This window comes from Euleptes europaea, chromosome 6 (assembly GCF_029931775.1).
Source record: "Euleptes europaea isolate rEulEur1 chromosome 6, rEulEur1.hap1, whole genome shotgun sequence".
In the NCBI taxonomy this organism is placed as follows: Eukaryota; Metazoa; Chordata; class Lepidosauria; order Squamata; family Sphaerodactylidae; genus Euleptes; species Euleptes europaea.
Genome location: NC_079317.1, coordinates 4406205 through 4547639, shown reverse-complemented (window position 1 = coordinate 4547639; position 141435 = coordinate 4406205). Strand labels below are relative to the sequence as shown.

At 47.1% G+C, this 141435-nt stretch overlaps 5 protein-coding genes across 5 annotated transcripts in view; 4 read left to right on the top strand and 1 right to left on the bottom strand.

Annotated features, from left to right (window-relative positions):
- The window catches only part of CDKL1 (cyclin dependent kinase like 1), a 20608-nt gene extending 722 nt beyond the window's left edge, over positions 1-19886 (top strand). The window contains exons 2-9 of the mRNA XM_056851537.1: positions 6397-6518; positions 9524-9596; positions 13082-13172; positions 14119-14319; positions 15157-15239; positions 17031-17087; positions 18651-18815; positions 19776-19886. Coding sequence (XP_056707515.1) covers positions 6397-6518; positions 9524-9596; positions 13082-13172; positions 14119-14319; positions 15157-15239; positions 17031-17087; positions 18651-18815; positions 19776-19886 — 903 coding nt within the window. The remainder of the gene's footprint in view (positions 1-6396; positions 6519-9523; positions 9597-13081; positions 13173-14118; positions 14320-15156; positions 15240-17030; positions 17088-18650; positions 18816-19775) is intronic.
- Positions 19887-27441: 7555 nt separating this feature from the next.
- Positions 27442-31240, bottom strand: DMAC2L (distal membrane arm assembly component 2 like). Its single transcript, XM_056851777.1, has 4 exons — positions 31133-31240; positions 29985-30193; positions 29105-29276; positions 27442-27556 (listed from the first exon to the last, which is right to left on the bottom strand). The coding sequence occupies exons 1-4, from the start codon at positions 31234-31236 to the stop codon at positions 27442-27444; spliced, it is 600 nt and encodes a 199-aa protein (XP_056707755.1). The 5' UTR covers positions 31237-31240.
- A 1715-nt stretch (positions 31241-32955) lies between these two features.
- Positions 32956-49846, top strand: L2HGDH (L-2-hydroxyglutarate dehydrogenase). Its single transcript, XM_056851123.1, has 10 exons — positions 32956-33056; positions 35578-35693; positions 37091-37242; positions 38638-38769; positions 41425-41587; positions 42358-42392; positions 44664-44831; positions 45712-45869; positions 47962-48093; positions 49651-49846. Exons 1-10 carry the CDS (start codon positions 32956-32958, stop codon positions 49844-49846), a joined length of 1353 nt encoding a protein of 450 aa, XP_056707101.1.
- A 20346-nt stretch (positions 49847-70192) lies between these two features.
- On the top strand, positions 70193-123007 carry SOS2 (SOS Ras/Rho guanine nucleotide exchange factor 2). Its single transcript, XM_056851642.1, has 23 exons — positions 70193-70288; positions 79063-79188; positions 80222-80353; positions 83814-83978; positions 84276-84479; positions 88641-88784; positions 93750-93860; positions 95338-95436; positions 97730-97857; positions 98702-99357; positions 100139-100220; positions 103120-103242; positions 104497-104600; positions 106131-106347; positions 109465-109584; positions 111069-111231; positions 111976-112093; positions 113970-114142; positions 116659-116775; positions 117492-117753; positions 119947-119991; positions 121365-121474; positions 122507-123007. Exons 1-23 carry the CDS (start codon positions 70199-70201, stop codon positions 123005-123007), a joined length of 3990 nt encoding a protein of 1329 aa, XP_056707620.1. The 5' UTR covers positions 70193-70198.
- Positions 123008-127527: 4520 nt separating this feature from the next.
- On the top strand, positions 127528-132425 carry VCPKMT (valosin containing protein lysine methyltransferase). The gene is made up of 5 exons (XM_056851121.1): positions 127528-127835; positions 129281-129391; positions 130174-130246; positions 131938-132057; positions 132282-132425. Exons 1-5 carry the CDS (start codon positions 127528-127530, stop codon positions 132423-132425), a joined length of 756 nt encoding a protein of 251 aa, XP_056707099.1.
- The last annotated feature ends 9010 nt before the right edge of the window (positions 132426-141435 follow it).

The window sequence follows — 141435 nt, the reverse complement described above, 5'->3', positions numbered from 1 at the left end:
TTCCTCTGTTGTGGGCCGTGCACTTTCGAGGGTATCGTTGCAACTATAAGGGCTAGAAGCTTCTTTAAAAAAAAAAAACCAGGTTCCTAAAAATCTGGACTTTGCAGCCAGTGCCACATTTTACCAAACTGCTCACAGCCCTCCCTGGTAACCGTTCTGCTTTTTGTCAAGATGAGAAGAAGAAGAGCTGGTTTTTATATGCCGACTTTCTCTGCCACTTAAGGGAGAATCAAACCGGCTTGCTTGGGGGAAGAGTGATGTCATTTGAGTGTCCACCTGACCGACCCTGGCGAAACTGTTTTTGTGTGGAACTGGGACCGTGTCCATCACGAAGGGGGGAAGTGTGGTAGTCAGAATCCACCCATTGTGAGGAGGCTGAAGTTGGTTCCTTATTCCCAGTTCGTTCCCTATTCCCAGTTCCTTATTCACATTTCCTAGTACCTGAATGATTTTGAGGACATTTCAAAAGCTCTGCACCCCAAGATATGGATTGGACCACCACATATCATACACCCCCACATTCAGGGGACTGTGCCCTTCCAGATGGCATATGCTGGGTCCTGGTCCAAAGTCCGGTTCTTGTGCCAGCGGCTCCCAAGTGAGGTGCCCCCTGGACCAAGGCACATGCAGACCCTGCACCCCAAAATAATCTTTGGACCACCCCAAATGACACATCCCCACACTCCAGAGACTGTCCCCTCCAAGAAGACATACAGCGGTGCCTGATCCAAACACCGGTTCTGGTGCCATTGGCTTCTTTTTGGGTCCCCCTCCCCAGAAACCTGTATTGCAAAGAGGTTTTGAATAAGGAACTGGAGCTCTGCACCCCAAAATATGGATTGGACCACCACATATCATGAACCCCCACATTCAGGGGACTGTGCCCTTCGAGATGACATATGCTGGGTCCTGGTCCAAAGTCCGGTTCTTGTGCCAGCGGCTCCCAAGTGAGGTTCCCCCTGGACCAAGGCACATGCAAACCCTGCACCCCAAAATAATCAGGCCCCAGGGATCGAATCGGATCTTTCTCGCCTCCCGCCTTGGACGGCGTCCCGGAATCCACTGCTTTGCCTTTGCTGTGAGGAAGGGGAGGGTTAAATCCAGCGACAGGTTATGTTTTCTACTGACGGCGCCAACTGACCTTTCCCTTTCCTTCCGTTTTGGCCAGCGGTTGCCCTGCGAGGCTGAGCTTCTGTCCGAGGATGCCCGAACAGATCGCCTCTGAGAGCCAGCGTGGTATAGTGGTTAAGAGCGGTGGTTTGGAGCGGTGGACTCTGATCTGGAGAACCGGGTTTGAGTCCCCGCCCCTCCACATGAGCGGCGGAGGCTAATGTGGGGAACCTGGTTGGTTTCCCCACTCCTACACATGAAGCCAGCTGGGTGACCTTGGGCTAGTCACACTCTCTCAGCCTCACCTACCTCACAGGGAGTCTGTTGTGGGGAGGGGAAGGGTAGGCGATTGTAAGCCGGTTTGAGTCTTCCTTAAGCGGTAGAGAAAGTTGGCATATAACAAACAACTCTTCTTCTTCTTCTTTTGTGATGTCTGTCTCCTCCTCCCCCTGGGAAAGGCTAGCAGCGCAGAGGCTCAGACTTCTTTCTCTCTTGTGCCTGTCTCTGGTTCCACCTTGGCACTTCTCCCGGACTCCTTGACATTCTCCTTTGCATTCTTGGCAGAGCAGGAAAGAAAACCGGGCAGCCTCTTTCCGTCGACTTGCCCGTTCTGTGCTCGCCTTCGGATGAAAATGTGTGTTTTTCCTGGTGGGGCTTTTGCCCAGCAAGGCTTCTGTTTGGCCATTGGAGGTGTGATTGACTGTTCAGATATATGTGGCTTTGGCAGCAGCAGCTGCCACCACAGCACAAGGATCTTCATCGTGTGGCTGAAGGTGAGCTGCAGCAGCCCCTTTGTGGCTTGGTTCCCCCTCCTGCAGCGCCCATTGTGTGCTGGCTCCACCTCCCGTGGCAGCCATTTTCGGCAGCCATCGTGTGCCGGTGCTCAGCGCCCTGTGTCAGAATTCCCAAGGGACCCACAGGCTCAAAAAGGCTGGGGACCCCTGCCTTACAACATCCAGGGATGACATCTACGAACGCATCAGCCATCACAGATCAGACACGGCCTCGGGTACAAACACCTCAGACCTTCTGCTATCAGGCTGTTAACCTAACCTACCTTATAGGGTTGTTGGGAGTATAAAATGGAGGAAAGAAAACCAAGCAAGCCGCTTTGGGTCCCGATTGGGCTGAGAGGCGTGATATAAATTACGTAAATAAACCATTAGTAGAAAAGAGCAAGAGTCCAGCAGCACCTTTCCTGGCAAACGTTTTGTTGGACTTTAAGGTACTATCGGACTCTTGCTCTTTTCTACTGCTAGTGGCAGACTAACATGTCTACCCATCGTAAATAAACCACGTGCGCCCCCACCTCTCTTTACAATGCTTAGACCCCCTAAGAGGTTTGGGGGGCCGGTCCCTTTTGCTCCTAGGCGAAGAACTCCACTTCTGACACACCGCATTGGCCTGTCAATGTTTGCTTAGTTTTTATCTTGAACTCCGGTTTCCGTGGTGCGGGATTTGAGCAAGACTGGTGATGCAAAGCCTGAATAGAGCTGTTAGTCATAAGTCTTCTGCATACAATGCCGTTGATGGGGGGATTGATGTGCCTGCCCTGGCTGCTGGGAACACAAGATAAGATTGCAGGGTTTGCTTGGTTGCAACAGACCGACCCGCTCTCTGGGCTTGTGTCCCGCCACTCGATGGCTGGTGGTGCCTTCTGCTGGCCCAAGGAACTTTCTTCCAATGCAAAAAAGCCCTTGCATCTGAGGAAGACTCCTTGGACTTGGGGGGTGGGGAGATGAAGGACCAGCATAGCAGAGGGGGTAGTTTCCAGCCCAGTGTCTCTTGCATCTGGCTGTCTCTGGAAGCTCATAAGCACGGCATGATAAAAGTAACTGTGCAGTATTATTTTTCCGTAGACTCCGGTTCTCAAAGGTTCACTGCCTTTGAACGTGGAGACTTTGGTTTTAGCTTTCATGGCCAAAGGCCATCGCCGGACTTTGAGTTTCTGTAACTTTCTCTAACCTTTTAAAAAACTGAGTTTATAACCATCCTTGCATCGTGCGTGTTAGGAACATACTCAAAGTAGCTTAAAAAAAAAAAAGATTGAAACTCTCACATTTAAATGTTTGCTATCAACAAATTGTCCAAACAAAAACCCACAGCAAAAAGGCCCCACGCTGTTTGGGTCCAGGGTACCTGAAGGACCATCTTCTCCCTAAGTAGTTTTAGGATAGTTGGTTTTATAATTTTAGTGCTATTTTAAATGATGTTTTGATGGTTTTATTGGTTAAATGGGTTATTACTCTCCTGTAAGCCGCTCTGAGCCAGGTCTTGGTAGGGGAGAGCGGGGTATTAAATAGAAACAATAAATAAATAAATAAATAAATAAATAAATAAATAAATAAATATGTTCCTGCCCAGAGATTAAGCTCACCGGGAGAGGCCCTCCTGCCTGTCCCCTCAATCAGAGGAGTTCGTCTGATTGAGAACTGATTTAGAGAGGGGCCTTTTCGGTGGCAGCCCCACGATTATGGAACAAGCCCCCCAGGGAGGTGCGCCCGGCCCCCTCACTTCTGACCTTTCGGCGGCAGATGAAGACAGTTTTATTTAGGACCGCATGTGATCAATTTATTAGCAGTCCTAAACGGTGATTTAAAATTTTGGGTTTTTTATGTATTTTATTTAATTGATGTAAGCTGAGCTTCATAAGGAAGAAAAGTGGCTAAAAAAACATTTTAAATGAATAAAATACATAAATTCAGTTCTGGTAACCTGAGCGAGAGCGTCCTGGGAGATCACGTCCCCACCTCTCGGTAGCATTCTGTCTGTTCCTCTAATGGACATGTGGGACTTATTGCCATAGGGAACAGTGAAAAGCTGCTGGTAAAAAGGAGATTTAGACTCCTTTGGGGTGGAGAGATATGTTAGTATGATGCCCTCTCCGTGGAACCTCCAAGTTGAGAGGCAGTCTACCTTTGAGAGCCAGCGTGATGGAGTGGTTAAAAGCGGGGGACTGATCTGGAGAACCAGGTTCGATTCCCCACTCCTCCATGTGCAGCTTGCTGGGTGGCTTTCTCTCTGAACTCTCTCAGCCCCACCTACCTTACAAGGTGCCTGTTTTTTGGGGGGGTGGAGGTGATTGTAAGCCACTTTGAGACTCCTTAAAGGTTGAGAAAATTGGGGTATAAAAACCAACTCTTCTTCTTCTGAATGCCTGTCGCTGGGGGTCAGCCAGAGGGAAAGGCCTTCCTGTATAGGGTTTCCAGGTCCCTCTTCGCCATCGGCAAGAGGTTTTTGGGGCAGAGCCTGAGGAGGGCAGGGTTTGGGGAGGGGAGGGACTTCAATGCCATAGAGTCCAACTGCCAAAGGGGCCATTTTCTCCAGGTGAGCTGATCTCTTATCGGCCGGAGATCTACTGTAATAGCAGGAGATCTCCAGCTAGTGCCTGGAGGTTGGCAACCCTATTCCTGTGTCATCTGGTTCGCTATTGTGGGAAATGATATTGGACCGGACGGGTCAAGGGACTTTTCCCGCAGGGCTCTTCTTAGAAAGACCGACGAGGATTTCGAAGGGCCAGAAAGGCGCATGAGGGTGGCGGCGGCAGCAGCCTGGGTGATGGATGCATCTCCTTCTCGTGCACCCACCGCAAACAAAAAGCGTGCAACGGGGGAGCCGTTTGCAGCTTTCTTTGCCGACGGGTGTTGATCCTAACAAGTGCAGGCCTGCTTCACCATCTCTCTTCTCGGTCAATAGCAACAGATTGTTTGTTTGCGCATTGGATTAGCAGCCCTGGTTGGGCTATTGGGGGGGCGGCGCGCTTGTCTGAGATCTAAGGAAGCCGCCCCGTCACCCGTGAAAAATGAGATTCCCGATGAAACGGATATTTTTTTTCAGACTTGTAAACACTTAAAGGACAAAGGGCCACGTAACGCCCAGGCTCCGGTAGCAAGGATAAGAGAGGCAGGCGGCCTTTGCAGCAGGGAGATTAAAAGGGCATTGTAATCTTCCCCCTCCCTTTCTTTCTCTTAATTTTTTTCCCCCAGATACAAATACTGGTTTTGAAATGTCCGAAAGCCAAGTCAGAAAAACTGGGTTTTTTGGGGGCCGGGGAGGTGCCTTAATAAAGTCACCCGACTCCTCTGCCTTCTTCCAGTGAGGTTTTATTATACTGCAGTAGTAAAACCTTTCATCGCCAAAGGCAGCCTGCTTTCTAAAACGACAGAAGGGTGCTTTTGTGTGTCTCTAAAATATAACCTGTAAAGAATCGAAAGGAGTTTTGTTAAGGGGTGAGTAATGGCGCAAGGGACAGACTTGCACTGAAGAACTGGTGCTCATACTTGAAAGCATACATAGCTGTGGTTGTTCACAGGATCGTGCGGGCTTGGTTTTTGATGCCATTTTATCCTACAATTCGTGTTCTGCCAGCCAGCTCACCTGGATCCTTGTAGGGCACTCGGCAGCCTAAACATTTAAAACATAACATAATCCCTCCCATTTATTTGGTATAGTGAGAATATTAGGATGATTACAGGTATATTAATTAGATAAAAGGATACTTATAAAGCAACTGAGTAGGGGGATTATATTGTTAGCAAAAGTATACACAATTTAATTATGGACAGAAGAGAGTGAAGGCGAAGTCAATTTTGTTATTTTTTAGATTAGAAACTTTTATAGATTCAATTTTATATTATTAAGTATTAATGGAAAATGATTATGATGCATAAAATGAGAAAACAATAAAAACTTTATTAAAAAAAACATTTAAAATATAACAGAGGTTTAGAAAGGCCAATTCCAGAGGAGCAGCCGTGTCGCAGGGGAAAGAAACAGGAGCCCCTTTCGTGCACGGAGTGGATTCTCACTTGGCGTTTGCCGACTGAGACCTTATGCTGGAATACAATCCGGTCAGTCTTTACAAAGCAAACAAACAGGCAAAAAAAGCATCCTTGGAGGCCATCATGCCACGGCAACCAAAGCCGAGGCTGACCCCGGCTTCTAGTCTGGTTGCTATGGCTTAGCCTTGAGAAATGTGGAAGAGGAATACGAGCTTTATCTCGTTTTAAAGGTGTTGCTTCCCGTCAGGTTTGAGGGGCTGTTGAGACGTCACCGCACGGGTCAGTAATGACGTGGTGCTTGCACAGGAGACCACCTTGACCTTTTGGGAGCCAGCGTGGTGTAGCGGTCAAGAGTGGCGGGGTCTGATCTGGAGAACTGGGTTCGATTCCCCGCTCCTCCGCATGAAGCCTGCTGGGTGACCTTGGGCCGGTTCTCAGTTCTTGCTGAAGTTTCTCAGCCCATGCGGAAGCAGGCAATGGCGAACCATTTTTTTCTGTTTTTCAGCAACTGAAGCATCCCAACCTGGTCAACCTGTTGGAGGTTTTCCGGAGGAAACGGAAGCTCCACTTGGTCTTCGAATACTGCGACCACACCGTTCTCCACGAACTGGACAAGAACCCCCGGGGGTAAGTCGCCGGTCCCTGCAGGAGGGCCCCGCTCCGAACGGTTCTCCATGGAAATGCAAGGATGATCACGGGACGGGACGGGACCACCAGAGCCGTTCCTGGGGAAATGTGTTCAGCTTGCAGTGAAGCACCACACGCTGCCCCGAGGGTCAGCCGATCCCCTCACCAAGGAGATAGCACAGTGGAGGGGGAACATCTGGAGTGATGTTTGGTGAGCTCTGTAGGAGGGGGAGAGAATCGCTCCTTCGAGGTCTCCGTGACTCTCTGGCGTACAATAAACCAGTGTGGACCTGCGTCTGAGGAAAGAGCCTCTGTGGATCTTGTGGAACAAAACGATTCTTTAATTCCTTTCAAAGCAGGACGAGGCGATGTGAGACCTGGGGACAATTGCGTCCCACGTCTCTCTTGTAGAAAAGGCACAATTATGCCACCGGTTCCACCTGAAAGTGTCGGCTTCTTACACAGCCCCCATCAGAAATGGAAATAATTAGATTTTTTTTTTTCATTTCTCCGGGGGGCTTTTTATCTGAAGTTCTTACATTTCTATGCTTTTATGGAGCCAGTGTACAGTAACAGGATCTGGGAGATCCAGAATTTGCCCCTCTGATTAGCCATAAAGCTCTTGTGTGAGCTGGAACGAGTATCCCCCTAAGATAAATTTTCCTCACAGGGCTGCATTTTAGTATTTAATCTCTCCCTCTTTTCCCTTGGTGGTTGTACACCCTCAGATAAATTTACCTCAGAGGATTGAGTTTTAGTATTTAATCTCTCCCTCTTTCCTCTTAGCAGTCCCTTATTTTTCCAAAGACCAGTCTTCACTGCAGGGTGTGTGTGCACTTGTTTGTTTCATTGGAGTCAGAGCCCAACATTTTGTACGGACAGAGAGTTTAATAAACAGCTGGTTATCCGGGATGCTGTGGAGAGCATCGGCTCAGAGGCGGTCTCCCTATGAATGCCAGTCACGGATGGAGCGGGGCCAGGCCGTGGGCCTCTGTTCCTTGTGCCTGCAGGGCTGGATCTCCAGCCAAACCTCCCAAGCAATGGCATGGGGTGGCACCAGGAGGAGAGTGCCAATGCACTGCACTGGCTCAGCTCAGTATGGGGGGGAGGTTTCTGGCACCCCCCAACCTTGGGAAATATGCCACTGCCAAGTGGGGGCGTTGGCTTAGACCCAGGTGGGGATGTATATGTACGTATATGAAGCTTCCTTCTACTGAATCAGACCCTCGGTCCATCAAGGTCAGTATTGTCTACTCAGACTGGCAGCGGCTCTCCGAGGTCTCAGGCAGGGGTCTTTCGCATCACCTACCTGCCTGGTCCTTTTTAAATAGAGATGCCAGGGATTGAACCTGGCACCTGCTGCATGCCAAGCAGTTGCCAAGCAGATGCTGAGCCATGGCCCCTCCCCAAAATAAAGAATACATGGAATGCATGAAGCTGCCTTGCACTGAATCAGATCCTTGGTCCATCAAGGTCAGTATTGTCTCTTCAGACTGGCAGCAGCTCTCCGGGGTCTCAGGCAGAGGTCTTTCACATCACCTGCTGCCTGGGCCTTTCAACTGGAGATGTCGTGGATAGAACCTGGGACCATGCCAAACATTTGCAGGAGCCACAGCCCCCACCTAACAATGAAGCTGTCTCATACTAAAAATGAGATTGAACCGGGGACCTTCTGCATGCTAGGCAGATGCTCTGCCACTGAGCCACGGCCCCTCACTTGCTTGGAGAGGCGGGATACCTTGGTGAGCCACTGTAGGGAAACAGGAGGCTGGACTGGAAGGGGTCTGAGCTCCTCTTGTGTTCTGGGGCTCTCTGGTTTTAACAACCAGAGCTGTTGGGGTAGAGAAAAATGCATGGGAATGTTTTTCTCCTGCTTTTCTTCTATGATTGCATAATTGCCATAGGTAAAATGGTCTAGATTGTGGGACCACCTATAGACTTTTGGATCAGTTACCAAAGTGAATTAAAATGTTGTATGGGGTACACATAGAACATAAGAAAGGCCCTGCTAGATCAGACCAAAGTCCATCAAGTCCAGCAGTCTGTTCACACAGTGGCCAACCAGGTGCCTCTAGGAAGCCGCCAAACAAGACGACTGCAGCAGCACCATCCTGCCTGTGCTCCACAGCACCTAATATTTTCGGCATGCACCTCTGATCCTGGAGAGAATAGGCATGCATCATGACTAGTCGCCATTTTAACTAGTAGCCATGAATACCCCTCTCCTCCATGAACATGTCCACTCCTCTCTTAAAGCCTTCCAAGTTGGCAGCCAACACCACATCATGGGGCAGGGAGTTCCACAATTTAACCATGTGTTGTGTGAAGAAATACTTCCTTTTATCTGTCTCGAATCTCTCACACACTTGGGCATTTTCTGCATATCTCAGGCGATCCATAGGGAGAATGAGCCTGAGCGGGTGTGTGTGTTCGCCGATCCTTTTAAACAGTAGTTCCCTCAGAGCAAGAGTCAGGATGGTGGGAGTGTGTGTGTGTGTGTGTGTGTGGGGAGAATCTCCTCCTCTTGTATTATGGGATGTGGGCAGATTGGCTGAGTTTGCAGAGGACACTGATATCTCTGGTTCCCCTTCCACCAGTTTCTACACCTTTCCTTCCTTTATGACATCCACAACCCGCCTTTCCTTAGCATACTCAGGACTGTTCGCTAAAGGCAACTCTTGGTAATGGGATTCTACTTAACACAAAGCGGAAAGCCGGTCTGGTGTCCAGAGGGTCAGGCGAGGGCTGACGTGTAGTCCTTACTTGGCCTCATTTGGACCAGTCACTTGCCTTCTGCCTGCCTGCCTACCCTGTGAGGATAAATCGGAGAGAGGGTGTTGCAGAAGGATATGCCCTTGTGAGTTCCAAGAAAGGCAGAATAAAAATGTGATGAATAAGAATAGAGACCTAGGGGTGGGGTGGGGGACGGATCCCTCTCTTTACCTCCGAAAGTTGCTGATATCTCTGCTTTCTCTCCCCCCCGCCCCCCCCACTTCTTCTCCCAGGGCTCCTGAGCATCTTGTGAAAAGCATAGTTTGGCAGACTCTCCAAGCAGTGAACTTCTGTCATAAACACAATGTAAGTCCTTCCGTCAGTGTGCCACAGATTCCCCTCCCACTTGGTTGCTGTTTTCTTTTGGTATCCGTTTGCCAAAGATCCCTTGCGTATTTCAGAAGAAGAAGAAGAAGAGTGGGTTTTTATATGCCAACTTTCTCTACCACTTAAGGGAGACTCAAGCCGGCTTAGAATCACCTTCCCTTTTCCTCCCCACAACCTGTGAGGGAGGTGGGGCTCAGAGAGTGTGACTAGCCCAAGGTCACCCAGCTGGCTTCGTGTGGAGGAGCAGGGAATTGAACCCGGTTCTCCAGATCTCCACCGCTCCAAACCACCGCTCTTAACCACTACTCCATGCTGGCTTTCCAGAGTATCCTTTCAGGGGACTCTGGGCATGTTCGAGGGACGGCTGGGACATAATTCCCCCCCAAAAAACTCTGGAGCAGCTCAGCCACCGTTTTTTGTAACGCCTGCAATTTCAGCATGTGGAGGGAACGAAAAGAATCGACACCGAAGTTTTTAAAAGGGCAGCCGGCTTTGTTGAGGCTCGAGGGGGATGAAGGGAGAGACATGACAGAGGTTTATAAAATTAGGCAGGGGGCAAAGAAAGTGGATGAAGAGAACTTTTTCTCCCTGTCCCAAAAATACTAGCCTCCAAGGCATCCAACGAGTGGCAATAAATTCAGAATGGTCAGAAAGACTTGTGTACTCACTGAGTCATTCAACAGTGGGATTGATTGCCAGTGGATGCGGTGTTGGCCACAGGCACAGAGAGCTCTAAAAGACAGATTCATGGAGGAGAGGGAGCAGTCTCTCCGTGGCTGCTAGCCATGGTGAGTAAAGGGAGCCTCCACTTTCAGAGGCAGTCAGGCTCTGAATCTCAGCACCAGGAGGTAACATCAGGAGTAGGCCTTGGTCTCTGTGCCCTATTTTTGGACCTCCAGAGGAACGGGTCGGCCACTGTGTGAGTCAGGATGCTGGACTAGCTGGACCCTCACTGGTCTGATGTCCGTATCGGAGGAAGGCCTCAGCCTCTTATCTCCTGCAGTTGGCCATCCAGAGGAACTGGTTGGCCACTGTGTAAAACAAGATTCTGGCCTAGATTGACCACTGGTCTGATCCAGCAGGGTTGTTCTGAGGTTCTCTTCTTATGGCCTGAGCCTCTGCGCCCTGTGGTTGGACCTCCAGAGGATCTGGTGGGATGCTGCGGGAGACAGGGATGCTGGACTAGACGGACCACTTGTGTTGTTGTTGGAGCCAGCATCCAGTTTGCACACGTGTTGGGGTGTGTGAGTGTGAGTGAGTGAGAGAGAGAAAGAGAGAGAGCATACACAGAGGCCACGTGAAAAACACCGGCTCTGAAATGCTCGGCTTCCAATGAATGTTGGTGTGGCCCATAGAGAGATCCCACCCTGAGTCCCTGGGAGTGAAAACCTCTCCCTTGTCTTGTGAGCTTTAGCAGACTCATGGGCCGTTTGTGCGTGGCGATTAGCAGCTGAAGCGCCCCACAGCTTTTATTGAATTTTTCAAGCTGAACCATCATGCAGGAAGTGACTGTGAAGCCGGCGCATGCCTGCTTTGCATTTCTTGAGAGCCCCTTTAATGCGACCTTTTGTGTTTGCTCTGCCCCCCCCGCCTCGAATAATCCCCTCAAGGAAGCATGCAAAATTCACAGCCGCCTATTAGTTATGCGAACAGAGGTTGCCGATGGAAGGAATGAAGGAGCAGGCGAGTGGGGGTGGAATTTCTCCTTTTGCGTAGGGATAGTGAATAAGCATTTTAAAGGTCGCATTTTTAAAAAGAGCTTTGAGTGAGCGTCAAAATCGACCCTGCCTAAAAATGGCCTTGGTCTTAGTTTCAGAGGGCAGCTTTGTTGGTCTGCAGTTGAAGAGCTAAATTCGAGTCAAGGACACCCCGAAAGTCTTGTTGGTTTCTTAGGAACTACTGGACTTCAATCTGGCTTTTGGTCTTGGGTTTCTCACACCTTACCTCCTTATCTGTGCTCTTAGCTAGGGTGTCTGTATCGCGGCAGGTTTTAATTACTCCAGGGGTCAATAGAACACCAAAGTAAGATTTATTTAGGAAACCGTCACCTAGACGCTTAAGCCTATTTTCCCCTCCCGCAACCAGGGAAATAGCATTCCAATTTGGCCTAAATTTTGTCCTGGGTTTTTGTTGTCGTTGTTGGTTTTATTGGTTTGTAAAGATGTATTTTTATTCTGAATGTTTTAATTCGTTAGCTGCCCTGGTGGCCCTTATGAGGGCCGAAAGGCGGATATAAACTCTGTAAAATAAAATAAATCAACGAAAATAGATGTGGCGGCCATCAGCTTAGTTGCCTCCGAAAGCAAACTCCGAACGCCCTTTGAGCCGGCTTCGTGTTCTCTTCCCGGTGAGCAGCACCTTACATCTTTGGTTACCGGAAAGATAAGTTTGAAGCCAAAAGCGAGATGACATGGAAATACACCCTTAGCGAAGGAAGACGTTCTCTGATGGAGTGTGGTCAGAACCCTACACAAGTGGAAGGGATTATTGTGAATGTCGTACTCAGCGTTTAATGTTTAGCAGTTAGTTGGACCGGATCAAAGGTCCATGTCGTCCAGCATCCCGTTTCACGCAGCGGCCAAAGAGATGCCTGCGGAAGAAGACCTACCAGCGGGGAGCAAAGGCTAGAGCCGCTGCGTTTTGTTTGCACCCCCGAATGACCGGCATCGAGAGAGATGCCGTCGCTAAACATGAGAAGCTCCATTTAGCCTTCATGGCAAATAGCCTTTGATCTGATTTTAAAATCTGTGGTTCATGATGACAATGGACAACATTATCAAGATCCACCAAAAAAAATCACAAATACACAACACTTTGGTGCCCTGTTGGCTGCCCTTTGACATATACTGGAGCAGGGGTCCCCAGTGTGGTGCCCATGGGTGGCACGGCGCCCGACGTTACCTTTTCTGGGGGGGGGGCAAGTGCTTTTTTTTGTGAAGTAGGTGGGGCCAGGTGGGGCTTTTGCCCAGCTTCTGATTGACTATTGAAGATTTGATTGGCTGTGCAGATAGTTTTAAAATGTTGCTTTGGCAGTAGCTGCCAGCGCAGCATAAGGATCAGCACTATGTTACTGAAGTCAACCATTTTGAGGCTGGCTCCGCCTCCTGCGGCAGCCATTTTGTGGCTGGCACCATGCCGTGTCAGAATCCCAAATGTGCCCACGTGTTCAAAAAGCCCTGGGACCCCTGTTCTGGAGCAAGGATTTCTCTCAGCAGTTGCTAAAATAAGGAAATATTGGACTGGATTTGAGAGACGTGTATGGCTAAAGTCGGATAAATTATTATGCAGAGAGAGAAAATTCACTTGTTGCTTGGCTATGTCTTTTCTACTTTTTTTCCCATTAAATAAAAATTTCCCTAGGGCCAGGGCCCAGTTTATAGGCTGTGCTGTTGGCTGTCCCGAGATAAACAAAATCCATTTCTGTTTGCTCGTGCCCCACTGATGCCTTTTTCTTTAATGCCTAGTGCATACACAGAGATGTGAAGCCGGAGAACATCCTGATAACCAAGCACTTTGTCATCAAGCTCTGCGATTTTGGATTTGCTCGGATCCTGAGTAAGTTCTGGGATTGTCTGTGGTGTGTAAGCTAAAAGTTATCTGGTGGTTGTGCCCTTCTAAATATTGTGACGTCCAGAAAAAAATTGCATTGTGTTTTTGTGTGTGTGCCTGCCTTGTCTCAGTTGTGTGGTTTCTGTGGATTTCTGCACTTCATGGTGTTTAACCCCCTCCTTTGAATATCCTCAGGTTTTGTACTGGGGGCTGATATCAATGCACATCACCCAACACCTTAATATTTATTTACTTTACAACATTATTCCCTGCCTTTCTGTCACCATCAGGACTATCAAAGCAGCTAACGTATAAATAAAGCTGCCAATTAAAAACAGACCAAAAGGAGGGTCAGTAAGGGTACACCCGATGAAACAGAAAAATCTACACCTGCTGGCAAAAGACAATGATTGAACAGAATATGAATCTTCCTGGGGATGGAATTCCATAATTTTGGTGCCATGACCGAGAAGGCCCTTTCTGTGTTTGCCACCCGTCTAGCTTTAGATGGCGGGGGCACCCAGAACAGAGCCTCCAAAGACCACGAGAATGGGTGGGTAGGTTCAGATAGGAACAGGTGGTCCTTCAGGTATGATGTCCTCAAGCCATGCAGGGCTTTAAATGTCAATATGAATACCTTGAATTGGGCCCAGAAGCAAATTGAGAGCCGGTGTAGATGGAACAAGGTATGGAGTGATATGGTTCCTATGCCTACTCCAGACACCGTCCTTGCTGTAGGGTCCTGCACCAATTGTAGCTTCCGGACACTCTTCAAGGGCAGCCCCATGTGGATCACATTGCAGTAATCTAATCTAGGTGTTACCAGGGCATGTCTTACAGTGCCAAGTACTGTCTGTGGCTGCTGGGATTGGGTTGACGAGGTGACTCGGTTTGCATTCCTAATTTCCCCATCTGTTTCTGCACCCACCCACCCTTCTTAACTACTACCTAGCTGGGCCCAGCGACTATTATACAGATTACGTGGCTACCAGGTGGTACCGTTCTCCAGAGCTCCTTGTGGGCGACACCCAGTACGGCCCCCCCGTGGACGTCTGGGCCATCGGCTGCGTCTTTGCGGAGCTGCTGTCGGGCATCCCGCTGTGGCCGGGGAAGTCCGACGTGGATCAGCTTTACCTGATCAGAAGGACATTGGGTGAGTTTGCCGGTCCAAAGGGCCAGTCGGAAACACTGGGGAAAGGGGCAGGGTTGCCAACCCATGGTTGGGAAATTCCTGGAGATTTGGGGGCGGAGCCTAGGGGAGGGTGGGGTTTGTGGAGGGGAGGGACCTCGGCAGGGTGTAATGCCAAAGAGTCCACCCTCCAGAGCAGTTTTCTCCAAGGAACTGCTGTAGGATTTAACAGGAGACTGGGCCCCTGGGGTCTTGCCCCCAACACAAATACATGGGCATTGGTGGGTCAGAGATTTCCACTTTTGAGCCAAAGTCACGCATCTGGTAAGACTGCCCACACTGTTTTTTTGTCAGACGGAAGATACAGCAGGCAGCGTTTTGTGTCTAAAACTATAATGGCCAGCCTTGGGAGCTGTATATTGCTAGGCCAAATAGTTTGTTCTTATGCAAAATTATTTTAAATCTGGGAAACAATTTTTGTCATTGGGATAAGGGCTTGCCGTTCCCCCCCCCCTTTGTGGTCCATTCACCCACTGCTGTTCCCCTTCCAACCTCCCCCCACAGCAGGCCTTTCTCCACTATTCCTGCTGGCAGAGGCTGCGTTGATAGGGTTGCCAACCTCCAGGCAAAAGCAGGAGTTCTCCTGCCATTACAACTGATCTCCAGCCGATAGAGATCAGTTCGCCTGGAGAAGACGGCCACTTTGCCCATTGGACTCCATGGCACTGAAGTCCCTCCCCTCCATAACCCCGCCCTCCTCAGGCTCCGTCCCAAAAAAACCTCCCGCCGGTGGCGAAGAGGGACCTGGTAACCCTACACGATGAACTTTGACGGAGCCTCTCCTTTTCTTCTTGCTCAAAGGTGATCTCATTCCCCGGCACCAGCAGGTCTTCAGCACAAACCAGTTCTTCAGTGGGGTGAGGATTCCGGACCCAGACAGCATGGTGAGCCCCCCTTGCCTAAGCCCAGCCTGCGCTGTCCCATCTGTATAAACCAGGTGTCCCCATCATGGTGCCCATGGGCACCCTGGCGCCCCCCGACATTTTTCCCGGTCCCCGCCAAGGGTTCTTAGACAGTGGGCAGGGCCAGGTGGAGCTTTTGCCCAGCAAGGCTTCTGATAGGAAATTGTGTGTGTGTGTGTGGGGGGGGGGGTTGGTTGGCTGTGCAGATTTTCTAAAATGTGCTGTGATGGTCAGCTGCAGCCGAAGCAACAAGGATCTTCACTGGTGGGACTGGAGACCAAGAAGCCCTACGAGGAAAGGCTGAAGGGACTTGGGAATGTTCAGTCTGGAGGAGAGGAGGTTGAGGGGGGGACAGGACTGCTTTCTTTTTATTTGAAGGGCTGTCACTTAGAGGAGGGCAGGGAGCTGTTCCTGTTGGCAGCAGAGGATAGGACTTGCAATTATGGGTTCAAATTGCGGGCAGAAAGATACCATCTGGATATTATTGAATTTTTTTTTCTACAGTAAGAGTTGTTTGACAGTGGAATCAGCTCCCTAGGGAGGTGGTGAGCTCCCCCTTGCTGGCAGTCTTTAAGCAGAGGCTGGACGAGCACTTGTCAGGGATGCTGTAGGCTGATCCTGCATTGAGCAGGGGGTTGGACTAGATGGCCTCTATGGCCCCTTCCAACTCTAAGATTCTATGACTGAAGGTAAGCTGCAGCAGCCATTCTGTGGCTGGCTCCGCCTCCTCTGGCAGCCATTTTCTGACTGCGCCCACCCCGCTTTCTCAGAATTCTCAGTGTGCCTGGTGGGCTCAAAAAGGCTGGGGACCCCTGGTCTAAACAAAGATCCCCCCGGGCACTCACTCTCAAGGAGAGCCAGGGGTTCCTACTTTGACTCCAGCCCCTCAGTTTGGTTGCCTTTGCGGAACGACTGTGCAGAGACTGGGGTCTCATCGACTGGGAGTCGGGGGGGACGGACGGCTGACGGAAATGGCCAGTTCCCAAGCAGGCTGCCTGGCCTTTCACTATAGCGGGGAAGTTTCTGGAAGACCGTGAGCAGCCAGCGGCACCAACAGGGAAGCTCAGAGGCGAAGGCCAAGGAGGCACCGGCTGACGTTACCACAAACTGGTTCTGGGCCACTCGGCTCTCTTGGCTCCTTGCCTGTTTTAACTTACCTGCCCACCCCTGTTCCCAAAGACAATTGGAGGCATGAAGTCATGGGCAGTTGGGAGCTGGGGCTCCAAAGGGCTATTTGGAGGTGGGGAGGTGGGGTGGAACGAACATTACTGGAAACCAAACAGAAAGCTTTAGGCCTCCCGAGTCAAGATCCAGAGATATGAAAGCTGCAACACTGAACGCTCGGAAGGTCGCGCTCGGCTCTTCAGCTCCCTGATTCTGCCCTGAGCAGCTTCGCTCCTAATTCCATTATTGTTCTGTGTTTTTGATTGCCCTGAAATGAACTAACTCCCAGCGTGGTGTGGTGGTTAAGAGCAGTGGACTCTGATCTGGCGAAACGGGTTTGATTCCCCCACTCCTCCACACGAGCAGCGGAGGCTAATCCGGTGAACAGGGTTGGTTCCCTCACTCCTTCACACGAAGCCAAGCTGGGTGACCTTGGGCCGGTCACAGCTCCTTTAGAGCTGTCTCAGCCCCACCTACCTCACAGGGTGTCTGTTGTGGGGAAGGGAAGGCGATTGTAAGCCGGTTTGGTTGTTCCTTAAAGGGTAGAGAAAGTCGGCATATAAAAACCAACTCTTCTTCTTCTTCTATGCCGCTATTTCCCATCTTCAGGAGCCGTTAGAAATGAAGTTCCCAGCCGTCTCCTACTCTGCCCTGGGCCTCATGAAGGTGAGCAAGAACCGCCATTAGATTGTGATTCTTATATTTGCATGAAATTGAACACACAAACACATGAAGACGCTTTTTACTGAATCAGACCATCGGTCCCATCAAGATCAGTGTCGCCTACTCAGACCGTCAGCGGCTCTCCAGGGTCTCAGGCAGAGGTCTTCGACACCGTTTACCTGATCCTTAGTGGAGGTGGCCAGGATTGAAGCTGGGACCCTCTGCATGCCAAGAGTGCTCTACCACTGAGCCATTACCTCTCTCCCCTAAATTATTATAATTTGTCTAATAAACCAAAGAACTAGTATCGCTGCTGGCATTAAAACAGTAAGTCTTCAAAGGCTTCAAACTATTGGATTAAAAAAAAAAAACACATTCCAGAGTAACGGTCAGAGGCTCCCACCTTTGAATTAGCTCTTTACCTTGTTCTGTTTTCCTTCCCGAATCCTACTTAAATTTGTAAAGGTTAACCATATGAACCAGATTCCACATTCTTTTAATGTAATGCTCAATTCAGGGGTCATTGAGGGCTCTGCCATTGCGTGCCAATTCACTTCTGGTTGTTCCCACTGGGTTAACGATTGGCTAACTCTTGACAATCTTGTTCCACCACCTTTCTGATGTAACTGAATAAGAAATGGGAGCAAACAGTGTATTGGAAGGACTCTGATTACCCTTGCCGCTTTTGGGTTTTCTATGTCTGTCGTGGTTAGAGGTTTTTGATCATGGCTCAGTCTGAATGCAGCCAGTGGTCCCCGCCCACTGCTCAGGAAGAGGTCTTTCACATCACCAACTACCTGGACCTTTTACCTTGGAGATGCCAGAGATTGAACCTGGGGCCTTCTGCATGCCGGGCAGATGTGCTCCCACTGAGCCACTGCCCCTCCCCAAGGTCTTTTTTGACACATGCCAGAATAGTTCTGCTGAGGTACAAAGCAAATGCACTTGACAACCAGCTTCCTTTGAAGCTAGTGGATGCCAAGTCTGACTGAGGGGAAAGGGAGGATCTAAAAGAAGCTGGAAGAAGAAAGATTCGGAGGAATGCTCAGATAGGGAATAAGATGGTCTTGGTGCAGCTCTCCAGGTCTTCCACATTACTTGGACCTTTTAACTGGAGATGCCAGGGATTGAACCTGGGACCTTCTCTGTGCCAAGCAGAGACTCTATCACTGAGCCATGGCCCCTCCCCAAACACACATGAAGCTGCCTTATACTGAATCAGACCCTTGCTCCATCAAGGTCAATATTTCCTACTCTGACTGGCAGTAGCTCTCCAGGGTCTCAGGCAGAGGTCTTTCACATCACCTACTGCCTGGTCCTTTTAACTGGAGATGCCGGGGATTGAACCTGGGACCTTCTGCATGCCAAGCAGAGGCTCTACCACTGAGCCACGCCCATTGCCCACCTTGAGTCTCAGTGAGAAAGGAGGATTTGTGTGCAAAGCAAATGCACGGGCTAGTTCTGTCGTCCTCCAGCCTTCAGGCAACCGTTGGGCAGCCTCTCCACCTGGCTGGAATCCATTGGGTACCTGAGCCTGCCCTGATCTCACTCCCCGCCTCTCCTCAGGGCTGCCTCCACATGGACCCCGCTGAGCGCCTGACCTGTGAGCAGCTCCTGCAGCACTCTTACTTCGATAGCATCCGAGATGTGGAACTCGGGAGGGAGCGTGAGAAATCCATGACGCGGAAGCCAAACCGGCCTGCGCGGAAGCACATCCCCGGGGTAAGGAAAGTCTCTTCTGTCCCGCACCCTGGCGTGGACTCGGCTGCCTCTCAGGCCTTGGCCTGGACTTCGGGTTGACCTTTCAGGCCTGGGTATCAAGAAGGAGGCGACGTGCTCTTCTTTTGCTGAGGGAAAGCTGAACATTTCAGGGAAGAGGCCTGGAGCTTTCCGGAGGGCCCTGAGACGCCTCGTTTCTGAACTCAACGTTTGTTTCAGAATAGCCGCAATCTGGATGGCAGGCACAAAACACTCCTCTTTCTCAGCATAGAGGTTGGCTGTGGCAGTTGGTGGAGCCTGACCCACGCCCCAGGTGCCAGTCGTTGCCCCCTTGGTTCCCACATGGCACAAAGCCTCCAGAAGCGCCAGCCCTGCCTCTGCTTAGAAAGAAGGCAATTATGGGGAGACATTATAGAGGTCTATAAAATTATGCATGGTTTGGAGAGAGAGGACAGGGAGAAGCCTTTCTCCCTCTCTCATAATACTAGAACGCAGAGTCAACTGCTGAAACTGGAGGGTGACAGATTCAAAACAGATAAAAGTATTTCTTCACACAACACAGAGTTAAATTGTGGAACTCCCTGCCCCAGGATGTGGTAATGGCTGCCAACTTGGAAGTCTTTAAGAGGGGAGTGGACATGTTCATGGAGGAGAGGGCTGATCATGGCTACTAGTTAAAATTGATACTAGTCATGATGCATACCTATTCTCTCCAGGATCAGGGGAGCATGCCCATTGTATTAGGTGCTGTGGAACATGGGCAGGATAAATGCTGCCGCAGTCATCTTGTTTGTGGGCTTCCCAGAGGCACCTGGTTGACCACTGTGTGAACAGACTGCTGGACTTAATGGGCCTTGGTCTGATCCGGCATGGCTTTTCTTATGTTCTTATGCTTCTCTGAGTAATTTGCATTATTTGCTAAGGTGAAGTGTGTCATTTTACAAACATCTTATTCCCTCTCACCTCTCTCAGTTGCAGTACCTCCCCCAGTTAACCAGCAGCAACATTTTGCCTGCTCTGGATAGCAAGAAGTATTATTGCGGCGGCGCGAGGAAGCAAAACTACCGATTCCCGAACATCTAAGACGCTCGGCTCCATTTGATGTGGAAAGCCTCTGTGCGTCCCCACCCCTGGAAAAAGGGACTTGTAAGAAGAGACTGAATAGTGTTTCCTGATGCAAAACTCGGAAGGAAACGCTTTGTTGGAGGGCCTTGGACTACTCACGGCTTGGGGAAAAATGCATCTGTTTGGGGGACTTTGTCGCAAAAATGCGGGGCCGTGTCTGAACGCTTCTCCCGAGAGCTGAGATATCTTGTCCCATGCGGAGGCTTTGTAGCGGAAGGAGGGGACCCGACTATGCCAAATCAGTTTTGATTCCCAGAACCCCATTGTGTCAAACCAGGGGAAAAAACCTCTTTGGGTTTGTTTTGGAAAGCAGCCATGAATGGCCGGTCTAGCAAATGCGTCCACGCGCATGGAAGATTCCCGTGAATAGGGCGGCAGAGAGAATGGGATTGTGACCAAGGAGGATCCTGGTTCAAATCCTGCCTTTGCCACAAGCTCCCTAGTTAGCTCTAGCCGGTGTAGCTGTGAAGCTGCTTTCTCTGGTGGTCCCAGGCCTTCTCTCGGACTTTGGGGTCCCCCCCACCCCTTTATGGCAATCAGTACAAACGGCAAATAACTTTTAATATCCATCTCTTTTTGTTACTGCGTTTCTTAATATTGTATGGAAGCTGCCTGGAGTGTTTTTGGCTGATGAGGCAGGAAGTACATTTGTTAAATAAATAATAAAATGAATATTGTCGAAGGCTTTCACGGTCAGAGTTCATTGGTTCTTGTAGGTTATCCGGGCTGTGTAACCGTGGTCTTGGAATTTTCTTTCCTGATGTTTCGCCAGCAACTGTGGCAGGCATCTTCAGAGTAGTAACACTGAAGGACAGTGTCTCTCAGTGTCAAGGGTGTAGGAAGAGTAATATATAGTCAGAAAGGGGTTGGGTTTGAGCTGAGTATTGTCCTGCAAAAGTATTGTCCTGTAAGTATCAAGATAATGTGCTAATGAGGGTATGGTATGTTAATATGGAACCATTGTATCCTGAAGTGATCTGTTAATGTGTGTAATCCAAAGCTAATCTGTATGGCTATTGTTGAATGTTGTCTTTGTCTGGAGGTTTTTCAGGGCAGGAAGCCAAGCCTTATTCATTCTTAAACTCTCCTCTTTTCTGTTAAAGTTGTGCTGATGTTTATGAATTTCAATGGCTTCTCTGTGCAATCTGACAAAATAGTTGGTAGAATTGTCCAGTCTTTCAGTGTCTTGGAATAAGACCCTGTGTCCTGTTTGTGTCAGTCCATGTTCAGCCACTGCTGATTTCTCAGGTTGGCCAAGTCTGCAGTATCTTTCATGTTCTTTTATCCTTGTTTGTATGCTGCGTTTTGTGGTCCCGATGTAAACTTCTCCACAGCTGCAAGGTATACGATATACTCCTGCAGAGGTGAGGGGGTCTCTTTTGTCTTTTGCTGATCGTAGCATTTGTTGTATTTTCTTGGTAGGTTTAAACACTGTTTGTAGGTTATGTTTTTTCAAAAGTTTCTCCATCCTATCAGTGATTTCACCATTGTTTGACAACAAGTTATTTCCTATGGGATCAAGAATTTTATGAACAGATTGATGGAGTAGCTATGGGAAGTCCACTCAGTCCAGTAATAGCAAACTTTTACATGGAATATTTTGAAAAGACAGCATTAGAATCAGCACCTTACAAACCTACAGTCTGGTTCAGGTTCGTAGATGATACATTTACCATTTGGAGCCATGGTGAAGAAAAATTAATGGACTTTCTAAACCATCTTAATAATATCCATCCAAACATTCAGTTTACCATGGAAAAGGAAATTGAGGGTAAACTCCCATTTCTTGATACCCTTGTCATCCGTAAATCAAACCTTCAGTTAGGTCACAAGGTCTACCGGAAACCAACTCACACAGATAGCTACTTACACAAAAACTCCAACCACCACCCCCGATAGAAAAGAGGAATAATCAAAACATTAATGGACCGTGCAAGACGGATCTGTGAACCACAGTTTCCCAAGGAAGAAACTAACCATCTAAATCACGCACTGCTAGCAAACGGTTACTCCAAGAATGAAATCAGAAGGGCCATTGAACCAAACAAAAATCAGAAAACTCAAGAAAAACAGTCTCCCATAGGAAAGGTATTCTTGGCATTTATTAAAGGAGTCACTGATAGGATGGAGAAACTTTTGAAAAAACATAACCTACAAACAGTGTTTAAACCCACCAAGAAAATACAACAAATGCTACGATCAGCAAAAGACAAAAGAGACCCCCTCACCTCTGCAGGAGTATATCGTATACCTTGCAGCTGTGGAGAAGTTTACATCGGGACCACAAAACGCAGCATACAAACAAGGATAAAAGAACATGAAAGATACTGCAGACTTGGCCAACCTGAGAAATCAGCAGTGGCTGAACATGGACTGACACAAACAGGACACAGGGTCTTATTCCAAGACACTGAAAGACTGGACAATTCTACCAACTATTTTGTCAGATTGCACAGAGAAGCCATTGAAATTCATAAACATCAGCACAACTTTAACAGAAAAGAGGAGAGTTTAAGAATGAATAAGGCTTGGCTTCCTGCCCTGAAAAACCTCCAGACAAAGACAACATTCAACAATAGCCATACAGATTAGTTTTGGATTACACACATTAACAGATCACTTCAGGATACAATGGTTCCATATTAACATACCATACCCTCATTAGCACATTATCTTGATACTTACAGGACAATACTTTTGCAGGACAATACTCAGCTCAAACCCAACCCCTTTCTGACTATATATTACTCTTCCTACACCCTTGACACTGAGAGACACTGTCCTTCAGTGTTACTACTCTGAAGATGCCTGCCACAGTTGCTGGCGAAACGTCAGGAAAGAAAATTCCAAGACCACGGTTACACAGCCCGGATAACCTACAAGAACCAATAAAATGAATATCCCAGTGCTGACTGGCAGCGCATCTCTCCCCCCCCCCCCCCCCCGCTTCAAGCACCGCAGCCTGAGAGACATGTGGGTACTTATGTCTGTTCAGCAGATGCTCTGCAAACAAAGTATGGCCCCTCCCGTGGCTGGAGAAGGGGGAGGGCCTCAGCAAACAACTGAGTATTGACGGATCCATTTCTGAACATCTGGAGGACACATCTGCCCTTAGAAGGTGAAGAACATTGTGAAAGGATACAATAAACCAGGGAATAGTCGATATCGGAAGTCCCCAACCTTTTTGACCCTGTAAGCACCTTCGGAATTTTGAGGCACAGGGGGCGGGGCCAAATGCAAAATGGCTGCCTCCGGAGGCGGGGCTAAACGGAATACTTCCCTCCTCACCCACCCCAGGGAGTATTGTGTGCTGTTCTGGAGGCCTCACTTCAAAGAGGATGTGGACAGAATGGGGCGGATGCAGAGGAGAGCAACGAGGAGGATCAGGGGCCTGGAGACCGAGCCCTACGAGGAAAGGCTGAGGGAATGGGGAATGTTTCGGCTGGAGAAGAGGAGGTTGAGGGGGAACATGGTTGCTCTCTTGAAGTATTTGAAGGGCTGTCACTTAGAGGAGGGCAGGGAGCTGTTTCTGTTGGCAGCAGAGGAGAGGACTCGCAAGAATGGGTTTAAATTGCGGGCAGAGAGATACCAGCTGGTTATTAGGAAAAATCTGTTTACAGTAAGAGTTGTTTGACAGTGGAATCAGCTACCAAGGGAGGTGGTGAGCTCCCCCTCTCTGGCAGTCTTCAAGCAGAGGCTGGACAAGCATTTGTCAGGGGTGCTCTAGGCTGATCCTGCATTAAGCAGGGGGTTGGACTAGATGGCCTCTATGGCCCCTTCCAACTATGATTCTATAATAAGGAAATCTTGAAGGGAGAATGGAAACACGCACTGATTAAGAAAAGCCAAGATGCTTACCACTCATCATCCTTCAGTGGAAAATGCTTTCATTTGAATGAGGGGCAGCCAATAACAGACCCTGCCCTTACAGTGTCCCTGCCCACTTTCTAAAAGCTTGGCAGGTGACTAGGGAAGTAGTGGTAGGCACTGTGGTGCCCACAGGCACCCTGTTGTGGAACCCTGGTCTACATTTGCCTGTTCTCATTATGATAGTATCTTCAACAGTTCTTTCCTCCAGCATAAGAATTCTTCCTGGCTCAGAGGAAAAGTGCCCGTTAGCAGAGCAGTAGGATATAACCCACTGGCTTTATTATTATTTTAGGCAGGACCACTGGTCATCACATGAAGCTGCCTTATACAGAATCAGATCCTGAGTCTATCAAGGTTAGTATTGTCTACTCAGACTGGCAGCTGCTCTCCAGGGCCTCAGGCTGAGGTCCTTCACATCACGTACTATTGATTGAAGATGCCAAGGATTGAACCGGAGACCTTCTGCATGCCAAGCAGATGCTCTACCACTGAGCCACGGCCCCTCCCATAAGCTGAACTAGCAGTGTTAAGAGTCTACCCTTTTCTAGCTCCTCATGTTCTAGCGCTCTTGTTTTATGCCCTCCAGCTATTTAGGTTCACCAGTGTGTTTTAGTTTTTTAATTTAATGTTTACTAAGCAGTCGGCATGGGCTTTTAAGAACATAAGAGCCCCTGCTAGATCAGACCAGTGATCCAGCCAGTCCAGCATCTGGGGGGGGGGTGCGCAAAAACAGGACTCAGAGGCCAAGGCCTTCCCCCGATGCTGCCTCCTGGCACTGGGATTCAGAGGTTGACTGCATCTGAACATGGAGGTTCCCGTTAGTGATAGTGGCTAGTAGCCAATGATGGAACACGTCTCCAGGAACTCTTATCTAATCCTCTTTTGAAGCCACCCTTTGTTTACGGCCTTCGGTATATCCACTGGCAGTGAATTCCATGATTTAATCACTCATTGAATAAATATTTTTTATTGTCCACCCTGAATCTATTGCCCATCCGTTTCATTAGCTCCCACCCCACGCTCCGTATTGATCATCCCTTGGTTCTGAGAAATCCTGGGCACTTTCAGCTTGACCCTATGCACATTAACTCAGAAGGAAGTTGTCTTGTCTTGTTCGGGGGGGGGGGGAGCTTCCCTTTAGGTGTGCGCCAAACTGGACTCTTTGCCTCCAAGAGGTCTCATTTTGTACCTTTGCATGTGTTCATCTTTATGCAGATACAACTCTGCAACCGCATAACCAGCAATGTTGGATTTTTGCGCCTCTCTACAAATAGGGATTCTAAACCATGGTTAAATCCCAGTTTGGAACTGCGGTTTGTGGGGAGGAAATTGCTTCAGTCACCCAAATGCCGGCATTCTAATGTCACAGTGAATTGGAGCTTGCCTTGATCACTTCCCCAACAAGGAAGTTTTAAATTTATTTATTATTATTTATTAAAACATCTATGATCCGACCTTTCCTTGTAATTTAAGGCGGCTTACAATAATAGTTTAAAACATTTTCAGTTTTAAAAAATTGCAAATCCCAAATCTCTCTCTCCCCCACCCACCCCGGCTCTCTGTGCCCCGGGGTGGGGGGTGGGAGTGTAGTGTGCCTGTCATGGGTAAACCAGTGTGTCACTGATGTCTGAATGCAGCCTCACTTTACTTCCGTCTGCTTTTTTTTCTTAGCGATTTAGATTATTTCTCATCCTGCTTGTTGAAGCTAACTGCTCTCCAGCCCCCATCTGCCAAGCAGGGGTGATAACACTGAGCTATTGTAAATTAGCATGTGTGAGAAGTGCTCCAAATGCTTGACATACAACCCTCAAAATGCTATTTTGGCAGTAGGAGGAACCCACCCCCGGGTCTTCTGATATTTCTATTTTGAAGAAAGTTGCATTTGCGGGTCAGTCCTCACCCAAAGGTGCTTTAGTAGCTCAGAGCTGGTTTGTATCAGCTGTATTTTTGCAATTCCATGTTTATTATAGCGGGCATTTTTGCCTGGCATAAGCAACGATCTGCTGTTCCTTACCTATATTATAAACTGCAGAGTGATGGATATTATCTACAGTTCCTCCTGTATTGATCATGCTCTCTAAATGCTAGCTGTGCTCCATTGTGAATGTCACGTTCAGGTTATTTAAGAGAAGTGATTAAAAATCCTTGTTGGCAGGAGGGCTGAGAGACGGGCAGGAAGCAGATGCACTGAGACACTTCCAAGAAATGTAACTGGCTTGCCCAGTCAGATAAGTGTATTTACAGGACTAGGGTGTGAAGGTAACACACGCTACATACTATTTGTGATGTTGTCCTAGAGGAGCAAACATTTGATGTAACCATTTTGAGCATTGTCCTAGAAGCAACTTCTGGAGAAAATACCCATTCTTGTAGAATTAAAAGATCACTTATGACTGAGTAAACAAGTGTGGGTACATACTGACCATTTATGCTTGGTAATTAGCAGCGAGTTCCAGGCTGAAGTGCCCTGCATATTTTTTTGAGTTTTTTTCATGCTGAACCCTCATTTAGGAAGTGACTGCGAAGCTGGCACACACCTGCTTCGCATTTCTTAAGAGCCCCTTTAACGCGACCTTTTGTGTTTGCTCTTCCCTGCTTCAAAGAATCCCCTCAAGAAAGCATGCTAAATCACAGCCGCAGTTTAACTATGAAATGGTGGTTGCTAATGGAAGGACTGAAGGAGCAGGCGAATGGGGTGTTTAGAATTTCTCCATTTGCATCAGGACTGTGAATTTTAAAGGTCACATTTAAAAGAGCTTTGAGTGAGCATCAAAACTGACCCTGCATAAATGCCCACTGAGAAAGTCTGACCTGCAAAACCAGGCAACTCCAGGTTCAAATTTCGTTTCTTTTTTGAACTCTACAGGTGATTTTAAGCAAATGAGCATCTCTCAGTCGCAGTTCATCTGCACCCACAGCTCACTTCAGCAATCCTAGAGTCATTTTCAGTCCGCAACACCTGAAGTCATCTGCTCTGATTGGCAACTGGGCTCGAGGGTTTTCATGTGCAGCTCCACCTGAGCTCCCTTTTATGAATGAGTGAGCTGCTTAGGCCAATACACAGCCCAATACACAAAGGAACCAACCTCCCCAATGCACAGAGCACAACACTTAATATAAAATGCATACCTCACCATTTCTGGAGCTCAAGGCAGATTTGAGCAACCAGCTTTAAAAGTACAGTAAATGATCAGAATAAATCCATTCCATAAACCTTTAATGGCATAGAATCAGAATAAATCATGGCAATATATTTCTCTTGTCTGGCTTCCCGAGTCAACAAAAAGCTCTATGAAATAAGACTGCCTTACATAATCACGAGGAAAATGACTGACATCAAAACGTGACACAGGGCTGCTCCTGCATTAGCCGCTGGGCTATAGGACTTTCTCTCTGACTTGCCGGTGCCGGCATCTGTTCTCCTGAACCCAGGACGTCGGGCTCAGCAGCACAGCCCACAGCCCACTCAGATATCACTGCAGATGATGATGGTGCAGGCCGCTGGAGCCAAACAGAGCCATTCCAGACCCCTCCATTCTCTCCAAATGTGGAAAGACCAGAATGTAGTCTGGGGCAAACATGAGGCATGGCAGTTCTTTATTTTCATATAATAGAATAAAGCCAAACAGCACGGGATTGCTTCTTATTCCAAGTCTAATTCCAACACCAGTGATGGTATTGATTTCCTAAGCATCTCTGCCGTAGTTTCCTTCTCTTTTATCCCAGGCAGGTCACTCAGGAACAAATACTCCAGATTACTGTACAAAATTAAAGGAGAAGGGTGAAGTCAGGCTCTGCAAAGGACTTGCTCACTGCTACACGAGGCGGAAGGTGGTCCATTTTAAAAACATAGGAAAATATGCCTTTCGCTAAAGGTAATATAAACAGATACATGTCTAAAGAGAGGCCAACACACTGAACCCACAGCCAGGCAATGAGCTCAAAACTGTCTGCAAACTTTTGTGTTCGCCCAGACAGGTTAAGTTAATTCATGCCATCGTATTCCCTATAACTATGTATGGATGTGAAAGCTGGACATTGAAGAAAGCTGATAGGAAGAAAGTAGACTCCTTTGAAATGTGGTGTTGGAGGAGAGTGTTACGGATATCGTGGACTGCCAAAAAAAACATATATCAGTGGGTTATAGATCAAATCAAGCGTGAACTGACCCTAGAGGCTAAAATGACTAAACTGAGGCTATCGTATTTTGATCACATTATGAGAAGACAAGAGTAACTGGAAAAAAGACAGTCATGCTAGGAAAAGCTGAGGGCAGCAGGAAAAGAGGAAGACCCAACAAGAGATGGATTGACTCCATAAAGGAATCCACAGCCCTCAGTTTGCAAGACCTGAGCAAGGCTGTCAAAGATAGGATATTTTGAAGGACATTGATTCATAGGGTCGCCATGAGTCGGAAATGACTTGACTGCACTTCACACACACACACAGACAGGTTACCTTCCCTTTGTTCTCTTGAACCTGGTAAGCGAAAGGAAGGAGTTCATCTTAAATCACACCAGACCACATAGCTTTGGGAGGACATTCAGAACACCCATGATGGAAAGCAAGCCATACTAGTCGGCAGAAGTGTGTCTATTCCCACGCCACACAAATATTTTCCAAGAGAATACATGCATGTGCTCATCTACGTACCCATGTAGAGATCTTGGCCCAACTGGAGTTCCCAGATGGGTGCACACAGAGGTTTAAATATGAGCTTACACTTGAATATGTCACAAGGACATCAGAAGAGCCCTGCTGGATCAGACCACTGGTCCATCTTGTCCACCATCCCGCCAACCAGTTACTTTGGAGGGAAGGCCAACAACATAGAAGCCAAGGCCTTCTCCTGATATTGCCTCCTGGCACTAAACTGAGGCTGTTGTACTCTGGTCATATTATGAGAACACCAGAGTCACTGGAAAAGAAGATAACGCTAGGAAAAGTTGAAGGCAGCAGGAAAAGAAGAAGACCCCAACAAGAGATTTATTAACTCTATAAAGGAAGCCATGGCCCTCAAGTTTGCAAGATCTGAGCAAGGCTGTTAAGGATAGGACGTTTTGGAGGACATTGATTCATAGGGCCACCAGGAGTTGGAAGCAACTTCGACGGCACTTAACACACACACTAGAATTCAGAGGTTGCCTGACTCTATAGATGGAGGTTCCCTTTAGTCACCAGGGCTAGTAGCGACTGATGGGTCCATCCTCCGTGAATCTGTCTATATCATCCATATTTGTTGCTGGCTGCAGGAAACACGGGCGCAGTAATGCTGTACATGCAGCGCATGGATTCGCTAGGCATACCTGAGCTTATGCAGAGCGATAACGCCTTTGTCTGTGATGTTCCCACAGGAAACGACCCACAGGCGCAGCAGGCTCCTCCGTAAGTTCTCGATCTCGCTGAGTCGCTGCAAACACTCATCCTGGAGGTACGCGCACTTGCAGAACTTGATTTCCTCGACGTGCTCCAGGCCATCTGCAACAGAGGCAGAACGTCTGCTTTGAAGGGGGCTTCGCACACAAATCCTGCCTGGAAAGCTACGGCTGATGCTCCGTTACAGGAATTGTGCTCAGTTACAGGAAGGCTTCCGCCACAAATGACTGGCATGAGATGTGTGTCTGGGGAATGCAGACCTGCAGGGGATGCTTGATAAGGCATTCATTAGGGCTGGACTCCCCAATGTGGCGCACGTTACCTGGCGCCTGCCAAGTGTTTTCAGAAAGTGGGAGGAGCCAGGTGGGGGTCCCAGGTTTTTCACGTCACCTACCTGGCTAGTCCCTAACTGGAGATGTCAGGGATTGAACCTGGGACCTTCTACATGCCAAGCACTGGCTTATGAGCATCTAGAGCAGCAATATCCAACCTTTTTGAGATCGCAGGCATCTTTGGAATACTGACCAACGGTGCTGGGCGCAATCACAAAATGGCTGCGGCAGGACCACACACACACACACACACACACACACACCACAGCAACTTTCTGAAAACACTTCGCAGTCTCCAGGAAAGGTGTCAGCAGGCACCACATTAGGGACCCCTGGTCTAGAGTATTCTTTGCATAACCAAGGCTTTATTTAACTATCTGCGCCACTTTTAGAGCGTACAGTGGAAGTGAGCGGGCAGGAAACAGCAGCTGATATAAAACACCTAATAAAAGACCGAAGTTGAGATTCCGCTACTTACCCAGGTGATCAAATCCCCTATACATGATGCAAGATTCCGTGGCGTCGATGGCTTGTATCTTGTATTTCCCTAGCGGCCCTGTGGGGAGTCCGTTGTAATCTTGCTGCCATTTATCAAGGCCCTGGTAGCGCACGTGTGCCCCGCAGCGCAGGAGCCACTCCGAGGCTGCTCGGTCGGGCCCGACAGCCTGGATCCGTTCATGGTCCACCCTGTTGACAAGGAGGCCAGCCAGTGAGTTCCCTTGAGGTGTATAAAAGCATCTTCAAATCGTACAAAGCCCTTTAGCGAACCCAAACATTCTCCTTTGAAGATCAGAAATGCAAACGCCTCTAATCTCTCTTTTTTTTCTGCAGTGCTTTTTTGGTTTAATCTCCAAGAGCCCCAGAATCAGAAGAAGAAGGGTTGGTTTTTATGTCGACTTTCTCTACCTCTTAAGGGAGAATCAAACCGGCTTACAATCGCCTTCCCTTCCCCTCCCCACAACAGACACCCTGTGAGGTGGGTGGGGCTGAGAGAGCTGTGACTAGCCCAAGGTCACCCAACTGGCTTTATTGGTAGGAGCAGGGAAACCAACCTGGTTCACCAGATTAGAGTCCGCCACTTATGTGGAGGAGCAGGGAAGAAGAGTTGGTTTTTATATGCTGACTTTCTCTACCACTTAAGGTAGAATCAAACCAGCTTACAATCGCCTTCCCTTTCCCTCCCCACAACCTACCCTGTGAGGTAGGTGAGGCTGAAAGAGTGTGACTAGCCCAAGGTCACCCAGCTTGCTTCATGTGTAGGAGTGGGGGAAAAAATCCAGTTCTCCAGATTAGCCTCTGCCGCTCATGTGGAGGAGTGGGGAATCAAACCCAGTTCTCCCGATCAGACTCCACCACTCCAAACCACCGCTCTTAACCACGACATCACGCTGGCTCTTAAGCCAGTTTCCAACCCAGCTTTATGGACAAAACACCCAACCGATGAAAGCAGGAATTACAGATCTGTGAAATGGTAAGGGAACCTCAAAGAAGAAACTCTTGTGGAATGACCATTCTTGTGGGGGGAGGGGGGAGTCATGACAGTTAACCAGATGGAAACTAGTTCAAATTTGTAGCACACATGCCCCTCGTGAGATACTTTTTATTTATTGCTACCTGCTTCCTTACTTGTTAAAAACAGCATTCAGCCACCCCCACAGGTGCCTGTAAGCATCACAGGAGGGCAGCTTCTGAACTCTGCATGCCTGGCGGGTCAAACATTCGATCAGCATCCTACAGCTTCTGAACAAGATGCGTTTTACAGCTGTGGAAATTTAGCTACCCGTTTCTTCATCCCTGGTCCTGCAAAAAGAATAATACGCACCATTTAGTGACAGTTTCCAGAATTAAAGAACAAAGATATGCGTTGCTGATTCGGTCTGAATCAAGAGCTAGATTCAAGCCCAGATGCTACCGGACTCGAATCTAGCTCTTCCAATGCAGACCAACACAGCTATCCTCCTGAAACAGCCTTAATCAACCGTCTGTTTGCTGGAAGATGCTAATAAGGCCGAGCATTTACACAGCGCACGTCAAGGGTTCTGAGAACTTCAAGTACATTGTCTCCGGAATCCTTGCATCAGCCCTGTAAGGTAGGCAACTATTAGTACATGTGGTGGTGGAAAGTGCCAACAAGTCACAGCCCTCATCTCTAAACAGTGCAACCCCCTCCCCCAGAGAGTATTAGCGTATTGAGGGTGCTTCACGAATGTTGTCGCGGGTGATCCTGACTTAGGGTTGCCAACCTCCAGGTAGTAGCTGGAGATCTCCCGCTATTACCACTGATCTGCAGCGGATGGAGATGAGTTCACCTGAGGAAAACGGCCGCTTCGGCCATTGGACTCTATGGCATTTGGGTCCCTCCCCTCCCCCAAACCCCGCTCTCCTCAGGCTCTGCGGCGCAGGGCCGGATTTGGGTTTGATGAGGCCCTAAGCTATTGAAGGCAATGGGGCCCTTTATATGTCTGCTGTCCTTTGTCCACAACACATTGTTGCTGTTTTTTGTGTTGAATATATGCCATATGGTAATTTATGGACCTAATAGGTATCTAAAGCCATTTGCACGTAACAAAATATGTATTTTATCAAAGTAATTGTTAAACTGAAATACAATTAAGAAGTATATTAATAGTGAAATAATTATTAAGCTCGAACTTAAAATGATAACACTGTTGCTGTGTGTAGGTTTTATTTTAATTGGTTTTTATCTTAAATTTTGGAAATGTACATCCAGGTTTTTTTTCCCCTTTAAATTTTTTTGGGCCCCCCCCCCCAAGAGAGTGGGGGCCCCTAAGCGATAGCTTGTTTAGCTTATACGTAAATCCGGCACTGCGGTGGCGAAGAGGGACCGGGCGACCCTATCCTGACGACAACCCCGCAAGGTAGGCCGAGGCCGCTGCCACGACGGGAGAGGCGGGAAAGCCGGGCGCCGGGCCTCTTCTGGGCCTGCAAGGCCAGCTCCGCAGCGGTGGGGGGGGGCGGTTTTTCCCGTCTTAAGAGCCCCCCCCCCATATATCCAGGGCAGACTGGGAAAGATCTGCGCCGCCAGGCCTGAGCCGCGTCTACTCGCGAGGAAGCGGCGCTCCAGGCCGCGGAAGGGGGGGGGAGTCTGTGGGGCAGCCCCATAAGCGCCGAAGCGCAGGCGCGGCCTAGGCGGCCCCTCACGGCCTGAGGGGGGGGGGGGACCGGCGCGGCCTCACCGCCTCACCTCAGGTGAGGCGGTGAGGCCGCGCCGGTCCCCCCCCCCACCCTCAGGCCGTGAGGGGCCGCCTAGGCCGCGACGCGCCCGGGCCTTTGCGGAGCGAGGGAGGGCGCGGCCTCCCCGCCTCACCTCAGCCCGCGTCGCGCCGCCGCCGCCTCCGAGTCCTCCGGGCCGCTCCGGTGGCTCCGCCCGGGCCTGCGCGGAGGGAGGGAGGGAGGGAGGGAGGAGCGGCGGCGGCCGAGAGCTCGACATGGGGCCGCTCGTGGCGCGGGCTTGGCGCCGAGGGGGGGCGGCCGCTGCCGCCGCCGCCGCCTCCTTCCCCCGCAGGGCCCTCAGCGGCGCTGCTCGCAGGTGAGGGGAGCCCCCCGGACAGGGGGGGGGGCGGCGGGCTTCTCTGGGCCCAGCCAGGCAGAAGTCCAACCGGGCGGCCCTCCCTGCTCGGGCGCCCTCGGACCGCGGCAGCAGGTCGGGAGGAACCGCGCTGAGGGCGGGCGGGCGGGCCCTCCTCCTCCTCCTCCTCCTCGCCCCCTCGTTGTTTTCATTGATTTGAGACATTTGGGACCCACCTTTGGAGTGTACACACACACACACACACACACACTCTCACTATTTTATGCCTTTTATTTATACGGTAAGCCACTTTGAGCCCCGTAAGGAAGAAAGGTGGGTACCAAATGTCCTAAATGTGTCTGCTGTCTGTCTGTCTCTTTCTATCTTTCTAGCTATCTATCTATCCATACATACATACATACATACAAACAAACAAATATACATACATACATATATAGTGTGTATATGTATGTGTGTGTGTATATATCTCTATCTACCTACACACACACACATATATATACACATGTGTATATAGTGTGTATATGTATGTGTATATATAGCTGTGTGCTTATGTGTATATACATATGTGTGTGTATATATCTCTATCCATATATATATGTGTGTGTCTGTGTCTGTGTGTATATATATGTATGTATGTATGTATATAGTGTGTATATGTATGTGTATATATAGCTGTGTGCTTATGTGTATATACATATGTGTGTGTATATCTATATCTACACATACATATATATATATACATATGTGTATATAGTGTGTATATGTATGTGTGTATATAGCTGTGTGCTTATGTGTATATATATACGTGTGTGTATCTCTATCTGTCTATCTACACATACGTATATATATATACATACATACATATGTGTATATAGTGTGTATATATGTATGTGTATATATAGCTGTGTGCTTATGTGTATATACATATGCGTGTGTATATATCTCTATCCATATATATATGTGTGTGTGTGTCTGTGTGTATATATATGTATGTATGTATATAGTGTGTATATGTATGTGTATATATAGCTGTGTGCTTATGTGTATATACATATGTGTGTGTATCTATCTACCCATACATATATATATATATACATGTGTGTATATAGTGTGTATATGTATGTGTATATATAGCTGTGTGCTTATGTGTGTATACATATGTGTGTGTGTGTACGCACACACATATATACACATGTGCATATAGTGTGTAAATGTGTATATACACATACTAGCTCTCCAAGGTCTCTGGCAGAGGAAGTCTTCAGCGCCTGCGATTTACTTACAGACTTTCTGTGTCTTTAGCGCTGAAATATAGCACAAGGTATTAAATCAAGGAAATGCGGTTTATTTTATAACATTTTTGCCGTGAAGAAGAGGCCTGTTATCTCTGCAGGCACAAATTCGCAGTTTTGAGAACTGCAAAACCAAGCCTCTGTGACAAATGGGGTTACCGCACTTTGTATTCCCAGCGATGTATTAAGAGTTTGAAAATGTTACAAAAAAACATCGCTTTAAAAGGGTTTTTGGATACCACGGCTATTAATGGTTGGAAGACGTCTTCACAGCTAAAGGGGCCAAAAAGTGGGAACAGTATTTTTTTTTTTACGTTTTCAGACTCTTAATACATCGCTGGGAATACATAGAAAGTTCGAACAGCATTTTTTTGTAACATTTTCAAACTCTTAATACATCCCTGGGAATACAAAGTGCCGTAACAGCCAATATCTTCTCGATAGCAAAATTGCCCAAAATAATCTTACAGAAACCTCTGGAAGAACATGACATTGTGAACGGATTAATGGAATTAATATACCAAAAATTTTCAACGTTGCATGAATATACAGCCTTATGCTACATAATTAAAAAACTAATCCTTATTTTATGATGAATAACCTTTGGATTATAATATAGCTTAAATAGAAAACTATAGATAGATTTTAACAGAAAAGAAGAGTGTTTAAGAATGAATAAGGCTTGGCTTCCTGTCCTGAAAAACTCCAGGCTACACAAACAAAGACTACAGTCCACAACAGCCATGCAGATTAGCCTTGGATTCCACATGTTAACAGATCACTTCAGGATACCGTACAATGGCTCCACATTGACATACCACACCTTAATTGGCACATTACCTTGATACTTACAGGACAATGATTAGCACATTACCTTTGATACTTTTGCAGGACAATGACTCAGCTCAATCTCAACACCCTTCTGACTATACATATTACTCTTCCAACACACTTTGACGCTGAGAGATGTCCTTCAGTGTTACTCCTCTGAAGATGCTTGCCACAGCTGCTGGCGAAACATCAGGAAAGAAAATACTAAGACCACGGTCACACAGCCCGGATAACCTACAAGAACTGATATAGATATATTTCCTCAAAAAGCATTTTATTTAAAAAAAAAAACCAATTTAAATTAAAAAATCCGATTTTGTTCATTTAAAAAAAACTTTTATTTTTATCCACCCTGGTGCTTAGTTTGAGAATATTCTTTTCTGACATATTTTCCATAGCACCTTGGACGTAGCTGTGATTGGCGGTGGAATTGTGGGGCTGGCATCTGCCCGGGAGCTGATTCTGAGGCATCCTTCCCTGGTTTTCGGAGTGTTGGAAAAGGAAGAGGAATTGGGTATGAAACTGCATTTGTTTTCATGTCTGAATAACGAAGTAGAACTTTGTGAACATTCATTTGTTTAACTCAGATCATGCCAAACCATGGTTTGTGTAGATTATGAATGACGTTCCCTAGGGCATGGGCCAACCACTTTTGAGCTATAGCTGTTTTTCTGCTGTCAGTTCTGGTCTGCTCTCTTAGGTGAGAGGAGCTCCGTGGTGCAGAGTGGTAAGCTGCAGTACTACAGTCAATAAAGTTCTGCTCACGACCTGAGTTCAATCCCGAAGGAAGTGGGTTTCAGGTAGCCGGCTCAAGGTTGACTCAGCCGGCCATCCTTCTGAGGTTGGTAAAATGAGTATCCAGCTTGCTGGGGGTCAAGTGTAGACTACTGGGGAAGGCAATGGCAAACCACCCCGTAAACATGGTCTGCCTAGTAAATGTCACCTCATGGGTCAGTAATGACCCAGTGCTTGCACAGGGGACTACTTTGCCTTTACCTCTCTGGTGAAATGACCCAGGAGGCAGAGCAACAACTGTAATCATAGTTTTATCAACTTCAGCATCACTCCAGACCACGGTTTGCAAACCTCCTTCAAACTATGACTCCTGATTCTGTTTTGCCATATGATTGCAGTCGATGATTGCATTGTCTTTAATTACATAATCCACACTGAGTCAACGAGAAAGGTGGACTATAAATGAAATCAATCAATAATCATCTTTAATCATGGTTTGTTTTAAGATCTCTACAGGGCCATAGTCTTTAGTGCGTTTTTTTCTGGTATTTCCTGTAGTTTTGGCTTCCAAGTTTAGTGGGGGGGTTTTAACGCTTAGTAAAGCTGTTATAATCCATTAGGAACTTTTCATACGTAAACTCTGTTTTGTACACCCATTTAGTTTGTTAGGGCTTGCATGATTCCTCTTGAATTGTGCTTGATAATTGCAGCAGCTGTTGTATTGTTTTGTAGTCACTTCCTGTGTGCTGCGATGCAGTATAAAATCAATACACGGGCAGTTGGAACAGTCATGTCACCTTGTCGCAATAAAATAATTAGCACCAGGATTAAAATGTACCGGCTAGACCAGTGGTTCCCAACCTTTTTTTGACCAGGGACCACTAGGACTTTTTTGTTCGGTGCAGGGACCCCAAGGTTCAAAATAAAAATTCCGAGAATTTGAAAATAAACTTTAATCATAACTGTTAGTTAAACATTAAGCGTAGAATAATATTTGAATATATATTTTTCTAATAGAGAACTTTTAATTGAAAATATTAATTTATTATGGGTTTATAACTTTTTTTCGTGGACCTTAATTTAGTTCTCGCGGACCCCTGGGGGTCCACGGACCCCTGGTTGGGAACCAGTGGGCTAGACAGATACCTAACTGTTTCCAATGCATCTCCTTTGTAGCTTGTCATCAGAGCGGACACAACAGCGGGGTCATCCACAGCGGGATTTATTACACGCCAGGATCCTTGAAAGCAAAGCTGTGCGTGGAAGGCGCTGCCCTTTGCTACAAATACTGTGACGAAAAGGGAATCCCCTATAAACAGTGCGGCAAGGTAGGGTAGGTGCTTTCCCTTTCTTGCTTTTCACTTGAAGACTCTCCCGTTACAGTAGATTTAAATGGAATCCTGGATTTAAAATGTGACCAACCATTCCTGAGCTTTCAGCAGCTGAGGTGCCTCCAAAGCCATTTCACAGCCGATTAAAGGTTTAAAAAGGCTTTTTAAAGGCTTTTTAAAAAAAACGGGGCTTTTTGCCCCATAGAGAACAGCGATGCTACACCTGCTAAAAAGCAGTCATAACAACACTGTTCTTAACGCTGGCGTTCCGAGCTGAACGGGGACAGGAAGCTGCCTACAAGCAGCTCCGCCCCCAGGCACGCCCCCCAGAACACCCGACGCAGGGATTTGCACCAGTAGGATGCCGGCGGAAGGACCAGCCAGCGTCCATGGGTAGTGCTGCCACGTCAGCGCCAGGAGACTGGCGGCCGGGCCTCACAGCCAGCATTGGGGCCACTCACAGTGGCGTAAGTAGCCCAGGTGCTGGGGGGGGGGGCAATGCTGGCGCAGCCCCTTCCTGGCCTTCTGAGGACTTTTGTCCTCGGAGGTGAGGAATGGGCTGAAAGAACCTCACAGTTTTGTACTCCCGTGCCCTCTTGTTTAAGCTGCTGCCAATGGAAAGCAGAGACATCCTCTGCCTCACCAGCATCACACTGGAATCGGGCCTCGTAAGGAGTTGTCTATGAAGCTCGTGATTAACTGAAGTTTTTGCATTGTTATCGTGAGGCAGCATTAATTGAAAATGTCACCTCTGAAAAATCCTCAGAGCTGTCATTCTGGATCAGCTCCTTTAGCTGCTTCCTTGGGGACTTGGGTTGTTGAAGCGCATAACCCTCAGCCCTAGGTCAAGCCTTCTCAGTTATGCTGTCCTTGGCTTTTAATCACCAAGGAAAATGGAATTACTGCTTTTCTGCCTTCCTGAGCATGATCATATGCACACTAATGCTCTGAACAATAGCAGTTCGGTTGCATTCTCATACATGTTCAGTACCATCAAGTCTCTTGTTCAGTGCCATCAAGTGTCAACCCTGTGAATGAATGACCTCCAAAACATCCTCTCATTAACAGCCTTGCTCAGGTCTTGCAACCTGAAGACCGTGGTTTCCTTGAGGGAGTCAACCCATCTCCTGTTGGGTCTTCCTCTTTTCCTGCTGCCCTCAACTTTTCCTAGCGTTATTGTCTTTTCCAAGAACTCTGTCTTCTCATAATGTGACCAAAGTACGACAGCCTCAGTTTAGTCATTTTAGCTTCTAGGGAGAGTTCAGGCTTGACTTGACATAGAACCCACTTCTTTGTCTTTTTGGCGGAACACAGCATCGGTAAAATTCTCCTCCAGCGACTTGTTTCAAATGAATTCTTACGGTAAGACAGCTTTTCTTGTGGCTTCTGTAGCTCATTGTTGCAGCGGAACATGAAGAAATTCCAAGGCTCAAGGCGTTATACGAGAGAGGGCTACAGAACAAGGTCCGAGGGTTGAAACTCATCACTGGCAAAGAAATACAAGCAAAGGAGCCCTACTGCCGGGTAAGCAACCTTCTTGCTCTTCTGGCAGACAAAGTCAGTGTGGGGTAGTGCTGAAGAGCCTGAGTGTGGGAGACCGGGGTTCAGTTCTTCCACACTTTCTAAATCTAGCTAAACCATTCTGATCTTGTCAGTGCTTTATCATTTCCCAATCTTTTCCACTACGCATCTTTGCCACGATCAGCAGATTTATTACCAACTCCGTGTCAAGCGTCACTTCCTCTTTCAGCTAGCACCGTATTAACTGTAGGATTCATCAGCAATCCGTAGCTTGTACTTGGTCCAGAATAGCGGTCCAGGAACCTTGAATTTTTAAGACGTAGTGGTGTAGTGGTTAAGAGTGGTGGTTTGGAGCGGTGGACTCTGATCTGGAGAACTGGGTTTGATTCCCTGCTCCTACACCCAAAAGCCAGCTGGGTGACCTTGGGCTAGTCACAGCTCTCTCAGCCACACCCACCTCACAGGGTGTCTGCTGTGGGGAGGGGAAAGGAAGGTGATTGTAAGCCAGTTTGAGTCTCCCTTAAGTGGCAGAGAAAGTCGGCATAGAAAAACCAACTCTCCTCCTCCTCCTCCTCCTCCTCCTCCTCCTCCTCTTTCTTCTAAATCTGCTTGACCAGTACACCACCTCCAGTGTTTATTACTGTTTGCTATTTTAAGCGTGTTCTTTATGGCATAAAATACCACTGATACTGAATCTTAACATTTTCTTTTGAACCAGCTGAGTAGTGGTGCTTTCTGCGGCTTGCGGAGAGTCACAATCACAATTACCATCAATCACTAGAGCATACTCTCTGGACCACTCCACTGAACACACACACACACACACAGTAATATCTGACATAACAGTATTAAATATTTAATGATAACCTTTTAAATTACTAGAGCAGTTCTGAGCAGAATATTTGTTTGTTTAATTCAATTTATACCCCACCTTTTCCCAACCAGGTCAGTATCAGCGTGGCTTACAACAGTTAATGTATAACACAATATAATATAATTTAAAATATAAGCTAAAAACATTAGGAACACATACAATCTGACTGAAAGATGGCCGCCTGATTTTTCCACCTACTATAATACAAATGTTTCCTAATGGTGAGGTGGGTCCGTCACAGTCACAGGCAGAAGGCCAAAGTGATCTAATAACAGTCCTCAGGAAATGGAGACAAGGGAAGATCCAGGAAAGGTAAGAATGCTACTGTTGGCAGAGTATGCTAAGAACGCAGAGAAGCGCCAGACTCACTGATTAAAGATAAAGGTAGAATGACTTCTGAGAAGAAGCAGGAAATTAGACATTTTCCATTCTATATCAATTTCAGTACCTGTAGTCAATATCCATCAGCTGGCTAGAAGAAATATGGCCAAACTGACTTCTGTTTTCACACCTAATGGGAGCATGTCAAGATGCAGCAGAAAACTGATTAAATGTCATAACATAGATGGTCATTCCATTACCCTACAACCCAAAGCAATTTTGTGGGGAGTGCCGTCAAGTCACTTCCGACTCATGGCCACCCTGTGAATCAGTGTCCTCCAAAACATCCTATCTTTAACAGCCTTGCTCAGATCTTGCAAACTGAGGGCTGTGGCTTCCTTTATAGCAGGGGTCCTTAAACTTTTTAAACGGGGGCAGTTCACTGTCCCTCAAACACTGTTGGGGGCCCGCCCCCCCCCGCCCAAACGGGAAGGCAGCCAGGCACCCAGGCAAAGAAAAGTTAACTTACGGCAGGAGGACGTGCCGCCTCTCCCCCAGGTGCCTCTCCATGGCCAACACTCCCCCCTTCGCTGGGCTGAGAGACCCCGCCACCGAACCCATCCTTTCCCGCCTCCTGGAGCGGGAGGCAGGCTGGGCTGGCCCTCTGCTTGGCAAAGAGCACCTGAGGGGAAGGGGGAAGGGCGTGGGAGGAGGCCGGCGGGAGACGGGTCTCTCAGCCCTCCCCTCCCCGGAGGCGCCACCACCCAAGCTCCCCGCGCGGGGGCCCCGGCACTCGTTCGCCTGCCTCGCTCCTGCTCGGCTTGCAGGCAGACAGGGATGTTCTTCCAGCCCGGCATGGCTCTTTCAGGGCTTTATACGACGAACGGCCACCTTAGTTTGGGGAAGGGACTGGCACGGCAGCGGCTCCAGAGGGAGGAGGGGGCCAGATCCGGCCCGCGGGCCGTAGTTTGAGGACCCCTGCTTTATACAGTCAATCCATCTCTTGTTGAGTCTTCCTCTTTTCCTGCTGCCCTCAACTTTTCCTAGCATTGTTGTCTTTTCCAGGAACTCTTGTCTTCTCATAATGTGACCAAAGTATGACAGCCTCAGTTTAGTCATTTTAGCCTCAAAGGTCAGTTCAGGCTTGATTTGATCTATAACCCACTGATTTGTTTTTTTGGTGGTCCACGGTATCCATAACACTCTCCTCCAACACCACATTTCAAAGGAATCTACTTTCTCCCTATCAGCTTTCTTCATTGTCCGGCTTTCACACCCATACATAGTAATAGGGAATGCGATGGCAAGAAATTGAAAGGTTGGGGGGAAATCTCACTTTGCATCTCCCAGGCCGGTATGATAAAATGAGGGAAAGAACTCAACACAGTTGAAAACGATGGAAAATGGCTCGGATTTCTTAGAAAAATGGCTCCTCTTTTTGTTGTGTGCTCCCACCTTTTCAGGGTTTGATGGCCCTGGACTCCCCATACACTGGCATTGTGAACTATAGGCAGGTGGCCCTCTCTTATGCTGAGGACTTCCAAGCAGCTGGGGGGACAGTCTTGACCGACTTTGAGGTGGAAGATATGAAGATGACGAAAGGAAGTCCTGCAGGAAGTAAAGAAGGTGAGTGCTTTTTTCCCCTCTGGCACTTCTTCAGCTAATCTTGGGGTCCTCAAGGTTGTTGGTACGTTCCCCAGAGAACTCTTCGTTCATCAAGTACCCATCTGCTGGTGGCCCCCGGCCCAAAGAGTGTCCAGCTGGCCTCAGCCAGGGCTGTATCTGCCCTGGCCCCTGCCTGGTGGAATAGTCTCTCTGGTACCAGGGCCCTGCAGGACCTTAAAGAGTTCCACAGGGGCTGTAAGACTGAGGTCTTCCGCCAGGCTTACGGTTGGGGCCAGCTACGGTTCCTTTTTCTTTAAATGTTGGCCTCCCTAACTTCCATTTCTGATCTCCCCCTTTTTGTTATCGTGAGGGGGATTTATCCATCTGCTCGCCTAGATGTAACCGCATGACACTCTTGGGGATGCCATCAGACATCCTGTCCTCTGTTGATTTTAAGGGGCTTTTTAATTTGTTTGTTTGTTTTTCGTCCATCTAGCCCGCCCTCTCCCAGCCAGGCCGGGCTCGGGGCTGGTAACAACATTTAAATTTACAACTATAACAAAACAATAGAAACCGATAAGACCATAAAACCATTCCTCAATTATTAAAAAGATGGGCGCCATATATGTATAGTTCCTACTGTAGCAAAGATGCCAGACCCAGTACCCAAAACAAGAAGCTTGAAACCTGGTCGGCTATCCACCCCCAGCAAGTTGATTGGCTTGAGTGTTATGAACCAGGGAAGATGACTCTTTCACAAGATGCACATCATTTTCTCTTCTTCTTGGCAGGGATGAAATACCCCGTTGTTGTTAGAAGTTCCAAGGTAAGACCAAGCAGCATGTTTTGGTTCCCCCCCCCCCCGTGCCCAGTGATGTGGGGTAGAAAAACTTTCCATTTCTAAACGTTCATTGTTTTATAAAATTAACAGCGATGGACAGATGACGTGGCCAATACAATATTAGGCAAGCTGGGCAGTTTCAGAGTTGTAATTAATGTTTTCAGCTGATGAGCCTTAGGAAGTGTGTGTGAGAGAACATGTATATTATTGGAGGGGCGGGTTGAATAAAACCAGAAAAACACACACACACACTCACATATATGAATTCAAATAAAAAAATCTTAAAAGCTCATGCTTTGTTTCAGCTGTTTGTGATTTCTGTTTGTTTTCAAATGTCTGTAGTCCAAACTCTCCTGTATTGTTCGTTGAATGTCCTGCTGCCCTTTCAATTTGTAGTTGACTTGCACTGTGTAATCTGCCTTGAGTCTCAGCTAGAAAGGCAGACTATAAATAGCCTAAATAAATAACAAAATCTCTCTTGGAGCTAAGCAACATTTAAAACACGTAATTAGAAATTTGGCTTTTTAAATTTATTTGCATTATTTATAGTCCGCCTTTCTCGCAGGGACGCAAGGCAGATTACATACAGTGAGTCGTAACCGTCAACAAAATGGGACCTTCGACAAACAGTGCCCTAGGATTGTGGAAATTTGGAACCAACCAAAAATCTAAAAGATAGAACTGAAGCATAGCATAAGTATTGCTACGACACATTAAGCAGTTCAAAAATGATGTAATAGGACCCTGCATACAGTAGGCTACATGCAGCAGTACAGACCACAAGTCCCAATCTATCCAAGTAAGTTTGTGAACTGTTTTGTTCAGGGCAACCCTATTACTTGCGTGGAAAAGCCCTCTTGAACAGAGTGGGCAAGTTCTGGCCAGAAAACGTTCTAGTGATACAATATTTTGAAATCAGTCGTGTCTTTCAGTCTTAGAGAAATTTTGCTTGCTCCTCAGAGCCAGGTGCCTATAGGATTACTCCTCTAGTAAGGCGCAGTTCTTCCCTCTGTGGCTCCTTTTTTGAGGCTGGGTGACACCAAAGGGCACAGCTCCAGGAAAGAGATCTGTCCCTCTACACCTGGGGTCCCATGGGCATCATGGTTCCTGCTGACACTTTTCCTGGTGCTCACTGAGCATTTTTAGAAAGTGGGCTGGGCCAGGTGGAGCCTCTACCCAGCAAGGCTACAGATTGGCCATTGGAGATTTGATTGGCTGTGCAGACTTTTTAAAAATGTTGCTTCGGCAGCCGCTACCAACACAATACAAGGATCTTGGGGTATGGGTGGACCGAAAGTTAAATATGAGCAGCCAGTGTGATTCGGCGACCAAAAAAGCTAATGTGATTTTGGGGTGCATCAACAGAGGCATAACATCCAAATCGCAAGGTGTCATCGTTCCACTGTACACTGCATTGGTCAGTCCTGTGTGCAGTTCTGGAGGCCTCACTTCAAAAAGGATGTGAACAGAATGGAGCGGGTGCAGAGGAGAGCGACGAGGATGATCAGGCCTGGAGACCAAGCCCTACCAGGAAAGGCTGAGGGACTTGGGAATGTTCAATCTGGAGAAGAGGTTGAGGGGGGACATGGTTGCTCTCTTTAAGTATTTGAAGGGCTGTCACTTAGAGGAATGCAGGGAGCTGTTCCTGTTGGCAGCAGAGGATAGGACTTGCAATTATGGGTTCAAATTGCAGGCGGAAAGGTACCGGCTGGATATTAGGAAAAAACTTTTTACAGTAAGAGTTGTTGGACAGTGGAATCAGCTGCCTAGGGAGGTGGTGAGCTCCCCTCACTGGTGGTTTTTAATCAGAGGCTGGACAAGCACTTGTCAGGGATGCTCTAGGCTGATCCTGCATTGAGCAGGACTAGATGGCCTGTATGGTTCCTTCCAATTCTATTATTCTATCTTCACTGTGTGAATGAAGGTAAGCTGCGGCAGCCGTTTTGTGTCAGACTTCCAGTGGGGCCCACAGAAAGGTTGGGGACCGCTGCCCCAGGCTCCTCCAGCTTGAACACTCCCTGGGAGCTCTCCTCAGTCCTGAAGAGCCAGCTCCTGCCCTCTGGCCCCTGCCCTCTGCTCTGCCAGACCCTTTACGGGCAAGGCTTGCTCCATGCAGGCTCCTTGGCACAGGGAGCAGCATTGTGGGAGGAGTGGGATCAGAAGCAAGAGGAGAGGGCTCAGGGGCCGCTTCCTTCTGTTGGCTTTGGAGAGGCGCTTCATTTGTCCGCTGAATCGGTGCCTCTTGTTTTGCGGCAGGGCGAGGAGATCCATTGCAGGCACATCGTTTCCTGCGCAGGGCTGTACTCGGACCGCCTCTCGCAGATCAGCGGTTGCAGCCCTGAGCCTCGCATCGTGCCTTTCCGTGGCGACTATTTGGTGCTCAAGCCGGAGAAGAGCTATTTGGTTCGTGGAAACATTTATCCGGTATGCAGTTTGCTCAGAGCTCTCCGGAGTGAGAGACGAGGAACCCCCCCTTCTGGTCTCCTACTGGGTGCCTTTAGTTTCATCGTAGCGGCACTCTGAGGTTTGCTTCGGTTACTGTGTGTGCATGTGTGCATGAGCAGTCTTATGGGCACATCTACCCTATAAGCCTAAACCAGGTTACCTGTCCTGGCTTAGGAACCCTGTGAATTGTAGTTGTGTGATGTCTGCTAAAAAGACATTTCCCACAGGAGAAGTTACAATTGCTCCGCCAGTTTAAAGCCAGCCTGAAAGCCTGGTGTCGATGTGACCTTAGGACAGATGCTCAGCCCACATTATATTCATCTGGCAAAGAGATGTACCCAACTTTCTTCCCCTTAGTTGTGTTTCAAAATTTTATTTTATGCTTACAAATAACAATAACAAAAACAAATAAACATGACATGGCATTAACATACCACATAACAAACACTGTTTGACACATTATCAAAGTTAACTATTTGTAAAAATAAATTTGTGACTACCATCCCTTAAAAACTATTTTTCTGTAAAGAAATACAAAAAAACATATTGATTACACCATATTTAAGCTTCTTAAGTGATTGTTCTAAGTTATTTTAAGCTGTTAGCATTTTTCTTATACTACATATAGCTTTATCTTCTAAACTATGGTGTTAATTAACAGCAGCTATATATTTTGGCTTATTTAATCTCCTAACATACAATAGAAATTACAGTTTTGCATAATCAACTTTCTGGACAGCTATCTTATGCCTGAGGACCACATTACAGTGTACCACATTCACAGCATTTGTGCATCGACTGTTCCCCCCCCCATGTGATGCAAAGATATGCTTTATTTCTTGTGCTTTGCTGCTGGTAGGTGCCCGATCCCCGTTTCCCCTTCCTGGGCATCCATTTCACCCCAAGGATGGACGGCAGCGTCTGGCTGGGGCCTAACGCCGTGCTCGCCTTCAAGCGAGAGGGGTACAGATTTTATGACTTCAGCCTGCGGGATTTTGTGGATGCCGCTGCTTACAGGTAAGGCCTCTCTGCATTTGTTTGCAAGTTTGAGATGAGAGTTCCGTTTCCCTTGGATTCAGAGTAAATTCAATAAAAAATTTATATCAGTGGTACCTGTCGCCGCTTAAATTAGCTAAAATCTAAGGGAATATGCAGGATAAATGTTGATTCTGTAAATTACCAAATACAGATTATCTGCACATGTGGTGGACATGTTGTAGAGCTGGGCTTCTTAAACTTTTTCCACTTGCGACCCTTTTTCGCCCGAGAAATTTTTACGCAACCCTGGGTACATAGGTATCTAAAACAGGCAGACAAATCAAACATTTACTGATAATAAAGAAATTTATTTTAAAACAATTCTTTGCCAAATTTTTTGCGACCCCACATTCAGTACGCAACCCCATATGGGGTCGCGACCCACACTTTAAGAAGCTTTGTTGTAGAACACAAACCTATTGGTCCTCTATTATAGCTTATCTAAAAAATGAGGCTTTGATATAGATTTCCCCTTTTTTGCTGAGGTCATGCTGCTAAGCTACACAGCCATTTTTCCAAAAGACAAACAGAATTTAATTGCACATCTGTTGATAGCTGCTAGACTAGTATATGCAAGATATTGGAAATTAGACCTAAGTCTTACAGTTGACGAGTGGATTCTGAAATCTAAGGAAATCTTTCTCCTTATCAGACTAGCATATTTAAAGAAAGGATATGATGTGTCACAAATGCAAAGAATTTGGGAAATATTTCTTGTAAAAATATAGTGTCTATGCTTATGTATATACTATAGCGCATTAATAAACTTTTTTAAAGCAAAAAGAGAGAGTTCAGTTTCCCCTCCTCCCCTGCCCTGTGAACTTGGAAGGCTGATTGTGGGCATTCTAGGAAGATCACCATTGCTTGTTACAGGCAATGATGGAATGAAACTGGTTCTGCACTACAGATGCTCCCCCAGGGTCACGTTTGTGGGTTGTGGAACTTGTGCTGCCAAGATAACCTGCAATTCTCTCCAGGTCCCGGCCCGTGTCAAGGCGCTCTCTGGTGCTTAGCCTGCTGTTGGCACCAGAGAAACTTTCCATAACAATAGTAGACCACACTACAAAGCAACAGAGACATATCATTTGCAGTTCCAAAGGACTACTGATTTCTCGCTTGCTTTGAAGTATCCATGACGCCTGGCGTAACTGTTGCTGGTAGGGTAGAGAAGTGTGATGTGGAAATTTTATTTTGAGTAATTTTGATATCTGTATTTTATACGTCATCTGTCCATCTGACATGAGATCAAAGTTAGGGAAAGATTTTTGTTAAAGGGATATATATAGAGGGAGGGCATCTTGGCCATCTTCTGGTCACTAGGGGTGTGGAGGGGGGAGGTAGTTGTGAATTTCCTGCATTGTGCAGGGGGTTGGACTTGATGGCCCTGGTGGTCCCTTCCAACTCTATGATTCTATGATTTTGACTTTTTATGTCTTTTGATGTCTGAGAATACTGTAGAATTCTCATAACAATTTTCTACCAATTTTCAAAGCAATTTTCATTGGTTCTCAAAATAATTGACCTCTGTGTGTGTTAAGTGACATCAAGTCGCTTCCAACTCATGGCGACCCTATGAATCAATGTCCTCCAAAATGTCCTATCTTTGACCTCTGGAAGGGTATATGAAAAGATTGTAAGGGGTTGGATATTCTTTGCCAGGCAAGCTTGCATGCTGTCTGAGAATTATCCCTGGCATGACACATGGATAGGTATGTAACTCTATTGCATTTTTCATTGTAATTTTTTTTACTGTATTTCAGATCTATAGTAATTTGTTAGAATCTCTTAGATTTTTTCATGTAATAAATAATAAATAAATAATAATAAAAGGGAATTTTAACACAATTCAAAGTTGTGTCATTGCTTGAGGTGGCTGGTTAAGTAAGATAACATATTTTTTTAAAGTGAAATACAAGATCTATAAACATAGCAACTTATCACAGCAATTGATCTGCTTCAAGTGGAGGACCTTTGAAATGCAGCCGGTGTGTAGGTGTGCTTACCATACGTGACAACCAGGGCAGAAGGAGATCCGTTGCAACGTGTTTTTACTTTCCTGTTTTCCCGCCAGTGGTTTATGGAAGCTGGTGTGCCGGAACCTCTCTTACGGGATGGGGGAAATGTACAGGGCCTGTTTCCTTAACGCTCAAGTAAAGCAGCTCCAAAAATTCATACCCGAAGTTACCATCGACGATGTACTCAGGTAAAAAAACCCAAACCCAATCTTTAAAAACGTGCAGAAATATTTACACGGGTCTTCAGCTGTTTCCCCTCAAAGCAGATGAATCATGTCAGAGGAGAAAATTTACTTATGCTCCGGAGAGAGGGAGCTGCTCCATCCAGGTGAAGGGTGAGGCTGTGATGAGAGATGCATGTGAGATATGAGAGATAGAGAGCCAGTGTGGGGTGGTGGTTAAAGCATTGGACTAGGATCTAGGAAACCCAGGTTCGAATCTTCACTCGTGCCATGGAAGCTTGCTGGGTGACCTTGGGCCAGTCACACACACTCAGCCATTTTTAGGCTTAGATTATTTGTAGTAGTAGCAGTAGTAGCTGTTGTTGTGGTTTTCTTACTGTTTGTTGTGGCTGTTGTTTTTTCTGCTGGTCAGTGGCCGTATTATTATTATTATTATTATTATTAAACTCAGCCTGGCCTACCTCACAGGGTTGTTGTGAGGATCAAACGGGAGAACAATGAAAGCTACTTTGGGTCCCCATAGAGGAGAAGGTGGGATAGAAATAAAGTAAATAAAGAAATACACGGTGGCCTCCAAAAGTTACAGCCCCAGCTCTCCTCCTCTTTCCTGGTACTAAGAAAACAAGATGTGCAATGTGAAAATGTGTTTCCACTCCTGTTTCTACTGTGTTGGCTGTTGCTTCTGAGGGCAGGGAAACTCACAATACCCTTTTTGTGTTTTCTTTTGCTCAGCCTCTACAGTGATGTCTGTCTGCATCTGCATGAGCTGTAAACCTGTGCACGCTTACTTGGGAATAAAAGCTATTGAATCAGTTAGAATTACTTCTGAGCATGTATGCATACAGTTGGGCTGCACATAGAAACTTTTAAAAACATAGAGGATTTGCAGATAGTCATTGAGGAAGCTAACCTACACTCTGGTCCTGACATGTTTAGGAGTAGCGACTATCTCCAACTAGATTCGAGTCCAGTAGCAACTTAGAGACCAACAAGATTTTGGGAGGTATGAGCTTTTGAGAGTCAAGGGTCCCTTCGTCAGATACTTGAAAGCTCATTCCCCCAAAAATCTCTTTGGTCTTTAAGGTACTTCTGGACTCGAATCTAGCTGTTCTGCTGAAGGCCAACATGGCAGCCCTCTGCAGCTAACCCCAAGAGGTGCTCAGAAAACCAACTTGGGGCTGAGGGAGCCAGTGTGGTGTAGTGGTTAAGAGCTGTGATTTGGAGCGGTGGAGTCTGATCTGGAGAACCGGGTTTGATTCCCCACATCATCCACATGAGCGGCGGAGGCTAATCTGGTGAACTGGATTTGTTTCCCCACTTCTACACATGAAGCCAGCTGGCTGACCTTGGGCTAGTCACACTCTGTCAGCCCCACCTACCTTACAGGGTGTCTGTTGTGGGGAGGGGAAGGTGATTGTAAAGCCGGTTTAATGAGTCAGCATATAAAAACCAACTCTTATTCTTCCTTCTTCACTTGGGGACCTTCCTACCTTAGTCTTGTTAGGCAGAGAAATCCCTCCTCCTTTCCTTTTTGAATGCCCACCTTCTCCTTTGCTTGTGCAGGGGTCCGTCTGGCGTTAGAGCTCAGGCCTTAGACAGCAGCGGGAACTTGATAGACGACTTCGTGTTTGACGGGGGCACGGGAGACATCGGCGGCCGAATCCTCCACGTCAGGAACGCTCCCTCCCCAGCGGCCACCTCCTCCTTAGCCATCGCAAACATGATCGCTGACGAGGTAGAGAGGAGATTTGAACTGTGACAGGAACCCTTGAACTGGAGGGCTGTTCTGCCCCGTCAGTGCTCGGACGCCACGATTTGAGCGATGCAGTCGGATAAACAGCAGGGAAAGCTGCTTGTTTGGGCAGAATCAGCTGGGAACGGACTGGGCTGCCAGCTCAACAGTGGGCCTTGCGGAAGCCACAAAAATCCCGGTGTTCTGACAGTTAAAGCAGAGCAGCCAGGCCTACAAATGCCCTGCAAATTTGGCAGGAAAGACAGGTCCACTGTGGATGCAGGAGAACGGCTAGAACTCCAGCAGTCTTCCTTCCTAAGCAAGTTACTATTATGGGGTGAGGTTTGCAGTGGGAGGGAGGCAAGGTTGTGGACCCGTGCTCTGGGCCTTGAGGTCCTCCTTTTGAACTGTGGCTACGTCACCTACCTACCTTCTCTCCCCCTGTAAATCCCCCGAAGAAGACCAAGCAAGAAGAGGGTCTGTGCAGGCAGCTGCTTCCACCACGGGGGCTGTCTTGTCTAGTGCACGTTCATTTCACAGTTCGGCCCTGTGCTGATGGTTCCAGGCCGCACTGCAGGCGGGGGCAATACAAGACCCCAGGGTAGGACTGGCAGAGGCAGGAACCACGCTGCAAGTTCCCAGAAAAGGGCGCCAGCTTTTCATGGCGCTGGCTTGGCTCCTCTTCCTTCAGCACACCAATGCCAAAGAGAGAACAGGAAACTGCTCTCTGTGCCTTCGGGGAAACTCCTGAGAAATTTCTTGTTGAAAATAAATTTGGAGCCAAGAAACAGGTCGCTTTGGAAGCAAAAGAATGGGTTGTCCTGGCGAGTAAGGTAAAGGCCAAGCCTGAGTGATCGCTGGGGGAATTTTTTTATTGTTGTTGCAAATCAGGTGATCTCCTGACTGCTAATGAGGAAAGGGTTTCATTTTAATTACCTGACTAAATCTGCGCACACATATTTCAGCCATGTGGCGATTCAGAATAAATGAGTATTGAATTCAATGCAGGATATTTCTGTAAAATGCAGCACAGTGAAAGTTGGGCACGTGCTGCAAGTTGATCGACAACAGCAAATTATTCAAGGCAGATTCATGCAAAACGTTTGTATGTGGTAGTAGTGGAAGGAATAAACTTCTGTATAAATAACAAAAATGATGGAAAAGAGAATTATAAATGCTTTACTGAATAACTGCGTGGTGCCCCTTTCATTCTTGCTATATGTTGGAATACTTTCCTGAACCTGCATGTCTTGGGCTCACACTCCACCCTTTCTTCTGCCCCCAAAGCAGGAGATTTTATTGGAAAGCGAGATCTCCCGTGATCCTGAAAACTGAAACTGCTTAGAATAAATTTTTTAAAACTCCATTGTGGCTTTGAAAAGTGTCAGACTGGAAAGAAATTTGGTTATTTATTTCAGGTAGTTATATCCCCTGCCTTTCTCCAGGGGGAGTCAGGACCCATGAAGCTGCCTTATACTGAATCAGGCCCTTGGTCCATCAAAGTCAGTATTGTCTACTCAGACTGGCAGCAGCTCTCCAGGGTCTCAGGCAGAGGTCTTTCACATCGCCTACTTGCCTAGTCCCTTTAACTGGAGATGCTGGGGATTGAACCTGGGACCTTCTGTATGCCAAGCAGAGGCTCTACCACTGAGCCACAGCCCCTCCCCACGGTGTGTAACAGGAATCAGCAGTCATCTGTTGAAATAATTAAAACAGTGATTAAACACATAAGCCAAAGAACACATCTATCATCTTCAAGCTGCCCTGTAAGTTCTCTTACACAGCCCGTTTGACAGCCGTGCCTGAAGGCCCCAAGAGTAGCCCTGAACGACCTATGGGACCACCTCTCCCATTCTAACCCCCCACGCTCCCTTCGGTCATCCTTTAGGGGCCTCTTGCAGGCGCCTGGCCCGAGGATGGTTCGCTTAGCTGACACCAGGGGAAGGGCCTTCTCGGTTGTGGCCCTACCCTGTGGAATGCACTCTCATGACACCCATGTCTTGCCAGACTTGTTTGATTTCCGCAGGGCATGCAAGGCTGAATTGTATAGGTTGGCCTTTGGGGTGTAAGATGCATATTTGGGTTGTTTTGTTAATATGTGTTATGTGCCATCAAGTTGCTTCCCACTCCTGGCGACCCTGTGAATCAATGTCCTCCAAAATAACCTATTGTTAGCAGCCTTGGTCAGGTCTTGCAAACTGAGGGCCGTGTTTGCTTTTATAGAGTCAATCCATATCACGTTGGGTCTTCTTTTCCAGCTGCCTTAAACGTTTCATACCGTTATTGTCTTTTCCAGGGCTAGCCACATATTTTAATAGTTTAACATTTTAATGTCAATATTTTTTATTTGCTATTTGGTTTTAGAAAGTAGATTCCTTTGAAATGTGGTGTTGGAGGACAGTGTTATGGATACCATGGACTGCCAAAAAAAATAAAATCAGTGGGTTATAGATCAAATCAAGCCTGAACTGACCCTAGAAGCTAAAATGACTAAACTGAGGCTATTGTATTTTGGTCACATTATGAGAAGGCCAGAGTCACTGGAAAAGACAATCATGCTAGGAGTTATATACAATAGAAGGGAGCTCAGGCAGAGGTCTTTTACATCAGCAGACCTATGGCGATCCCTTTTGGGGGGTTTTATGGCAACAGACTAACAGAGGTGGTTTGCCAGTGCCTTCCTCTGCACAGCAACCCTGGTATTCCTTGGTGGTCTCCCATCCAAATACTAACCAGGGCTGACCCTGCTTAGCTTCTGAGATTTGATGAGATCAGGCTAGCCTGGGCCATCCAGGTCAGGGTGAATTCAAAGTTAGAGCATCCCTAATGGATGCCCAGCTTTGAAGCCCAGCTTCGAAGACCTACAGTGAGGGAGAGCCCCCCTTCTAATTGGTTCCTTGGTACGTTTCGTACATAGCCCAAGGTACGCAGGAAATTAGACCGATTTGAGAATGAAACCGTCATTCAGAAGAGAAGTGGACAATTTGTACAAAAGCTAGGAGACGTGAAGTAAGTAGGTTACTACAGCATCCTGTAAGTTGCAGTCTGGTACACCGTCATCCAAACCACCTTAATTAACATAAGAATGAATTTCTCCCTGAAACGGGATGACCCAAAACATACCCCCCAATAACTATGAAATGGGCTGTTCGTACAAAATTTAAGTTTACTGGGTGACAAGCTAGTAGAGGATAATGCTTTCCCCTTTTGAGGGGACGAAATGTCCCATTTTTGGACTTTCCTCACATTGCTAGAAAAGTCTGAACATGGAATATTTCCACAGCTCTTCCTCAAAGAGGATGTTCTAACTGGTTAAGGAACTTCTGTATCTCCCAGAAATCTGGAATTTCGTATACAATGATGGGAACATTTGTTTATGCCCTCCCTGATGGGAAATGTAATTAAGAACAAAAAGATAAAACTCCAGTGTCACCTTAAACCCAACAACATTCATGTAGCATGTAGTGGTTAAGAGCGGAGGACTCTAATCTGGTAAACCAAGTTTGTTTCCTCCCTCCTCCACGTGAAGCCTGCTGGGTGACCTTGGGCTAGTCGCAGTTCTCTCAGAACTCTCTCAGCCTCACCTACCTCACAAGGTGTCTGATGTGGGGAGGGGAAGGGAAGGCAATTGTAAGCCACCTTGAGACTCCTTAAAGACAGAAAATCAGGGTATAAAAGCCAACTTCTTCCTCATCTACTACTACTATTACCACCAACACTACTACTACTAAAGCTGGAAGATTGTAAGAAGAAAATGCTACATGCATGACCTGAGAGAGGGGTCCCTAACCTTCAGCCTGCAGGTGCCTTTGATATTCTGACACCAGGGTGGTATACACAGTCACAAAATGGCTGCCACTGGAGGCGGAGCCAACCACAGAGTGTGAGGGACTGAAGTTATATATAACGCTAATAGGACCTTGTCAATATTTTGGGCAGAAGCTCTTTAACAGAGTGGTGTTTAATCTGCACAGCCAATCAGAAGCCCTGCTGGACAAAAGCCCCACCTAGCCCCGCCCACTTTCTAAAAGCACTTGGTGGGCGCCAGGAAAGGTGTCAACAGGCTCCATGGCGCCCACAGGCACCGCATTGGGGAACCCCTGGCCTAAGTTTTAATTTAAACACGATACCTGTGAGACAAAAACACCCCTCGGATTCACCCAGCATCTCATTTAAACTGGGCAGCTCCCGATACTGTGCAGTGGTTTTAAAGCTTTTTTCCAAAGGTAGCAGCCCAGTTTAAATGAATTGCTATTCCATGGGAGGGGGGTCCTTTTGCCTCGCCAACATCATGTTGAATCAGGCCTGAGACAATGCTGATTATTAGCAAATTATTAGCAAATGATACTAAATTGGGAGGGGCAGCAAATATGGTAGAAGATACAGGGCGATCTTGACAGGCTGGAGAAGTGGGCTAAAACAAATAAAATGCACTTCAACGAAGATAAATGTGAAGTTCTGCATTGAGGTAGGAAAAATCAAATGCATAATTATAGGATGGGGGAGACTTGTCTCAGCAGTAGTGTGTGCAAAAAGGATCTTGGGGTCTTAGTAGACCAAACACTGAACATGAGTCAACAGTGTGATGCGGTAGCTAAAAAGGCATATACGATCTTAGACTGTATCAACAGAAGTATAGTGTCCAGATCACATGAAGTGATGGTATCGCTTTACTCTGCTCTAGTTAGACTTCACCTAGAGTACTGTGTTCAATTCTGGGTACCGCAATTTAAGAAAGATGTAGACAAGCTGGAACGTGTCCAGAGGAGGGCAACAAAAATGGTGAGGGGTCTGGAGACCAAGTCCTATGAGGAAAGGTTGAAGGAGCTGGGTTTAGCCTGGAGAGGAGAAGACTGAGAGGGGATCTGATAACCATCTTCAAGTACTTGAAGGGCTGTCATATAGAGGAGGGTGCCGAGTTGTTTTCTGTTGCTCCAGAGGGTCGGATCAGAACCAACAGGTTGAAATTAAATTAAGAGTTTCCATCTAGACATTAGGAAGAATTTTATGACAGAGCGGTTCCTCAGTGGAACAGGCTTCCTCGGGAGGTGGTAAGCTCTCCTTCCCTGGAGGTTTTTAAGAAGAGGCTCGATGGCCATCTGTCAGCAATGCTGATTCTAGGACCTTAGGCAGATGATGAGAGGGAGGGCATCTTGGCTATCTTCTGGGCAAGGAGTAGGGGTCACTGAGGGTGTGGCGGGGAGGTAGTTGTGAATTTCTTGCATTGTGCAGGGGGTTGGACTAGATGATCCTGGTGACCCCTTCCATCTCTATGATTCTATGATGCGAAGTCTGAAAAGAGGGTACATTTTAAGGCTCAGACCTTGAGGAAATATAACATTATAACATGAAAATGAGAATCTATTAAGAGATAAAGAAAATATATGGTATGTGGAAAGATATACAACCGAATTGAAATAACATGGGTGTTATATACAATAGAAGGTTTGCAAATACAGATGCAGACAGGCAGAACTGTTTAAAATTTAAATAATGCAGTAACTGGTATAAAATAGTGGAACTTATATTTTGGTTTAGTAATAATTTTTAATAATAGACTATATCTAAGTAGGAAATTTAGCAGGGATTTTAGCAATGCTTTAGATGGTTTATTCTACCTATGTTTATGATCTTTTTTTTCCTCCTTCCCAATACCCTTTTTTATTTCTGTACCCCTCATTTAAAAAAACCCAATAAAAATTCAAAACAAAAACCTTGAGCTATTAAGTTTGGACATTTAATACTCAAAACCTGAGACGGCATAGAAAAGAGTGACATCTGAGGACGAAGCAAATCCGCCTGCCTGCATTTGGCGCTCTGCAAGTTCTGTTTCCCCGGCGTACACTTGAAACCAGCCTGAACAGGGAGTGTGTGTGGGGGAGAGATTTGTTTACTCAGGCAGCACACAGGTGAAATGGACACCGCCTCCAGCTCTTTGACGCATCTCCAGTGGCTCCTACGTCAGTAAACCAGGCAATTTCTGGTGCTGCGAACCGTGCTGTTGTCTCTGATGCTGCGCTCTCCGGTGGGTAAAAATAGATTAGCTAGACTTGGAAGCCTTTAAGAAGGGAGTGGACATGTTCATGGAGGAGAGGGCTATCCATGGCTACCAGTAAAAATGGATACTAGTCATGATGCACACCTATTATCTCCAGGATCAGAGGAGCATGCCAAATATATTAGGTGCTGTAAAGGAACATAGGCAGGAGGATGCTGCTGCAGTCATCTTGCTTGTGGGCTTCCTAGCGGCACCTGGTTGGCCACTGTGTGAACAGACTGCTGGACTTGATGGGCCTGGGTCTGATCCAGCAGGGCCTTTCTTAGGTTCATATGTTCAAAAAGTCACTTGAGGTGTTTTTTTGTGTGTAAGAGACACATTTATTTAAGTTTAATCAACTGATCTAATCATTATTTGGTTTAAGAACTAAAATGCATAATTTGGCTGATGGCTCCTATGAACACATGAAGCTGCCTTCTACTGAATCAGACCCTTGGTCCATAGAAGTCAGTATTGTCTACCCAGACTGGCTGTGGCTCTCCAGGGGCTCAGGCAGAGGTCTTTTACATCACCTGCTTGCCTAGTCCCTTAATGGAGATGCCGGGGATTGAACCTGGGACCTTCTGCATGCCAAGCAGACGCTGTACCACTGAGCTATTTATGCATGAGATGAATATCATGAAATGGAGAGGCCGTGGCTCAGTGGTAGATAGTTGCCAACCTCCAAGTGAGGCCTGGAGATCCTCTGGGATTACAACTCCTCTCCAGACAATAAGGATCAGTTTCCCTGGAGAAAATGGTTGATTTGGAGGGTGGACTCCATGGAATTAGACTTCCCTGAGGTCTCTCCCCACCCCAAACTCTGCCCTTGCCACTCTCCACCCAAAAAATCTCCCAGGAATTTCCCAAAGCAGAAGTGGCAACCCTGGGGCTAGAGCATCTGCTTAGCACGCAGAAGGTCCCAGGTTCAATCCCCAGAATTTCCAATCGAAAAGATCAGGAAGTAGGTGATGCCAGAGGCCTCTGCCTGAGAACCCAAAGAGCTGTGGACAGTCTGAGATGATAATTGACTTTGACAGACTGGTGGACGGATTCAGTATAAGGCAGCTTCGTGTGTGCAAAGCTCTTTGAACCCCTTGCCTGGGAAGAAAGCTCCTTGGACCAGAGGAAGGCACACCCATGAGAGGAGCAGGATAGGACCTTCAGCCTATGTTCTGCAATGGCTCATTCGCACATGCCAGCCATCACCCAGTGCAGTAGCAGGGGAGAGCAGCTATGGTATACCCTTGACCGAAGAATGGCACACTCCTTCTATCTGGGATGGTCTTCCACCGAGCACACAGCTTCGGTGGGGGGGACACACATGGAGCAGTGAGGGAGGGAGGGGACACCTGCCTAGCCAGCCAGATCAGCCAAATCAACCCCGGCGATCAATGGGGTGACAGATGTCACAGCCAGGTCGCCCTCAGATCCAACCCAGTGTAGCAGCTATCGAGTAATGCACATACACTTATGAACAGCGTAACCACCTGAACCTGATCTCACAAATCTCCCTTCTACAATGATTTAAGATCGCAGTACATTATCCCTGTATTGTCATCCTTTCCTGGGAGATCAGAAGAAGCTAAAGTTTCCCTTCTCTTAGCAGACTCCTCTCGGGAGATAACTACTGAAGTAGCCAAATTTTGCCTCCGGTCTAGTGGGATTCGTAAATGGCAGATTGAAAACCTTTCCCCATAGAAGATCTTTCCTCCTCTTCTTCAAATCATCCCTCCCAGAATCATAATCTTTTATTATTTTATTATTTTAACCTAACTTTGATTTTCATTCAGAGGTGATACTGTGTTGAAATAAAAATTTGATGATGATGATCTCCCAAATAAGGAACTGGTAACTGTGCTAAAGCAATGATTAAGAACTAGTCAAGCAGATGAACCACAAAATACACAGGTTTCCCCTTTTTATTCCACTATCCATGCTCCTGGGACGTTACTTTTGCCCTTTGGGCTGCCGCTCTGCAAAATTCCGCGGTCTGGAGTAGCTCTCGGAGGTCTCTCCTCCCTTCAGGAAACTTCGGAAATCCCTACCCATCGTCACTATCACCAGCTGGGTAGGTTGGTGCCCTGGCTTTACTCATAAGCTCTCGACTGAGCTCTCGTGTCTGTCCGCAGCGGGAATTGCATCCAGGTCTGGTTCAGATATATAGCTGGAGTACCGGAACACTTGAACGTTGTCTTCAGGCCTGTGAAAGGAAGACTCCTCCGTCTGCAGGCTTTGCGATACCAACACCTTGCCGGTTTTAATGTTGACCCAGCTTCCTTCTGCAATGGAGACAGTATTGTAAGTGGGCAGGAGGTCCTCCTCTGCATCTGCGTAGGTTAGGGACGATTCTAGGCTTGCCAGGGTAGTCTGGCTCAGGGGAGATTCCTTCTCCATTTCCTCAGAAAATGGAAGGTCTTCTCCCCAAGGGTGCACAACACTATGGTTCGATGTGTCACACTGAGCTGGACGGCTGCCACGGTGGGATTCTTGACCTGAAGTCACTTGGCTGCCATGGCGAGATTGTTGCTCTATTTCTGCTTCTGGTCCTTCGCGTTTCTCAGATTTCGGTGGCCTGGGAACTTCTTCTGATACGTCACCATAGTCTTCCAGAGCTGCTATGCCTACTGCCAAAAAAGAGGTCATGCTTGTCTGCTGAGTGTGGCTCATCAACAGTTTTCCAGTTTTTCTGTTCAGCCAGATTCCATCTTCTAGCGAAATTATACTGTACGTCTGCAGAGCTTCATCTTCCCCTTCTGTATATGATGACGTGCTTTCGATTGTTCCTTTGCTTTCAGACTCTCCAGGCTGCTGAATTTGGCTTTCCGCAGTTCTTATGTTGCTGCTGTATGGAAATTCGTCATCTACAGGCTGTTGGCTTCTTCGTTGGGATTCCTGTTTCACATCCACCTGGCTGCCCCTCTGGGACTCAGGCACATCAACCTGTTGGCTGTCCTGCAGGGAGCGGGGCACGTCAGGCTGTTGGCTGCCCCGCTGGGACTCGGGCCTGTTGGCCTGTTGGCTGCCCTGCCGGGACTCGGGCCTGTTGGCCTGTTGGCTGCCCTGCCGGGACATGGACACGTCAGCCTGTTGGCTGCCACGCCGGGACTCGGGCTTGTCCACCTGTTGGCTACCCTGTCGGGATTTGGGCACATCGGCCTGTTGGCTGCCCCGCCGGGATTCGTGCACATTGGCCTGTTGGCTGCCCCGCCGGGACTCGGGCACATCTACCTGTTGGCTACCCTGTCGGGATTTGGGCACATCAGCCTGTTGGCTGCTCCGCTGGGATTCGGGCACATCAGCCTGTTGGCTGCCCCGCCGGGACTCGGGCGCATCAACGTGTTGGCTGCCCCGTTGGGACTCAGGCGCATCCATCTGTTGGCTACCCTGTCGGGATTCGGGCACATCGACCTGTTGGCCGCCCCATAGGGATTCGGGTGCATCCACCTGTTGGCTGCCCCGTTGGAATTCGGGCACGTCGGCTTGTTGGCTGCCCCGCCAGGACTCGGGTACGTCGACCTGTTGGCTGCCCCGCTGGGACTTGGGCGCATCCACCTGTTGGCTACCCTGTTGGGATTCGGGCATGTCAATCTGTTGGCTGCCCCGCCGGGATTTGTGCACATCGGCCTGTTGGCTGCCCCGCCGGGACTCAGGCACATCCACCTGTTGGGTGCCCCGTCGGAATTCGGGCACATCAGCTTGTTGGCTGCCCCGATGGGACTGAGGCGCATCAGCCTGTTGGCTACCCTGTTGGGATTCGGGCACGTCAACCTGTTGGCTGCCCCGCCGGGACACGGGCCCATCGACCTGTTGGCTGCCCCGCTGAGACTCGGGCATGTCAACCTGTTGGCTGCCCCGCCGGGACTCAGGCATGTCGGCCTGTTGGCTGCCCTGTTGGGACTTGGGCACTTCGATCTGTTGGCTGCCCTGCCGGGACTCGGGTGCATCCACCCGCTGGCTGCCCCGTCGAGATTCGGGCACATCGGCTTGTTGGCTGCCCCGACTGGACTGGGGCACATCCTCCCTTAGGCTCTCTCTTTGGAACTGCAACACAATGTCCTGCTGGCTGCTCGTAAGGGGTTCAAGAGGCAGCGGATGCACTTCTTGTGTTTCATAATCCTCAAGAGCGGTTGTTTCTTGGTCTTCAGGTGCCTCAGATTGCTCCCCAGTTTGGAATTCATCCTGGTCAGCATGTTGCTGTTCAGCAGAATCATTTCCATGAGCCACACCTCCAGGAAGTTCCATCTTCTCTGCTTCAGGTTCAGCACTTCTTGGTAGGCTCTCTTTTGAGGTAAGCTTTAGCTTTTTTGCTATATAATCCTGAAGCCAACTTCTATCCGTTTGTTGACCACTGCATGTCATTACTTTGCCAGATCTTCTGTTTATCCAAGTATTTATCTCAAGAGAAATAATGCTATAGGTTTGTTGAGCCTTTGCAGAAAAAGAAGACTTTTGTTTTGGTTGAGTCATGTCCCTGTCAAGACAAGTTGGCACTTGGGGTTCTTTTCCACCACCCAACTTGGATTCTCTTTGCGGAAGCTGATGGCTGCTCCTTCGGGATTCCTGGCTTAATTGTTGATTGTTGCTAGGGTGTTCACTCCCTTTCCGGGACTCAGGTGCTGTAGCCACCTGGCTGTCCCTACGGGACTCAGGTGATGGAGCCACCTGGCTGCCCCTCCGGGATTCAGGTGCTCGAACCTCTTGGCTGCCCCTTCGGGATTCAGGTGCTCGAACCTCTTGGCTGCCCCTCCGGGACTCAGGGGCTGGAACCTCTTGGCTGCCCTTCCGAGACTCAGGTGCTGGAACCTCTTGGCTGCCCTTCCGAAACTCAGGTGCTGGAACCTCTTGGCTTGCCTTCCGAAACTCAGGTGATGGAGCCACCTGGCTGCCCCTCCGGGATTCAGGTGATGGAGCCACCTGGCTGCCCCTATGGGATTCAGGTGCTGGAACCTCTTGGCTGCCCCTATGGGACTCAGGTGATGGAGCCACCTGACTGCCCCTCCGGGATTCAGGTGATGGAGCCATCTGGCTGCCCCTATAGGATTCAGGTGGTGGAACCTCTTGGCTGTCCCTACGAGATTCAGGTGCTGGAACCTCTTGGCTGCCCCTCCGGGACTCAGGTGCAGGAGGCTCTTGACTGCCCCTCTGGGATTCAGGTGCTGGAAGCTCTTGGCTGCCCTTCCGGGATTCAGGTGCTGGAACATCTTGGCTGCCCCTAAGGGATTCAGGTGCTGGAACCTCTTGGCTGCCCCTACGAGATTCAGGTGCTGGAACCTCTTGGCTGCCCCTCCGGGACTCAGGTGCAGGAGGCTCTTGACTGCCCCTCCTGGATTCAGGTGCTGGAAGCTCTTGGCTGCCCCTCCGGGATTCAGGTGCTGGAACCTCTTGGCTGCCTTTCCGAGATTCAGGTGCTGGAACCCCTTGGCTGCCCCTTCGGGACTCAGGTGCTGGAACCTCTTGGCTGCCCCTCCGGTATTCAGGTGCTGGAACCTCTTGGCTGCCCCTCCGGGACTCAGGTGATGGAGCCACCTGGCTGCCCCTCCGGGACTCAGGTGCTGGAACCTCTTGGCTGCCCCTCCGGGACTCAGGTGCTGGAACCTCTTGGCTGCCTTTCCGAGATTCAGGTGCTGGAACCTCTTGGCTGCCCTTCCGGGATTCAGGTGCTGGAACCTCTTGGCTGCCCTTCCGGGATTCAGGTGCTGGAACCTCTTGGCTGCCTTTCCGAGATTCAGGTGCTGGAACCCCTTGGCTGCCCCTTCGGGACTCAGGTGATGGAGCTACCTGGCTGCCCCTCTGGGATTCAGGTTCTGGAACCTCTTGGCTGCCCTTCCGAGACTCAGGTGCTGCAACCTCTTGGCTTCCCTTTCGAGACTCAAGTGGTGGAACCTCTTGGCTGCCCCTCCGGGCTTCAGGTGCTGGAACCTCTTGGCTTCCCTTCCGAGACTCAGGTGCTGGAACCTCTTGGCTGCCCCTCCGGTATTCAGGTGCTGGAACCTCTTGGCTGCCCCTCCGGGACTCAGGTGATGGAGCCACCTGGCTGCCCCTCCGGGACTCAGGTGCTGGAACCTCTTGGCTGCCCCTCCGGGACTCAGGTGCTGGAACCTCTTGGCTGCCCTTCCGGGATTCAGGTGCTGGAACCTCTTGGCTGCCCTTCCGGGATTCAGGTGCTGGAACCTCTTGGCTGCCCTTCCGGGATTCAGGTGCTGGAACCTCTTGGCTGCCTTTCCGAGATTCAGGTGCAGGAACCTCTTGGCTGCCCCTTCGAGACTCAGGTGCTGGAACCTCTTGGTGGGTTGTCTCGTGATCCTCCAGTACTGTTTTTTTACTTTGTTTTTTTGCCCTATAACTCTGGAGCCAACTCTGTATAGTCTGTTGACTCTGGTTTTTCATTAATTTGCCCGTTCTTCTGTTTAACCAGGTAGTTCTTTCGATTGAAATAATGCTATATGTCTGCTGACCAAATGACGCTTTTCGTTTCTGCTGGACTTGCTCACTTTTAGGAGCGATGGGCACTTGGGGCTCCGCTTCCTCTTCCCTCTTGCATTCTGTCCCTGTCGGCTGTTGGCCAGCACCCTGAGATTCCTGGGTCCCTGTCTGCTGAATGTCATACGGGGATTCTTGCGCTTCAGTCTGACCGCTATCAAGCTGAGACTCCTTCTGTGCATTGGTCAAACTGATCTGGTAGGGTTCTTCTTCAACTATCTTGCCCTCGGAGTAGGAACTGCCTCTTTGACCTGGAGCGTCACAGTATTTACTGCTACGGCGGGAATCTTGCAATACCAGCGGGAGGCTACTCTGACGGAATTCTTGGATTTCGTATTCCTGGCTAGCACGGTAGGATTGCGGGAAGTTCGGTGGAAGACTGCTCCGGTGGTATTCTTGACCTTCAGGCTGCTTGCTGTTCAGGTCTTGCAGTTGGGGCCCCAGGCTGCCACGGCAGGTTTCCCAAACTTCAGGTTGCTGGTTAGCATTGCAAGTGTCTTGCAACGAGTCTGGAAGAAGCTCTGAATTGTATCCTTCCAGGCCAAGCAGCTGGCTGCCACGGTGGGAATCTTGCAATACAGCTGCTGCATCAACTTGGGCCCTTTCAGAAACTTCAGTCTGTATACCTTTTTCTAACAGATCTTTTCTCAGACTCTCAGCACTGTCTGTTTGTTGAGAACAATCAATTTTATTTTTGTGTGTTTTTCTACGTCGCTTCGTTTTTTGTTCTTCTGACTTGAACTGGATGCTGTGGTAAGACTCCTGGCTGATTGGCGGCTGGCTGATAATCTTGAATTCCTGTTCCTCTGTCTGTTGAATACTGTGGCGAGACTCTTGTACTGCAGGTTGTTGGCTACCACGTCGCGATTCCTGTCCCTCTGTCTGTTGAATACTGTGGCGAGACTCTTGTACTGCAGGTTGTTGGCTACCACGTCGCGATTCCTGTCCCTCTGTCTGTTGAATACTGTGGCGCGGCTCTTGTACTGCAGGTTGTTGGCTAGCACGTCGCGATTCCTGTCCCTCTGTCTGTTGAATACTGTGGCGCGGCTCTTGTACTGCAGGTTGTTGGCTACCACGTCGCGATTCCTGTCCCTCTGTCTGTTGAATACTGTGGCGAGACTCTTGTACTGCAGGTTGTTGGCTACCACGTCGCGATTCCTGTCCCTCTGTCTGTTGAATACTGTGGCGAGACTCTTGTACTGCAGGTTGTTGGCTACCACGTCGCGATTCCTGTCCCTCTGTCTGTTGAATACTGTGGCGAGACTCTTGTACTGCAGGTTGTTGGCTACCACGTCGCGATTCCTGTCCCTCTGTCTGTTGAATACTGTGGCGAGACTCTTGTACTGCAGGTTGTTGGCTACCACGTCGCGATTCCTGTCCTTCTGTCTGTTGAATACTGTGGCGAGACTCTTGTACTGCAGGTTGTTGGCTAGCACGTCGCGATTCCTGTCCTTCTGTCTGTTGAATACTGTGGCGAGACTCTTGTACTGCAGGTTGTTTGCTAGCACGTCGCGATTCCTGTCCCTCTGTCTGTTGAATACTGTGGCGAGACTCTTGTACTGCAGGTTGTTGGCTACCACGTCGCGATTCCTGTCCTTCTGTCTGTTGAATACTGTGGCGAGGCTCTTGTACTGCAGGTTGTTGGCTACCACGTCGTGATTCCTGTCCCTCTGTCTGTTGAATACTGTGGCGCGGCTCTTGTACTGCAGGTTGTTGGCTACCACGTCGCGATTCCTGTTCTTCTGTCTGTTGAATACTGCGGCAATATTCTTCTACTGTAGGTTGTTGGCTCCCACTGCGTGATTCTTTTCCTTCTGATTGTTGGCTGGTGCGGTGTGATTCTTGCACCACAGAGGAAATTATTGCTGCTTCAGTGTGATACATCTCTTTACTTGAAATTCTGCCCATCTCAGTTTCTTCTCTAAATAGATGCAGAATTTCAGTAAGTGACTTCAGTTCATACACCCTATCTGTTTGCTGACTTTTACATACCATTTTTACACCAGTTCTTTCACTGACCCACGTTGCTTCCCCTCTTATATCATCTTCGTTCAAGGTTTGTTCTTGGGAAGCCTTTCGGCTCTGCAGAGTCTGGTGGCCAACGGACTGCAGACTGGTTTGCCGAGATTCCCATCTCTGTTTTTGTTCAGCAACCCGCTGAGATTCCTTTTCTTCTGGCTGCTGAGAACCACGGTGCGATTCGTGTTTCTCCCGTTGACAACTATCACATAGGGGTTCCTGGCCCTCCAGTGGTTCATTCCAATATCTAGGTTCTTGCACCATTTCAGTATCTTCAGGCAACATAATCTCCTGTTCGGACTGTGCTCGGGAAGACTTGTGGCTGTGTACTGTCTGGTGGCCAACGGACTGCTGACTGCTACGGCGGGATTCCTGGCCTAGGACTCGGGGGCTGCTACAGCGGGATTGTTTCCTAAGAGATGTTGCACTGCCAGAAATATCTGTCTGCTGGCTTTGCTCGATAAAGTCTTTCAGCCTAAAAATGCTCACTTTGCTATCTGTCTGCAGGGATTGGTCCAGCACATCTTTGCTAGGAAGTGTTCTCTTTGGGGCTTCTTCTTCCACTACTGGGCCAGTATCTCCACTTTCCTGGTGTTGGATCTCACTGTTATTATCCTCTCTGCTTTCATCATTTTGTTTCTGTTCCTCAACATCTACTGTTTCTTCACTCCCAAGTAATGTCTTGTTAAGAGTGGGCTCAGAGTCATCCATGTTTCTTTCTGCCTTTGCACTGCTCAGTTAGGAGCCAAGCTCCTAAAGCAGGTGTTGCAGAGCTGACGAGTCAAAATCTCTACCTCTCTTGTCTTGTTCCCTCCTTGTTGGCCAACCTAAGCTATGAATAAAGGAAACATGAGAGCTATCTTCTCTGATCCCACTTCATGGGGGTTGTTTTATTCTTTTCATCAGGGCAGTGGCTTGTATGTGGGTTGTATCATTGTCCAGATGGATAGTTGATCCCTTTGTGTTCCTTCTCCTTCTTCTACAGCAAGCCGGCTGGAATCATGGCCCTTGGGTCAAAGTGATAGCCCTGGATAAACCGGTCACCGGCACTCTCTTTATGTGGTGGTGTTCTTGTTCTCACTCCAACCACTGTTCTAGAAGCTTTGGTGGACGGTCTATGACATCACTGTCATTCTGCTGTAGCCATTCATTTTACCATTGCAGAAGATCTAAGCCAGAGCTCTAGAATTAGATCCAGAGGATTTTCCTATTTGAGCCATTCAGCCGTCGAATGATATCTCCATTGTTTTCAGACAATCCACAATCTGACTTCTGCAGAAATTGAGCGATACTAAGCAGGTCTACTCAAAAGTAAATCCAATTTGATTCAATAGAGCTTCCTCCCAGGAAAGTGTTCTTAGGAGTGCAGTCTAAGAACCACTCTGAAAGGATGGCTTTTAAAGTTCTGCTCTTCAGGTATCAGTTCGGGCGAGTGGGCTTTTTGAATGTATGTGTGATATGATGTATGTCTTCCTTCCTACAACAACTATGATGCCTCTTTCTTCCCAATTCAATTTTTCTATTTGTGTTTTAGACTTAATTCTTAATATTTACACTATATTATGTTAATTGTAAGAGCCAGCATGATGTAGTGGTTAAGGTGTCAGGCTAGGACCTGGGAAACCCAGGTTTGAATCTCTACTCTGCCATGGAAACTTGCTGGGTGACCTTGGGCCAGTCACACACTCTCAGCCTCGACCCTGGCAAGTATTTGGATGGGAGACCTCCAAGGAATACCAGGGTTGTGATGCAGAGGCAGGCAATGGCAAACCACTTCTTACCGTCTCTTGCCTTGAAAAACGTACAGGGTCGCCCTATGGGGGTGACTTGACATTAAAAAAACAACATTTACTTGACACACAATCTTCTTGTAATCTTTACAACAGCCCTGTAAGACAGCTATTATTATCTCCATATTGTAGATGGGGAGGAAGTTGAAATGCCCGAGGAACCTAGTGAATAGGATTGCCAACTCTGGGCTGGGAAATTCCTGAATATTTTGGGTTGGAGCCTGGGGAGGGGGGGTTTGGGGAGGGGTCTCAGCAGGGTGTAATGCCATAGAGCCTACCCTCAAAAGCCCACCTTTAGTGGAACTGCTCTCTGTTATTTGCAAATCACTTCTAATTTCAGGAGATCTCCAAGCCCTGTCTGGAGATTGGCAGCCCTGCTAGTGAATCTGTGGCACAGATAAGATTTGAACGGGGGGCTTTCTGGATCATAGCTCAGTCGGTTAGCCACTAAGCTACACTAGTTGTTAAATGTTTGCTTTATACTTTAAGGCTGTGTGTAGGCTATATCTTCTTTCTTTCTTTTAAGTGTTACGGTCTATTTGACCAGCAAGAAGTTAGTTTATCATATTGTCCAACTTGATCAAACTGTTACAAATTACAAAAATGGATAAAAAATCTGGTATTGATATACAAAATTCATGACACAAAAGTGGCTTGCCAATGTAAGATTACTAAAAATATAAAAGTATAAAAGAGTTTTAACAGTTTTTTCCCCACCCTATTTTTGCGCATTTTAATTGCAATGGCTCAGAATTTAGCAGTGGGGGGTAGGCTATATCTTGGTTAGACACCGCTGAAATATTAAATGAGGAGGAAATCTAGATTAGCAGAAACGTTTGCAACCTTTTTAGCCTTTTTAGCCACAGAACTGTCGGTGCCCCCATTTGAAAGCGGAACCGCTAGCTCTTAAACAACTTTTATTCAAAGGTGGGGCAATAATGGGTTCAGAACTGGGAGCTTTAACCGAAACAGTGCGGGTAATAAATGGTATCCAGCAGTCCCAAGTCAGGGTGTCAAGAGAAGAAAGACTCTTTCGTCTCTGGGCTCTGACTCACAACCTGCGGACAGGTGAGGTCTGTCTTCCTCACAACTTCTGGGAAGCCATTTTTCCTCAGTCGTGGCATGAAGAGTCCCATAACCACTCAGGTACAAAGATGGCCGCTCTTCTGCCAACTACTCCCCCCCCCCATCGCCTCAGCTTCTTCTTCCTGTTTCCACCTTCTTCCTATTTCAGCCCCACTCCTTTTCTTGTGGTCAGCAACCGCTCGCTCAGCCTCTCTGTAGAAATCCCCTCCCTCCAAAGGGCGGTGTTGCTAGGCCAGGGCCCACTATTAGTGTTGCCATCTTCCAGGTGGGGCCTGGAGATCCCCCCCCCCCCGGAATTAAGAACATAAGAAAAGCCCTGCTGGATCAGACCCAGGCCCATCGATAGGGCTACCAGCTCCCTCTTTCCCAGTGGCGGGAGATTTTTGGGGTGGAGCCTGAGGAGGGCGGGGTTTGGGGAGGGACTTCAATGCCATAGAGTCCAATTGGTAAAGTGGCCCTTTTCTCCAGGTGAACTGATCTCTATTGGCTGGAGATCAGTTGAAATAGCAGGAGATCTCCAGCTGGTACCTGACATCTGGCAACCCTACCCATCAAGTCCAGCAGTGTGTTCACACAGTGGCCAACCAGGTGCCTCTAGGAAGCCCCCAAACAAGACGACTGCAGCAGCACCATCCTGCCTGTGTTCCACCGCACCTCATATAATAGGCATGCTCCTCTGATCCTGGAGAAATTAGGTATGCATCATGACTAGTATCCATTTTTACTAGTGAAGTGCCTATATAATTGATATAATGGCAAGTATAATACTTTATATATGCACACACATACATATATGTAGAGGTAATGCCCAACTATATAAGGGCTAGTATTAAAGTATATTATATGCACACATGTACACATGTATAGATGTTTGCAAACATTGGCAACCATATTGTCGAAGGCTTTCACGGTCAGAGTTCATTGGTTCTTGTAGGTTATCCGGGCTGTGTAACCGTGGTCTTGGTCTCTTCCTACACCCTTGACACTGAGAGACACTGTCCTTCAGTGTTACTACTCTGAAGATGCCTGCCACAGTTGCTGGCGAAACGTCAGGAAAGAAAATTCCAAGACCACGGTTACACAGCCCGGATAACCTACAAGAACCATTGGCAACCATAATTATAAGTTGCCAGCAACTCTCACTGCCTTGCCTAGTACGGCCTTCCATGCTAATGAGAATGACATGCCTGATTTAGAACACCTGCAGCATCTCTGATCTATCCTAAGAAATGTTGTTTCGATTCCTAGTTAGAGATCAGACACTTTCTGTGTTACACCTTCAGGCCACGCTAATAGGCTATGCTAATTGATATGCTAATTGATTACCTGAGATACCTAATGTGTATTGGTTCTTTTGTATTACAAAATGCTTCCTTGTAAGGGAAACACCTTCCCCCAATCCTAAAGTATAAAGGATCAATCCCATGCTTTGTTCAGGTGTGGATTGCCCAGCGCTTTGATTGAAGGGCACCCCACCCAGCTCTGTTTGTTTGGCCAAATAAAAGATCTGTTTCTCTTAACCTCCCCTTGTTATCTTTATTGGTCTGCTATAAGATAACCAGGCACTACACTAGTAGCCATGGAGAGCCTTCTCCTCCATGAACACGTCCACTCCCCTCTTAAAGCCTTCCAAGTTGGCAGCCATCACCACATCCTGGGGCAGGGAGTTCCACAATTTAACTATGCATTGTGTGAAAAAATACTTCCTTTTATCTGTTTTGAATTTCTCACCCTCCAGCTTCAGCAGATGACCCCACGTTCTGGTATTATGAGAGAGGGAGGAAAGCTTCTCCCTGTCCACTCTCTCCAAACCATGCCTAATTTTATAGACCTCTATCATGTCTCCCCTTAGCTGCCGCCTTTCCAAGCTAAAAAGCCCTAAGCAGGCCGCAAAGATCAGTTCCCCTGGAGAAAATGGCTACTCTGGAGGGTGAATTCTATGTAGGGTTGCCAACCTCCAGGCGGTGGCTGGCGATCTCCTGGGATTACAATTGAGCTCCAAGGTGACAAGAGATCAGTTTCCCAAAGAAAATGGCTGCTGAAAATAGCTGCTTTGGAGGCATGTGGGGCTTAAACGCAGCAGGGACTGCAGCCACCGTCACAGCTCAAATTGCTGACATATGTGCAGTTTTAGCTGCTATCTATTAGGACTATCCTGTGTTTATCAAGATCATTTGCATATGAATTTTATTATTTCTGTAATTAATGTTTCTTCTGTATGCCTACTGGTCGTGGACTGTAATAAAAAAGAACTGAACAGAGCCGGCCCAGCTGGGCGTCCCCTCGGGCCGTTCTGCAGCTTCCCTAGACGTTAGGAAGAATTTTCTAACAATTAGAGCTGTTCCTCAGTGGAACAGGCTTCCTTGGGAGGTGGTGAGCTCTCCTTCCCTGGAGGTTTTTAAGCAGAGGCTAGATGGCCATCTGTCAGCAATGCTGATTCTATGACCCTAGGCAGATCATGAGAGGGAGGGCACCTCGGCCATCTTCTGGGCATGGAATAGGGGTCACTGGGGGGGAGGTAGTTATGAGTCTCCTGCATTGTGCAGGGGGTCGGATTAGATGACCCTGGTGGTCCCTTGCAACTCTATAATTCCCACAGCAGACACCTACAGGCCCCGCCCCCTTTTTGATTGACACCTCCCGCGAAAAGTGGCTCCACCAGCGCTTTACACAGCCTCGGCCGCCAGGGGGCGCAGCGAGACGAGGCTAGGGGGGGAGGGAGAGAGAGTGCGAGGGAGGCCGGCCCGCTCGGCCTCTGCGCCTGCGCACTGCGGCGGGGACGGCCGCGGCCCAGGCTTGGCAGAGCGGAGCGGCGGCGGCTGCAGCTGGCGGCGGGGCCGGCGGCCCGCGAGACCCGGATGTGACCGCTGCCGGCCGGGCCGGCGAGTGGAGCCGGGCAGAGGGAGAGGAGCGGCGGAGGGCGGGCGGCCGGCCCTCCTCCCGGTGGGCCTCGGGGGGGAGGCTATGCAGCCGCCTCAGCCGCCCCCTTACGAGTTCCTCAGCGACGAGAACGGGCAGAAATGGCGGGGGCTCCTCGTGCCGGCCCTGCGCAAGGTCAGTACGCGCATGCGCGCGCGCGACCCCCCTCAGGAGCAACGGCTCACCTCTGCCCCCCCTCCCCCCGACGGCGTACTTCTCAAGCAGCGGCATTGGCCACGCCCCCTCCGCCTCTCCGCTTACCTGACGTCAGCGCGACCCCGCCCCCACGGGGAACGCCCCCTCCAGTAGGCACCCCTGGCTCCTCCTAGCCCCCCACCCCCTTCCCCATTGGTCCCCTCTTCCTTCATTTATGCCCCGCCTTTCTCCCCAATGCGGGGCCCAAAGCAGCTTACCTTGTTTACTTGCCTTCCATTTTGTCCTCACAACAGCCCTGTGAGGTAGGTTAGGGGAGGTTCTGTGGCTCAGTGGTGGAGCCTCTGCTTGGCATGCAGCAGGTCCCAGGTTCAATCCCCGGCATCTCCAGTTAAAGGAACCAGGCAGGTAGGTGATGGGAAGGACCTCTGCCTGAGACCCTGGAGAGCTGTTGCCAGTCTGAGCAGACAATACTGACGTTTATGGACCTTGATGGTCTGATTCAGTGTAAGGCAGCTTCATGTGTTAGGCCATGTGGGGATTTAAACCAGGGTCTCCAAGATACTGGTCTGACGCTCTTAGCCGCTACGCCACGCCGGCTTTCATATTCATCCTACGTCTTGTATTCATACTACTGATTTTTTAAAAGGGGGAGAATGACTAACCAAAGTGGGGATTTTGAACCTGGCTCCCCTATTTCTTAGCCCGACATTCCTAACCACTGCAACACACCTGCTCTGTGGCAACCCCCTGCCCGGCCAGCCAAAGGTCATCCTGCAAGCTGTGGCACGGGTAGGGATTCAAACCTGGGTCTCCCAGATCCTCACTCGACACTCTAACCAGTGCACTACACTGGCTGTCTACTAAGTGAGGACTCCCCTCAGTGACCCCCCCACAACTCCTCCACCAATGAGTTTCTCTGGGGCCCCCCTTGCAAATTTGAGAGCAAGTGTGATGTAGCGGTTGAAGTGTCAGACTAGGATCTGAGAGACCCAGGTTGGAATCCCCCTTCTGCTGCAGAAGCTTAGGCTGTTCACTTTCTGCCTGACCTACCTCACAGGGTTGTTCTGAGGGTAAAATGGAGAAAGGAGAACGATATAAGGTGCTTTGGGTTCCCACTAGGAAGAAAGGCGGGAGTATAGAGGAAGCAAATAAATGAATAAATCTCCTCAGGCGTATGCTCTCAGTTCCCCCCCAGCTTCTGTTCAGTGACTCCACGCCAGTTGGTCAGCCCCACTCAGTTTCCCTCCCTCTTGCCTAAGCCGAGGGTTTCCCATCCTCTCCCCACCTCATGCCAGATGCCTTCAGCTCCGTCCCAGTCTCAGAAGAAGGATTCCCACCCGCTGTCCCCTGACAAGCAGCCTCCTTGCACGCAATCCATTCTCAGAGCATGACATCTTAATCCTGCTAGGCCAAGTCTTAATTCTTTTAAGGTAAGAATAGAGGAGTTTCTGGGGGGAAAGGGTACTGTAGATGTAACAATGCTTTAAAATATTGCATTTGCGTGCATCCCTGCCCCACTTTTGCAAATTCTCTGTATTCTGTCATATAGTCGCATAGTCGCACTTCACACGCACACCGTAATCAAAACACGCCGCTTTACACGTGTGTAATCCACTTCTACATTATGTGCCCCATGTCTCTATTTATACATTATGCCATCTCCACGACTACCATTACTGCCCCTGACACCCACTTGTGCATACGCACCATTGCCCCTGCTTGTCTGAACGCGCGTGTTGCGTGTGCATGTATCTCCACCGTTCTTTGTTGTTCTAAGGTTCACTCCCATCTCTTGACTCTTTTTCATGCACAGTTTTCCTTGGTACCATCTTCCCTTTTAATTTCATGCTGCGCACATGTCTCCTAACGAGGTGGTGGAAAGCACTGTCAAGTCGTGGTGACCATGTGGGGTTTTCGAGGCAAGAGACACTCAGAGGTGCTTTTGCCATTGCCTGACTCTGCGTAGCAACCCTGGACTTCCTTCCTGGTCTCCCGTCCATGAACTAAGCAGGACAGACTGTGCTTAGCTTCCGAGATCTGGCCAGATCAGACTAGCCTGGGCCTTTCAGGTCGGGGCTCCCTTAACATACTGTTGTAAAATACACTCATAATTGACTTAGGTACTACTCTACGCACCCTTACGCTAGTTGCACCACAGCAGTTCCCTCTTACTACTTGCTGTTTTTTCATTGAACACTTTCACGGCCTTCCTCGTGGGACGCACCTCCTGGTCATATCTTTCTTCCCTGGGTACACAGAAGCAACCCAGTCGTCTGGATTATATGAGGCACCTCATGGTCTCGGTACTTGCCTGGGTCTCTTTACATGCCTAGTCAGCTATGAATAAACCCTGTAGCCTCTATTACATGGGTTCCCAACAAGGGGGAATTCCCCCCCGGGGGGGAATTTTAGGATTCCAGGGGGAGAATTGGGACCACTATGGGACCACTATGCAGCAAAGAGTGATGTCCTATAGATTATGTACAATCTGTAAAATTGTAGTTTGTTTTTAATTTAATCTGCTACATTCAATAACGTTTTGGGAAGGGGGGAATTATATTCTGAACAATGGTGAAAGGGGGAAATGGAGCAAAAAAAATGAGAACCACTGCTCTATTGTTTTTAAGTCTAGGGGATGCAATCTCAGTGCCCCCAGACCCTTCTTGGTGGGGGGTGGGGTGGAGGTTCACAAGCTGTAGATTTTACTGGAATTTCTGAGAGCTGACGGTTGTTGGGGGTGAGGTGGGTCTAGGGGAGATGTGGGTCGCTACAAATTAGGCGCGTCCATCTGTGCGTGCGCTTGTCTCTGCAGTAATCTTCCATAAACCGGGATGCGTGATGCCAGTCAGCCGCTAGTCACAAGATCTGTCCTTTCTTTGGGAAACTGGAATAGGTTCAGCAGTGGATTTTTATATAATTATGATTTTGTAACCGAGGAGTCGCTTCTCAGGCAGAACCCCGGAATCTGGATTGTTAGGCCTGAATTTCCCCCCCTGTATACAGAGTTGTTGTGCATGTGCCAAAAATACAATCGCAAAGAGGCTATTAATATAATTAATATAATTATGAATGTACAATTGCCTGTATAAGTTATTTTCTTTCCTGTTTTATCTCTCAAGCCTTGGGGGAAGGTGGAAGGGGAGGCAGGTCCTTTAAAGCAAGCTCTTTAAAGACTGAGTGACAGCTAGAGTGAGGTAGCACATGTTGGAGAGCCAGCGTGGCGTAGTGGTTAAGAGCACTGTTTTGGAGCAGTGGAGTCTGATCTGGAGAACCGGGTTTGATTCCCCACTCCTCCACATGAGTGGCGGACGCTAATCTGGTGAAATGGATTTGTTTCCCCACTCCTACACGTGAAGCCAGCTGGGTGACCTTGGGCTAGTCACACTCTCTGAGACCCACCTACCACAAGGTGTCTGTTGTGGGGAGGGGAAGGGAACGTGATTGTAAGCCAGTTTGATTCTGCCTTAAGTGGTAGAGAAAGTCAGCATATAAAAACCAACTCTTCTTCTTCCTTCTTGGAAACGCTTCACCTGTTACTTCTTTATTCTTTTTCCATGAGTATACCAAGAAGTTACAGATTTCTTGTTTGGGTAGGGGGGCATCCTCATATTTTTTTTATTATGTTCATTTTAAACTGGCTTCAGTCTGTAGAAGTAAATGTTGGTACAAGAAGCAGGTTTACCTTTCCCGGATATTGTGGAATTAATGTTCATGGTCTAACTGAATTGATATCACTGAGCCATAATTTGCCAATGGTGAATTATGAGTGAAAGTTTTTTTTTATTGAAAAATTATGTTATATGACAGAGACAGTGGAGGGCAGGAGCTACTAGTTCATGGCTAACAGATGTATTGAAAATAAATCAGTAGGTCTATAGTTGGTGTACTTGTTTTTAAAAATTTGTAATATGTGTAATTTGATGGCATGTCTTATTATGCCTACAGGGGCACCTGTGTTCTTCTGAATGGTTACTTGGAAGTAAGCATAGTTAAATTGTGGAACTCCCTGCCCCAGGATGTGGTGATGGCTGCCAACTTGGAAGGCTTTAATGGGGGAGTGGACATGTTCATGGAGGAGAGGGGTATTCATGGCTACTAGTTAAAATGGATACTAGTCATGATGCACGCCTATTCTCTCCAGAATCAGAGGAGCATGCTCATTATATTAGGTGCGGTGGAACACAGGCAGGATGGTGCTGCTGCAGTCGTCTTGTTTTGGGCTTCCTAGAGGCCCCTGGTTGGTCACTGTGTGAACAGATTGCCGGACTCAATGGGCCTCGGTCTGATCCAGCATGGCCTTCCTTATGTTCTTAAGGCTTAACTGTGTTCAGAATTTGAGTATTTTGAGATTTCAGCTCATATTTATAAACTCATTTTTATTTCATTTATATGCTGCTCTTCCTTTGGAAACTTCAGGTCTGCTAAAGCATTTTACTCAGTTTTCAAACATGATACATTCTTTTAAAATAAATATGTGAGCTGTTTAAGAGTCAAGGAAAACACTGTGTCTATTTATTTATATTTATTTATTTAGAATATTTCTGTGCCACTCTTCAGAAGCCTGCTCAAGGTAGCTTAGAGTTAAAAACCACAAAATAAAAAAAACAAACCATTTAAAAACACACACAACGTTTTAAAATACCGTATATACTCGCGTATAAGCCGAGTTTTTCAGCCCCAAAAATGGGCTGAAAAAGCCGGCCTCGGCTTATACGCGGGTCAATACGGGGGAGGGAGGAGGGAGGGGGGAAACTTACCGCCGTCGCCGCCGTGCCCGTGCCGCTTCCTGCCGCCGGGTACGGCCTGGGGCAGCCTTCCTGCAGCTGCAGGATGGCTGCCCCGGCCCCCCGGCCCCCGCCGCCATTTTTCCCGGGCGGGAGGGGCCATGGGCAGCCATCCTGCGGCTGCAGGAAGGCTGCCCTGGCCCTTCCCGCCCCCCCCCGCCATTTTTTTCGGGCGGGAGGGGCCTTGGGCAGCCATCCTGCGGCTGCAGGAAGGCTGCCCTGGCCCTTCCCACCCCCCCCCCCCGCCATTTTTCCCGGGCGGGAGGGGCCATGGGCAGCCATCCTGCGGCTGCAGGAAGGCTGCCCTGGCCCTTCCCGCCCCCGCCGCCATTTTTTTCGGGCGGGAGGGGCCTTGGGCAGCCATCCTGCGGCTGCAGGAAGGCTGCCCTGGCCCTTCCTGCCCCCCCTGCCATTTTTCCCGGGCGGGAGGGGCCATGGGCAGCCATCCTGCGGCTGCAGGAAGGCTGCCCTGGCCCTTCCCGCCCCCGCCGCCATTTTTTTCGGGGGGGAGGGGCCTTGGGCAGCCATCCTGCGGCTGCAGGAAGGCTGCCCTGGCCCTTCCTGCCCCCCCCCGCCATTTTTCCCGGGCGGGAGGGGCCTTGGGCAGCCATCCTGCGGCTGCAGGAAGGCTGCCCCGGCCCTTCCCGCCCCACCCCCGCCATTTTTTTCGGGCGGGAGGGGCCTTGGGTAGCCATCCTGCGGCTGCAGGAGGCTGCCCAAGGCCCCCCCGCTCCCCGCCGCCATTTTTCCCGGGTGGGAGGGGCCTTGGGCAGCCTCCTGCAGCCGCAGGAAGGCTGCCCAGGCCCCCCCGGGCTGCGCCGCCGCCGGACCCTTGCCGCTGGAGAGCCCTGTCAGGTAAGCCTGCGGGGGGGAGGGGTTATAAGCCAACCCTCGGCTTATACGCGGGTGCCTAATTTTTCCCCATTTTTGGGGAGAAATTAGGCACCTCGGCTTATACGCGGGTCGGCTTATACATGGGTATATACGGTAACATTCCCTTTTTCGATCATCTTTTGGGGGGTAATGTTTTATGGCTTGTTCCTGTACAGGTGTTGTATGGCAACTCTTTTCTTTGTTCCCTGTTGGTTAACACTTTAGATCCATCCAAAAGTAAGACCTGATTGAGAGAATAAAACTAATGTTTGCTGTGATCTTACACATTATTTGCTTCAATTCTGTTCAGATATGTGGGATTTACCCAGGTATAATTAAAGGTTTAGCTGCACATTATTTCTTCCAGGTTACAATATAAAAAGTAGCTTTACTAGTTTTCATGGATGGTCTTTCAAAAGCATGAAATGCCAGTGTAGCAGAGTATTACTGCATGCATTTGCAAACTTAACCTGGTAGTAAACCCATTGCAAGTTTACTCATGAGTAAGCATGCATGGGATTGCACTGGAAGACAAAAGGCTAACAGAGTCACCCCGCTTATCCCAACATAAAGGTAGGTGTAGAGGCAGAAAACAGATCCTGACATGATTTAAGTGGGCACACTTTTCCTCAGGGGGTAAGATTTTCCATTAAGTTCTTCAGTTAAAGTTGCTTCCTATAAACTTGATTTAAACTTGATTGTGGCTATTGTGCCTAGTGATGTTAATCATTTATTATCTGCCTTTGCTGAGACTCAGAACGATTAGGAAATGCCCACAGTACCTGTGTATTCACGTATTTTTTTTAAACTTCTCAGTAACAAAGAGATTGAACTCTATTCACATCTAGGGAAACGGATCCTGTGCAAAACTTGTCATCTGCCTTAGACCCCAAACCTGGTAGTTTGAATAGGATTGGTAGAAGACTGCAGGCAGGGACACAGATGGTAGTAGAGAAAAATCGTGAGTTTGGGAAAGGTACACCCCAAAATCTTGTGGGTCTCTAAGGTGCTACTGGACTCAAATCTAGCTGGGCAAGGTATGGTATATTTTCCCCAGGTTGGATGACAAAATCAGCAGCATACCTGCGGGAAAAACAAAAAGTTAAGTTGCCACTAACAATGATGTTAAATTGGGGTGCAACAGAATTACTTAAAAGTGACACATCTATCCCCCCCCAGCGTGGTCAGCTAAGGCTAAGCTTGATTTTCTTCACCTGAATTGAGACACTATTCTCCCTCATGGTTCATCTGAAAGAAGGTGCCTTTAAGAATTTCTGAGTTTGTTAGAAATGTTGTAAATAATAAATTAATTTGTTCTGATACGAGAGATTTTAGGATGAAATTTCTGTCCTTTGGCTATCTTATGGTTTCTACCAGGGCCAGCCTTCGGCTTGATCGTATTCTTGCCTACATCTCCATAGGTTTGGTAGTCTAAGGCTGCAGTACTGAGAATGCTTTCCTGGGAGTAAGCCCCATTTAATACAGTGGGACTTACTTTTGAGTAGACCTGCTTAGGATTGTTGTCTAATAGAGGAGAGTCACTGATGTAGTTTCTGCACTGGTCTAGAAACAAGGAAGAACCAAAAGATGTCTTGCTGAGTGAATAGTTGAATGATTTGCACCGGGTTCAGTAAATCTGGGGTGGCCACAACATCTAGAAATTTAATTGTGGCTCCCAGTATTTTCAGCAGTGGTCTAATTGTAGTGACTCTTGGTGATCCTCAGTAGAAGTACAAAGGTTATTTATCGTTTCACATAAGAATGTTTTGATGTATGATATAAAAATGCATAAAAGTGAAGTTCCAGAAATTTCTTGTTTATATGTTGACTTGATTCAGTAGTGGTGGATAATTGCTTTCTAGGTGCATAGAAACTGTTAATTTTACGGATTATTTGTCATTGTTTTAAATGGTTGTAAGCCACTCTGAGCCTGACCCGGTCAGGAAGAGCGGCCTAAAAATCTTATGTAAGTAAATATACTGGTCCAATTATTCAGTTTCTATACTGGCTCCATTATTCAGTTAAATGGATCTTTTTAAAGCAATAATGAAATTTTGAGCAATTGGGGAGGGGTTATGGCTCAGTGGTAGAGCATCTGCTTGGCATGCAGAAGGTCCCAGGTTCAATCCCTGTCATCTTCAGTTAAAGGGACTAGGCAAGCAGGTGATGTGAAAGACCCTTGCCTGAGACCCTGGAGAGCCGCTGCCGGTCTGAGTAGACAATACTGACTTTGATGGACCAAGGGTCTGTTTCAGCATAAGGCAGCTTCATGTGTTCAATTGGGAAGAAGTTCGGTTAGGGTTAGAAATTAACCTTTTGCTGCAGGGATGGCAGCAAGGTTACCCCATATTTATTTATATACTACAACAATTACGAGACAATGTGAATGCTTTAGGATTAGGCTTTATGGTAGCAATAACTAGCAAATAAAAAAGGTAAAGGTTCCCTGTGCAAGCACCGGGTCATTCCTGACCCATGGGGAGACGTCACATCCCGACGTTTTCTAGGCAGACTTTGTTTGCGGGGTGGTTTGCCAGTGCCTTCCCCAGTCATCTTCCCTTTACCCCCAGCAAGCTGGGTACTCATTTGACCGACCTCGGAAGGATGGAAGGCTGAGTCGACCTTGAGCCGGCTACCTGAAACCGACTTCCGTCGGGATCGAACTCAGGTCGTGAGCAGAGCTTTTGACTGCAGTACTGCAGCTTAACACTCTGCCCCACGGGGCTCCTAAAAAACTAGCAAATACAGCTATTAAAATACAAAACCCTGAAGGCTGAAAAATGAGTCTGGTTCCTAAATGTTTGGGCTGGCTCCTAGAGCCATGGAAAATTTGTCAAGGCCTCCTGTTCTAGTAGTTCTTGCTTGTTGTTTCTACACATACAGTCGCTTGTCAGAGTTATAGAGGTGATTGGTATTAGGCTTCCAGTTTATGAAGCTAGATTGTCCCTGTTGCTTTACACTAGCGTTCATTTTCAGATGTTTAATTTGGGGCATGCTGGCGAAGGAAGGCTCTTGAAATGACAAGCAGCCCGTGCCGGCGTCTCTGCCTGTTTCCGATGTCTGACCGTGTAAAACAAACAAAAACTCTTTGCGCAGGTTCAGCAGCAAGTCCACCCCAACCTGTCGGCCAAGGAAGATTCCCTCTACTACATCGAGGAGTTGATCCTGCAGCTGCTAAACAAGCTATGCATTGCCCAGCCGCGGGCTTTTCAAGATGTGGAGGTATGGATGGCAGAGCACGCTCTGGAGCGTGATAGCTGTTTCCTTACAAAACAATGCTGGTAGGAGAAAGAGGAACTGAAACAGCTTCTCCTGTAATCAAAGCTGAATTGTGACAGCCCTGCTGGGGAGGGAGAACTCTTAACAGACCAAATCGATACCAGAATGCGTACTTTCACAGTGCAAAGCCTACTTTAAAAAAAGGATTGCATCTTATTTATTTCACAGCCTTTATAGTCCACGTTTATAGTAGAAGCGTAGCTTTCTGTGGGAAGCATGTATTGTCTGGTATCAGCATGTCGAGTGCAGAAGGAGAATCCTGTGCTTGGGAGACCTGTTTTGTTTGAGGAGAGGCCATGCCTGGATGATAGAGCCTCTGCTTGGCATACAGAAGGTCCCAGGTTCAATCCTCGGCATCTCCAGTTAATGAGTCTGGCAGCAGGTGATGTCTTTCTGAGACCCCGGAGAGCCACTGCCTGTCTGAGTAGATGGGACTGACCTCGATGGATCCAGGGTCTGATTCATGTGTTCAAGAGTAGATTTCTGGGTTCAGTGTAGTACAAAACTAGCTGTGCTTTACTGGAACAACACAGAGGATAAACTTCTTTGCTGCTGTCTGGAATGGATGTCTGCATGTTTCTTGATGTTAGCCACCCTGAGCCTGAACCTTGGGTGGGAAAGGGTGGGATAGAAATCAAATCAAATAAAAATAAATAAACCCGTGGAAGGCTTTTGATACAGAATGTACATTTTCTTGACCCTGCATCTGTTGCATAGTCCCCTGCATTATGGTGCTTCCCACTGGAATAGAGAAGTTCTGGAAAGAGAGTTTTAAGAAGCAATTTGAGAGAGACAGGACAGGCTGTGGTACTTGCTTCAGTGGGAAAAGGTTGTTGGGCCTTTGGTTGTGGGGGGGTGGGTGGAAGAAATTTGTCCAGGCCTACCCTGACCACCAAACAAAACTGTCTGTCTGTCTTGTCCTTTCTTCGAAAGTCTGCTTAAGTATTTTCAAGCCTCTTTCTTATACTTTGCGCAGGAGCGAGTTCAAAAGACCTTTCCTCATCCAATTGACAAGTGGGCAATTGCCGATGCGCAATCCGCGATTGAGAAGCGAAAACGAAGGAACCCTCTCCTGTTGCCTGTGGACAAAATACATCCTTTATTAAAGGTGCGTTGTGCCAAGGAATGTCAGCTGTTTTAAGCGGTCCCGTTGATTAATATGTGTTTTTTAAAAAAGTGGGGGCCCAAAGAGGCTTTCCGCATTCTCCCCATATACATTTTTTATTCTCTCAGCAACCCTTTGATGTAGGTCAGGCTGAGAGCGTGTGACTATCAACAGAAGTATAGTGTCCAGATCATGCGAAGTGATGGTATCGATTTACTCTGCTCTGGTGAGACTTCACCTAGAATATTGTGTTCAGTTTTGGGCACCACAATTTAAGAAGGATGTAGACAAGCTGGAACGTGTCCAGAGGAGGGCAACAAAGATGGTGAGGGGTCTGGAGACCAAGTCCTATGAGGAAAGGCTGAAGGAGCTGGGGATGTTTAGCCTGAAGAGGAGAAGACTGAGAGGTGATATGCTAACCATCTTCGAGTACTTGAAGGACTGTCATATAGAGGATGGTGCTGAGTTGTTTTCTGTTGCCCCAGAAGGTCAGACCAGAAACAGCGGGTTGAAATTAAACCAAAGGAGTTTCCATCTAGAAATTAGGAATAATTTTCTAACAGTTAGAACAGTTCCTCAGTGGAACAGGCTTCCTTGGGAGGTGGTGAGGTCCCCTTCCCTGGAGGTTTTTAAGAAGAGGTTAGATGGCCATCTTCTGGGCATGGAGTAGGGGTCACTGGGGGTGTGTGGGGAGGTAGTTGTGAATTTCCTGCATTGTGCAGGGGGTGATGACCCTGGTGGTCCCTTTCAACTCTATGATTCTATGACTGGCCCAAGGTCACCCAGCAGGCTTCCATGGCAGACTGGGGATTCCACTACCCCATGCTGGCTCAGTGAAGTAACTCTCACCACGTGGGTGTCTTTAGGCATGTGTCAAGAGGAAGCAGAGAGAAAAAAAAACACTGCCAACTCCCTTGGCGGCATTCATGCACCTACTTGCTCAATGGCTCTTACGAGAAACCGCACGCTGCTTCAGACTCAGACGGAGAAAGTGAAACATGGAAGTCGGAAAGGAATCACTCTCTCTGTCCTAAGCAGGATCCTCCACATATCAGAAGTGATTTGCAGTTATTCTTGGGAGCTGTGAATAAAATTAATCTTTAGCAGTTTGGCTCCCATTCACTCTAAAGGCTTGAGTCCCATGACCCCGTTGCCAAAGAGGCATTTGCTAGAAAATTGGAGAAAATGGGACATTGGTCTTGTAAGAGAACCAGCTTAGTATGGTGGTTAAAAGCGGTGGACTCTAATCTGGAGAGCCGTGTTTGATTCCCCACTCCTCCACATGAGCAGCGGACTCTAATCTGGAGAACTGGGTTTGATTCCCCATTCCTCCACATGAGCGTCGGACTCTAATCTGGAAAACTGGATTTGATTCCCCACTCCTCCACATGAGTTGCGGACTCTAATCTGGAGAACCGGGTTTGATTCCCCACTCCTCCACATGCAGCCTGCCGGGTGACCTTGGACCAGTCATAGTTCTCTCCGAACTCTCTCAGCCCCACCTACCTCACAAGGTGTCTGTTGTGGGGAGGGGAAGGGAAGGAGATTGTAAGCCTGTTTGATTCTCCTTAAACGGTAGAGAAAATTGGCCTATAAAAACCAACACTGTTGCTTCTTCTAAATGTGCTGGAGCCCTGGGTTATGGAGCTTGAATGTTGCTGGAAGTGCATTATTTTATTTTTTATTGATTTGATGTAATCATGTATATGGGTGGGTGCTCTCCTGAAAAAGAGCACTCAACGTCAGTGTGGTATAATGGTCAGAACATTGGGCTAGAATCTGGGAGAATCAGGTTCAAATCCCTAATCTGTCATGGAAACATGCTAAGTGACCTTGGGCCAGTCACACACACTCCATTTAACCTGCCTCACAGGGTTCTTGTTAGTATAAAAATGGAGGAGAGAGAAGAATTGTGTAAGCTGCTTTGGATCTTCATTGGGGGGAAGGGTGGGGCACAATATTAATTTATTTACTTCATTTACCGTATTTTTCACTCCATAAGATGCACCTGACCATAAGACCCCCCCCCCCAAGCTGGCCGTCGGATCGGGGAACGCCAGCTCGCGCTGTCCCAACGAGCCCAGCTCTGTGCACCCCACCCGCCTCCCAGCGCGCCGTCCCCACGCGCCCAGCTCTGTGCACCCCGCCCGCCTCCCAGCGCGCCGTCCCGACGCGCCCAGCTCTGTGCGCCCCGCCTGCCTCCCAGCTGGCCGTCGGGGCGGGGAACGCCGGCTTGCGCCGTCCCAGCGCACCCAGCTCTGTGCGCCCCGCCCGCCTCCCAGCGCGCCGTCCCGACGCGCCCAGCTCTGTGCTCCCCGCCCGCCTCCCTGCTGGCCGGCGGGGCGGGGAACGCCGGCTCGCGTTGTTCCGGCGCGCCCAGCCGGCTGGCGGGAGGGGCGGGTCCCTCCGCTCGGCTCTGGGAGTCCCGGATGGACTGGGCTAGGGTCCATAAGACACACATTCACTCCATAAGACGCACAGACATTTCCCCTCACTTTTGAGGAGGAAAAAAGTGCGTCTTATGGAGCGAAAAATACGGTATATCCTTTCTCCTGAGTGGGTCTCAAAGTGGCTTACGTTCTTTTCCTCTCCTCCATTTTATCCTTATAACAACCCTGTGAGGTTGGTTAGCCTTAGAGTATTTGACTAGCCCGGGCCAGGGTCACCCAGTAAGCTTCCATGCCAGAGTGGGGATTTGATCCGGGGTCTCCCAGATCTTAGTCTGATACCCTAGGCCAGAGATTCCCAAACATGGAGCACTTTTCAGGAGAGAAATTTGTCACGGAGCACTTATTTTCACCTAGCACCTATATGCTAAACTGAACCGACAGTAGTATTTTTCTTTCAATCACTCCACGGAGCACTAGGATATTTTCAGCAGAGCACCAAGTGCTCCTTGGAGCACAGTTTGGGAACCTCTGCCCTAGGCACTACACCATACTGGCATAAATAAAGTAAATAAAAATAGTCTAAGCAATATGTGTGATTCAGAAAAACAACATCAATAAAACATCAGTCAGCCAAAGGCAGGTTGTGTGTGTTAAGTGCCGTCAAGTTGCTTCCGACTCATGGCGACCCTATGAATGAAAGTCTTCCAAAATGTCCTGTCTTTGACAGCCTTGCTCAGGTCTTGCAAATTGAGGGCTGTGGCTTCCTTTATTGAGTCAGTCCAGTTTTGCAGAGTTACTCCAGTCTAAGCCATTTGGGTAGGCAGATATAGGGTAACGATGATTGGTCTTTCTGGTACAGAAGAGTGTTGTAAGTTGGCACTGTAGTATCCCTTTCCCAAGTAATGACAGTGGGCAGGGTGGTATATGCTTTATGGTGGCAGTAGGTGCTGTCGATGGATGCTAGAATTCATTCCTGGCTGCCGCTTCTCTCACATAACATGCTTGAAATACACCTTGACGCCATCTTCTTTCCGAGCCAGCCTCGAACTTGTTCTTTGTGTGTTAACTTTCAGGAAGTTCTTGGTTACAAAATAGATTATCAAGTATCCCTTTACATTGTGGCTGTCTTGGAATATATCTCAGCGGACATCTTGAAATTGGCTGGCAACTATGTTTTCAACATACGGCACTTTGAGATCTCCCAACAAGACATTAAAGTATCCATGTGTGCTGACAAGGTAAGGCATCACAGAGACCCCCGTGCATGCACAAGCACTTTATATGCATCGAATCCACCTGTTAATGCTGAATAAACTAATCCTTACTATCTCCCATTTAAAAAAAAAATCCCTAGTTTCATTTCTGTGTAAGACTTGCGCCAGCACCATTAGAATACACCCAAAGATTTTTGTAAACACTCCCTCCCCCACAAAATATTATGTGTCTTCCTGCCTGGGTTGAATGCATTTATTCTCAACTAAGGTGGTAACTCCAGATTTGTCATGCACAAAAAGTGACTTCTGCTCTTTTTGTAGGTGTTAATGGATATGTTTGATCAGGATGACATTGGCTTGGTTTCCCTCTGCGAAGATGAGCCCTCTTCTTCAGGTGAACTGAACTACTATGAGATTGTCAGGACGGAAATCGCAGATGAAAGGCAGTACCTACGGGAGCTGAATCTGATCATAAAAGTCTTTCGAGCCGCTTTCCTATCTAACAGGAAGTTGTTCACGCCTTGTGTAAGTCAGCCAGTTGCCACACTAGCTCTGCTTTGTGTTTCAACACTTGTGCACTTCAAGCCATAATTAGTGTAACTGACAACCTCTGGCTATGAATTGCAAACAGTTTCTCCCAAGATCTTCGTGTTCCCAGGAACACCCCTGCAGCTGGGGCTGTTTTTAAGAAAGAGAGGGTTGAGTTAGCGAGAGATTGGAGGTGGGCGGTGGGGAAGATGGCATTCCCATGAACAAAAGGAAACCAGAAAAATGTACGAAAAAAGAGATTCAAGGGGTGGAAAAAGTATCAGAATTCTATAAAATAGGGGTGGGGTCAAAATCTAGGATGGTCTGGGGGAGCATCAGAAGAGTTGGTTTTTATATGCTGACTTTCTCTACCACTTAAGGGAGAATCAAACCGGCTTACAGTCACCTTCCTTTCCCCTTCCCACAACAGACACCCTGTGAGGTAGGTGGGGCTCTCTCAGCCCTTAAGAAGTGTCACAATAGCGGGGGTTCCCTAAAAGAGGGGAAGGAATAAAGGAGAAGGGAAGAAACAACATCACCATACCAATCAGAATTAAAATTTAACAACATATGAACAGCAATATAGCCAAAAAGGAAAAAAGGGGGGGGGGGAATGGGAGGCCAGTGAGATGGAAAAACCGTTGCTGTCCTGACCTCAACCATAGAACATTTCGGTCTTACAGGCCCTGCGGAACTGCATCAGTTCCCGCAGGGCCCTGGCCTCACTAGAGAGGGAGTTCCACCAGGCCGGGGCCAGAGCCGAAAAGTGCTCTTTGGGCCAGGGATCACTAGCAAGTTTCCCCCAGCCGAGCATAACGTCCTCTGAGGGGTATTCCAGGAGAGACGTTCCTTGAGAACCAAAATGAAGTCCAGGCCCAGTTGTCTTCAGAAACACAGCACGCCCTTTTTGTGAAAAGATAATTGTAATGTTTCGTTTGATGGCAGGGGTGCAGAGATTTGGGGCAGAATTTTTTTTCTTTTTCTAAGGAAGCGTTGTTTCATAAAATTAGTAAGAATGGAGAGACGCCAGTAGCAATACAATTCTAGGGAAGCTTGGCCGTTACAAAGTTGTAATTAATGTTTTTCAGGTGATTAGCCCTAGGCATTGGGTGAGAGAACACGTGTATGTTTTATTGATTTGTAAATTGGGAGAGGGAGGGAAGTAAACCCGCAAATAGATATATATTAATCCCAATTTTAAAAATCAAGTTATGAATTCACCTGATTGGCTGTGCAAGTCATATTGAAACAAAAACTAGTATTATTTTTATGTCTATTCTTCCATGGTGGAAGGGATATTGTACTTACCAATTTGATATGGAGCTAGCAAGTTATGTCACGGAAAGTGAGAGTGGAACAGAGGTGCTCCAACAACCTCTGAAAGAGAGTCAAATTTCATTTAAATATATCCGTTGCTTGCTTATTTATTTATTTTACTCCTTATATTTATAGCCAGCCCTCATTCCTAGCAAGCCAGGCTCCGAGTGAGTTACAAAAATATGATCATAAACCATACTTTAAAATTTCATTAAAACTCTCTACTCGATATAATAATAAAACAGGATGTCATTCAGTAATCCTAAATAGTGGCCACTAGAAAAACCTGGCCAGGCGTTGAGCACCCCCCCAAAAAAAAAGCAGTTTGGGGTGGGGGAAGGATGGGGAGGCCAGCAACGATGACGATGGAAGGGGAACATGCACAATGCTTTGGCTGTGCTAAAATTAGTGCGTCGACAGGTTTCACCGTCTTCAGTTTTTTTCTTAAATTTAAATGACATAGTGCCATATTGTCTTTAAAATTCTACATCGATTCCCCCAAGCCATTCATTTCCACGTGAAGCTTTGAATTTGCATAGTTTTTTTATTTTAAAAATTGCTTACTAAATATAAGTCAAAATATAACTCGTTCAATCAGATCATGCCGTTGTCAGGACATTGGGGAATTTTCGCTTCACTTTTTTGGGGAGAGGGAAACCTGCATCACTGCAGGGTGTAAAAGAAAAGGGTATTGATGCTTTTATTGAACGAGATCCAGTCCTTCTGGATTTCACTTGCTCTCCAGGCAAATGGGGGTGAGCTCTCTGACTCTGCCTATTATCATGGGGCCAAAGAGAAGTCCTTTCCGTGTGAAACATGAGAAGGAGAGATCATGGCAGTATCCATTTCTGTAAATGCAGAACCACAAAGCGGTGTGGTTTTACATCAGCAGTTGTGAGTCTCTGCTGCCTGGTGTTCACAAATGGCAGGTGAAGTGGGAAACCTGTTTTTCGACCGTACAGCTTCAGGCTGCAGGAAGGGACTTTATATGTTCAAATGTTCCTTCATTAAAGAAAAAAAGGTACTTCCTTACAGAAAGTTAGATGTCCAGGTGAAGGGTTAAAGCCTGGTTCAGTTCCCTGTGTGCAGTGATTTCTTCTTGTATGGAGGAGCATTCAGACATGCAAGCTTTCCACCTCTCAGCAGTCTGAAATGGTAGAACCCAGGGCAGGTTGGCTGCCTCATCTGGTGTTTATGAGAACTATACCTAAGAATGAATACATTGACTGTAAGAGGGTGAGAGCCTGCTCATATTGAAATCAGTGAGTTTAAAACAGCTGTTTCAGAGGGTAGCCGTGTTGGTCTACAGCAGGAGAGTTAGATTTGAACTAACAGTGCAATCCTAATCCTAAAGAGAGTTATTCCAGTCTAAACCCATTCGTTTCAATGGGTTTAGACTGGTGTAACTCTGTAAAGGATTGCATTGTAAGACCAACAAGATTTTTGAAGTATAAGCTTTGGAGAGTCAAAGCTCTCTTCAGCAGATTCAAGATGGAAGGGACCTTTGACTCTCAAAAGCTTATACCCTGAAAACACGAATATTGAAAACAACGATCAACACTCGATTACGTACAACATTGCAATTACAGTATTGATGAAATCAAAAATTCAATTTGAGATATTTTTTTCAGAGCAGAGTTGTGTTGGTCCGCTGTAGAACGGTGGCTGGAATCTTAATCCCGTAGCACCTTAGAGCCCAACAGGGTTTTCAGGGTATGAGCTTTCGAGAGCCAAATCTCCCTTCATTAGATCTGACAAAGGGAGCTTTAACTCTCCAAGCTATTCCCCCCCACCCTAAGAACCTTGTTGGTCTCTAAGGTGCTGCTGGACTCGAATCTTTTTGAGAGGCTGTGGTTTTTAGAGAGGAGGCCCGACCCATCGGGAAGTTCTTTGAGGCAGTGGGAAGTTGTGCGCAAGCACTGCCCTGGTATGAACGGAGAACATCCCCACGCGTTGTGTCCACAGGCCGACAAGGGGCTTCCAAAGGGAAAGACTGACTAACTGAATTTTAGAAGTTGATGGTCCTTGAAGCAAATCGTCCTCCTGTACTCATAGTGGTCTGGCAGCCTCCTATAAAAAGACAATCTCTGCAGTGTACAGACGATTAGAACATAAGAAAGGCCCATGCTGGATCAGACCAAGGCCCATTAAGTCCAATAGTGTGTTCACACAGTGGCCAACCAGGTGCCTCTAGGAAGCCCACAAGCAAGACGACTTCAGCAGCACCATCCTGCCTGTGTTCCACAGCACCTAATATAATAGGCATGTTCCTCTGATCTTGGAGAGAATAGGTATGCATCGTGACTAGTATCCATTTTGACTAGTAGCCATGGATAGCCCTCTCCTCCATGAACATGTCCACTCCCCTCTTAAAGCCAAGTTGGCAGCCATAAGAAAAGCCCTGCTGGATCAGACCAAGGCCCATCTAGTCCAGCAGTCTATTCACACAGTGGCCAATCAAGTGCCTCTAGGAAGCTCACAAACAAGGCGACTGCAGCAGCATTGTCCTGCCTGTGTTCCACAGCACTTAATGTAATGGGAATGCTTCTCTGATCCTGGAGAGAATAGGTATGCATCGTGACTAGTATCCATTTTGACTAGTAGCCATGGATAGACCTATCCTCCATGAACATGTCCACTCCCCTCTTAAAGCCTTCCAAGCTGGCAGCTATCCCCACATCCTGGGGCAGGGAGTTCCACATTAGCCATTAAACCACAACAGTATCACACAGCCGAAATAACCTTGCAGCGTGGAACCTCCCCTGCTGCTTCTTCCACCCTTGTCGCCCAACGGCTGCATGTTCGAATGAAGCTTTACTCAGGATGTTTCTCTTTTCTCAGGATATTGACATGATCTTTAGCAACATCACAGATATCCACGAATTAACGGTGAAGCTCTTGGGGCTGATTGAGGACACTGTGGAAATGACAGATGAAAGCAGCCCTCACCCCCTGGCTGGCAGCTGTTTTGAGGATCTGGCAGAGGTGAGTTGCCGCAGCCTTAACAACACTTTCCTCGGGAGTAAGCGGCATGGAACGAAATTGAACTTGCTTCCGAGCAGGTCAGTTTAGGGTTTCTCCCTCACCCCGGTATGCTAGCAACCGTGACTACTGCCGAGTGGATTGGGGTGTTTGTCTTCTCCTACAGTGGAGGAAGGGTTGTTTTTTGCTTCTCTTTCCTTTTTAAAATTTCAGATGCCCGCTTTTGGGTTAACCAGAGTGGTGTAGTGGTTAAGAGCGGTGGTTTGGAGCAGCGGACTCTGATATGGAGTTTCCCCACTCCTCCACATGAGTGGCGGAGGCTAATCTGGTGAACTGGATTTGTTTCCCAAATGCGATATTGAGACAGGAGGCGGGACTGGGTACGATAAAAACGGAAATGTGGCGACACACACTTTTTTACTGGTTGAAAATACATTTTCATCCCTCTGGCTTAATTTATGGTCTCCTTGCGGCCAATCCTTTCTCCCAATGGGTCCAAAGAGCCACAGAAAGATTAAGAACTATAGGGTTAGATCCAGAACAACTTCTGGAAGAAGGATTAAAAAAAGCAAAAAGTGTGGTCCATCAACGCCTTATCGATATCGAGCTACAAACAGAGCATGCCACCTTACCCCCTCTTTACAACCAACTGAAACCTAGCTCAGGTTTGGCTCCAGCTTCATATCTGGTCAATATTTCCAACCCAAACTATAGATGGGCCCTTTCAAGGGCAAGATTTGATGCCTTTCCCTCCTCGCTACTATACGGTAGATTCCATCATACTCCCTGCTCCATGAGACTCTGTCCCTGCTCAAGTGTCTCCATAGAGACAGTTTCTCATGTATTATTTCATTGTGTTTGGTATGCCTCTGAAAGAAAGTGGTTAATTGAACCTTTTTTACAGCGATTTAACCTAACCGGAGGCCCCATACATCAATCTGAGGTTTTTTTTATTAAGATATTTCTTGGAGGACAAAAATGTGAAGGTCTCATGTGCAGTAGCAAAATTTTTGTTTATCGCATTTACCAAACGTAAGGCAATCACAAATGATCTAGGTCTCCCATCGACTGATAGTCACTGAGACCTTTGATGTACAAACTCTATGTATGGATTTTAACTGTCCTATAGAATGACGGTTATAAATGTTCAGGATACTTGTTGTGGATTTTATATATTCCTTTTAATCTTAAATGTCTCTGTATTTGTATATAACCTGTCTGGTCGTTGACCATTTTAATAAACTGTCTGACTGACTGACTGATTTGTTTCCCAACTCCTACACACGAAGCCAGCTGGGTGACCCTGGGCTAGTCACAGCTCTCTTCGAGCTCTCTCATCCCCACCTACCTCACAGAGTGTCTTTTGTGGGGAGGGGAAGGGAAGGCGATTGTAAGCTGGTTTGATTCTATCTTAAGTGGTAGAGAAAGTCAGCGTATAAAAAACCAACTCCTCTCTGTGCACTGTTGTTGGCCCTCCAGAGGAACTGGTTGGCCACTGTGTGAGAGAGGATGCTGGACTAGATGGACCAGTGGTCTGATCCAGCAGGGTTCTTCTGATGCTCTTATGAAGGCCTCAGCCTCTGCTCTGTTGTTGGACCTCCGGACTAACTGGTTGGCCACTGCATGAGGCGGGGTGCTAGGCTGGATGGACCACCGGTCTGATCCAACAGGGCTCTTCTGATGTTCTTATGAGTTGGAGTAACGATAAAGAAGAAATATTATGGTGGTATGAAAACAGAGCAGAAAGGGAGCAAAATCATGACGGGCTTTGAAGGTAAAGATTAAGAGTTTGGGCTGGATCCAGGAGCAGGCAAAGCCAGTATAGGGATTTAAGGAGGATTTGAGGTAGAATACGAGAGATTAGTGATTCTGGCAGCAGCCCCCGTGAGGGATCTAACAGAAGACGATTGGAGAGAAGGCTGCCATTGTGAGAGACAGCCAGAACATGAAACAGAGTTTTTGCCAATATGGCCGAGAGACAGGAGCACATTTTAGCACAATTGTAAAAGGAGGAGTGACACCACAGTAGCCATCGGGTGGACATGAACACATGAAACACATGAACCTGCCTTATACTGAATCAGACCCTTGGTCCATTGCGGTCAGTATTGTCTGCTCAGACAGGCAGTGGCTCTCCAGTGTCTCAGGCACAGGTCTTTCACATCACCTACTGCCTGTTGTTTTAACGGGAGGTGCTGGAGACTGAACCTGCAACCTTCTGTATGGCAAGCAGATGCTGTACCACTGAGCCACAGTCCTTTCCAAAACGGGAAAGTGATGACCAATCCATCTCACACAAACTCATGAAGCTGCCTTATACTGAATCAGACCCTTGGTCCATCACAATTAGTATTGTCCACTCAAACCGGCAGCGGCTCTCCAGGGTCTCAGGCAGAGGTCCTTCACATCACCTACTTGCCTGGTCCCTTTAACTGGAGATGCCGGGGATTGAACGTGGGACCTTTTGCATGCCAAGCAGAGGCTCTACCACTGAGCCAAGGCCCCTCCCCTGTGGAGCACATGAGAGGGAAGGGTCAAAAATAAAGGCCAGGGCTGTGTGCCAGCTCTGCATGATCAAAGGGTGATAGCGCCATCGGATATAGGGTGTATGAAAGGAGAAGGCGGCTGGGGAAGAAACAGGAGAAGCTCCGTCTTGGACGCGCTGAGTTTGAGATGGCGGCGAGAGATAAATTGGGAATATCAGACAGGCCGATGGAGACACAGAATTAGATGGAGAGAGAAAGTTCAGAAGTGGAGAAATGTAGGTGGTTCTCAGTATGTAGGTGGTGCTCAAAACTGGGATTTCTTAGGCCAGGACTAGACATTAGAGAGAGGATAGAGGAGAGCCAGTGTGATGCAGTGATTAGTCAGATTAGGGAGAGCTGGGTTTGAATCTCTGATCAGCCGCGGAGTTCACTGGGTGACCTTGGGAGGATAAAATGGAGGGTATGTGAGCTGTGTATGCTGCTCTGAGTTCCTTGGAAGACGGGAATAAAAATGGGACAGATAAGGACGGATTCCTGGCGGATTCCAGTGGAGGGAAGGCAAGTCCCCAGCAGGGCATGGAACAGCTGGGAAAGGTCAAACTCGGGACCGAGGCCTATTTCCGGAATGGCTGCTTTTTGGCCCTTCGCTTCCGAAGGGCTGATTGGTGGCAGGGAAGAGCTCCGATTGTTAGTTAATGATTCTTTTTCTTGTCCCCAATTTGTCTTCCATCCTGCCTCTGAAATACTCTGTTGTTTACTTAAAATATGATGTGGAGGAGCTCTCTTGAAAGGTGAATAATCTGTGTAAGATGAAATGTTGCCTTAATTAAATCTTTCTTAAAATAAGGAACAAATACTAAAAATTCAAACCGTGGTGCAATTCAGAAGTAATGCCAAACCATGGTTTGGTGACTGAGAACACCCCTATAGCTTAGATGTAGATAGGTGGCAACTACATCTTCTCAGTAGTGACAGTTTTTGTTGTTTTCTTTGGCACACCCCCAATAACTGTATTGGTCCTCTTGTATGGTTGTGTTAAAATGTGTTTTTGTAGGTTTATATGTTTGTGTTGAATTGTTAAAGTATTTTATATATATACTCTATTTTAAATTCAATCTGAATGTCTTCAACATTTTAATATTCTACCCTGTTTGGGTGAAAAGGTGGCCTAGAAATGTTTTGAATAAATAAATTATTGTAGGTTTGTGCACCTCTGTAGGTTTGCACATTCCCTCCATCCTCATGCATGGGCTCCACTTCCTGCTTTTTCCCCCGACTGTGGTTTGTCGTGTTGCCCTCCAAGCCGGTATAAAGCAGATTTCGTAAACTGGTTTACTGAGAGAGCAGCATATGCTTTGATCAAGCAAAGAATCGTTCATGTTGAAATGCAGGAACTTAGAAGTCTAGCTTCTGGAAGATGCTCACCGCTGCGATGGGGAATATCAAATTCCATGCCAGAGTACTTGTCCTGTCTTACTGTCCCTCATCTCCAGAGGGCATTTATGTTAACCCGTTTTAATGTTCTCCCTTCTGCTATTCTGTATGGGAGATATAAGAAAATTCCATACTCTGTCAGGGTGTGTAAATGTGCCCTGGGGGAGATTGAAAGTATTGACCATATGCTCTTGTATTGTCCATTTTATTGTGAAATTTGTGCGGTCATTTTAGATCCCTTTCTCTCAAATCATGCAGATCAAGCTGATGATAGTAAGATCAAATTGTTGTTATCCTCCCGAGATTGTGAGACTATTGAATCTGTGGCTAAATTTTTTGATGAAATTGTTAAGAGGCGGAGGTTAAATGATGTTTAGAGGGTTGGTTTTATTTGATCGACTGCTTGATGGTATGCCAATAAAGGTATTGAAATTTGAAATTTGTAAACTGGTTTACTGAGACCACAATAAGTGTAGTTTGTTGGTTTGGATATTATTGTCGAGCTGAGGTTAGTGAAAGCCAGGAAATGGATGAGAGAATGAGAGGCGTATGGGGTGGGAGGAGGGAATGTGTCAGTTCATGGGGGCGTTCTCAGTCTCTGAACTGCAGTTTGGCACTCCATCCGCTTAAGTCCTTGTAAGCCGGGCTTTCTGAATTGTCATCGGAATAATTCACTTAATCACACCGGAAGCTTCTGAGATAGCAAAAGAATCCATCATAAATTTGAAGCCCGTTTGTGTCATGTGAATTTTTTGGCCAAAGCTTTTACATTAACCAAACGGGTTTGGGCAAGATATCTATGTTGCATGTTATCCTTTCAACCCTGGTTGCTGTTTCTAAGGCTTTCACCTTTCCCCCCAAATCTGATCATGTTGATATTATGCAGCATTATCCCAGGTCAGCTTTTTAAGGATTAATGATGCCCTGCATACAAGTAGAAGAATGACGACCACAGAAATCCCCAACCGTGCTGTGTGATTTGCAGCTTTTCTGTCCTTCTGCCCTTAATATACTGTGAACAACTGCTATCTCTTTCCCCCTCCCCCAGGAACAAGCCTTTGACCCTTATGAGACATTGTCCCAAGACATCCTTTCACCGCAGTATCACGAACACTTCAATAATTTGATGGCTAAACCTGCAGTTGCTTTACACTTCCAGGTAGGGGTGAACTTGAAAGAGATCTCATTGCTCATTGGCATTTGGGTTTTTGTTTCAGAGGGTAGCCATGTTGGTCTTCAGTAGAAGAGCTGGGTTTGAGTTCCATAGCACTTTAGAGACCAATACACTTTCGAGAGTCACAGCTCCCTTTGTCAGATACACATGGGTTTTGTTGGAAGCATTACTGCTGACTCAGAATTGGAAGGGGCCATACAGGCCATCTAGGATAGGTGTGTGCATATCGATAAACCCAAACTGAAAATAAACCCGAAATTAGCTATTTCGTAGATTTCCAGTTCAGGTTTCCCGAATACACAAACCTGGGGAGAAAGCTGAAGCCGAATAGGCAATTCTGGAAAAAGCCGAATAATTGAATACCTTTTTCTGGTTCTGGGGAGGGTGTCATTGTTTGAGGTAGAGCTGCCAAATTAACAGCCTAGCTTGAAGGGATGGTCCTTGCACAAACTCCAAAGTTTGGCGAAGATTGGGTCAGGGGGTCCGATTTTATGGGGTTCGGAAGTGGGTCGGATATGAGCTTTCAAGGGGCTGGATCCGGCCCGCAGGCCGTATGTTTGAAACCCCTGATCTGTGTCATTCTTTCGATGGAAAATAGGTGGTTAAGGCTGAGACAACTTTGGCTATGAGGTCCGCATAGTGGCTGATGTGAGGTTTGGAATCTTAAAAGTCGTTCATGCTTTTAGCTTTTGCTAGCTCGCTGTTAGCAGGTGATTGTTTTAAACTGCACGTTCTTTATTTCTTTGATATTTATGTCCATCCTGCCAATTTGGCTCTGAGTAAACAACAGTAACTTTGGAAAAAGAAAAGTAACCTCTAGTCCAACAGCATAATATAAAATTAAAATATTTGACCACATTAAGCTGCCTTATACTGAATCGGACTATCGGTCCATTGAAGTCAGTTGATGTACTCAGACTGGCAGTGGCTCCCCAGGGTCTCAGACGGAGGTCTCTCACATCTGCTCCCACCTGGCCCTTTTACCTGGAGTTGGTGGGAATTGAAACTGGGACCATCTGCATACCAAGCAGATGCTCTACCACTGAGCCATCATCAAGAACCCTAGGGTATATGGAAATCTTGTGGTGGATCTAAGCCATTGATGTATTCATAACAGTTGCTGTGTGTTCATTGAAATTGTTTACTGTTGTGCGTGTGTGTGTGTGTGTGTAGGCAAATACATACACTGCACTTTGGCTCTGAGTAAACTGATTTTTGGAAAAGTTGGGTAAAAGTAATTTTTAATAAGTAACTTTAATAAATAAAACTCTCCTGCCTTGCTCTGGCACCTTCATTGAAGTCCTCCTGAAGAGCCGGTGCTTTTGTGTGGGTGAACAGGAAGCTACTCAATTACAAAATCAATACCATTTTGAAAACCTCCTGCGTCCTTCCCTCCTCCATCTTTCGTCCGACAGCCCGGTGAAATAATGCTTGCTTTTTTTCCTTTTCCCCCCTCCTTCAGTTGATCGCTGATGGTTTCAAGGAAGCGGTCCAGTACGTCCTTCCGCGGCTGATGCTGGTTCCTGTTTACCATTGTTTCCACTACTTTGAGTTATTACAGGTACGCGGCCGTTCTTCAGAAGAAAGCTGAAAGGCAGCAAGAGTGACGACTCAGCACTTTTAACATGGATATATTTTGCTGTAATTGTTCGATGCTCCCCTCTGCTGCAAGCATAATACTGATGCCCAGTTTTTGCTATCTTTCTTTAGAGGGGTGGGAGGATCGGTTGAGGGCAGCAACGTTTGCTATCATGGCTGCCCTCCCTCCCACTCCCCTTTCTCTTTTTCCATCTGATTGTTGCCCCAGAAGGTCGTGCCAGAACCAACGGGTTGAAATTAAATCAGAAGTGTTTTCGTCTAGACAGTAGGAGGAACGGTTCCTCACTGGAACAGGCTTCCTTGGGAGGTGGTAAGTGCCCCTTCCCTGGAGGTTTTTAAGCAGAGGCTAGATGGCCATCTGTCAGCAATGCTGATTCTATGACCTTGGGCAATTCATGAGAGGGAGGGCACCTTGGTCATCTTCTGGGCATGGAGTAGGGGGTCACTGGGGTTGTGTGGGGAGGTTGTTGTGAATGTCCTGCCTTGTGCAGGGGGTTGGACTAGATGACCCTGGTGGTCCCTTCCAGCTCTATGATTCTATGATCTTTATGGGGGACTCCAATTGCTTTCCTAGTCTGGTTTTAGATTGAAGTTAGCAGTTTTAACTAGGATTAGGCTTTTGTGTTTATCGTAAGTGTTGCTTGCTTGATGTAAACCGCTCTGAGCCCGGCCTTGAGGTGGTCTACAAATCCAAGAATAAATGTGTGTGTAAAGTGCCGTCAAGTCGCAGGCGACTTCTGGCGACCCCTTTTGTGATTTTCATGGCAAGAGACTGACAGAGGTGGTTTGCCAGTGCCTTCCTCTGCACAGCAACCCAGGTATTCCTTGGTGGTCTCCCATCCAAATACTAACCAGGGCTGACCCTGCTTAGCTTCTGAGATCTAACGAGATCAGGCTAGCCTGGGCCATCCAGGTCAGGGCCCAAGAATAAATACATAAATGTAATTGTAGAAATTGGGCATCACAGAGATGTAGATCACAGGATCATAGCGAAGATAGAAGAGGGGAAGAGAGTGCCACGTAAGAAATCCCACGTTTGTTAAAAGAGTGGGACATTTTAAAAAAAGTAATAGTTAATCTTCGTGGCCTCTTTGCAGTCCCACATGAGAATTGCGCATGCCAGCTGGCCTGTGCATGTGCAGTTCTCATTTGGGACTGCAGAGAAGTCACGAAGATAAACAACAGTTACAGGTAAGCAACACTGTTATATGGAACAAAATATGCTCTGTGTAAAAAGGAGTGGCGCAGAGTGGGAAGCTGCAGTACTGCAGTCCAAGCTCTGCTCTCTACCTGAGTTCGATCCCAACGGATGTTGGTTTCAGGTAGCCGGCTCAAGGTTGACTCAGCCTTCCATCCTTCCGAGGTCGGTAAAATGAGTACCCAGCTTGCTTGGGGGTAAAGGGAAGATGGCTGGGGAAGGCACTGGCAAACCACCCCGTAAACAAAAGTCTGCCTAGTAAACGTCGGGATGTGACGTCACCCCATGGGTCAGGAATGACCTGGTGCTTGCACAGGAGACCTTTACCTTTACTTTTAAAAAGGAGAAATTGGAGACTGTGGGGCTGTTTCAGCAGATTACTGATTACTTTGCCGAGTGGTCTGATGATTCAAGAAAACCCAGTACATTGGTAGCCTAAAACAGGGCAAAAGTGAATGAGTCTTCATGAAGCTCCATCTCTTATCATTTTTTAAATGCAGTATGCAATTTTTAAAAATTTTAAATGCAGTCTTGCAATTTTTAAATGCAGTATGAGAAAAAGCCAACTCGGTAATGAAAACACATTAATCAAAGTAGACATATCTGTAGATATTTACGTGATATCCTGTAGTCTGCTTCCATCATCCAAGGTGTCAGTTTAAGGATGATAGTGTAATATTGGGGTTCAGGTGCAGGCAGAGACCTGAGGAAAAGCTGCAGGAAAGGGACTGACGCTTTGCTTGTGGGACAGTATTGCAGGTATCTCGAGTAGACAACCCGATTTCAACCCCTGAGCCCGGCTTCATTGCTGGGGAGGGTGAGATATAAGTTTAATAAAATAATATAATAATAATAATATTTGATACTGAGACAAGAACAGGAACAGCCAAGTTGATAGACAGTTGCCTAAAAGTGTGAATTTGTTCAGTATGAGAAGTAGCCATCTTGGGAAGTCTCATTCATTTCGGACTTTCAGTATTTGTTATTGAATTCTGGTTTTAAAAATCCCCTTGGTAATATTCCAAGCTAATGAAATAGATGTTTTTGGTCCTTCCAGCAATTGCAAGAATGCAGTGAAGACGAAGAGGACTGCGAATGCTTGAAACAAGCCATCACGGCTCTGCTCAACCTCCGGTGTAGCATGGAGCGTATTTACAGCAAACACTCTCCTAGACGCCGGCCTGGGTAAGAAAATTAGCCTGCAGCTGAATGTACACGTAGTTTATGGGGTTCTAGAACAGTCACATGTACAATGCAATTAGGAGGGGTAATGCAGATGGATCTAAGAAAGGTGGACCAAAAATAAGGCATCCAACAGAACTTCTGTTCGTTCTGTTAGGGGTGCTTTGTGCTACTTTTTCAGGTGGTCTTAAAAATGTTTTCAAACACACAGAAAGGAACCTGGGTTGGCAGGAACTGTCAAACCCACTTAAAGCAAACCAGGGTTTACTGCTACTTTGTAATGTCAAACACACTGTAAGCAAACCAGGGTGTACTGCTACTTTGTAATGTCAAACACACTGAAAGCAAACCAGGGTGTACTGCTTCTTTGTAATGTATGAAATGTCCTTGTTAGACTGGGTGGGGTATGGCTCTGTGTTGCTGTTTTATAACTCTTAATTTTAAGTTTAGTTTATAATAACAACAAAATAAAAATACAACAGCAGTAGGTTAAACATCCTGTACAGTTGAGATATGTTCCAATACTTGGTCTATTATACATTGGTGCTTTTTACAGAAATCATACCATTTGTTGTATTCACTTAGCAGAACATAATAAATGCAGATCATACAATAGTTTAGTGGGCATCATTTACTTCGTGATGCCCCCTTCTCCACATATTCTAGAAAAGGCAATGGCTCTTTGTTAACTTTGCCCGTTTAAAAAATTATTTACTTGAGAATTGGTGGTAGGGTTCTAGTATGGAAAGAGATGTATTCAAATCAAAGCAGAAACACGGTACAATGGTTGATATTTTCCCACTTTACAATTGTCACAATCGAAACAATTCTATTGCGTGTGTCTTAGGGAACAAGTCTCTTGGTTTTACAACCGCCAAGTAAGAAGCAAGCACTTGGCTATTAAAAAAATGAACGAGATCCAGAAAAACATCGATGGCTGGGAAGGCAAAGACATCGGTCAGTGCTGCAACGAATTCATAATGGAAGGGACCTTGGTGAAAGTAGGAGCCAAACACGAGCGGCACATATTTCTTTTCGATGGCTTGCTGATCAGCTGCAAAGCTAACCACGGCCAGTCCCGGCTGCCAGGCTATAGCAGTACTGAGTACCGGCTCAAGGAGAAGATCATCATGCGGAAGGTCCATATTGTAGACAAGGACGACACGTGTGAGTGCAAGCACGCCTTCGAGCTGGTTTCCAAAGATGAGAATTGCATCACCTTTGCTGCCAAGTCCGTCGAAGAGAAGAACAACTGGATGGCCGCGCTCATCTCCCTCCAGTACCGCAGCACCCTGGATCGGATGCTGGACGTGGTGCTTCTGCAGGAAGAGAACGAGCAGCCCTTGCGGCTGCCCAGCCCGAGTGTCTACCGCTTTGCAGTGAAAGACTCCGAGGAGAACATCGTTTTTGAAGACAGCCTTCAGAGCAGAAACGGCATCCCCATGATTAAAGGCGGGACGGTGGTGAAGCTGATCGAGAGGCTGACGTACCACATGTATGCAGGTAGCTCAGGTTTCCTCCTTGCCGGATTTACGGTGAATTTACATTGCATTGTTGGACAGAGGGAAGGAAGTAATGATTAGTTGTAACCTTTATCTATTTGGGACCCTCGTATCTTTGGGACTGCCTCTCCCAGTATACCCCCCCCCAAAGGACACTAAGATCATCCGAAGAGAATCTGCTGGTGGTCCCTGGCCCTAAGAGCGTGCGGCTGTCCTCAACTAGAGCTAGGTCTTTCTCAGCCCTGGCTCCAGCCTGGTGGAATGCTTTGCCGAGTAATATCAGGGCCCTGTGGGACCTTAAAAGAGTTCTGCAGGGCATGTAAGATGGAGCTTTTCCACCAGGCCTGTATGGTGCGCACGGCTTAGTAATTTACGCACCATCCTTAATATGGGGTCTGCTATGGGGTTAGAGGATTTTATTGTTGCTTTTATTGTTTTATTGGATTGTATGTTATGTTTTAATTATGTTACCTGCCCTGAGCCAGCTTGCTGGGGAGGGCGGGATACAGATTCGAAAAATAAATAAATAAAATCTATATCTATATCTATATTTATTTGTCTATCTATCTCTATCTCTGCTCATACAGCTATAAGCCTTGAGCAGAAAATAAAGGGATAAAAATGCCTTACTTAGCATTATTCTTTTGGTATTTAATTATTGCCCCTATAAATTTTGCCACAGACGGAGTAACAGAATCATTTGTATCTGATAGACTGTAACCCCGTTCAAAGTTCTTAATTTGGTACTGTGTTAAATCTCACTCTTCTGCCTGTCTTTCCAGATCCTAATTTTGTACGCACTTTTCTTACAACCTACCGCTCCTTCTGTAAGCCACAAGAACTGCTGGATCTGTTGATAGAACGGTGAGTAGTTCATTATGGAGTTGCATTTGCAGTAAGATAGGCCAGCCGATTTTGAAGTTGCATGCAGTGATTTGTTTGAATGAAATCTGTTCATTCAAGTTGCATGCAGTGATTTGTTTGAATGAAATCTATTCTCGTGGCTGTTTCTAGCTCGCTTGTGTTCTTCGGAGTCCATTAGGTGCTTGATTAAGCTTTTAGGCCTCTTCGTGGTCTGTAATATAAATAGGAAATGGTTTGGTCTAAACTGAAAGGAGAGTATGTAGTGAGGAAATAAGGCTACTGAAAGTAGTTTTCTGTCAGTGGGTTACTACTTTCCGGATCCTAATTTTGTATGCACTAAATTGAATCCCTTGGGAAGGGTGCTCCACTCCCTTCGTCATCTTGATTACCGCCTTTTGCACTTTTTCCAGCTCTGCAATACCTTTGAGATACAAGAACCAGAATACTTGCTCAGTGATGAAATGTGGCCACAAATAGCAAAGCTGCTCGGATGGGACCCCCCCACACACACACACACTGAGCCCCCCTTCCATTTCTTATAGAGAGCCAGTGTGGTGTCGTTCAGAGTGGTGGTTTGGAGTGGTGGAGTCTGATCTAGAGAACCAGGTTTGATTCCCCACTCTTCCACATGAGCGGCAGAGGCTAATGTGGTGCACTGGATTTGTTTCCCCACTCCTCCACATGAAGCCAGCTGGGTGACCTTGGGCTAGTCACACTCTCTCCGCCCCACCTACCTCACAGGGTGTCTGTTGTGGGGAGGGGAAGGGAAGGTGGATTGTAAGCCAGTTTGGTTCTCCCTTAAGTGGCAGAGAGAGTTGGCATATAAAAACAACAACTCCTCTGCTATGGCAGTTCCAGAACCATTAAAACAGCAGAGAAACTGGGGTCTGCCGTTGGGGGTTCTTGGCAAAATCACCCCTTCCTCTGTCAGCAGAAGTGTAGCTCCTCTGGCATAAGTGTCTTCATGCTGGCAGAACAGCACCTTTGGACCGGCCCCTGTGTATCCAACGTTGCTCTCAGTGATACAGACGCAAAATTTCTGGGAATTCTGGAGCCATGGGAAATTTACATAGAAACATTGAACGGGAAATTGGGAAAGCCTGTAATATATGGGATAGTCTCTTATCAAACCTGAACCCACTTTACTGCTTTTACAGCATGAAATACTTCATTCATATAATTCATCATATAAAATTATACTTTTTGGCGTATTCATAAGTAAAAATGCCTATAATTTTCTACAACTAAAATTATTGATATACCCAATATTCGAGAGAGACCTGCAAGCTACGGCACCCTAATGCTACCTTAGCACAAGTATCTCAACTTTTGCCATCTGAAAAGCCGGGGGAGGGGGGGGGAAATTGCAAATAGAAAACAAGGTTTGTAGTAAGTAAATGGGAATGTATTCTTTGGACAGAATCCGTCTCACATAGTCCCAGTAGGACTAGCAGTGTATCTGAGTAATGAGTTAACATTATAATGTTGAGCTAGATTCGAGTAACACCTTAGGAAGAAAGTAGATTCCTTTGAAATGTGATGTTGGAGAAGAGTGTTACGGATACCCTGGACCGCAAAAAAAAAAAAAAAAAAAAATCAGTGGGTTTTAGATCAAATCAAGCCTGACCTGACCCTAGAAGCTAAAATGACTAAACTGAGGCTATCATATTTTGGTCACATTATGAGAAGACAAGAGTCACTGGAAAAGACAATCATGCTAGGAAAAGTTGAAGGCAGCAGGAAAAGAGGAAGACCCAACAAGAGATGGATTGACTCTATAAGGAAGCCACGGCTCTCAATTTGCAAGATCTGAGCAAGGCTGTTAAGGATAGGACACTTCGGAGGACATTGATTCATAGGGTCGCCATGAGTCGGAAACGACTTGACAGCACTTAACACACACACAACACCTTAGAGACCAAGATTTTTGTGGTATAAGCTTTCGAGAGTAAAACCTGAAAATCTAGTTGGTCTGTGAGGTGCTATGGGACTCAAAATCTGTGGTTCCATTGCAGACCAACATGGCTACCCTCTGAAGCTGCATTATAATGCTGAAAATTCTTTGCGAGTGTATTATTGTACATGCCCTAGCATACTAATTGTGGACAAAATTAGATCAATTTAAACAATTAACATACTTATCTGTATATTTCATACACAGGAATTATGATCTAACCTTCATGCTACTCATTTTAAGTGGGTAACACTTTGTCCTAGAAAACAGTCCACTCAATCTAAAAGAAAACATTTGTTTGGAGTCTGGTTTAAAGTTGCCCACAGGTTGCCAAAATTTTTTGTGGGGGAAATTGGAAGAAGACCTTAGAGGGGGGGCAAGGTTTATTCCCTGACCGTCTCATCTCTGCTTGGTTCTGAATAACTTACCTGCCACCAGGAGCCAGGGATTATTGGGTAGGAAAACACTTCACGGTTGCTATTGAATTTTTTTTTTTTACTTATACATACATTGGACATTAAAATTAGAATTGAATTCATAGAAGTCATCTTTATAGTTTCAAAGGGTAGCCATGTTGGTCTGCAGCGGGACAGTTAGATTCGAGTCCAGTAGCATGGATGAGACCAACAATAGTTTCAGGACATGAGGTTTCGAGAGTCAAAGCCCTCTTTGTAAGATATCATCAGGTATCTGACAAAGGGAGTTTTGACTCTTGAAAGCATATGCCTCTAAAATCTTGTTGGTCTCTAAGGTGATACTGGACTCAAATCAACATTGTAGTTTGGGAAATTCAGTATCCTGAAAGCAGGTTTAAAATATGGCTCCAGTTACTGTACAACCCTTAATGTTTTTATTTCATTCATTTTCCAAAGTGTTCCTTGACATAGTTCTCCCATCTGTATGTTTTGTATCTATAATTCACATTCCAACTGCTTTTGTTGTTAGGTTTGAAATCCCAGAGCCTGAGCCGACAGAGGCAGATAAGTTGGCAGTAGAGAAAGGAGAGCAGCCTATCAGCGCAGACCTTAAAAGATTTCGCAAGGAATATGTCCAGCCAGTGCAACTCAGGTTTGTGTTTCTCTCTCTTGCGAGCTTCTTGCTATGCCGTTCGGGTAGAAATCATGCAAGAGCAAAAAGTTAATCTTGTTTGGGAAGAAACTTGCTTGAGTTTAGAAAGCATCACCCTCTTGGGTGGGAATGTAAGACACCAAGTGTTAATCCCACATTTTTAAAAGAGCAGCTTTAGCACAGTGACTAAGAAAGTGAGCTGCAAAGTCACTCCTTCCCATGTTTTTTTTGTACACCACAAATAAAGTGTTTAAGAGTGGTGGACTCTAATCTGGAGAGCTGGGTTTGATTCCCCACTCTTCCACATGAGCGACGGACTCTAATCTGGTGAACCGGGTTGGCTTCCCCACTCCTCCACATGAAGCCTGCTGGGTGACTTTGGGCCAGTCACAGTTCTCTCCGAACTCTCTCAGCCCCACCTACCTCACAAGGTGTGTTGTTGTGGGGAGAGGAAGGGAAGGAGATTGTAAGCTGGTTTGATTCGCCTTAAAAGGTAGAGAAAGTTGGCATAAAAAAAACCAACTTCTTCTACCTGGCCTTTCTGCCTTCATAAGGGCCACCAAGGCGACTGTATATATACAAATTAACTCACTTTGGCTGTTCAGTGTTTTCTCAGCTCTCTGTCCCTTATGTATTATGAAGATTGGCTTCCCTTACGAGGGCTGTAGTCAGGATTACTGGGATAATATAAGAACATAAGAAAAGCCCTGCTGGATCAGACCAAGGGCCATCAAGTCCAGCAGTCTGTTAACGCAGTGGCCAACCATGTGCCTCTAGGAAACCCTTCAACAAGTCAACTGTAGCAGCATTATCCTGCCTGTGTTCCACAGCACATGATATAATAGTGATGCTGCTTTGATCCTGGAGAGAATATTTATTTATTTATTGGTTCTTGTAGGTTATCCGGGCTGTAAATAAATATTTATTTATTATTTGTCACTCTTGTAACCTGCTCTACCCCAGCAAGCCGGGCTCAGGTGTACATCAAGACTAGTTTTCTTTTTGACTAGTAGCCATGGATAGCCTTATCCTCCATGAAAATCTCCACGGATCTGCCTGCATGCCAGCTTGGTTTTCGGATCAGTTTGGATATGAAATGTCTGGATCAGGGGTACTCTACCTGCAGAATCCAGGAATGCCATCCTTAGTACCACAAGCTGTATCATTGGTTGCCCTATCCCTCTGTTTTAGTCTGTGGGTTAATAAAAACCAAACGGTGGCGTTTCTTCATTTGCTTCTCTCTCTCCCTTGCAGGGTATTAAATGTGTTTCGACACTGGGTGGAGCACCATTTTTATGATTTCGAGAGAGATCAGGAGCTGCTCGATAGACTGGAAACGTTCATTTCAGGTGTCAGAGGTATGTGATTTGAGTTAGTCTGTAGTTCAGATGCTCCTCCTGAGCTGGTTTGTAAATTTCTGCCTGGTTTCTCACATCTGGATTAACAAAATAATAATTCTGAGCGTTCTACTTAGGCTGCCTTGACTCCCGCTGTGGCCCAAGACAATGGTATTTACAAGCTCTACAATCCAATGAAATGATGTCAGTTTCCTTTCTCACTTTCTGCTTTATGAAAGCATCGCGTTGCAGGAATGCTATCTGGGTTTCTGTGGTTCCATGTTTTGCCTCTTCCGAACAAGGTTCACATTTAAACCCCTTTATAGTAGTGCTTCATACACAGCTATTTCCTATCCAGATGTTATTTCTTTGTAGGCAGAGTATGTGTGCAGTGTAATATGTAATACGTACATACGTGTTTGTCTTTCCAATCAAACATGTGTGCAGCTTGTGGTTCATAAAGAGCTTTACCGATATGCACCCTCCGCTGCCAGAATGGTCTATGCTAGGTATTGGAAGTCAAGTGCAATTCCTTATATTACTGAGTGGAATAACAAACTTTCGAACTTTGCACTGATGGCCAGATTAACACACCTGATTTAACATGAAATCAATGGGTGAATTTGTGTTGAAATGGCAACCTTTTATGACAACTGCTCGCATGATAAACTATTTTATAAACAAATAAATTAATGATATATTACAAGAAAACATTCAATGAAATTCAGGATGTTTAAATGCTTAGGATAAATGATAGAAGGTATGGCATCAGATTCATTCAAGTTCAGTACATGCTGAGGCTTGGGAGATGAAATGTGTTTTAGTGAGTTTTAAGATGTTTAAACGTTTTGGATAAAAGACAGAATTTTTGGTAATAGTTTTTTTTAAAGCTTGGATCAAGCCGGGGCCCAGAGGATGTAATATGTTTTACCCTTTTCCCCTTCCCTCCTTTTTCTGTAGCCCTTTATACAATTTTTTAAAAAAAACATGTGTGCAGCTTGCTATGTGTAAAGATGTAGATACAGACTGAGGCACCGGTTTAATTTTTATATAAAAATCCAGTTCAGTAAAGAAAAAACTCAGTGAGCGGGCAGGGGGAATTTTGGTTGTATAAAATAGGGATATGCTTTGAGCTCCCATCCCACCATTTGCTTTCTATAGGCAAAGAGCAGGGAAGCGCTGATAGAATGCAGCAGGGCAGGTGAAGCAGAGCACATGACTTCACTTCACTGCAACAGCGCAAGTGAGCAACAGGGCAGGTGAAGCACAGAATAGCTGCCGCAGAATTGTTTGGTCCTGCCGGTAGCTGAATTTCTCCCATGATATGCTCGACCATCTGTATCCACCCAGGGATTTTGCTAGTAAAGCCTGCTGTTTTCACGTTTTTGTTTTCCCAAAGCCCTTTACAATAACTTATGCCACCCCACAGTGTTACCTATATTGGAAAGGAACTATTATTCTATTTCATGCTTTTTATATTCATCGGTAAATACCTTAGTACCTGTGCTTAAACAAAATACAAAGCATCTACATGGTCTGTTTGTCTTCCAGGGAAATCCATGAAAAAGTGGGTGGAATCCATCGCAAAGATCATCAGAAGGAAAAAACAAGCTCACGCAAATGGCGTTAACCACAACATCACATTTGAGAGCCCCCCTCCGCCGATTGAGTGGCACATCAGTCGCCAGTTTGAGACCTTTGACCTCATGACCCTGCACCCCATAGAGATTGCCCGGCAGCTGACCCTCCTGGAATCTGACCTTTACAGGTAAACTGCTGTTGTGTTGGGCTGCTTGTACTTGAATACCACTCAGTTCGAACCACAAAGTGCACTTTACTTAACGTGTTCATTGGTGCAAACTATTTGTAACTGGGGTGGAGCAGTGCAGTTACCAGGAGGAGCCACAGTTTTGTGGTAGAACGTGTGTCCCATGTCTAAAGTCCTAGTTTTAAGGATCTCTAATGCAGCCTCTGGCATTCCGCTCCGAGCCTGGCCTTGGCTGGGGGGGTGGGGGTAGAGCGGGACATGTCTAAAAATAAATAAATATAAATAAATGCAGACGGTCTCTCTACTTAGAGAATCTGTGGCATCCCTACTTAGAGAATCTGGCACCAAATGATGTGAAAGACCTCTGCCTAAGACCTTGGAGAGCAGCTGCCAATCTGAGTAGACAGTATTGACTATGATGGACCGAGGGTCTGATTCAGAGTAGGGCAGCTTTGTCCTTATGAAGCTGGGAAGGACCCTGGTTTGTCTGAGACTAGCCGCCCAATGGAGTAGAAGGTCAGGCCGATTACATCTGATTTGGTATAAGGCATCTGGGAGAACCAGTGTGGTATAGGGTTTCAGGTGTCAGACTAGGATCTGGGAAACCCAGGTTTGACTCCCCACTCTGGCATGGAAACTTGCTGGGTAACTGTAGAACTTCCGGTGCTGAGCTGGGCTGAGTGCTACGTCTTCCCAGGAGCTCCTGGGAGAGAATCCAAGTTTGCGTGTAATTTGGGGTGTTTTACCGCACCCCAACCCAGCCCTTGCAAGTGGGCTGAGAGGCAGGAATTCCCTGCAGCCATATATGCGGTCTGACCTCCTGAATACTCCGAGGGAGCTTACTAAGTCCCCCGGAGTTTCAGACGTTTGGTCCCGTGGGCACGAAGGGATTGAAATCGCCAGCGCGCAACTTCGGCTTTAGACTCTACCCTCCAGCACCCTATAAACATCATAAGGACTATATCAAGATTAAAGCCTCACCAAGTGAGTAGATAAGAACCCTTCGTCTTTCACTGGCGTTATCAAATAACAGGGGGTTGAAGAAAACATTCCTGGTAACCGCTTTTCTCCCTTAATTGAACTGGATGATTTTGCTGTATGAGATCCATCAGACAAAGCAGCAAGAGCCTTATCAAATTGATCAACTTTAACTAAAACAACGAGCCTGAATGATTGACGTAAGATCTGCCAATCCGACGCGCTCTTAAAGGAAGGGGAGGGAGAAATCTTTGAGAATTTGCATGGGGCCCTCCAGCCACTTCTACAACTAAGAGGATTCTTTGACCGGAAGACTCTGTGCTTTACCCAACACCCCTCTCCACTCCTCTACAAAATCAACAGGAAGAAGGTCGTAGGACCGGAAATTCGTCTTACTCGTGTTACTTCAAAACCATTCCTGAAGGTAATAACCATAGAGAAGAGACGATAGAAGGTCCACGATGAGGCAATTCCTGAAATACTTCCTGGCTTAGCCGATCTAGAGCGTCTGGAAACTCGTTGGTATTTTCAATTTTAAAAAAGTTTTCTTTTTAAGTTTAAATACTTATTTTTTCAACCCGAAAAAGATATTAAGTTGGTCAATGAAGTATTCTCTATCAACTATATGTGATGGACTCCTGCTAGATGACCAGCAAATTTTTAATTAAGTTACATATTCTGGAACCTCCCCCTGATCTGGCTTAATACATAGCCCTGCTCCTATGAAATCAAAGGGAATTTTACAGAATTCAACCATGGAAAAAAAAGTACAGGACATGCTTGCTAAACATTCTGAGGCGACAATTAAACAATTAAAACAGATTTCAACACAGATGGCTCAACTGATTTCAATGATGACGACTCTTGACCAATCATCACAGGTATGCAATCAGAAGTTGGATCTGGTTATAGAAGACATAAAAGTCTTGAAAATTCAAACGATGACCACAAATACAGACATACAAGCAATGGACTCTTCTGCCCAAAAAGTCATGGAAGAATACAAGGATACAAAGAAGAAGACAGAAGTTCAAGAAAGCAACCAGCCGGCGATAAAGAGATCAGACATACAAGAAATGGACTTTTCATTTAAAAAAGTCATGGAACGACGTGTGGATATAAGGAAGAAGAGAGCAGGTCAAGGAATACAGATTGAAGCCACGATGGAGATGAAGCCCAGAAAGAGTTATTTTTGGATACGTACCCTGTCTGAGGAAATGAGAGAGAACAAAGAAATCCTGTTCCCATACCTGACTGGCCTATTTCAGTTACAGAAGGAAGTATTAGACCATGGTTAAAGGATTGATTTAAACATGATTGCTGGATCCAAAAGCTTTGATAGTGTGGACGGGTGGCATGGCTATTAATGATGTAGTGGAATTAAGATTAAGACATCATTTTGGGAATATAAAAATAAGTCCTCCTTATATAGATTATCAATTGATATAAAGGTATATTGGAATGGGTGGACTTTTGATATGGATTTGGGATATGATTTACACTGAAATAAGATTGATTAAACAGGAATCCCCAAAATACCCGAGAGAATGTTGTTTAGTATGATTAAATTTATGTTATAATGGCTGCAATTTGAGGTAGCCAAATAGAAAGGGACAAAGGTTTCAGAATAAAGGGATTAAATCATTTTACTGTTAGAACTGGTGGAGTTGGAGAAACTAGAGGGGAGAATTGAAGGAATCACTGTAACAATGTACAAGATCTGGGAATAATGGAAGGTTACTTTTTATTCTGATCCAAAATGTAAAATTATATATAACATGAAACTTTAGAATGAAATTAATGCTAGGATCAGTATATGTTAACGAAGGATAATAACACTTTATTAAGAGGTAGATGGAGGTGATGGGGAAGTCGCTTTATTTTTCTTTATGTTTAATGGTGATTAAGACAACATTCAATATAACTGTGATTGTGATATTATTTTTACACTGTTGTCAAAATTATGGAGAATTTATAGTTTTAAAAAACCAATAAAATTTATTAAAAAAAAAAAAAAGAAACTTGCTGGGTAACTGTAGACCACACACTCTCAGCCTCGACCCTGGCAAGTATTTGGATGGGAGACCTCTGAGGAATACTTACCACATTGCATATTTATGTTTTTTTTTAATGTTTCAGGGCTGTTCAGCCATCAGAACTTGTTGGGAGTGTGTGGACGAAAGAAGATAAAGAAATTAATTCCCCTAACCTACTGAAAATGATCCGGCATACGACAAACCTTACTCATTGGTTTGAAAAGTAAGTGAAGGGGTTATTCTGGTATATAAGTGGAGCAGAACTAGAGGCATTGCTTAGTGGGGTTTTTTTTCTTTTTGCTGCCTACATTTCAGTTACAAAAAGAATCTCATTTCTTATTAGTTGTTAAACTCAAGCCCTTCTCTGTAGGGTCACAGCGACCACCACAAAAATACCAGCCACCATGGTGTGAGAGCCACCATGGTGTAGTGGTTAAGAGCTGTGGACTTTAATCTGGAGAACCGGGTTGGTTGCTCCACTCCTACACATGAAGCCTGCTGGGTAACCTTGGGCTAGTCGCAGGTCTCTCCAAACTCCCTCAGCCTCATCTACTTCACAAGGTGTCTGTTGTTGGGAGACGGTAGGGAAGGAGACTGTAAGCTGCTTTGATTCTCCTTAAAAGGTAGAGAAAGTTGGCATATAAAAACCAGCTCTTCTTCTTCTTCTACAATTGTGGATGCCTCATCATTTCCAGATCCATTGATTATTTCACAGAAAGACAAACTTTAGTAGTCTTTCCAGGCATTTCTGTAGCTTTTTTTCTTGTTCCCATCACTGCAAATAACTTTATACTGTGAAGCAGGAAGAGTAATGTAATATAATATAATCTGGCATAAAAAGCTATGATTTATAGGGCTAGCCATTCATATTTTAAAATAAGTAATACAAGTATAATATTTGTCCTGTTTGTGTCAGTCCATGTTCAGCCACTGCTGATTTCTCAGGTTGGCCCAGTCTGCAGTATCTTTCATGTTCTTTTATCCTTGTTTGTATGCTGCGTTTTGTTGTGGCTGAACATGGACTGACACAAACAGGACACAGGGTCTTATTCCAAGACACTGAAAGACTGGACAATTCTACCAACTATTTTGTCAGATTGTACAGAGAAGCCATTGAAATTCATAAACATCAGCACAACTTTAACAGAAAAGAAGAGAGTTTAAGAATGAATAAGGCTTGGCTTCCTGCCTTGAAAACCTCCAGACTAACAAAGACTACAGTCAACAATAGCCATGCAGATTAGCTTTGGGTTTCACACATTAACAGATCACTTCAGGATACAATGGTTCCATATTAACATACCACACCCTCATTAGCACATTATCTTGATACTTACAGGACAATGGTTAGCACATTACCGTTGTTACTTTTTGCAGGACAATGATTCAGTTCAAACCCAACCCCTTTCTGACTATATATTACTCTTCCTACACACTTGACACTGAGAGACACTGTCCTTCAGTGTTACTCCTCTGAAGATGCCGGCCACAGCTGCTGGCGAAACATCAGGAAAGAAAATACCAAGACCACGGTTACAAAGCCCGGATAACCTACGAGAACCAATGTGGCTCTCAGGTTTTCAAGGGTGGTGGTTGTAAGGGTAAAAGGAAGTCTCCGGGAGAAGGGCTGGATGCAACCGAGAAAAAGTACAATAAGCATTATTCTTTATCAACCGACAAGTGGATTCTGTCTCTCTTCTGAATCAGGTGTATAGTGGACACTGAGAATTTTGAAGAGCGGGTGGCTGTGTTGAGCCGGATTATAGAGATTTTGCAAGTTTTCCAAGACTTGAATAACTTCAACGGTGTGCTGGAGATAGTCAGTGCAATCAATTCTTCTTCTGTGTATCGGTTGGAGCACACCCTTGAGGTAAGTCTGGCCAGATGCGTCAGTGTATGGAGGAGATGTAACCAGTTACTTTAAAGCTAAAGCTCTCCCCATTTAATGGCTTCTCGGTCATGGCACCAAAATTCTGGAAACCTCTCCCCAGGAAACGCATCTGTCCCCTTCTGTTGCCATCTTCCACCAAAGGGATTTTTTTTGTTTGTTTGTTTGGTTTGGGTTCCCTCAGTGATCCTCTCCTATTGAACAATGCTTTAATTGCTTTTTTAATTTTTTTAGCTTTATTACATCTTCCATAACAAAACGTTTCAATATAGTATCTATCTTGCATCCAGGTTTCTTAAGGACATTAACTCTAAAATTTAACTTTAAAATTATATACAAAAGGTGAAAGGATACAGGGGTGTGGAAAAAGCTCTACGGAAAATAGTTTCCGAGGGGAAGGGGATTTCAATGTTTTTATTGTTGTTTTTATGTCCTAGTGTGTATTTTTGCCCTGTTTCAATTGTTTTAATGATTTGTGTGTGTTTTGAGAGGGTTTTTTTGTTTTAATGGTTTTAAAATGCAGTTTTATTATATACTAATTTGTTAGCTGCCTTAGTGGCCCTTGTGAAGGCAGAAAAAGCAGGATATAAATTCTGTAAAATAAACATAACAATAAATAACTGTCAAGCATTGTGGTGACTTCACAACATTCTGGCCAAAGAGGAGCATACTGTAAACATATCCTGCAAGATAAAAAAATGTCTCCTTTCCTCTTTGTTAAATCAGGCATTACAGGAGAGAAAAAAGAAAATCTTGGATGAAGCTGTTGAACTGAGTAAAGATCACTTTAAAAAATACCTTGCTAAGCTGAAGGCAATCAACCCACCCTGTGTGCCTTTCTTTGGTAAGTTGCACCACAGAGGAAGGGACTGTTTGTGGCGTTTATTTTAAGCCATAAATAGCACTGTTATTTACGGTAAACGTGCTGAATAATTTTCTTTATTTGGTGGTTTTAATACATGCAAAAAATGGGTCGGCAAATGTAATTTGCTCTTATGCATAAACCCGGGCCCCATATTGGATGACCAGGTGGCACCAGGAGCCAGGGATGCCTTCCGCCAGCTTTAGCTGGTAAGCCAGCAGAGTAAAAATGATAATTGTCATTTCAAAAAGGATGTGGACAGAATGGAGCGGGTGCAGAGGAGAGCGACGAGGATGATCGGGGCCTGGAGGCCAAGCCCTACCAGGAAAGGCTGAGGGAGTTGGGGATGTTCAGTCTGGAGAAAAGGAGGTTGAGGGGGGACAGGATTGCTCTCTAAGTATCTGAAAGGCTGTCACTTAGAGGAGGGCAGGGAGCTGTTGGCAGCAGAGGATTGGACTCACAAGAATGGGTTTAAATTGCAGGTGGAAAGGTACCAGCTGGATATTAGGAAAAGGTTTTTTTACATTAAGAGTTCGGCAGTGGAATCGGCTACTTAGGGAGCTGGTGAGCTCCCCCCTCACTGGCAGTCTTCAAGCAGAGGCTGGACAAGCACTTGTCAGGGATGCTGTAGGCTGATCCTGCATTGAGCAGGGGTTGGGCTAGGTGGCCTGTATGGCCCCTTCCAACTCTATGATTCTGTGGTGCATCTAGATTATTTATGTATTTACTGTTTCTTTCGTTTATGCCTTGTCTTGCTCTCCAGTGGGGGACCTAAAGAGGCTTACATCATTCTCCTCTCCTCTGTGTTATCCTCACAACAGCCCTGTGTGGTAGGCTAGGCTGAGAGTGTGTGACTCGCCCTAGCCCAGGGTCACCCTGCAAGCTTCCGTGGCAGAGTGGGAAATCAAAACTGAAGAGGTTGAGCTAGAAAATACTAAAATTACAAATATATAAATTTTAATATGGTGCACAGTAAAGTTAAAAACATAAGGCCTATATCATAGGCGAGTCATTCACAGTCCTTTCCTTTATTCCATTCTTTATGCTTGTGGACCAACTGGTCATAAGCAAAACAAATTCAGTACATTCCATAATACATAAATAACCATAATACAAAAATATAATATCTAAACAGTACAGTTAAAAAGAGGTATCATTAAAAAAGCATAGATAAAATTTTTGCCACAGCGAGGGTTACATTTGGGTCAGTATCAGCCAGTCATTCACAGTCAATAAATACATGAAACTCATACACATTTCATGTGAAACCGTAGAATGACCAAAGTAGGACCAAATAAGGACCAAACGCGTTTCAGCCTCAAAAAGGCCTTCCTCAGTGGTCAGACATAGAGTTGTAGTCCAGTACACATCCTAACAATATAATAATAGCATAATGCACGGTAGAAAATACATAAAAGCCCTTCCAGTATTATGAGGAATCTTGTAAACCTATTTATTCCTTGTATACCAGAACATGGCTCCCATGTCCCACCTTGTATTTCATGCCGGGCTTCTAAGGATGTGTATACATAAAACAGTGTGTTAGGTCAAATGGCAAAATCAAACCTAGATCTCCCAATCCCCGTCCATTACTCTAACCACTACACCATACTTCAATGAGCTGTCTGGGGTTTCCCATAAAAAGTGTCTGGAAACTGCAGATGGTACAGAATGCGCTTTTGTGTGTGTGGGGTGGTTTTAATGGTTTTAAAATGTGGTTTTATTATGTATAGCTTACTTGTGTTAAAGAGATCACCTGATTGCCATTCCAAGATTGATTTTTCCTTTCTTTGGGCCAAAAATAAAAACGGCATGAACATGATGACAGTATACAATCATTTTTCTCCCCTTCTATTAGGAATTTACTTAACTAATATTCTACATACAGAAGAAGGAAATCCTGACTTCCTTAAAAGACAAGGGAAAGGATTGATCAACTTCAGTAAGAGGAGAAAAGTGGCTGAGATAACGGGGGAAATCCAGCAGTATCAAAACCAGCCTTACTGTTTACGGGTCGAACCAGATATGCGGGTAATTAGTGTAAATCGATGATCTTTTTTTCCAAGTTCTGTGCTGTGTGTAAAAGAAGGCGAACATCAATGTTTTTGTGTTCTGCTGAGGCTTTGATAGCAGTAACAAATGGGAAACTAGGCGGGCAGCCAATTCCTGAAGGGGGGGCGAAGCTCCTTCAGAGCTGGCATGACCCCGCACCAGAAAGCTGGCACCTGCGCCAGTGGGGGGGGGGGGGGCAAACACGCAGGCATCCAGGTGACGCTGGCCCTGGCCACCAGCTCAGACACACCACCAGGGCTTTCCCAAAAGGGAAAGCCTGCGTCGGCCTGGGGGAGGGCATTCCGGGGGTGAAGCTGACTTTAAGCAGCTTCCACAGCCCTTTCGCCCCAGGAACGCCCACTTGAGCAGTGGGGGGGGGGCTATATGCCACCTTTTTCAGTGGCCCAGCTTTGCTGCTCACTTTGGGGCATTTCCCCCTTTTTAATTTAAATGGTTAAAAGGGAGGGGGTTTTGCCTCCGCAGTGGCCGGGAAACTCCGCCACTCCCAACCTCCACGGATCCATCCCCCCCCCCTTCAGGACTGTGCTCTTAGACTTAGCAGTGGATACCTCAGAAGGCCTTAATTAGTGATACTAATTAAGCGATACTACCATAAGGCCTTAATTAGTGAGTTGAACATGGAGCTGTTCCACTCGGAGAGGTCCTTGCTAAGCGGAAGTAGCCGTTCGTGTCCTGAAATAGGTGCATGTTTGAGTATAAGGAAGCCCGGTCAAAGCAGCAGTCAGTTCCGGTAGGGGCGTCCTTCACCTTTCTTCTCTTCTTAATTTGTGAATTGGATGAATGGGGCCACCTAAGCTGGCACCCGGTCCCTCAGAGAGAGCCCACCTCACCTGTTAGCTCCAATGCCTGGCCGTGGCGATCCCAGTGGTACCCTGGCATCGCTGTTTTTTTAATTTCATGGAGAATATGTCAGCTGCTCGCAGCAAGTCTTGTGATCTACATCATTGCCTCTGATAAGGAAGTATTTCTTCACACAACACATAGGTAAATTGTGGAACTCCCTGCCCCAAGATGTGGTGATGGCTGCCAACTTGGAAGGCTTTAAGAGGGGAGTGGGCATGTTCATGGAGGAGAGTGCTATCCAGGGCTACTGGTCAAAATGGATATTAGTCATGCTACATACCTATTCTCTCCAGGATCAGAAGAGCATGCCTATTATTTTGGGTGCGGTGGAACACAGGCAGGATGGTGCTGCAGCAGCTGTTTGTGGGCTTCCTAGAGACACCTGGTTGGCCACTGTGTGAACAGACTGCTGGACTTGATGGGCCTTGGTCTGATCCAGCAGGACTTTTCTGATGTTCTTATCAGTGTCTCAGAGAATTCTTTAAAGTATACAGAAGCAGCTACGTTGGCTCGCAAGTAAGGGAAGAGTGCAGTTTGTGACAGTCTTTAAGGCACAAAGGAAGGGTCAGGCAGACTTAATGGGACAGCCTGACCTAGGTGATAGGAAGGTTGTGGGTTGCGCCAAAAAAGTTTGCTGGTGTCAATTGCTGCTCTTGGTTTTCTGTCTGACCATGAGATGCATTTGGCCTTTTATGGTTACGGGAAAGAAAGAGGTTCTTACAGGCAGAGGAGACCAGGGAAGGGCAGGTTGCAAGCTGGATTTAAAATAATAGGGCTGTTCCATCGCTTCTTGGAGCTGCACGTTTCAGCTTCCAGATGGTAACTCTGGTTGACATATTAAAGGTTCTCTTACCTGGATTCAGGGAGAAAATGCCAAAAATGTAGATGAGGAGCATTTTTATGGCCCCTTCGCTCCCAAATTGTATATAGTCCTCAAATTGCTAATCACTTCTAAGTGGCTCGAATGTAATCCAGCATAGAAAGGTCAACAAAACCTTTATAAAGAAAAGCTGGGGTTTCTTACCTCTCAGTTTTTGTACATACTGTACCAGTATTGTTATGGAGAATGGAATTTATGTTTTCAAAATTCGCTTTTTTTATATCGCCACTGATTCATCTTATTCTCTTTTTCTCTTTAATTTCTGCTTAATTTTTTGTAGTTTTGTGTTATACTTCTGTGCACCCTTTTGTAACTTCATCCTTGTAGGGGCTTTTGATGTTACATACCACAGGATGCGTGCTCTAGCAGGAGGGTAGGAAGGTTTGGGAAAACCTTGCCTGCCTCTAAGCATTTGCAGAACAAAATTCCGAAACTTTGTAGAACCTCCCTTTGAATTTCTCTTTGATCAACATGAAATACATTCGAATCAGATTCCAAATTCCTAAAAAGAGGGAAAGAAAGGAATTGTTGGATTCCAGAGAGAAATCGGGTAGAGGTGAATTAAGAGAATTAATCAATAGAATTAATTAATTAAGAATTAATTAAGAGAATTAATTAACAACACCAGTACATACCCGTATTTACTGGGAGTTTCTGAAACTTGTAGAGGTGTTTTGGACAGCTGTAATGTCCAGGCTGATAAAATGAATATTAACACAGTTGTGACTGAAAATTATTTTTGTGTTTTCAGAGGTTCTTTGAAAATCTCAACCCTATGGGAAATGTTCCTGAAAAAGAGTTCATGGACTATTTGTTCAACAAATCCCATGAGATCGAGCCTCGCAACTGCAAGCAGCCCCCGAGATATGTAAGACTCTTTGGCTTGTATCAGTTAGTTTGTTGTGTTTGTTTGTAAATGCATATTTTGCCTGGTGAAATATTTGCTACACTGAACATGTGTGAGGCTGCTTTATACTGAGTCAGACAATTGGACCATCAAGGTCATCATTGTCTACTCAGATTGGCAGCTAGGTTTTAGGCCAGTAAAAGCATTCAAGAGTCAAAGTATCTGACAAAGGCAGCTTTGACTCTTGAAAGCTTATAACCTGAAAATCTTGTTGGGGAGCCAGCATGGTGTCGTGGTTAAGAGCAGTGGTTTGGAGCGGCGGAGGCTAATCTGGTGAACCGGGTTGGCTTCCCCACTCCTACACATGAAGCAAGCCGGGTGACCTTGGGCTAGTCACAGCTCTCTCAGCCCCACCTACCTCACAGGGTGTCTGTTGTGGGGAGGGGAAGGTGATGTAACCCGGTTTGATTCTTCCTTAAGTGGTAGAGAAAGTCGGCATATAAAAACCAACTCCTTCTCCTTCTCCTCCTCCTCCTCCGCCGCCGCCGCCACCACTGGACTCGAATCTAGCTGTGGTATTCCAAGCAGATACATTGCCTGGATTCCCCAACACAAGGCAAAATACCCCTAAGAAATTAACAAAAAGGCAGGAGCGGAGGCTTGGTCATAAGGCTCTGCGTGCCTAACACTATATTCTCTACCCCAGGGAAAAAAAAGGTGTTTTATTCTCTCTGCAGCCTAGGAAAACAACCTTTTCTCTGAAATCTCCTGGAATAAGGCCCAACGCAGGAAGGCACAGCTCTACGTCTGGCACTCAGCGGGGCCACCCGACGCCTCTGGAAAAGGAGCCGTACAAGATCAGTTTCAGCCGAATCACTGAAGCCGAGCAGGAGTCGGTGGCATCAGCGCCCACCTCACCGAGCATCCCCTCCCCCCCACCGGCGTCTGCCTCGTCAGAGCTCAGCGTGTTCCTGGATATCGACCTCAACAGCTCTTACGGTGCGTATCCTGAACCTGCTCGTCTCTTTGGTCACTTTCTGGGCTGCTGACGGAGCTGTTCGTGTCTTTTGCACCCTTGGTTTGCCGCTCCATTATAGAACCTGAAATGTGACGCAGATGGTGGGATCGGGTTACTTTATTCTCCTTTCTTTTGGGAAATCTTACGGGTGGCTTCCATCGTATTCCCTATTTATGGGTGTGAAAGCTGGTAGGAAGAAAGTAGATTCCTTTGAAATATGGTGTTGGAGGAGAGTTTTACGGATACCATGGACTAACCCTAGAAGCTAAAATGACTAAACTGAGGCTATCGTATTTTGGTCACGTCGTGAGACAACAAGAGTCATGGGAAAAGACAACAATGCTAGGAAAAGTTGAAGGCAGCAGGAAAAGAGGAAGACCCAACAAGAGATGGATTGACTCCATAAAGGAAGCCACAGCCCTCAATTTGCAAGACCTGAGCAAGGTTGTTTTGGAGGACATTGATTCACAGGGTCGCCATGAGTCAGAAGCGACTTCACGGCACTTCACACACACACACACACACACACACGGCTTGACATATTTTGAATGTTATCTTTTTGTTACTTCCTTTCAGCGTGAGCAGTCCTGTTTGTTTTGAATAGTTGGTTTTAAGGGGCGCAATAGGACCTCGATGGCTCTGTGCCTTTAACTCCAGGGCAGCTTGCTTCCCATATAATTCCTTTCTTGCTTGAATTACATTTATATCTTGTCCTTACTTTGGCTCAGAGTGGAGTATTCACAAGCCTGTTTCAGATATACTTTAAATGGCTCCTATCCTCCGCCTTGATCTTGATGCAGTCATTTCAGTGCCTCTAGCATCGTTACAACTTTATGGAGCCTTTCTAGTCCCCTCTCCTCCTTTTTCCTTGTGTTTTATAGATGGCAGGCCCCTATGGAAGGTCCCTGTATTTTATTTTGTTTGTATGGTGCCTAGGGTATTTATGAGCTTTTTGGGTTATAAACAATAATGGGCTGAGAAATATTGGGTTGTACCCCACCAACCTGGAAGGTTTTAAGAGGGGAGTGGGCATGTTCATGGAGGAGAGGGGTATCCATGGCTACTAGTACAAATGGATAATAGTTATGATGCATACCTAGTCTCTCCAGGATCACAGGAGTTATGCCCATTATATCAGGTGCTGTGGGACACAGGCAGGACAATGCCGCTGCAGTCGCCTTGTTTGTGGGCTTCCTAGAGGCACCTGGTTGGCCACTGTGTAAACAGGCTGCTGGACTTGATGGGTCTCGGTCTGATCCAGCAGGCCCCTTCTTATGTTCTCATTGTGGAACTCCCTGCCATAGGATGTGGTGATGGCTGCCAACATGGAAGGCTTTAAGAGGGGAGTGGGAGTGTTCATGCAGGAGAGGGCTATCCATGGCTACTAGTCCAAATGTATACTAGCCATGATGCATACCTATTCTCTCCAGGATCAGAGAAGTATGCCCATTATATTAGGTGCTGTGGAACACAGGCAGGATGGTGCTGCAGCAGCTGTTTTGTTTGTGGGCCTCCTAGAGGCACCTGGTTGGCCACTGTGTGAACAGACTGCTGGACTTGATGGGTCTTGGACTGATCCAGCAGAGCCTTTCTTATGTTCTTCACTCCATTAATATTGGAGCCACCTTCTGGCCTAAAGAGTCTTCCTCTAGTGCCTCAGAGGAAAGTGCTACCATTAGTGGAACGGTAGAAGACAACCCACTGTCTGACTCAAAGCCAAGTTAAGTGTAGAATTGGACCTGTCTTTCCTGCAACTGAGCACCCACTCTACCCTAGTATTCTCCAAAAAGCTCCACATTTCTAAAGTTTGAAACAGAATGAATTGAGTTCCATTTCCACCACTGCGATTTAAATTTTTTAACAATTTTGGTGCAGAGTACGCACCAGATCCTGTTGATCAGCTCAAGAACAAATTAGTTGGAGAGCAATAGTGACTATGTGTTAAATTCTATAAGAAATGTGGTAATTAGAGAATTTTTAGGGCAGAGGATGTCTCTTAGAGCAGATAGGCTGCGGGGAGGCAAAAACATGCATCGTTGTCCTTGTGTTGAGTTTAGGGGGTGGAGCCCTCGGTCTTTTATGAACAGCGGACAATATATTTATTGTCAACCAGTGCTCAGTGTTCAGAAACTGTTTTGCTTGATGCAAACGATCTTTCTTCCTTCACTTTGCAGGGAGCAACAACAGCATCTTTGCACCTGTTCTTTTGCCACAGTCAAGTGAGTAGCCATTCTGCCCCTGCCAAAATTCGAGATTGTTTGCATGATACAAGGAAGTACAAACATTTTAGTTGTGTAGGGAAAATGGGTTGTTTTATAAAACCCCAAAATGATGAAAGGTTCACCCGCAGCTTTAACAAACAGATTTCCTCAGTGGTCATTGCTAAGCAACCACAGCATTCCAAGGCTTGGTTTCTGTGAGTAAAAGGCAGGGGAAAGGGGTAGGGTCCTTTCCAGTTTTTGAGGGAAGAGCCAGGCCTGACAGCAACCACTGGGTGACTTGATACCACCTGACTTTCATGGCTCACCTAGGCCTGGCTGCTTGCTACTTTTCCAACAGCAGCCACCCTATGAAAGCTAGCGTGGTGTGGCGGTTAGAGGTTCACACTAGGGTCTGGGAGACCCAGGATCAAATCACCTCTCTGCCATGGAAGCTCACTAGGTGATGTAGGGTCGGTCAGCCTTAATCTACCTCACAGTGTTGTTGTGAGGATTTAAAAAAAGAGGAAAAGGATAATAGGGTTGCCAACCTCCAGTCCCTGCCCTTCCCAATCCACCCACAAGTCTCTAGGAATTCCCCAACCTGGAACCGGCAGCCCTAGCAGAAGAATTAATGTAAGGTACCTTAACCCCCCCTCCCCCTCGCGGAGAAAGGTGGGGTATAAATGAAGAAAATAAATAATAAACATAGCTGAAGATGGAAGGCAGATAAAAGGTAGTTTCGTCAATGGTTGAGAAGGAGAGAAAGAGGCCGGGAAAGGGCATAGGATATGGGGGTTGCCAGGAGGAAATAATGTAAAAAGGAAATAATGTAGGGAGGAGGATACAGGGAAAAGTGATCCTCCCCCCCCCAAAAAAAAGTCCTTGAGCTTTCCCCGCCATGCGAGTGGGCTGGGCCCAGCAGCTGACACAACACCACAGTTTTCCTCAGTAGAGGCCTCAGGAGGGCAACTGAAGAAAGGGGGCGGATAAAGGTAGGTTGGCTGTTGGGTGGGAAGGAGAGAAGGAAGCAGGAAAAGGGGAGAGGGTGGGGGCTTTCAGGGCCGGAAAGAAGGGACATTAGATCTGCCCCCGCAAGTTCCTTGCAGGTTCCCACTTGTAACAACTAATTTCCACATTGTGGCGTTGACCCCAGGTGAACAAGAATGAGTGTACTGCTTAGGAAGCCCCCCAGATTTTCAGGTTTTACTGGCCTGTGCTTCATGTTAGAAATGCCAAAACCAGAGAGAACCCTCTCTTAGGAGAGTTGCTTAAGGCCTAATGCATTGAGGTTGTGCAGCCCAGGTTATAATGAAGAATGACCACCATTGAACAAGACCCGTTTCTCGTTTACCCTGTCCACAAAGTCCTGTCTCTTTCTTCCCTCTTGTCAGAGTCCTTTTTCAGTTCCTGTGGGAGCTTGCACAAACTCAGTGAAGAGCCTCTGGTTCCTCCTCCGCTCCCTCCTCGCAAGAAGTTTGATCAGGATTCTTCTACTTCAAAGGTATGTCGCCCTGCTTGAGAGAACCTTCCCGGGAAATCTGTTTGTAGAGTGAATGGAGAAGGGGGCTCGAGTCCAAACGTGGTTTCAACTTCCCCCGAGGCCTCAGTGGTCAGCCTCTCTTGTGCTATAGCTGCCATCTCTCATTGAACGCTTCTACTGGGAGCGTTGAGATGTCTTCTGCAACTTCCATCTTCATATAACCAGGTAGGGCAGTACAGCTAGAGTCGAGTTTAGTAGCACCTTAGAGATCAATAAGATTTTTGGGGGTGCGAGCTTTCAAGAGTTGCAACTCCCTTTGTCAGATACCTTCATCAAAGGGAGCTTTGACTCTCTGGAATTCATACTCTGAAAATCTTGCTGGTCTCTAAGGTGCTACTGGACTCGAATCTAGCTGTTCTGCTGCAGGCTAGTTGTCCTCTGAAACTGGGTCGGGTAGTACGCATCTGTGTAGCTAACGGGCTTTCGAGCTCACGATTGACAGAAGTGAGGTGAGACAATTTGGCATCTTGCAAGTAACAGCTTTTTTTTGTTTTAAGAAGCAGATTTGTAGAACGGGACGCACAACTCAGAAGGCAGCATGGGCCAGATTGGTGTAGTGGTTAAGAGCGGTGGTTTGGAGCGTTGGGCTCTGATCTGCAGAGCCGGGTTTGATTCTCCACTGCTCCACACGAGTGGCAGAGGCTAACCTGGTGAACCGGGTTGGTTTTCCCACTCCTACACATGAAGCCAGCTGGGTGACCTTGGGCTAGTCACAGCTATCTTAGAGCTCTCTCAGCCCCACCTACCTCACAGGGTGTCTGTTGTGGAGAGGGGAAGGCGATTGTAAGCCAGTTTGAGTCTCCTTTAAGTGGAAGAGAAAGTTGGCATAAAAAAACCATCCTCCTCCTCCTCCTCCTCCACTACAGCTAAGGGGGCTGCCCCTCTAGATGTTTTCAAGTTGTGGTGGCAGCAACTCCCAACTGATTTGAGTAAAAAAAAAAATGGGTGGAGGAGGAAAACAGTCCTAGGAGATTTCTTCTTTATGTCTTTCAGGGCGGTTCCAAATCCGATGATGATCCTCCCGCCATTCCACCCCGGCAGCCCCCTCCTCCAAAGATACAGCCACGAGTCCCCGCTTACACCGGCCTGTTAGAGCAGCCGCTGCAGAGCCCTCCCCCACCCCCTCCGAGAGACCCTCTTCCTGACACCCCCCCTCCAGTACCTCTTCGCCCGCCAGAGCACTTTGTGAACCTCGCGTTCAACCTTCAGCCGCCGCCCGTGGGACGCTTTCACAGGGATCCTGACCGGCTCCGGGAAGCCAACACATGCCCGAGCTCTCCCAGCACTCCTCCGAGCACACCGTCGCCTCGGGTACCACGTCGCCTGTGTACCCTCAGCCCAAGCCCCAACAGCCTGGCCGCTCCTCCCGTCCCTCCGCGCCAGAATTCCAGCCCTCAGCTACCAAAACTGCCACCAAAGACTTACAAGAGGAAACTCTCCCACCCGCCTTTGCACAGACACTCTTCGCTGGAGAACGCGGAAACGCCTCAATGACCTCGACTACAGTAGTCATTGACACTGGAATGTTAGCTGTAAAGCTCCGATCGTCTTAATTTATTCCAACGAGGCAACCTTGTTTCAGTCCTTTGGCCGAGCGCCGCCGAGGCCCGGAGCGCTGCGGATTGAGGGGGACGCTCAGAAATCGGAACAGCCGGAGCCAGCCCGCCTCCTCCCCGTCACAATCAGCCCAGCCGCGTTGTCCTCAGGGGATCCGTCGCGCTGCCTTCTTCTCATCCATTCGGTGCCGATAGTTTTTGCCAGTACAAAGAGCCTAGATTTTGCACTGTAACCACAACACTAACGTGAATTTCGAAACTGACATCTGTTTTTTGCACTGAGCCAAATGGTTTGCTGGTGGGATTCCCCCTTTCCCCCCCAAAAAAACTGGAGCACGAGCGGCCTTTTCTACACACATACTATTTTTTTCCTCAGGGGCACAATTCACTGGGGACGCTGGCAAGCTTCATTGAAAGGAATGGGAACCTTGCTGTGCTCCGAAGCTGCTCCATTAATTTCGATGGAGCTTGTCCGGAAGAGGTTCTGAGTGGATCGTGCCTAGAAGGGGTGGAATTTCCACCCGAGCATGAAGACGATAGATCACGTTACTGATTTCCCCCCCAAGACCTCTTTGCCCTCCTTTGCCTTTCAGAAAAAAAATTGTTGCATAATTTTACGAGGCTTGTGAATGACGTTATTGCTGTTCTCAAATGTTAAGTCGATACCCTGTCTTAATTTCCATTGATTATTTTGCTGCTGAAGATAATGAGAAAGGAAAAGCGATCATTATCCTTCAGAGCACATTGTGAGACGTTTGGTTAGGTATGGAAGTGAGGATTGCCTAACCCAGTTATCAAAGAGTATTTAGCATGCATTATGTTCAGTTGTGCCTTGTTTTCATTTGGGCAGCCAGAGGTGTCTTAAGCTAAAGTGTTGCCTGCTGTTTTGGTGAACAAAGCTAGCGCGTCATATTATGTACAGTTGTTTATAGTGTATATTTACAGATTAATAACCTGTATACGTTTCTGTGACTGGAGGCCTCCTCTGCCGTTTGTGAACTCCTGTGCACCGTTCACAGTCGTAAACATTTTTCCTGTTCACAGGAGAACATTTTTGCCTTCAGGAACAGAATCGAATTGACTCTTCTTAAGGATTTCACTTAGAGTTTCATTACAGGGGTCTCTTTTTGGAAACTGGTGATGTCTTACACCAGCAAGCCCCAGACAGCTTTATTTTGTTTTTCAGAGATGTAAAAAAAGCGAGGAAGACATTCCCTCGCCCATAGAACAACGCCACTTTCTTTAGTTGAAGCCGGCACGGAAAACGTGCCTAGTTCTGAGTACTGTAGAATCCAAAAGCCTTTTTTTCTGGACTGGTCTGTGGCCTTTTACTGTGCTTTGTATCAGAGTTCTTAACCAGATTAATAAATCAACCCGGTCTTAATTTTTAAGAAGGCGTGATCTAGTGATGCTTTCCTCGCAACGTGTATGAGAGGGGGCAAGACACCCCCCTTCGTGGCTGATTGACACCAGAGAGGCCAAGACATTTTGGTGTCTGAGGTAGAGAATAATAATATTCCTGAGGAGGAAAATATGTGTGATATTTAACTTTTTAAAAAATTGCATCACATTTTTCTCCCACACTGGGGACTCAAAGCAGATTGAACACATAAAGCTGCCTTATACTGAATCAGACCCTTCTCGGTCCTTCGAAGTCAGTATTGTCTACCCAGACCGGCAGTGGCTCTCCAGGGTCTCAGGCGGAGGTCTTTCACATCACCTACCCACCTAGTCCCTTTAACTGGAGATTCCGGGGATTGAACCTGGGACCTTCTGCATGCCAAGTAGATGCTCTGCCACTGAGCCAGAGCCCCTCCCCATTTAACTGTCTCTTATTTATAATATCTTATTTGTAATATTTAAATGTTATGTAAAACATTAATCTTAATTAATCCATAGTTTCAGCTTGAAAGACGTATATCTCTCTGGTCTCTTCTTCCCCGTCAAACCATTTATAGAGGGGCAGGGAGCTATTCCTGTTGGCAGCAGAGGATAGGACTCGCAAGAATGGGTATAAATTAAGGGCGGAAAGGGATCGGATGGATATTAGGGGGATTTTTTTTTTGTTATGGTAGGAGTAGTTCAGCAGTGGAATCGGCTCCCTAGAGAGGCGGTGAGCTCCCCCTCTCTGTCAGTCTTGAAGCAGCAGCTGGACAAACACTTGTCAGGGATGCTCTAGGCTGATCCTGCACTGAGCAGGAGGTTGGACTAGATGGCCCAACTCTACGACTCTCTGGCCAGGGGTTCCCCAGAGAGGGCATCTACCAGGCCCAAAGAGACCAGCATGACCATCCCACTCCCTGACCACACCCACCCTGGCATGGTTCTGTCTTTTCAGAGGGCCCATCACTGAATGGACCGACCCTCTGTGCCAAATGGCACGCCAGTAGCAGGAAAGGCACAGGTGAACAGGTGGCAAAGGGTGGCAGCACACCATTGCTATCCCCCAGGTCACACACTGCAGCCACGAGGCCTTGTATGCGCCTGAGAGGACTTCCAACGTCACACGAGTCCACCATGACCGGCAGGATGACCACATGCAACAGATTCAGTACCAGGCAGACCCTCCATCACCACCACCCGGTCGTATGGCACGCCCTGTGCCATAAGTGCAAACACATGCTCGCAAGTGATCCAGAAGGTGTCGTCCCGCCATTTCAGGGTGAACAGTTCTTTCTCTGCCACGTGGCTCACTGTAGAGGTGGGTACAAAAGAGGAAGAGTCCAGTGGCACCTTAAAGGCTAATAAAATTTCTGGCAGGGGATGAGCTTTCGTGAGCCACAGCTCACTTCTTCAGATACAGCTAGACTGTGAGTCCATCTTCTCTCCTCAAGGATAGATGCTCATTTTCTGGCTGTAGAAGAGGGTCCAGCAGCACCTTAAAGGCTAACAAAATTTCTGGCAGGGGATCAGCTTTTGTGAGCCACAGCTCACATTCTAGCTGTATCTGAAGAACTGAGCTGTGGCGCACGAAAGCTCCTACCCTGAAATAAATAAGTGATTTTATGTTGTCTGGAGATCAGTTGTAATTCCAGGAGATCTCCAGGCTCCACTGGGAAGTTGGCCACCCTAAATTTTAGCATTGCAGAAAATGGGGACATCCTCCTTTTGGGTGGGTTCATGGAATTCATATAGGATCATAAGAGTTGGAAAGGGCCATAGAGGCCATCCAGCCCAGCCCCCCTGCTCAACGTCAGTAACTCCGCAGAATACGTAGTAGAAAAGAGCAAGAGTCCAGTAGCGCCTTAAAGACAAACAAAAATATTTTCTGGCAGGGTATGAGCTTTCGTGAGCCACAGCTCACTTCTTCAGATACGAAGTGAGCTGTGGCTCCCGAAAGCTCATACCCTGCCAGAAAATATTCTTGTTCGTCTTTTAAGGTGCTACTGGACTCTTGCCCTTTTCTACTACTGCAGACAGACTAACACGGCGAACCACTGTGAATTATCGGCAGAATACGCTATTCTATGGATTCTAGAGGGCGAAAACGCACGGGAGGCTTTGCCTTGGATTTGCCACTCCCTAAATGCAGATTTCCCCCCAGCCAAATTCTGAGAACTCAAAAGATGAGCCCCCACGCCGCGCAGAGTTTTGAGAATTCAGATGGGGGGAAATGTGCATCTATAGCAGGGGTTCTCAACCTTTTTTGCTCCTTTCCCCCCTTTTACCATTGTTCAGAATACAATTCCCTTCCCAAAATGTGTGTGTGTGAAGTGCCCTCAAGTCGCATCCGACTCATGGCGACCCTATGAGTGAAAGTCCTCCAAAATGTCCAGTTTTTGACAGCCTTGCTCAGATCTTGCAAATTGAAGGCCGTGGCTCCCTTTATAGAGCCAATCCATCTCTTGTTGGGTCTTCCTCTTCTCCTGCCGCCCTCCACTTTTCCCAGCATGACTGCCTTTTCCAGTGACTCTTGTCGTCTCACGACGTGACCAAAATACGACAGCCTCAGTTTTATTCATTTGAGCTTCCAGGGTCAGTTCAGGCCTGATTTGATCTAGAACCCACTGATTTGTGTTTTGTTTTTTTGTTTTTTGGCGGTCCACGGAATCCGTAACCCACTTCCCCAAATAGTCTACCTCAAAAGGTGCATTCCCAATAACATGCACTTTGCTGAAGAGTGGTCCCAGTCCCTCCCCGCCCCTTGCTGAGAACCCCTGATCTAGGGAGCGGCAAACCCAAGGCAAAACCTCCCGCGCGGAGGATGCTGCAGAGTTAGGCGCGTGCACTCGCGCGGGCCCGCGCGAGGAGGAGGAGGAGAACCTGACCGGGCCTGCAGGCCCCGCCCCGCCCAACCGCCCTTCCCAACCGCCCTTCCCGCCTTCCCTGAGGGGGCGGAGCCAGGCCCGGCCCCCTTCCCAACCGCACTTCCCGCCTTCCCTGAGGGGGCGGGCCTGGCGGGAAGGGCGGTTGGGAAGGGCGGTTGGGCGGGGCTTGCAGGCCCGGTCGGGTTCCCTCATGGCGTCGCCGCCGCCGCCCTCCTCCTCTGGCGTGCTGGAGCGGGAGGTGGTGTTGGGCCGGGGCGGCTGCGGGTCGCCGCCGCCTCCTGGGCCGGCAGTGGGGCTGCGGGTGGCGCAGCGGGCCGGGGGCGGGCCGGGGGTGGTGGTGTGGGACGCGGCGCTGGTGCTGGCCCGCTTCCTCGACAAGAGCGCGGCCCACCGGCCCGCCCCGCCCGGGCGCCGCCTCCGCCTGCCGCTCCGCCGCAAGGCCGCCCTCGAGCTGGGCGCCGGCACGGGACTCGTCGGCCTCGTGGCCGCCTGCCTCGGGTGCGCGCTCGCCGCGGGCGGGGGGGGGAGGGAGGGGGTCCCCACAGCAGATATTCCCCTCAGGATCGCCCCCCCATCCGCGTGTAGGGACCTGCTCCCTTCCCCAGGTTGAGGTGTAGGGTTGCCAACCTCCGGGCGGGGCCTGGAGCTCTCCTGGAATTACAGCTGATCTCCAGACATCAACCACTTATCTAGTTATCCTGTCTGTCTATCTGTGTCCTGTCTGCCTGTCTGGCCGTCTGATAATTCACAGTGGTTCGCCGTGTTAGTCTGTCTGCAGTAGTAGAAAAGGGCAAGAGTCCAGTCGCACCTTAAAGACGAACAAAAATATTTTCTGGCAGGGTATGAGCTTTCTGGTAAGGTATGATCTGAAGAAGTGAGCTGTGGCTCACGAAAGCTCATACCCTACCAGAAAATATTTTTGTTCCTCTTTAAGGTGCTACTGGACTCTTGCTCTTTTCTTCTGTCTGCCGGTCTGTCTATCTCCTGTCTGTCTGTCGTAGTAGAAAAGGGCAAGAGTCCAGTCGCACCTTAAAGACGAACAAAAATATTTTCTGGCAGGGTATGAGCTTTCTGGTAAGGTATGATCTGAAGAAGTGAGCTGTGGCTCACGAAAGCTCATACCCTACCAGAAAATATTTTTGTTCCTCTTTAAGGTGCTACTGGACTCTTGCTCTTTTCTTCTGTCTGCCGGTCTGTCTATCTCCTGTCTGTCTGTCGTAGTAGAAAAGGGCAAGAGTCCAGTAGCACCTTAAAGACGAACAAAAATATTTTCTGGTAGGGTATGAATGAGCTTTCTGAAGAAGTGAGCTGTGGCTCACGAAAGCTCATACCCTGCCAGAAAATATTGTTGTTCGTCTTTAAGGTGCTACTGGACTCTTGCCCTTTTCTACTACTGCAGACAGACTAACACGGTTACCCACTGTGAATTGTCTGTCTGTCTCAGGCTTGCTATACAGAGGAAGGCACTGGCAAAACCACTTCTGTTAGTGTCTTGCCATGAAAACCCCAAAAGGGGTTGCCATAAGTCGGCTGCGACTTGACGGCGCTTTACACACACACACCTATCCATCCATCCAATTTCATCATATTGTCAGCGTATGAAGGCACCCTCTGTATTTAAGACCATTCTGTTTTGCAGGGTAGGCTGTTTCAGCAGATTTGGCTGTGCGTATTTAATTTGTGCATTGTTTTTATTTTGGTAATGGACTCTTCCATTTTGCATACTTGCAACTTACCGAGTAGGGAATTAAAGGCGAGATATAAATATTTTAAATAAAATAAATCTGATTTAGTAGAGGTAAAACAGAAGGCAAGACCAAGAGAAGAAGTGTCTTATGAAGGATCCAAACGTTCAGCATGTCTCTGTTGTGCTTTCTTACAAGTAAATATACAGGGTAGACCAGAAAATTAATTTAAAAATAATATTTTGTCCCCTTTTGTAGGGCAAATGTTACAGTTACTGATCTCGAGGAAGTCCAAGATTTGCTGAAAATGAACATTGAGAAGAATCAACATTTGGTCACTGGTTCCATTCAAGCCAAGGTACTGAAATGGTTCGTATCAACTTTGTTTCGCAAGTTACTTTTCCCCAGACTGCAACCCAGTTCTTTGTGTTTGTTTCATCAATGCCCTTTTCACTAGCTGATTTAAATCTTTGACACTGTAATGAGGCTCGATAACAGCGTGGTGTAGTGGTTAGGATCAGTGGTTAGGATCATGGCTACTAGTTAAAATGGATTCTCTCCAGGATCAGAGGAGTATGCCTATTATCTTGGGTGCTGTGGAACACAGGCAGGATAATGCTGCTGCAGTCGTCTTGTTTGTGGGCTTCCTAGAGGCACCTGGTTTGGCCACTGTGTGAACAGACTGCTGGACTTGATGGGCCTTGGTCTGATCCAGCAGGGCTTTTCTTATGTCCTTATGTTAGGAGTCTAATCTGGAGGACCGGGTTTGATTCCCCACTCCTCCACATGAAGCCAGCTGGGGGACCTTGGGCCAGTCACAGTTCTCTGTGAGCTCTCTCAGCCTCACTTACCTCAAAAGGTGTCTGTTGTGGGGAGAGGAAGGGAAGGACATTGTAAGCCGCTTTGAGACTCCTTAAAAGGTAGAGAAAGTCAGCATATAAAAACCAACTCTTTTTCTAAAACCCCACATTGCTTTTGCTTTAGGTCACCTGTTCCACACCTCGATTGGAACAAACTTAACTTTTTCTGTATTTTAAAGAGTTGTGCCCTGCCTGAGTGTTAGGGTGGGATTGGGCTGAGAATTCACAAAGAGATACTGAATTTACTCTTCTGTATTGTGGAACATACATCCCCTGCTTCCTCTTGTGTAGGGGTGAAGAAGTAACAGACTTCCTTCCTGCGCCGGATTATATACTGATGGCAGATTGCATCTACTACGAAGAGGTACATTATATTTCTTTCTCCTCCATCACTGGAAGAAGGTATCTTGATGATGGTGCAAATGAGTGGCCTTGCTTCCACACCTGGCTGGAGGTGGGCATCCAGTTCATGGCTGGCAAGGTACAAGGCAGGGGAGGGACTGTGGCTCAGTGGTAGAACATCTGCTTGGCATGCAGAAAGTCTCAGGTTCAATCCCCAGCATCTCCAGTTAAAGGGACTAGGCAAGTAGGTGATGTGAAAGACCCCTGCCAGAGACCCTGGAGAGCCGCTGCCAGTCTGAGCAGACAATACTGACTTCGAGGGACCAAGGGTCTGATTCAGTATAAGCAGCTTCATGTGTTCACGTGTTCAAGGCAGATAGCAGCTTCAGCCAGGCAGGAAAATATTTGTTTATTTACTTAAATATTTATATCACCCCTTATCTTGCAGGAGCCCCGTGGCGCAGAGTGGTAAAGCTGCAGTACTGCAGTCGAAGCTCTGCTCACGACCTGAGTTCGATCCCAACGGAAGTTGGTTTCAGGTAGCCGGCTCAAGGTTGACTCAGCCTTCCATCCTTCCGAGGTCGGTAAAATAAGTACCCAGCTCGCTGGGGGTAAAGGGATGATGACTGGGGAAGGCACTGGCAAACCACCCCACAAACAAAATCTGCCTAGAAAATGTCGGGATGTGACGTTGCCCCATGGGTCAGGAATGACCTGGTGCTTGCACAGGGGACCGTTACCTTTTTTTTACCTATCTTGCAGCACAAAGCAGTTTACACATCACAATTAAGAACACTGAAATTTAAAATATAGAAAATAAAATCCCCAAATCCCCGTCAGAAGACACCTGCAGTCTGTAAGAAGCCTGAGCAAATAACACAGCCTTGCAGTGCCTCCGGAAAATGTCCCTCTTCTAGGATCCCTGGTCAAAGCTCCAGTTGGCTTGGGGGTGGGGTGGGGATAAACTCTAGACAACACCCCTTCAGGAGCTTTGGTTCCCAGAGCTTGGGAGAACAACCTGGATTAAGTTTGTGACGTGGGTGTTCTCTAAATTGATCCTTGAGGTTAGCACAAGAGCTGTACTTAACGAGCAATTAAAAATGGAATTTGTGGTGATGGCCACAGGCATCAATGGCCTTAAAAGGGGTTTAGACAGATTCATGGAGAAGAGGTCTATCAGTGGCTACTAGTCACGGTGACTAAAGGAAACCTCTGAATCCCAGTGCCGGGAGGCAACATCAGGGGAAGGCCTTGGCCTCTGAGCCATGTTGTTGGCCCTCCAGAGGAGCTGGTTGGCCTTTGTGTGAGACAGGATACTGGACTGGATGGACCCCTGGCCTGATCCAGCAGGGCTCTTCTGATGTTCTTATCAGGGAAGGCCAGTTGAAAGGACCAGGCAGTAGATGATGTGAAAGACCTCTCTTTCTGAGACCCTGGAGAGCTGCTGCCAGTCTGACTTTGATGGACCGAGGGTCTGATTCAGTAGAAGGCAGCTTCATGTGTGTTTGGTTCAGTAGAAGGCAGGCTTATGTCTTCTTGTCCGAGAGGTGTTTTTCCCCGGCAACTGATCCTGTGAACTGACCCTCCAAGCACTAGTCAGCGGGAAGTGTTCAGCTTTTTGGGACATACTGGAGTAGCCCTTTGCCCACCCTGGTCTTGTAAACAGTGAAACAATGTTTAGTGGCAAATCTGTTGTCTGTTTTTTGTGGGCAGTCGTTGGAGCCGCTGATCAAGACTCTGAAGGACCTTTCTGGTCCAGAGACCCTCATCCTTTGTTGCTATGAAGAAAGAACTATGGGTAAAAACCCAGAAGTGGAGCAGAGATTCTTTGAGGTTAGTCCTCTTTGTATCTCCTGATGGACTTCTCACTGTGGGGCTGGATCCCGTGGTGGTCATGGGTGGCAGGCAGAGGGAAGGATTTCGGTATCAAGATTCAGAGGCTGAAATCTCAAAGCTAGGGTCTCAGAATTACACTGGCTGGGATCGTGAGAGAAACAGACATCCTGTGGGTTGAAAGACGTTGTACCGTTAGTTCCTGATGTTGTATTTTATTGTAGCTTCTTCGGAAGGATTTTGAATTGGAAAAAGTTCCCCTAGACAAGCACGATGAGGAATATCGGAGCGAAGACATTCTTATCTTTATAATTCGGAAGAAAAGAACGGTAAATTCTAGTTGCGATAAGCAGGGAGGTGACTGCTGACATTTGCAGACCACCATGTGCTCTTCTAAGCCAGTGGCTGGTAGCTCAAAACATTTTCCATAATCGGAATCCTGCCTACATTGTTATTTAGAGTTGTTGCCCACCTGAAATCCAGTTTCAATGTCTTTTTTACCATAACCCTGTGAAGAATTAGTTATTAGTCCGGCACAAATGCAGAAGTGGCTCTCTGCGAACAATGTGGAACTTAAAACAGTGTCTGTAGCAGGTTCCCAGGAACTGGCCCATCCGGTCTCAGACCTTCGCATCAGTGAGGTGATCATCTCAGGAGGCTTTCTACTTGAGAACGCACACATTCTCCCCTTTACAACAGAAATTTTCACTCCCTTCTGATTTTGCCCTATGCGTGGTTAGCGTTACATGTGCACTAACTTTAAGCATGAGAAGACCAGAGTCACTGGAAAAGACAATCATGCTAGGAAAAGTGGAGGGCAGCAGGAAAAGAGGAAGACCCAACAAGAGAAGGATTGACTCCATAAAGGAAGCCACAGCCCTTAGTTTGCAAGACCTGAGCAAGGCTGTTAAGGATAGGACATTTTGGAGGGCTTTGTTTCATAGGGTCGCCATGAGTCGGAAGCGACTTGACGGCACTTCACACGCACATCGTTAGGCAAGGTCCCTCACAAACATAGTTTGCAAACCCAGTATGAGCTACATTTTCAAACTGGCTTAAGGAGGAACCCTGGTTAGCATGGCATAAAATGCTTTTAAGGTGCGCAAGAGTGTTCTTATACTCAGCCAGCATTTCCTAAAACATTTCAGAATGACCCGTCATGAGAACAGCACAAAAGAAGCGACGGCTTATGAAACAACGGGAAGTTCTTTGCACGATGTGGCAGAAGCGGGTGGAGAATCGTCTCGTTGCGGATCGACTTTGGCCGTCTGTTGCTGCTCTTGAGGGAGTTGCAAGCGCACACTGGAAGCTAGACCTCACGGTCCTGGTGATGTTTCTGTCCAGAAGCAGATTGTAGAAGGCAGGAAGACGTGGGAAGCAAATGGACGTGGGCGCTTGCAGAACTGGACAGGGGGCTTTGAGGGTACCTTTGCCCAAGGCCCCTCTTGCACAATAACAGGCTTTTGTTACAAATGGTTTCTCAGATCCCTGTCCTAAAGATGCGCTTGTTTCTAAGACACTCCTGAAAGTTTCTGATAACGTTATAGCATCATATCGCTATAATGCTATGGTATCTATAATAGGTTCTCTGAATGCCTTCCTTTCCCTGTTCCCCTCCCCACTTATCTCTGCTCATAATATAACTTGAAATGCTGCTGCTATGAACATAAACTAACGTATTAAAAATATGGCAGACATGGCAATGAGTCCACACGCATGGCAAGATTAAAAAGGGGTGGTTGGGAAAGGGCAGAGATGATGGCTGTTTCCACACAGGTTATTTGTCCTAGATTCGATGCTTTTGAGAAGTGGAGTTTTTTCCCTGCTTTCCCACAGCATCGCTGTGCATTCGTGCTCCTCCCAAGGTTTCCTTGGCTTTCCCCCAACTTTCCCCAAACCACCTTTGCTCTGAAGATTTGGCAAAGCCTGGAGCCATGCTGTGTGGGTGGGAAAGTTTGTGTTTCCTCAGTCCTGCCCAGCGGGCAGCCATTTCTTTCCCCACAACTGCTTGGGCGGGGGAGAATTGTTTTATTTTAATTGGCTACTTCAGAGGCTCTTAGGATAAAGAGGTGGCCCTTCAGGAATGTGGCCTTTGGAAGTCAAGAACAGCACCTTGAACTGAACTCAGAAACAAACCGCCGGCCATGTAGTTGTCAAAGAATAGGCTGAAGCATTCGATGCAGTCCCATTTTATACCTGACAAAGCTTCCAGATAGTCTTCAAGGGCATTCCCATGTACAGTGTGGTACAGCAGTCAAGCCGGACACTGCTGAATCACAACAAACCTGTCTGGAGGGAATGAAAGCCTGGGTACGAGATGTAGATGGGAAAAGGTTCTTCCGGCCACAGCACATACCAGGAATCCTAAGCTTGTCACCTGGCAATAGGTGCCCCATCTGTTGACATTAAATCCATCCCTGCACGATAGCTGAATTTCAGCAATAGCTAGCTAATGTTCACAACCTAAACAAACTCTGAAGTGTGTTGAAACTGAGCAGAGGAGTGTCCCCATGGCCTTCCATGTGTGTCTTTCCCAGAGGAGAAAAGCACAGCCTTGAAATCTCTCATGAAAAATGGGGAAAGTCTGTCTCGCTTTGAGAAGGAATTCAGTGCAAGTTTCGACCCTCCCACATTTTATGCGTCTTACTATGGTTGTGTGCATCCCCAAGACTTGTGTGAGCATTAATAGGGTGGGGGAGCAACATATGCAGGGATGCGGTATTGCAGCCAGACTGGTTTGGGATTGAAAAGAAGAGTTGGTTTTTATATGCTGACTTTCTCTGCCACTTAAGGGAGACTCAAACCGGCTTACAATCACCTTCCCCTCCCCACAACAGACACCCTGTGAGGTAGGTGGGGCTGAGAGAGCTGTGACTAGCCCAAGGTCACCAGCTGGCTTTATGTGTAGGTGTGGGGAAACAAATCCAGTTTACCAGATTAGCCTCCGCTGCTCATGTGGAAGAGTGGGGAATCAAACCTGGTTCTCCAGATCAGAGTCCACTGTTCCAAACCAGCGCTCTTAACCACCACATCATGCTTCAGGCTCCAACCTGCCACTTCAGGCTACAATCATTTTGCTCAAGAAACACACAGTATGGGAAACAGATTTAAGTCTAGTAGAACCTTAGGAGCAATAAGAGTTTCCGGTTATAAGTGTTTGAGAAAGGGAGATTTGACTCTAGAAAGCTTATACCCTGAGACTCTTGTTGGTCTCTGATAGGGTTGTCAACCTCCAGGTGGTGGCTGGAGATCTGCTATTAGAACTGATCTCCAGATGGCAGAGATCAGCTCCTCTGGAAAAAATGGCTGCTTTGGAAGTTGGGCTCTGTGGCATTATACCCCATTGAAGTCCCCTCCCCAAACCCCACCCTCCTCAGGCTCCACCACTAAAATCTCCAGGTATTTCCCAACTCGGAGCTGGCAACCCTAGTCTCTGGGGTGCTGCTGGACTCTAACTCTTTTCTTGCAGACCAAAATGGCAGCCCTCTGAAACAATATGGGGAGTCATATTTAAAGGTAACATTAAATTTAACATTTGGTGTTCTCTATCTTCCCCTGTCGTGGCTGACCCAGGCTAGCCTGATCTCATCAGATCTCAGAAGCTAAGCAGGGTCGGCCCCGTTTAGTGACTGGATGGGAGATCACCAAGGAAAGCCAGGGTTGTGCAGAGGAAGGCAAGGGCGAACCACCTCTGTTAAGTCTTTCGCCTTGAAAACCCTACGGGGTTGTCGTAAGTCAGCTGCGACTTCACGGCACTTGACACACACATTCCCTGTCTCATTCCAAAAGACCAAATCTAGTGTGGTTCAAAGTTGCTCTTTTATAACCATTTTATATAACGAGAGTTTGCTCACCTATTATTGAAAGTCTTCAGCTCTTACGTAGCCACTCATTCACCAGCAGGTGGAGCAGAATGTCCTTCCCAGCTTAATTCTTTGCTTACAAATACAACCTAAACAACGTGATTTATGGTGTTTTTGAGTGCAGGCCGTCTTGTATTCGTTTTTTGTGATTCATTGGTCCTCAAAACGTTTTTGAAGTGGGATCGGCTTCTAAACTTACTGTCATTTTGGGGACCCGCTTTATAAAGTGATTTTGCTCTACTTTCCCTCTTTCTTTATATAAAATGCTGAAATCTCATTTCAGTTGACATTGAACAAATATTATATTTTACTTATTGTGTTTAGGATTTATAAATATATATCTTTATTAAGGGCCATTCCGCCCACAAAGTAGAGGGAAACCAAATTTGCCATCAAGCCACCCTGAGCCTGCCCGCCCTGTTTCACCTCCGCCCTCCTGACCCTATGACCCACCTGCAAGATGATGGCATGACCCAGTTTTGGGGCCTAGACCCACAGTTTGAGAACTGCAGGTGGGAGTCAATTTCAGAGGTTGCAAGACATTTATATAACAAATTGTAGCTACTACGACAACATACAAAATAGTATACCAAGCCTATTATTGGATTTACATTATCAGTGCTTCTGTTTTTGCTCATTATATGTGTACTGCGATACATATCTCACAATTTGTTTCAACAATTTGTTTACACCAGTTTGGTGTAGTGGTTAAGAGCGGCGTACTCTAATCTGGAGAACCGGGTTTGATTCCCCATTCCTCCACATGAGTGGCAGAGGCTGATCCGGTGAACTGGGTTTGTTTCCCCACTCCTACACACAAAGCCAGCTGGGTGACCTTGCGCTAGTCACAGCTCTCTCAGCCCCACCTACCTCAGGGTGTCTGTTGTGGGGAGAGGAAGGGAATGACATTGTAAGCCGGTTCGAGTCTCCTTAAAAAGGTAGAGAAAATTGGGATATAAAAACCAACTCTTCTATTTTGTATGTTCTCGTAGTAGCTACAATTTGTCCTATAAATGTCTTGCAACCTCTGGTGCTGTGCACATTTTTTTCTATCAGAGGTTTCTCCCTCTTTTTCTGGGAGTCAATTTCTCCCATCCAGAAGGGGGCAGTATAGGACAGCCGTTCTGGTCTTCCACCTATTCCTGTTTCACTACAGGTATAACTTTCCGGAGGCTTGGGGGATGGAGGACCCTCCAGGCTCCTATTGGGCAAGACTTCCTCCAAAGAAGCCTGGGATTTGTAGTTTGGAGAGGGCAGTGAGACTTTTCTTTGTGAGCTGCTTACAAACAAAAGCTCTTCACGGCCTCAGACCCTCGTATCTGCGAGACTGCCTCTCCCCCTATGCTCCACCACAACCGCTTCACTCACCTGAGCAGGGCCTTCTGCCGGTGCCAGTCTGCAAATGGGCACAATCGATAACCCTCTGTACACGTACCTTCTCTGTTGTGGCCCATACTTTATGGAATGGCCAGCCTCCCAATGCCAGGAAGGCTCCCGCTCTCCTGGCGTTCCACAAACTGCAAAACTGAATGGTTCAAGAAGGTTTTTTTATGCAGGCAATAGGATTGCACTGTACTAGATGATTCTCAACGTTGTGTGTATGTGGATTACGTACCATCAAGTCGTTTCCAACGTATGGTGACCCTATGGTCGTTTATGCATGGGTTTTTCCAACTCACGTTCACCCCCCGCTCTGTCTCAGTTGTTCCTTGGGAGTAATGCATGCATTTTCCATCCACTAGCAATGACCTTGCCGCCGGCTCTCACAATGTCCAGGTCTTCCCATTCCTCTGTTAACCCGATTCTTCCCTCCTCTGAGCTCAGCCCGGGTGCAATCTCCATGCATAAGGCAAAGTGTGGGACACAGAAGCTTAGTTTCACAGCCAATCACAAAGCAGCGTGTAAAGAGGCAGGGATTCAAATACTTCCTGCTTCCTGGACTCTTTCTGAGCAGAAGAAAAGCTTTTTAAAACCGAGGCTTGGATTTCTCCTTCCTTTCAGATTGCTCCTTGGGGTTTTGAGGTGGGGAATCTTCTCTCACAGTGAGCACTGCGAAGTAAGCCAATTACAAAGCAGCATTTAAAGGGGTGGGGACTTGATTTGAGCTCGGAGACGGCTGGTGCAGAGACTCCCAACAGGAAAGTGTGAGTCCAACCAGCAACGAACCTCGGGTAAAACTCCCATGCATCAACAACCTATGAATTAATGACCTCCAAAATGTCCAGTCATTGACAGCATTGCTCAGGTCTTGCAAACTGAGGGCCATGGCTTCTTCGATTGAGTCAGTCCGTCACATGTTGGGTCTTCCTCTTTTCTTGTTGCCTTCAACTTTTTCCTAACATTTATTGTCTTCTCATAATGTGACCAAAGTACGATAGCCTCCATTTAATCATTTTGGCTTCTAGGGAGAGTTCAGGCTTGATTTGATCTCAAACCCACTGATTTGTCTTTTTGGCAGTCCACAGGATCTCTGAAACTCCTCCTCCTCCCTTCACAAAGTTACTTGGATAAATTATTAGAGACTGTGTCCTATGCCACTGTGTGTAGCTTGCTGCAACTAGGATCCAAATGTGGAATTTTTGCATCATTTAATGTGTTGTGTTAATACTTACGCTTTGCTTCTGTTCTGTTTTTTTAGACTTCTGGTTGGTTTTACAATCCTAATCCTATTGCATTGTTATTTAATGTGCTGTAGACTGTTTTGATTCGCTTGGTGTAATCCGCAGTGAGCCCCAGTGAGAAAGGTGTAACTACTATAAATAATGTAAATACATAAACAAATTTAAAGCCCCTTAACCAAAAACAGTGAATCACGACCACCTAACAGAAACGTGATCTCAAGGCCCCTACCTACCCTGCATGAAGCCCAGATGCCAACTCTGTCACTGTTAAAGGAGCGGATGATTTCAGCCATAACCTCTAGGAGTCATTCATCCCCCACTCATAGGGTTGCCAATCTCCAGGTGAAGCCTGGAGTTCTCCCAGCATTACAGTTGATTTCCATGTGACAGGGATAAGTTCCCCTGGAGGAAATGGCTGCTTTGGAGAAGAAGGTTGGTTTTTGTACCCTGATTTTCTCTACCTTTAAGGAGTCTCAAAGCGGCTTACAATCTCCTTCCCTTCCCCTCCCCACAACAGACTCCTTGTGAGGTAGGTGAGGCTGTGAGAGCTCAAAGGGAGCTGTGACTCGCCCAGGGTTTCAGAGCAGATCGCAAATTGACAAGAGAGACTTGGTCTTCACGTACTCCTCTCCCATTGGGCCCCAAGCAATTTGCACCCTTTTTGATTGCATGAGTTTAATGCAGATGTAGCTTGGGTTGCCAAGCTCCAGGTGGGGCCTGGAGATCTGGTATTACAATTGATCTCCAGACTACAGAGATCAGTTGCCCTGGAGAAAATGGCTGCTTTAGAGGGTGGACTCTCCGGCATTGTACCCTGGTGAGGTCCCCCCCACTCCCCACCCCACCCAAATCTCCAAGCATTTCCCAGCTTAGAGCTGGCAACCCGACTCCATGTAGCTCTTGCAGAGACCAGATTGCCAAAGGATGCGTAGGGTTTGCTGTAAATGCCGCTGGCGGGCCTGTGAGGTGCTTTTTGGAATGTTTCCGAGCTAGATCTGAGTCCAGCAGCACCTTAGAGACAAATAAGATTTTTGGGGTATGAGCTTTCAAGAGTCAAAGCCCCCTTTGTCAGGTACTTTGACTCTTGGAAGCCTATACCACAAAAATCTTGCTGGTATCCAAGGTGCTACTGGACTCCAATCTGGCGGTTCTGCTAAAGGCCGACATGGCTGGCGGCTGCCCTCTGAAGCTCTCTCCCCTCTCATGGAACGCTTCAGTTGCCCTTCTCTCTCCCTTGCCGGTTCCCTCCCTTCCCAGCCTATGGGCCAAAATGTTGACCATTCTGTGCATAGAGATCCCAAGTTGTGTTGTTGTGTGGTGTAGTGTTGTAGTGGTTAAGAGCGGTGGTTTGGAGCGGTGGTTGAATCCCCACTCCTCCCCTGGAGAACCTGGGTTGATTCCCCACTCCTCCACATAAACGGCGGAAGCTGATCTGGTGAACTGGGTTGGCTTCTTCACTCCTCCGCAAGAAGCCAGCTGGGTGACCTTGGGCTAGTCACAGCTTTCTCAGCCCCACTTACCTCACAGGGTGTCTGTTGTGGGGAGGGGAAGGTGATTGTAAGCCGGTATGATTCTCCTTAAAAAATAGAGGAAGTCGGCATATAAAAACCAACTCTTCTTCTCCCTGCTACATGGCCTTTGGATAGCTCATAGGAGCCATTCCTGCGGAGAAAACAACTGAGTGACTTGTTTGCTGGGTGGAAATGTCAGCCATCCTCACCGGGAGGACACAGAGGCAGCCTGTCACTCTTTCCAGGGTCCCTCTGCCAAGCCAAACTGCTAAGCCTGCCTCGCAGGTTTTGGCTGCAGGCTCAAGGCTGCTTGTGGGGTGGGTGCCTGAGGAAGGAAACGCCAGCAGCCTGTTTCCCATCAGTAACTAGCAGGGGCCATGATCCATAGGGCTCGCATGTGCATGGCTGATTTAAAGGTGCAGGGACTGTACTGCTATTGATTTCAGTGGAGAATTTCCTCGAGGGGCTGTATCCCAGGGGTCAGACCTAGGGTTGCTGGTTCTGAGTTGGAAAACTCCTGGAGATTTGGGAGGCGGAGCCTGAGAAGGGTGGGGTTTGGGGAGGGGAGGGACCTCAGTGGGATATAATGCCCTAGAGCAGGGGTGAGGAACCTTTTTCCTGCCAAGGGCCATTTGCACATTTATAACATCATTCGGGGGCCATACCAGGGGTGACCTTGGGCTTGTCACAACTCTCTCAGCCTCACCTACCTCACAAGGTGTCTGTTGAGGGGAGGTGATTGTAAGCTGGTTTGATTCTTCCTTAAGTGGCAGCGAAAGTCGGCATATAAAAACCAACTCTTCTCCTCCTCCTCCTCCTCCTCTGCTGGTTTTTACAGCTAACTCCTGGGCAATTCCTTCCGCATGAAAGCCAGCCAGTACAGGTGCAGAACTGCACATGAAACAGGATGCTTCATTATTGGGGGGTGAGGGGTTGAGGGAAAGGTGGGGTGGGGCACAAGCCAAGGAAAGGAAACTCCAGAAAACGTTCCCTGCGCACATCCCTTTCCAAGCCAGGAAAACAACAGCAACCTTGGGAACTCATAGTTAGGCTGTCCTTTCTTCTTTCTTTCTCTGTTTCAATGTTGATATCTGGAAAATCTGAAAACCTTAAAATCTACATTTTTTTTTAACCCCTCCCAAATAAAGAGTGTTGTCTGCACACGCACAGACAACACACCTACTTTATGTCCTGTGGCAGAGTCTGGGAGTTGCTCAGGTCTCCAGGTGGTGGCTGGAGATCTCCCGCTATTGCAACTGATCTCCTGATGACAGAGATCAGTTCCCCTGGAGAAAATGGCCACTTTGGCAATCTGACTCTATGGCATTGAAGTCCCTCCGCTCCCCTAGCCCTGCCCTCCTCAGGCTCCGCCCCCAATATCTC

Bases quoted from the DNA above. Each gene is read 5' to 3' on its own strand.
- DMAC2L (XM_056851777.1), bottom strand. From the start codon at position 31,236: ATGCTGATCGAATGTTTGACCCGCCAGGCATGCAGAGTTCAGAAGCTG. The intron at 30,194-31,132 runs GTAAGGAAGCAG...CCTTGTCAACAG, and splicing joins CTGAATGCTGTTTTTAACAA to GGTGGACCATGAACGGATCC. The intron at 27,557-29,104 runs GTATGCCTAGCG...AATTTTGTACAG, and splicing joins ATCGCTCTGCATAAGCTCAG to TAATCTGGAGTATTTGTTCC.
- L2HGDH (XM_056851123.1), top strand. From the start codon at position 32,956: ATGGGGCCGCTCGTGGCGCGGGCTTGGCGCCGAGGGGGGGCGGCCGCT. The intron at 37,243-38,637 runs GTAGGGTAGGTG...TGGCTTCTGTAG, and splicing joins CCTATAAACAGTGCGGCAAG to CTCATTGTTGCAGCGGAACA. The intron at 42,393-44,663 runs GTAAGACCAAGC...GTTTTGCGGCAG, and splicing joins TTGTTGTTAGAAGTTCCAAG to GGCGAGGAGATCCATTGCAG.
- SOS2 (XM_056851642.1), top strand. From the start codon at position 70,199: ATGCAGCCGCCTCAGCCGCCCCCTTACGAGTTCCTCAGCGACGAGAAC. The intron at 93,861-95,337 runs GTAGGGGTGAAC...CCCCTCCTTCAG, and splicing joins CAGTTGCTTTACACTTCCAG to TTGATCGCTGATGGTTTCAA. The intron at 95,437-97,729 runs GTACGCGGCCGT...TGGTCCTTCCAG, and splicing joins ACTACTTTGAGTTATTACAG to CAATTGCAAGAATGCAGTGA.
- VCPKMT (XM_056851121.1), top strand. From the start codon at position 127,528: ATGGCGTCGCCGCCGCCGCCCTCCTCCTCTGGCGTGCTGGAGCGGGAG. The intron at 130,247-131,937 runs GTACATTATATT...TTTTGTGGGCAG, and splicing joins ATTGCATCTACTACGAAGAG to TCGTTGGAGCCGCTGATCAA. The intron at 132,058-132,281 runs GTTAGTCCTCTT...ATTTTATTGTAG, and splicing joins TGGAGCAGAGATTCTTTGAG to CTTCTTCGGAAGGATTTTGA.